Source organism: Camelus bactrianus, chromosome 15, assembly GCF_048773025.1.
Source record: "Camelus bactrianus isolate YW-2024 breed Bactrian camel chromosome 15, ASM4877302v1, whole genome shotgun sequence".
Lineage (NCBI taxonomy): Eukaryota > Metazoa > Chordata > Mammalia > Artiodactyla > Camelidae > Camelus > Camelus bactrianus.
This window is the reverse complement of record NC_133553.1, coordinates 69662100-69806278: the sequence shown is the minus strand read 5'-3', so window position 1 is coordinate 69806278 and position 144179 is coordinate 69662100. Positions and strand designations below refer to the sequence as shown.

The window sequence follows — 144179 nt, the reverse complement described above, 5'->3', positions numbered from 1 at the left end:
GAACACATCCTGTGGGCACTTTCTGGGTGGGAGCTGTCTGGAAAGCTCTGGGAAGTTTTCTGTCCTTGAAGAGGCACATGGAAAGGGAGGCAGGTGGTTAAATTTTTCCTGTCACACAGCATGAGCTCTTCCACAAGACTTAAAATTCTTTCCACATCCAATAGTTACAGAGTAGGCAGGGGCAGGGGAAGATGTCAGAGACCAAAAAAAGGAACATCCGGATCCAGCAGGAGACCGCGTGTTCCCTTTTGCCACTCCTGCAGCTCCTCCTGAACCTGCATTTGCAGCTGGACTGCTGGGCAACGGAGAACCAGTTCAGGCATCACCACCCCCTGGGGCAAAGCCCCCTCTGCACCCACCCACACCTTCTTCTCCAAAATTTTCTCCAAAATCCCACTATCTGTCCCCTCCCCCTCCCCCTCCCAAACTTGACTTCCCTTCCGCTGGAGATGTTTTTGTTTGGTTTTCTTTAGTTTCTTTGCTTGTTTCACATCATTTATGGCATGCTTTATTTTTCTTTTTAGAGTTTCATTAATAAAATATAGGCTTTTCCCCTTTTAAATGGTGCAACTGAGGAGCAATAGAGGCATTCACAATGTTGTGCGACAATCACTAACATCTAGTTTCACACTATTTCTTTCCTCAAAGTGAAACCTTGGATCCAGAGCGCGAACTCCCCTCCCTCCTCACCCTGCTCCTGACAACCACAAGTCCTCTTTCTCTCTGCGTGTCTTTACCTCTCCTTGGTGTTCCCTGTCAATGAAACTTTAATAAACGTTTCTTTTGTCCCTGCCCACTTGTTTTCAGCTGGGGCTGGGGATTTTTTTTGTTTTCACTTGAAACAGCATTTTTATCATTTTAAGGGGCTATCCAGGGGGATTAAAGATGTGATGTACAAAATGAAGCCCTTTTAGTAACTCTGTGCATAATCTCGGGGTAGACACTGCTGTTCCCCCTGTGACACCACAGCCAGAAGACATAAGGGAGATGCTTAGCTCTTCCTGTGGCAAAAACAAAACCAAACAAATCAAAAAAATTAGCAAAAGCCCAGAAAAACTGCTTGAAAGTGAGACCGCAACCTGAAAAAAGCATTCCTCATAACCCAAAGTTGGAGAAAGGATTCCCATCCCTGTAGTCCAAAATCCTTTCGAAAAGCAGTGTTCTAAACAGAAACAGAACAGACATGGGCAGTTCCAATGAGAGGCAATGCAGGTGGCCAGTGTGTGTTAGAGATGCTTGACCTCTCAGGTGAGAACACAGGGAGACGGAAACACTGCAGAGAGAGCACCGGTCACCATCACACTGGCGGGTCTTTAGTCAGGTGACAACCAGCCCTGGTGACAATGTAAGCAGGCAGAGGCTCCAGCAGATCCCCTGGAGGAAAGAGTGAAGGGACGCTCCTCTTCAGGACAACAGGGTGCAGGACGCATCAAAGGGCCACAGATGCATCTCTTCCCCAGAAATTCTGATCCTTACAGTTCATCCCACTAAAATCCTTACACACCTATTCAAAGATGCCTTTTCAAGGGTGATCATCACAGCACTGGTTGAAACAATCTGAATTAAAGCAATACTAATGTTGATGAAGAGGGTATGGGGTCCATTTGTTCTGGTTCATGTGGATGAATGAATGCTGTGCAGTTGGAAAAGTGGGTGTCTGGTCTCAACCCAATGTCAAGGGAGGCCTCAGGGTGGAAGTATGCAGACCCACTGTCTGCACCCAGGGTCCCATCTGCACTACCACATATGTGTGAAATCAATATAGATGTAAATTGATCTGATTGTGAGTGTGTGAGAGACAGATATGGAGAGAGACATACTGAGAGACACAGAGACTGAGACATAAGCACCAAATCATTCATGACAGTCACCTCTGTGGGTGGGAATTACAAATCTCTTCTCTTTTAGGCAATATTTCAATTTTTTGTACTGTGTCTATATTACTCTACTAATTCTAAAAGGATTAAAATCCTATCTTAATGTGACCCATTCATTACTCATCTATGGAGTAATTAAAGTACATTAATCCTATTTTTAAAAGAATTTAAAGTCTTCTCAGGACGCAGTTCCATGTCAGCTCCGTGGCAGCAGAGGTTCACCAGGAGGTCGTGTCTCTTCTGAATCAGCATCCAATAGAGGTGAGGAAGAAGTCCCAGACTTGGACACTGAAGACTACAATAGATGAGAGATTCTGTTGAGAGAAACTAAGACCTACATTCACAGAGAATAATCCAATATTCATGGAGCAGAAGGCTTCATTCTACTAAGATGACAATAGTCCAATAATAGATCTAAGGATTCAAAGAAGGCCTACCCAAATCCCAGGTGATGTTTTGCAGGAATTGACAATCAATCTAAAATTCACGTGGAAAATCCAGGGGCTCAGAATACATGAGTGAATCTTGAAAAAGAAAACAAAGTTCGAGGAATGGAAAGTCAGATGGAACCCATGGTTAATACAAAAGCACTTTAAGCTGAAGACACCTGAGATTCAATAGATGTAGAAGAAAACCTGTCATGGAAGCCAATTCTCTCCTCTCCCTTTGCCCTATTAAGTTAGGTTGATAAAAAAGCCTTTAACTTTCACCATTTAACATGGTACTTACTTTTCTGGTTGGCTCCTGCGTGTGTATAAATAAACCGTTTCTCTCGTTCATCTCCTCTTTACTTCTGTGGGCCCTTTGGGAGGGACTCTGGATGATGGGGACCTGCTCTTTTCTCACCTTCTTTAGTGACAAATTTTGTCCATGGTGAAATGCTTAAAACAAAAAGGCTCATTGGTTTTGGGTCAGATTTGGAACATGTATACCTTTGGAGACCCCCTGGAGGAACAAGGGGGTTCAATACTGCTGGGAGAATTTACTTGTCCAAATACCTAACAAGATGCTATTTGCATAGTTGTTTTTTTTTTTTTTAAAGATTCTTACCCTAAAACAAATACCCTATCTAAACATCTTGGATGATCAAATAGAAAGAAAAAAGGAGAATCATGTCTGGCCTAAGAACTCTTCCTTATCAAAAGGGAAGGACAGAATCAGATTCAGAGCAAAAAGTAAAATCCATTTATACCATCAACCCTCCCACTATTTTGTACACTGTCCTCATGTAATCTGCTAGATGGCGCCCTGGAGAATGCCCTTTGCCCGGAACTCGTGCTCATTTTCAGAGCTTGGCCAAGCGGGAGGTTGGTCCCCAGGGCCTGAGAGGGGCTATTTGTGAAATCTTCTCTGCTGAGACCCACCGGACTGAAGGGAACTGTGTGCCCTGAGGGAGAGAGAGCACACCGAGCCTCTGTGGTGGCATCTCTGAGATCATTCCAAAGGCACACAGCTCTAACTCTGGGCATGGGAATCTTTGATAGGCATCTTAATTGGAAATCTCCTCCTGGATAGAAAGAAGCAGATTCAAGATGTTGTAATTGGATGGGCAGGTTGGCCTCTCGAATTTGTCGATGAGAAGGACACGCAATTCACTGCAGAAGTAGGAACACCCATCCCTGCTCTGCTGACTTCACCTACAGAGAAACAGAGACGCGGCTCTAGGGGGAATTAAACACCCACCAACCTTTCTTACCGATGTCAACGTCCCCACTTTATTCTCCTGTCAGGTCTCTGCACAAAAACTGTGGCTCAGCCCCAAATATCACATACCCATCACCCTGAACCACTCTGTGTCTGTGTCCAACTCGAGCATTAAGTCCTGTGACCGTTACTGTCAAATTGTGTCCCCCTTTCAGCCCGTCTCCCGCCATCATCCCAGCCCAACCTCGGTGTTTCTCTCCAGGTCAGCAGCACTCTTCCCACTGCCTTCCCATCAGCTTACCTTGCCCTGCTTCCATTGCTTATTCCCCATATATTACCCACAACTGTCTTATTAAAGTATGAATCGGATCAAGTTGTTCCGCTTTGCAAAATACTCTCGTAATTTTCCATTGTATTCAGAAGGATATCCAGAGTCCCTACCAAGGCCCTGTGTGATCCAGTCCCTCACCCCTTTCTGCAGCCTCAGTTCTCACCGTTCTGCTCCAGCCCATCTTCACTGCCCTGATTGTCCCCACCAGGAAAGCTGTGTTTGTAATTCCAAGTCTCGTACTTACACTTCTCCCAGCCTGGGAGGCTTTTCTTGTCTGTTACCTACGTGGCTTATTCTTTTGCTTCATTCAGGAGTTTGTTCAAATTATTTTACCCTCAGAGAGGACTTATCTGACCACATTATTTAAAATAGCACGCACATATTTCCTATTCAATCATTTTCTCTCCTAATATGCTTTATGTTTCTTTCTGGCAATTATTAGTACCTGGCAGTACGTCATATATTTATTTGCTTACTGGTTTATTGTCTGTCATTCTTACTAGACCTATATTCATGGAACAACAAATAACTGTTTTAACCAGTAACTTTCAAACCGCCTTTAAATGAATTCTTTTATAAGATGAGAATTTCAGATGCTTCCACGGGTTGCTTAGGGGAAAAAAGAGAAAGGATTCAGGTTGAACTAGGTTATTAAGGACCTGGGAGTTGGTTATTTATTTTATACATAGTAGTGTGTATCTGTTAATCCCAAACTCCTAATCTAGCAAAAGACCGAGCTGACTACTATTTTTAAAAGATATTTTTTTCTTTTTAAACTTGGGTTGTTTGAGATCTCTTTTCTTATTTGTTATTTTTCTTTTATTTTAAAGACTTTTTCTTATTATTTTTCTACATTAAGGTACTGCAAATTGAACCCAGCATGTACTCTACCCCTTCAACTATACCATCCCCTCCAAAGACAATTATTTTTATACTTTGACAATACCATATTGAATTAAGATTTTTTGTTCCATTTTCCCTTCATAGAGTTTATAACTGAGGGAGAGACTCAGAGGAAGCCCTGGGCCATCCTTTCCTTCTCAGCGGGTCACTACACAGCAGAGGAGCTTGGCTGTTTCCAGGCCCAGCTCACCTTTCTGCTCTGAGGGCCTACTCAGGCCACTTCTCTAAACAGTGGCATGTTAAAAGCAGCAGAAAGCCAACTAGCGAGCAACAATGACAAAACTGACCCACATGCATTTGGACATCATCTGATCTGAAATGACCCTCTTAAAGCTCTTCTTCCTATTAGTGGATGGTTTTCAAAAATATTCCCAAGGAGATGAATCTCACTCTATTTTTCTGGATTTCTTGGGCCTTCTATGACTTTAACTGCAGGCTTGATTTTCTGCAGAATGTCTGTAGGGAAGCCAGGCAGAACATGTGAACAGACCCTGAAGGCCACGGCTGAGGCCTCCGGTCAAAACATTCTTGTTGTGCAGAGCCTACGTTCATGGGACCATTTTCATGACTGCTGTAATTAGTTCTCATCCAAGTGTCCCACCTAAAATGTTTCTAGATAGAAGGTGTTCTGACGCAGGTGAGCAGTGGAGATGTGGGATGCAGATGGCAGACAGACTGCAAGGAGAGAAGGGAAATGTTTCTTCAGGCTTCAGTTTGGAAGATTTCTGATTTTTATATGGACATTAAACTTGGTCAGGCTGAAGCACCGTTTGCTGTAAGACGGGGTGATATACACGTATCCCTACAACTTCTAAAAAATATGTTGAAGCTGGACGTGACAGCCTAGGGGACAGACAGCTTAGAGTGACACCTCCGTTCCAGGATGCCTATGATCTTGGGCTCACAAAGAGGAAAAGAATACACATACTTTTCCTGTGTAGTTCTATGTGAAATTATTTTGACCCTTGCCGGATGGTGTAAGATCAGAGGTCATGTAGTCTTTCTTACATCGCAAAGACAACAATTCTTGATGAGTCAGCAGACTGTTTCCGATGGCCCGGGGTCTGTGCCAGACATTAGCTGTCTAGACAAATACCACACAGCCCCCCATCCCTCAAGGAGATCACAGTGTGTCATGGAAGAGACAAATTTAAATAGGTTTTCAAAACAATGTGGTAAGAGTCACTTGGCATCATGTATACTGTATGTTCAGAGGGGCTTTTGCACTGCCTGGGGCAGGGTTCTAGAAGGTAGGGAAGGTGTCAGAGGGGAAACGCTTTCTGCACTGACATCTGAAGGATTCCAGCAAATCTGTAGACCAGGAGATTGCGAGGTGGGGACGGGATTCTCAGCAGCTTGCGTGTCTCGTGCAGACGCCTGGTCGTGTCTAAGAGCACTTTGCACTTAGGGAAGGAAGGTCAGTGAGGCTAGAGGCTGTGGGGAACTAACGGAAGCTGAGGATGAAAAAAAGCAGCAACTAGGTTATGAGAAGGTGTGACATTAAATCGGGGAGCGTGGACTTCCTCACATACGCAGCGGGGAATTCTTTGGGGATTTTAGGAGGAGATTGACACAAATTTGTCATTAAAGTGAGCAAAGTGGATCGTTCACTTTAAAGAACAGCACTGGGGAGACTAGCAAGGGGTGTGAATTAATGCAGTGGGTAGCGAGGAGCAGGAACTTAGTTGGGGGACATTAAGGAATAGAATTGTAGTACTGACGGGGGTGAGGGAATGGAAAAGTAAAGGAAAACTCCCAGATGTATGGCACGGAATACAGATGGGATAGTGATGCCATTGTTTGAAGAAGTAAACCTAGTTCTGAGCGAGTGTAAATCGAAATACACAGAGCTTGAGATTTTTATGGGCTAATCAAGTGGGAATGACTACTTGTCAATTATAAGTATATTTCTGGGACTGAACTGAGATGTCCATGCTGGAAAAGATTTGACAGTTAATCAGTGGAAAGAGCAGTTGGAGCCACGGGAATAAATGCCACCCACTGACAGTTTACCAAAGAAAAGGGAAGGAGGGCACTTCTGGCTCAGAAAATATGGCAGACCAGAAACTTGAAGACCCACTCACTGAAGACACATAAAAACGTAGGACACAATGCCGCCAAACTTTTCTTGTTTTTTTACAGGCACCTTTATTGTGGTATGATTCCTGTATATAAAAGTACACATATTTCACATGTACTATTTCATGAATTTGATAGATGTCTACACCCAGAAAACCATCACCATGATCAAGATAGCTAACATTTCAATCACTCCGCAAGAGGGGCACTTTTCGAATTCCCATATTTATCCCTTCCCATCCCCTTCTCTCCCTGGTAACTGTAAGCTTGTTTCTCTATGTCTGTGGGTCTGTTTCTCTTTTGTAGTTAAGTTCATTTGTGTCTTTTTTTAGATTCCACATATAAGTGTAATCATATGGCATTTTTCTCTTTTTCTGGCTTACTTCACTTAGAATGACTATCTCTACGTCCATCCATGTTGCTGAAAATGACATTATTTTTCTTTTTTCATGGCTGAATATTATTCCATTGTATAAATATACTACTACTTTATCCAGTCAGCTATTGATGGACATTTGGGTTGTTGCCATGTCCTGGCTATTATAAATAATGCTGCTGTGAGCATTGAGGTGCATGTGACTTTTTGAATTAGAGTTTTCTTCTGACATATGCCCAGGAGTGGGAAGGCTGGATCATAAGTCCATTTTCAGTTTTTAAAGAAACCTCAACACTGTCTTCTCTAGTGACAATGAAGCCCATTTTGTGAAAGCAGAGCCATACTCAGAAAGTAACGAGTATTTCTAGGGGCCAGACATGAAGTGCAGTGAGTGTGGCCTGTTCAAGAAACAGAGGGCAGTCTGCCAGGGCTAGAGGAGAGTGAAAAGGGAAGTGTGGTACAGGTAGGATTCAGACCACGTGGCGACCTGACAGGCTGGGATAAGGAGCCTGTACTTCCAGTCATCCCTTGGTAACCATGGGACACTGGTTCCAGGACTCCCCCAGACGTCAACATCCATCGATGCTGACGCCTCTTGTAAAAAATGACATAGGACTTGCATGGAGCTCATGTACATCCTCCCATGTACTTTTTTATTTATATATACAAACTTTTTTTATTGAGTTATAGTCATTTTACAATGTTGTATCAAATTCCAGCATACAGCACATGTCTTCAGTTATACATGAATATACACATATATTTGTTGTCACTTTCTCTTTTGCTGTGTCCTCCTGTGTACTTTAAATTATCTCTAGATTACTCATGGTATCTAATACAACATGAATTCTATGTAAGTAGTTGCCAGTGTATGGCAATTTCAAGTGTTGCTTTTTGAAACTTTCTTTTTTTCCCGAATATTTTCAATCCACAGTTAGTTGAATCTGATGGATAGGGAGCCCCTAGATATGGAGAACCCCCAAGCTCCTCCTTCCCACCTCCTAAATTTCCACTGAAAGCACTAAAGTGGTCCAAACATAGAAGAGTGCCATCTACCTGCTGGAAACGCTGAGGAATTCCATCAGCGTATGTAGCACAGGATAGAAGGCTTAGGGCCAACTAGTGGGAAAGGAGGGCCTGCCTGGAGAGGAAGGAGGAAGGACCGCAGTGGAAGCTGTCTCGTACTCTTACTGAAACTAGCTGATAGTAGTGAGGGACGCCGAGGAACTGGGGACACGTCGCGTGGGGGGGGGCGATCCTGGCCTCCAGGTGCAGGGTTCACATAGCTGGGACCCAGTTTGCAAGATCAAAATGACAAGGGGGAGAGGGGCTGCCTCAGCCCCGGGATCCTGACAAAGGCCAGAGCGCCGTGACCCCAGCTAATGCGGCTCCCCTAGTAAGCCAGAAAAAGGAAACTCTGAGCCAAGATATTGCAGATTCCACCGCAGCCACACGGATAACTAGATCTCTAACCTGACAAAATTTAACCACCAGAAACAGGAATCTTTCCTTTTCTCTTCCTTTGGACCTTTGGACAGGGAGCCACACATCTTTGACGGGAACCACCTTTAATCCGATAGAGAGCTCAATTTTTCAGGAATAAGCATGGAGAAAAAGAGTGGGGTGATGGTTTAAAGCGGAAGTCAAAGTGGAAGCCCATCTGAGAAATGGTAAAAACATGCTTCTCAATGAATACGAGTTATGGCAAAAAGAAGGAGGAAGGTTAAGGAAATCTCTATTAATATCCATTCACCATATAAGACTAGCCAGCCATAAAAAGACAGCACCTTAAATTAATTTTTTTTTTTTTTTGGTGGTGAAAAACAATTCCTTATTTTAAAACAAGGCTTGGGCCATCAACAACACGCTGAGAGTTGTTGAGGAGAACATAAATCTGCATATAGATATGTAAGTGTTCCAAGTCCACCGCTCGAAAAAAATTAGTCAATCATGTGTCCAGTTGATTGGGTAATCCCGATAAGTAAATAACTCAAAAGTGGGAAAGACATGGGATTACATAGTGGTAGTGAGCAATGAAATCCAACATGTTTATACCTATATTTTCTTTGTTAATTTAACAAACTTAAAGCAACTGTCTAAAAAGTAGTAACTGGAGCACACAAACACACACACAATTTGGAACAGCAGAGAGGTAAAATAAGCTAAATTTTTCATTATTAAGGAACATGATCTGATAGATTATTTCATTTTTCAGACTCTTATAGGAATACTGGTCCAATTGCATATAATGTTATGAGCTTAGAGATGATTAATAAAAATTTAGAGAGAATTTTCATTGATGCAATATAGCTTCCAAATCACAGAAGAGAAAATTAACAATAAAAAAATTAATCAATCCAGGTAATATGGAGTAACAGGGACCGTATTTACCATCCAAAAATAAACCACAAAATGGATAAAATATATGAAGCAATGATTTTTAAGACACGCGAAAACAATCATCCACCTGGATCTTGTCCTGCCACCTCTTAACCAAGGCTGCTAGGCCTCCTACTGCCATCAACAAGGATGTGTACCAGGAGGCAGCATTCCCTTCCTCTGCTCCTAATGCAGAGCCAGTCCTGAGCAGTCCTTTTCCAGGTTTTGGCAGGCAGCTCCCAGAAGTACTGTCGTGGGCCTTGGTCCCTTTTAGCCACCAGTAAAGGGATCAAGGATGAGCAGTGAGCCTCCTTCCTCATCCAAGACCCAGGAATCTATCTGACTTCTGAGCAACCCTTCACTCTTGTCTGCTGTCTGGTACTCTCCGCCTGGCTTCCCGAATCCCCGGCTTGGGCAGCCTGCAAGCTGGCCACAGCCCATCAGAATCTGTACCCACGCCAAGAGGCCACACGTGACCCTAAGCAGGGCTCCAGGCCTCTGGAGCAGCGTGGCTTGGATTGCGTCCTGGTCCTGGGCTCGTGAGATTCATGCCCTTGGTTGAGTCAGTTAACATCTCTAAGCTACAATTTCCTCATCGGTAAAATGAAGACATAATCAATATGGAAAAAAAATCAGAATCTGAGGGGGACTAAAATTCTGGTGATTGAAGAGTATTTTAATTTTGAATTATACAGCAAAGGACATCATACAATTTTTACTACTTCATAATTCTAAAGGACAACTTCTACTATTAAAACTAATGCACGCACGTACACACAAACACACGTGCAGACACACTGGCTCTGCTCCACATACATCCCCACGTGCACACATACATGAAGTCACGTATCACACACACACATACCATACACACAACCACACACGTCCTCAGGCGCACAAACACACATATCATACAGAACCACATTCATCCCCAGGCACGCGTGCACGCACACAAACACACACAGTCACAGTCATGTACCACACAGGTCCCCAGGTGCGCATGTGTGCACACACACGTCATACACACTTTGGCGTTATTCTAAATCAATTTACATTTGAGGGTCACAGTGTCCATTGTTTTATCCACTCAGAAGATCCTGACTTTGGAGCGTGAAGCAGGAGCCCCTCCTCTCCGGAGGTGGTCTTTACCACTTACAGTCTCAGTAGAGCCAACATAACTGCTCTGAACCTTTGGAAGTGAAGGGCCAGAGCATACCTGGGAGCTCACATCCTATACATGTAAGCATGTTAAGTGCAGTAGGTCCTAAACTCCTGCCTTTACAAATATACATTCATTTTAAGGTGGAAGGCCAGGTTCAAATTTAGAATTCCCAGACACAGGGGAGTCCGGAAAGAAAGTGAGCGTGTGGGGAGAGCTGATTACCAGTCTCTGATCACTAGCCTGACCCTTTTCTTCCCAATGCTGGGTTCATCCCTTGCCACAAGGGGCCTTGGATGTGCACAGTGGGACACTCAGAATTCACGTCCGGGCTCTGTTCATAACCTCCATGCAAACAGCTGCCCTTTGGCCTCTCTGTGAGTCCTGGGAATCTGAACTCCGGGGAGAGCCGGTGCAGGAACTAGAAATGGGTCAGGGGCTGCTGAGGCAGTGCATTTGGGGTCCTGGGTTTCTAGAGCATGGGATGGAGCCAATGACCATGTCCCCTTGGCCCTGCTGACTCCACCCCATGAAGGGCGTGGCCAGAAGAAGTGTCAGGGCCAGAGGGATCCTCTGTAGTGCAGGACCCAAGGCAGAGGGCCCCCTTGCCGGGGTCTAAGGGCAGAAGCACTAAGGAAAGGTCTGAGGAGGCTGTAAGGTATCTTCATTCCATTTAATTAAAAAAAATAAATAAAAGCTTACCACAGGCGTGGTTGGAAAGGGTTTTGTTAGAACAAGGGAAGGCACTTGCCAAGGTCTGGCCATAGAGGGCTGGTGGGTTTGCCAGGTTGATGAGGAACCAAGAGGCCGTTAGTCTCCACTGGGTCTAAACACCTCCTGAATTCCTCCGGGTGACACTGAAATGCAGTGAGACACGGAACCCTCTTAAGTTGTTAAAATCTTCATGATGAGCCATTCAACTCTCTCCTCATTCTTGGCTACGAAAGCACGATAAACAGAGGCCAGAAACGCATCAGCATGTTGGTTGGTTCACTATCAGCCTGGTGCTCCCTCTTGTAGGAGCCTTTATCACATCACCCAGGGCTGACCCGGCTCAGGATTATAGCTGATTTTCCACAGGTGGCATCACTTCCTGGTGACACGAAGGAGGCACGTTAGCCACCTCCCAAACACTGAGTCTCCTCCTGGGATGAGCCTGCAGACCCCAAGTCCAACCTCTGAACCACGATGCTCCTTAGTGCCACTCCCTTCTTTCTGCCCTGGCCTCTAGTTCTGGCCAGAACCTCGCTGGATTGTCGATAAATGTCACCCATACACCACATCTAAGCTTGGGGTCCAGATGTGACCATGGTTCTTATTTTCTTCCCATCAATGGATTGTTTGATCTTTGTGTAATCGTATCGGCAGGAAAGCCAGTACCGCCCTCTTGAGGCCTCCCCAAGCCGCTTCTGTCTATAACTGTCCTAGTGCCCCAGGGGATCGGGTCTGAAGCCTGGCACTCAGACACGATGACAGCTGGAGAGACAGGAATCCACTCCTGCTGTGGCTTCTGCTGAGGCTCGGTGTGGCCATACAAATGGATCCCACGGGCCCTGACTTCACTTGACTCGCTGCAGGGATGCTCCAACACTGCCCCGTTCCCCCCCAGAGACAGAGGGCTTTCTGCTTGTTCCCGAAGGCCCCACCCCCGAGGGGGCACTGGGTCCAGTGGAGCGTCCAGCCTGGTTCCCCGCCAGGCCTTAGGGCCTTGGTGGGGCCTGGAACATCAACTACCCTCCCCTTAGGGGCCCGTTTGTCCTTTCCAGCCAACAGACCTAGGTCATAAGCACTTTAACTCACCTGAGGGTGTTTTCCTCACTTCAGGGGCAGTGAGGACGGGGCTTCTTCACACTCCAAGTGCCGCGGGTCTGGATGCAGACAGTCTGGCTCTCCCCCCAGTCCTGCAGTTCCCGGCCACACCTGCTGCTGGTCACAGTCTGTGCTGTGTTCTCTTCCAGGACAAGGGGTGCACTCTGACCCCCGCCCCGCCCCCACCAGCGGTGGCAGAGGCGGCGGACAGGCAGGTGAGCTGGGGCCTGAGACCGTGCCCACAGGTCAGTGCCCCAGAGGCCGCTGGTGACTAGAGGGGCCACGGGGCAGAAGGCAGCATGGGATGGGAGGAGGAGGAAGGTTCAGGATAAGGAGATGAAAGGGGGAACGGACAGCACTGTGAGGGCCTCGGCCGTGAAAGGGAAGAGAAATCACAGTGACAGCTGGAGCGGTGTCGGCGTTAAAAGCTGCGGGCTGTTTTTTTTTTAATTTTATTAATTACCAATATATATTGACAGATTTCTTATTTTATTAAAGATAATGTTCCATGTCATATAACAGGATAGAGTATGTTATTATTTATTAAATAATACATAATAGAAGATATACTAGCATATTATGTTCTGTTTATTTATTATCAGATAGTGTATAATACATATGTAAGTATTTATATACATAATATATAATTCATGCATCTATATAAAATATAACACATAACAATGTAGGATTATGATTAATATATTTTATAACAAGATTACATAACAATAATGATGTAATATTACCTATTGTATGTCTTGGTTCATGACACATTCTCATCATAGGTGCCTGTAAGAGGTATTTATGTATTAAAATTAATATTATAAGAAACAGTTGTGAACCTACCACCCAGCATCAGAACAGGACTATTGACAGTGACATATTGTGTCCTATCCTGCACTTGGCCTCTTCTCACAGGAAGTAACCAGCATCCTGAATCCTGGCTTACACTTCCCTTGTGTTAATTTGACACACACAACATTTAAGATCAATTAAAACAAATGAACTGCAGGTACATGCAACGAAGAGGATGCATCACACACTCTATGTTAAAATGAAAAAGTAAGCCCTAGAAGGTAGCCGATAGTGTGCTATGCTTTTAAATGTGTATATATATGTCAACTAAACTCACTGAATTAAGAACAACTACAGCTAGAGTCCAGGTGGGAGAGGGACAGATAAAAGCTGAGGTAAGCAGATTGGCTGCAGGTGAGCGAGTTCCTTTCCAGTGACATGTCATTCTCTCTGAAGCAGGAGGCAAGGCCATCTGCTGGGAGTCAGGGAAGAGACAGAGGGAAGCTTAGAGGTGTGCAGAGAGCAGAGAATGTTGACACCACTGAGTGATAAGTGGGGAAATGTGCTCACTAGAGAAATCCTGGAGGATTGCCTGGCAGTGGCAACATGGTGGGCATTGATTTGTAGTCTTAGAAATCTGTGCCGGGAGAGCCTGCTGCCTGCAGGCTCAGAGCAAGTAGAGCTGGGTGAACCGAGATGGAAGTCGGCCTGGTGAGGAACTGAAAAGATCAAGGTTCAAGGGAGTTTTGTTTGTCATAAAGAGAGTGCGGACTGTGGATGCAGAGGTGGAAGGTGGGGAAGTGGAAGTAAGAGGAACGTGGAGAGGCAGGAAAGCAGAGTCAGCGCATGATGCCCCAGTGAGTGTGAAGGAGGGCCAGGGCGGCTGGTGGAGAAGCAGCTGGAAGGCTAGAGGTGGGCACTTAAAGGAGAGAGGCTGGACCTGGGGTGGAGACACGCCCGGGTATGAGCCCGGGGGTAGGGTGAATGGGGGGTGGCTGGCTCAGGCTGACGGAGAAGAAGACCCTACAATGGCCATACTGGGTGGTGGAAGGAGAATGAACTTTGACGTCTTGATGGTAGGAGGCGAGGCAATACAGAGCTGGTGGTCCAGGTGCTCCTAACTGAGGAAGTTAAGCAGGGAGGCCAGGGTGGCAGGCACTGCTAGGAATGGATCTGGGTTTTCCAGGTGCTCCCATGAGGGGAGGAGCAATCATCTGAAGGAGGAAAGTGAGCACAAGGAGACCAACCCAGGCTCCTGATGAAACAGGGGGTGTGAGGGGGCAAAGTGTCAACTCCAGAGATGGTGGCCCAGGAAGCAGGGACCACGGGTGAAGTGAGGGGGCACTCAGAGAGGGAGAAAGTCTTCTGGGTGTAGGGGGAAGAGAGTCCCCAAGACAAAGGAGCACAGAGGCACAGTGATGAGGATGGACTGGCTCTATGGTGACACTGCAGGGATGGCTGGATCTTTGTCCTGAGGGCTTAGGTTGGGGGGACTACTGGCCTCACGAGGACCCCCCTCTCAGCAGCCTGGACAGACGCTCCCGTTCCTGAGAGCTGTGTGGCCAACACTGTTCTCGGAGGGGCTCTGCCTCCATCTTCTATCAGACTTCCCTGCCCAGCCCCCGACCACCAGCGAGGGAGCCTGGGCCTCGCAGCCGCTTCTCGTGGAGGGACACAGGCTCCTCCGAGGAGCAGGCTGATCTTACTTTTCTCCGTAACCCAGGTCCTAGCAAAGCGCCAGCCTATGGGTGGCCCATTCAGAGGCTCAGATACTTACTAAATTAACTCAAAGCAGTAGAATAGCACAGCTGGAGGAAGTGACCACTGAGCTCACAGAGTTCACTGCCCACACCCCCATTCTACAGATGAGGAAACAGAGACCAAGTGGTGAAGCAGCCTTGGCCAAGGTCACGCCGCTCCTTAATGCTGGCCTGTGTCGGGCATGCCAAGAGATGAGCTGCAGTGAAGGGCCTGAGAGGGGGCTCTGGGGCCAGACAGCTTGGGTTCAAGTCCCAGCTCTGTCATTTACTAGCTGTGTGATTAATGACTGTCCTTCCTGTAAAGTGACACCTCATTGGGTTGTCGTGAACACAGAGTTCCTGGAACAGCAGGACAGAGTTCTGTAAGGGTTTGCTGTTGCTTTGGTTACTATTATTATCACCAAGTGAACCCTGAAATGAAGAACAAAGACAGCAAGAATTTTTATTTTAAAGGATTTTAAAATCCGATGATGAATGTTTGATTTCATCTATACAAGTTTGCATTTGACCCTTACTAACAACCACACAGTGGGTGACTTTTGAGGAAATGTTGCTTCATGTCTTGAATTCTCACTAAAGACACAGGATATTCAAGAGGAAGCAGTTTTTTTCAAGGAAGAGGGACAAAAATTTAACAATATCTTGGTACCTCTCGGTTCCCACTGAGTTGGTTGTGACATGTCAACCCAGCTTTGGGGAAGTGCCCACTCCTCCTGGGCTCGCTGCACTGCCCCGCTGCCTCCAGGGGGCGCTGTACACCCACACGAATCCAGTCTCTTGCTTCCTATCTATGCTTCAGAACCCTCAAGGACTGCCCATGCCCCAGGGCCCCATCTGCCCCTCCAGCCTCGCCTGCTGGACTCCAGGACACCATCCTGGGTCTCAACCATACTCTGCCCTTACGCCCGCCCCACTACTCTTCACTTTGTCCTTCAAGTGTGGGCTCCTGTGGCTCTCCACCCAGCAGGGGTCTCCCCGTCCTCCACCTCGGGGAACTGCATAGTTCTGCACGGTGCCTAGCGAACCAGTGTGGAGGCAGGAAGAATACAGAACAACAGGTGCTCAGAGGGGCTGCCTTTCCCACTACGGGGGCCCTGAAGAGACTTCTCCCAGCTGGTTATTCACAGGCGCTGAAGCTGTGGAATCTCAATCTCACCAATTTAATGGGCATCATCACTAATTACAAAAGCAATCATTTTTTCAGTAGCAAAAGGAGAAAAGACTTTTTGCCCCGCACCTCCAACTTTCTTCCTCCGCCTTCCGAGGTGATTCTCACTCTCTGGGCAAGGGTAGAAAGCAACACACAGAATATTATTTTTCAATGTTTCCTTTCCCACTCTGAAGATTGCTTTCCCAGAACCGATGAAGGCTAGGATGGTATGGCTTCCCTGGACTCAGGATTCAGAGGCGCGGGGGGGGGGGAAGGAGATAATTCAGCATTATTGAACCAGAGACATTAAAAGGTTCTACTCTGAACTGAAAGGAAGCAGGATGCTATAGAAATGGGAAACCATAGTTGGAAATGCAATAACGTGTTACAAGACAATAAACATGAAGATGTAAGAAAGAAAAAGTACATCAAAATACAAAAAGTTGGGAATGGGAGACGGTAGCAAGAAAAGATAGATTTTTTTCTCTCTTTTTTTTTCTCATTATTTTTAGGATGTGTTGGAGCCTACGTGATTATCAGTCTAAAGGAAATAGATATAGTAATGGGTTGATATACTTGAAAAAAAGGTAACCACAAATCGAAAGCATACAATAGAGTCGCAAAAAAAAAAAAAAAAAAAGAAACAAACTCAAAATGGCTTAAAGACTTAAACATTAGACAAGACGCTATAAACCTCTCAGAAGAAAACATAGGCAAAACATTATTTGACATACATCTCAGCAATGTTTTCCTAGGGCAATCCACCCAAACAACAGAAATAAAAGCCAAAATAAACAAATGGGACCTAATTACACCTATCAGCTTTTTCACAGCAATATAAACCATAAGCAAAACAAAAAGACAACCTATGAAATAGGAGAAAAAATTTGCAAAGGATGAGACTGAACATGGCTTAACTTCTAGACTATATAAATAGTTCATACAACTTAATAAGAAAAAAATAAACAACCCAATCCAAAAATGGGCAGAACAACTAAACAAGCAATTCTCCCATGAAGATATATAAATGGCCAATAGGCATATGAAAAAAAGGTTCAATATCGCTAATTATCAGAGAAATGCAAATCAAAACTACAATAAGTTATCATCTCACACTAGTCAGAATGGCCACCATTCAAACATCCACAAACCATAAATGCTGGAGAGGCTGTGGAGAAAAGGGAACCCTCCTACATTTTTGGTGGGAATGTAGTTTGGTGCAGCCACTGTGGAAAATGGTATGGAGAGTTCTCAAAAGACTAAAAAAGACTTATCATTTGATCCAGCAATCCCACTGCTGGGCATATATCCAGAGGGAAACTTAATTCCAAAAGATACCTGTACCCCAATGTTCACAGCAGCATTGTTTACAATGGCCAAGACATAGAAGCAACCTAAACGCCCACTGACAGATGACTGGATAAAGATGTAGTATTTAGATATAAAAGAATATTACTCAGTCGTAACAAAGAAGGAATTTATGCCATTTACAGCAACATGGATGGACCTGGAGATTATCACACTAAAGTGAAATAACTCAGACAGAGAAAGACAAGTATCTTATGATATCACTTATATGTGGAATTTTAAAAAATGATACAAATGAACTTATTTACAAAACAAAAACAGACTCACAGACTTAGAAAACAAACTTATGAGTTTGGGATTAACAATTACAAACTGCTATATGTAAAATAAATAAACAACAAGATTCACTGCAGAACACAGGGGCAAATATTCAGTATCTTGCAACCTATAATGGAAAAGAAACTGAAAAAGAATAGACTATGCATATGTACAACTGAATCACTATGCTGTATACCCGAAACTAACAAAACATTGTAAATCAACCACATTTCAATGTAAAAAAGATAAGCTCTAAATACCTTTATTCAAAGAAAATCTTCAAATCTTACCTCTTACATAAATAAAACGGGAAGCTTGAACAGGACCAAATTATAATGAATGAGAGGTTACATACCTTCTCCAGCACGTGGCCCATGCTACAAACACATCGTGTTTTCCTTCAGGTAAGAATGGCCCTTACTGCCCAGGGAGCGAGTCCTGCTGGGACAAGGTCTCTGTGGCAGTGCCCTCCTTGTCACTGCTCCATCTCACCAGGAGGCCAGGGTTTTCAGAGGGGAGGGAACACAGAGCTCATACACTTCAGATCTATTTCCTGAGAAAAACTATGGAAAGACCAAATTCACCTGCAGTGCGGGAAACATGAGCAGGACCCCTAAGCAGACTGACAAGCCCAAAGCAAGACGGCCCGATGTTCACATCGGAACCATAACAACAACCGTCTGGCCCCAGTTAAACGATCACCATCTCACCTGCAATGAACTGTTCATACTCAGTGTCAGGGATGGTTCTGTTGAGAGTTGAGAGATCAAAAAAGTCAGACCAGGGAATCCGGATCTGGTGGATGTCCAGGCTCTGCCAATGGTAGAGGCGGCCCCAAGGGGGTAGAACCAGCACCGACTCCTCCTTTTTCAGCAGAGTCTTCAGGAGGAAGGCGATGTGGATACAGACGCCCCTACAGAGGCTGAAGCCCTCTGGAGGGTTGACGTCACACAGAAGGTACCTGGCAGGGAGCAAAGGAGAGCGGGTCTTCAGGGCCAGGCCTCTGCACAGGAATCCCGGCTTAGATAGAACAGATACAACGGGAATTCCTGCACAGCACATGGCCTAGACTCAAGACACGTTCAGCAGCTTCTGGTTTGTATAGTGGAGGCATTGTCCACCCATTTCCATGTGGCCAATTACTTCGAGTCCGGGAGCACATGCAGAAGACATCTTGGCATCTGTCTAACAATGCTAAGCACCTGACTAGTACCTGAGCACCCATTCTCCAGGGGCTTTCAAGCTTCTTGGTCTACAGACCCCTGTACACTCTTAATTACTGAGGAGTCCAAAAGGCTGCTGTTCATGTGGGTTAAATCTATCAATAGTTCCTGTGTTAGAAGTTAAATTAGAACTTCAAAAAATGCTTATGAGTTCACTTAAAAATAATAACAACCTACTACATGTTACAATTAATACTCTTAAGCAAAAAATAAGTATATTTTTATAAACAAAAATCATTAATGAGAAGAATAGCAGTGATTTTAATTTCTACAAATCTCTTTTGGACTGGTGAGAGCTGAATTCTATTTGCCTCTACATTCCCTGTTTTGTGCTATCACAGACCAGGTTTTCCCTGGAAAACCCCACAGGAAACTCGGGAGTGCAAGAGTGTGCAAAAGGCAGGTGACATACCGGCTTTACTACGAAAATAGTCTTGCATCTCAGGGGCCTCGGAAACACGTTGATAACTGCTGCCCTACCCTAGGCGACACTCTCCTACACAAGAGCCAGGCAAGGGTCCTGGCTTCTTTAATGAGTTACCGCAGCCACACCCCTCCCTTCTCTGTGTTAATATTTCCCACAACCTCCACTACTGCAGATGAGGATGTAATACTCAACTGGGGCCTCTAATCCCAGAAGACTGCCAACCTTGAGAGGGAGGGCCCACCTACCATCCCTATACCCCACACAGTCTATTTTGAGTCAAGCCCTAGTTAACTGCTAATCGGCACTGACCCTTGTCTTATTCCTGAGGTTTATCGAAGGAGCCAAAATCTGGATGGAACTGAAATTTCCCTGCAGATAAACAAGGCTGATAAACCACCCCATTCCAACATCTGATTCTGGGGCTCTTCAAAACCCGGATAAGGCCCCGCTTCATAAAAGACAGGTCCTCCGCCTGCCCTTCCCGGGGGTTCTGGGAGGCCGCGGCCAAGCAGGGCTACCCGGACTCGCGGTCCCAGCCCCAGCGACCGAGGGGGAGGAAAGCCCGAGGCTGTGCCCCAGCCCTGTCCCCCCCTGCCCCAACCAGCTCCCCGGCACCACAGACCTTCCCCGGCAGCCACACCAACCCGGATCACATCCCGGTCCATTAACACTGGCCCCGCCAACGGCGCGGGCGTACGTTTACCGTCTGGGGGACGCCGCCCAAGAAAGTATGTCTGCCGCCAACTGACCAGGCCAGAACTAGTCGCCCGGCCGAGCAAGCCGCCATCCCCCGCAGCAAGCACCGCCAAGGTCCCGGGTAGCGGCACACTTCCGGAGCACGCTGCCCGCCCCAGAAGTGCAGGCCGGCCCGCGCGGAGCGCAGCGCCTGTAACCATGGCAACTCCGCGGGGCCCTCCCCTAGCGCTTGCGTCTGCGTCCTCCCGAGGCTAGACGTGCGAGGGCAGAAATTGCGGAGCCAATGGGAGCCAGGGCGCGGCCACGACGGGGGCTGGGGGGAGGCTTATGAGCAGCTGGGCGGGGCTAGGGCGGGCGGGGCCGCGCGGAAGTCCTGACCTGCAGGTGGCGCCGGCCGGAGGCTGGGGCGGTGCTGCCACCAGTGGGCGGGGCCGCGGTGCAGCGGGGCAGCGGAGCAGCGAGGTGGGGGCACCCTCACCTGTCCGTGTGCGGGGCTCAGCCTGGGCTCCGCGGCCTACGCTTGCACCGGACGTGGACCCAGGCTACCGGTGTGCAAGATAGAGGACTGAGCCCAGGCACGCACGGCTGGCCAGGTAGGGCACCTGAAGTGCAGATCCTCCAGGCCCGCTGCCGGCCTTGGATTCGCACTGCTGGGCAGTTTCCAAGAAGATGGGATCTGTCCCAAGAGGGGAGGTAGGGCAGGGGTGCCAGATGCCGGGTTGGGTGCGGTCTTACAGGAGAGCCACGGTGAGAGGGTGCAGAGCAGCCCCTGTGTTGGCGGGGCTAGGAATTTGGGGTATGGGGTGGGGATGGTGTGTGCTATGCTCTGTGGTATCCCCAAGAACTCTCACCCCCAAGCAAGGGGCCATGCTCCCTCCAACCTTCACTGCATCCCCTGCCTTCCCCAGCACCACCATCGCTGCCCCAGAGTGTCCACTGACCTCTACCCACACCGGGCACTGTCCCTGTTACAGGTACTGAGATCCTGGTGGTTCCAGCCCGAGGGTGGGGGCTGTATCTGACCAGTTAGGATGCCTGGAGCCTTTGTATGAAACCTCAGACCATAATGCAGGCATGCACAGAGGCCCCTCAAACAGCATTCCCTGCATGGCCCTCCCCACCGCACACCCACAGCGCAGCTTCCACACGGGGCCAAGCCTGCCGGAGGACCGCTGGTCCCTCTCCTCCTGTCCCTGATCAAGAGTGCACCGCCCACACTGCTGGGAATTTAGGGGGCCTTAGAAGAGCAGCTGGTATTTTCATGGGCAAATATTTGCTCTTTTGGGAAGATTTGAGTGCAAAGGGATGTAGGGTATGCTTTTTCTGTTGCCATGGAACTGGTGACTAGGATGCAAACTTAACTCAAAGCAGTTTTTAGAGACAGCCGCAAAATATATTACCCAAAGATCACGGTTCCCCAACAAAGGCAACAAAACCTGGCGGGTGGGGGTCCTGACCCCTCTTTCTGGGGGTTGGGGTTTACACCCTCCAGCTGTGACAGAGCCCGAAACAGCTCTGAACATGCTCCAACAGGCTTTCCCAGCACAAACTGCCTTTATTTCGAATCTGGGTGAAGGAATCAGCTGAGAAATCTTGATAAGCGTTCCTAGGTGTGACCATGACCATTATGCTGGATGAAAGAGCGGCTTTACACTTGTTCACATCTCAGAAATGAATGTGTGTTGAAGCCGTCATTCATGTAGCGTGTTGGGAACACAGAGTTTCGTGGTGAGAACTATGTAAATTACATGTCTATGATGAAACACTCGCTCGAACTGGGTATTCCAGCGCATACTGCCTTTATTTTGAAACTGGCTTCTCAGAAGACCTGTGGTCTCCACTGCAGGTCTGTCTCCAAGCCCAGGGCCAGCATGGTGACTCTGCTCCCCCTGTCTATTCTGGGAGGTCTAGGGGTCCTCCATGGCCCTTCCACCATTGTTTCTTTTGGAAACACCCCGCAGATGAAATGGGCCTGAGAACAGGAGAGCTGGATGCCAACAGCCACTGCCCAGTGTGTGGCTCCTGGGAGGGACATCTCCTCTCCGTGGGCTCTGATCTCCCCTCCCCTCTCCCCCACCCCCACCCTTCTCCTCCTGCATTTCCTGATTGATCTATGGATAATGGTCCATACCAGGAACGACCTGGGAGAGGTTTTATGAGTCTTTAAGGGAAAAAAAAAAGAAATCTTTAAACAAATTACTGAAAGTAACTTCCAGCTTTCCCGGGATAGTCCTTTTTCTAATGTTTAAGGCTAGTTGACAGGGTGTGAAATTGTCTAACCCCTCACATCTGAGCAAGTGCTACCTATCTCTCCCCCTCCCCGCAGCATCCACCTGTGGCAAATTGGCCACAAGAGGGAGCGAAAGCTCTTTCCCCTCGCCAGCGCCAGAGTGGCTTTGGAGTCAGTGGAGGCTGAGACAAATGGCCCCGCCCTGAGGTTTGGGGGGCCTCCAGTCACAGCCAGAGGAGCGGGGGTTTTCAGAGTGGCCCAGCAGGGAAACCAGGCAAGGCTGCCTGGCCCAAGTCTTCCTGCCCAGAGAGCCCCATGAACTGCTTTGGACCCCACTCCCCATTTGGGCCCCCTGCAAAAAGGTTCCAAGGGAGCCATACCTGAGAAGGCAGAAGGACGGCCCTTTGGCCTGGGGTCCCATCAGGTGTGTCCTGTGAGACCTGTGGCCACGTATCTTCCTTGTCTCTCCAGGTCACTGAAGCGTCTGTGCTGGGCACCTTGGTGGTCAGGGACATGGGAAGAACTCTAAACTCTGAAGAAGGAGAGAGAGACTCTTCCTGGAAACAAGGATTCCAGGGAGACGCCTTGCCCAGAACCGGGGGATTGTGTCCTGAGTAGACCCCTGGGAGGCAATGTGGGTCTCCCTTCTGTGAGAAGGGAGCAGGTGTGCTTTCCGGGGGTGGGGTCCTGCTTTGTCCAGTCATGTCCTTGTGTAAGACTCATTTACAAACACCTTCCAGTTCACCTAGGGGTGGCCCCAGGGGTTGGGGTAGAGGAGGGGAGTGAAGGGTGCAGACTTTGGGCCCCCGACCCACCCAGGGAGCCAAGGGTCAGTGGGAACATCATGGGAGTCTAGTGCAGGGGTGGAGGACGAGCACTAAGAACATGCCAAGTCATGCAATAAAGTGACCCGTGACCATGAGACACAGGTGGCCGTATACCAAAGGAGGGAGATAGAAATTTAGACCCAGGCTCTGAGAACCTTGAGAGGGGCTGGAGGGTCCCAGGAGCCCTCAGGAACAGCTCTTCTAGGGGCACAGATATCCCAATACACACACTTCTCATGGATGCTTTTTGGGGTGCAGAGTGAGTTACCAGGATCCTGAACTTAGTATGGAACCCCACCCCCCCTGTTCATCAAGGTTCCTGGCAATAACTTGCTGTCATTTGTCCCTGGACATGCACAGGGGAGCTGACTGCTTTGGGGGTCACTGCAGGACTAGAATCTTCTGGTGTGGGCTCTGTGACCACAGAAACCAAGGGGGATTTCTTAACGGGAGCACCTGGAGAACATGCCTGCAAGGACCATCCTCATGGTATGGCCAAGGAGCCCGTGGTACCCAGGTCACCAAGTGACGAAGTTGTGAGGCTGCCTGGGGTATCCTGGAGGCATGTAGATTTCTGTGGTCAGCACTTGGGCCCAGCAGTGCGGGATGGTCTGCACAAAGAGGGGCCTGCCCTCCTGACGATGGCTTCTAACACCTGCAGGGAAACTGCTCCCTGGGCTCCTGGAGGTCCATATTGAGAGCGTCCTGCCAGCCATGTGGGGTCACATTCCCCTGATGCAGAGGCAGACCTCTCCCCCTTGAGGCCCAGGGGACACCTGGCTCAGGTCCCAACTGTGTGCCCTGGACACGCAGAGCCCCAGATCTCTGGCACAGCCTGGGCTGTGGTCGTGTCGGGGCAGAAAAGGCCCAGGGAAGGGGCTCATTCAGGGGCAGAGGCCACTCTGCAGGGATGCTGGACCTGGCAGCAATGAACTGCTTCAGAACTCCCCTGGGCTGGGTTTCCAAGCTGTGGGATGGAAGAGACCCTCCTTCCTGCGGTGCAGTGGGGGGAACTAGATCCATCGTCAATGTCATCCCTGAAAATGGACTCTGCGCTACCTCCACTCCTAAAAAGAAAAATCAGGCCCCTCCAGTCCATGTGACTCAGAAAGTCATTCAGCAATGTTCGGGGTCCCCACTTTAGGCTTTGAATTAGAGCTGAGCGGCTCAGGAGGCCAGATCCTTGTCCGTCGCTCCAGGAGTAGGCTTTCTGCTGGGGGACAGGATCCTCACAAACACATGTGTCTTTGTGGGACACTCCCCTCTGACCAGCTGGGAGGCAGGGTGCAATTGTGGGAAATCGTGTTTCCATGAGCAGAGGGCCACCAAGTGGTGGGGGCACAGGAGAATGTGAGAATGAGTCCCAAAGGCTTTCTGGAATCAAAAAACTGGCAAATGTGAAAAAGTGCATAATTTGTTTTATTGAACAGGCTGCTTATGTACGTTTGGAGGGCCAGGTTCAAGGACTCTGCATCCCTCCAGGACAATAGCCTCAAGAGAAGAACAGACAGAGCAGGAGGAGATCTGGGGTTTCTCCCAGGAATGAGGTGGAACAGGGATTTCTGCAGATTTGCAAGGAGTCCCCGACCACTGAGCACGGGGTTACAACCCCACGTGACCCCTGTCGTGTTTACCTTGGGCTCTGGGTCTGGCCTGCTCATGTATTCTTCCAGCTGAGTTCCAGAAACTCAGAGGGTGGACTTAGAGGGGCTGCGTTTGGAACCTAGTGAGGAGGTGGAGGGTCCTTTATCTTGAGTCCCTTCAGCCTAATCACCGTAGCTGAAGCCCAACACCCCCCAGACCCCCAGGGTGGCCGTGGAGGGAGAGCAAGCCTGACAGGCGGCCTAGGGGTCCCACTGCTGTGTCCCTCCCTTGTCTTCGTTCCCTTTCACCCCGGAAGGTGTGATTGTCTCGTGTCATGGTGGCCACCGCAGTGTCCCTCCCAGCAATCTCTCTTCTCCATCAAGTGGGTTTCCCACCCCCGCTCAGCCTTCTCTCTGCATGGATGCTGAAGGACCAGGCCCACCTGAAGTTCTGAGATTGAGCAGTAAGGTGGAAACAAAGAAACCAATGGAAACAAAGAAACAAGTGATTGTGGCAAAGCTCCCCACCACAGAGAAGCTGCCCTGAGTGGAAGGGAGGGTGTGGGCATGCCCATTTATTTCCTGTCTCCCAGTGCTCTTAGCTTTCTTATTGCAGACCTGCATGGTTACAAAAAAATGATCTGCAAAACTGAAAATATTTACTCTCTCGCTTTTACAGAAAAGGCTGGCCAGCCTCTGGTCCCGGTACCAGGCAATGATTGGAGTTCCTTTCCAGTTTGGAAACATCTTGGCAGGCCCAGGTTTGCAAAGGTCTGTAAGAGTAGTTACGGAGTTTTGCTTCTAAAATTTTTTTCAGCTGTATATTCTTCTGAGATGCGGTTGTGCTGTGTAATTCTGAGCCGAGATTTTCTCAAACTGTTTCTCACTTCTTATACCAGACATTCCTAAATTCCAAGGGGAACTGCATATTAAGGAAGCCATGGAATTTAGGAAAAGATACAAATCTCATTTCCTTTTAAGCATCGATGTACCTCCATCATGGCAGTATTGTTTATGTGTTATTGATAGGGGAACTAAATAGTAACCAGATTAATAGAAAACAGGGGATTTTAGGTACACAGGTTCATCTTTTCAAAATTTTTTGTAATGTTTGCAGTTTAAGATGACCATTCCTGAGAAACAGGCAGCCTCTTAGAATGAAATAGCATTTCCTCTGAACCATACTTAATTGCTATTTCATAGACAGCAGGAAGTGTAATCACACATCACACATTTGGGGACCTCAAAGAGATAATGTAACTTTCTGGGAGCGCTCTCCCCCGTCTCCCCCTGCTCTTTTCACTGTCCCATTCTCCCTGGAAGGCTCTTTCTTATCTTCTGCTCATGGCTCCAGTAACTCTTTCTTCCTCCTCATTCCTCAGCTGGTAAGGTTACTTTTCTACCTTGAACAAGCAAACAAGCCAACAGAAGAGAAATTTCACAAGCAACTCACAGCACATCCGCTAGCCTTCTGATATCTGTGACCTCACTCTCGCTGCCCCACCTCTTATTACAATTGACATCTAAAGCCAGTTCCTCCAAAAGTCCCCGGGGCCCCATCCCTCCCATCTTCTCTGGGTTGTCACTCCCAAAACCATCCTCTCTCTCACTACCTCACCTATTTTGTTCTCCTGCTAGTTGGCTCTTATCAGTATATAAACGTCCATCCTCTTAAAAGAAACAAACAGTACTCCTTGACCGTGATTCACCCCCAACAATTGCCACCCTGTGTGTTTGCAGCAAATCTTTAAGGAGTTGTTTAAACTCACTGTCTGCATCTTCTCTTGAGCCATCCCCTTTTACACCCACTCTGGCTCTTCCCCTGATCCCTCGCTCTATGGAAACTGCCCTGTCAAGGCCATCAGTGACCCCACGTTGCTAAATATAGTGATCAATTTTCAGTCCTCATCATGCGTGGCCCCTCGGCAGCATTTGACCCAGCTCTTCCATTCCTCGTCCCCCATGTTCCTGCTTCACTGAAACTCCAGCCCATCGCTCTGTCTGCTTTCTGCTTTTGGTCTACTGGCTGGTCCTTTGCCAATGTCTCCTCTTTTTTCCAATCATATACTGTGGGTGTCCCCCAGGGTTGGTTCCTGGGCCTCTCCCCTCTCTCTTTGCTATTCCTCTGGTGGAAAATACCCAGCATTGGAAATTGGCATGCCATCAATTTCTCGATTTCTCCAAAACTCCCTGATTTGCCCTTTCCATCTGGACCTTTATCCCTGAGACTCACATTCTTTTTCTTTCATTCATCTTGGTTTCACTTTCATACATATGTTCTACTATGTAATTACTTTTCCAAATTTTGAATCAGACATATATATCATGCAAAATGCTCAAATCAGTATTATTTCCACTAAGATGCTTATTCTACCTTAGAACATTTCTGCGTTTCTGTATTTATGTGACTAAAGCGAATAGTATTTCTACAAGCCTCATAGTTAAACAGTGTGTTTGTTTGGGGCTATTATGTAACATGAAATAATGATACATCCACATAGTCCTTTTTCATTTATTTTTATGTAACACCGAGATGAGGTTTTTGCACTGAAAACTGGTTTTATTGAAATTTTACCTATGTTGTAGACAGTCAGTTTATGTGAAAGCCCTCATTTCTCCACTTTTCTGATATATTTTCCATTTGGCTATATATAACGTATACCTTAGCATGAAACAAAATTCCCAAATCATTCACATAATACAATTAACACATTTAAATTATATTTTTAAATGTTAAAAAGAAAAAGAAAACAGACTCCTCTACCTATTAGGCATTTCTGTGGTAATATGTAATACACCCCTTAACCATGACATTGAAGAACTGAGCTGATACCAGCCCCTTTCCACCTGCTCAGCCCCACCTTGTCCCATACCCTGTGGATAGAGAGTTCATCCCTCCCATTGTCCAGGTCCAGATGTTGGGACCATGTCTTTCCTCTCTCTTTCTCTTACAAACACAGACAGCAAATCCAGCTTCTTAGAAAATTCTGGATACTCTGTCTTCATTAACCACCTGCTCCCTGCTCCCTGCCCTCCTAAGAGCCACCTTCAGCCATTCCTGGACACCAATATCCTCCTGTTTCCATCTTTGCTTTCCTACAATCTCTCATCAACACAGAGTCAGAGGGAGCCTTTAAAAACATACATTGAGGGGGTGGGTGTAGCTCAGTGGTAGGGCTCATGCTTAGCATGCATGAGATCCTGGGTTCAATCCCCACCATCTTCATCAAAATAAATAAATTAGCTCCCCCAAAAAAACACAAACACAAAAGCATAAGTTGGACTACATCACTCCTCCCCTCAAAAGTCTCTAAACGGGTCACCATTTCATTAGGAGCCAAATACGTCACAAAGGCCTCAGGACACGGTGTGCTCTGCCTCTCCGCCCACACTCTCCCCCTCACTCTGGGGGCCACTGGCTCCGGCTCTTCCTTCTTCCTCCGGATCTATTCTGCTTCAAGTTCATTACTCCGTGAGATCTGCCAGGATTGCCTTATTCCCTCCTGCCTGCCTCCCACCTCACTGCCATCACCCGAGTTTTCTCATATCACTCTTTTTTTTTTAAATTTTTCCAAGCTCTTGCTACCCTCAACATGCTGCCTGTTACCTCTGCTAAAACTCTGAGCCCCCAGTATCGGGGAGTCATGTCTATTTTGTTGACTGATAAAGCCCGAGAGCCTTGGGAACGGGTCTAGTTAGGAGATTCCCATACGTAGTAGGAGCTTATAGAGATTTGCTGAATGAATGTAGAGGCCATGGTCCAATCCGATGGAGCACTTCTGTGTCCTGTTCAAAGAATAACTCTCCTTTCCACCTGAGAGGGGGTGACAATTTCCTTGGTGAACAAAGGCAAGATCTTTTTGCTTTATGCTGTTAACCTTAGGTGGGGAGACTGGGGGATCTCCATATATATTTTTAAATTTGGTTCACTCTGCAGTTTTTCTTTGGTCTCTGTATAATTTTAAGAAACTCTTTATGAGTGATGATTTTTCCATCAGATTGAACAGGGTCCAGGAGGAAGGACCAAGCCTGTCCCATTGGCCATTCTATGTGTCATGTCCTGGGACCCAGTGGATGCTCAGCATGTAAGTGAACCGACAGGAGTGAGTGAAGAGATGGGAGCATCCTCTTATTGTGGTGGCTGCTCTCTGTCAGATGCCTTGAGATTTGGGGAAGGGTTTACAAGTGAGGAGGGGAGAGGTTAGGTCCTCTGTGCTCTTCCTGAGTGCCCTGGCTTTACCCATTCCCCCAGGCCTCTCTGGGCAGCCAAGCCGAGGAGCTGGGCCACCGGGGGTTGTGCTGATCAATAATCCACCTTCACCCCAAGTACGGGGGGTAGGTACACCTGGTTGTAGACCCTGGAGTCAGGTCCTTGGAGGAATTCCTCACCGAACTATGTTCTGGACCTTTTATTTTTCTCTATAACCTCCAGTTGAAGAAGATTGTCTTAAACACATGAAAGGTGAGGGCGCCTACTGTCCCCTCGGAACCCAGGTGGGGCTGGGAGTCTGCTGTTTGTACAGCCGGTGGTCTCGTGTTGCTTTGGGCATCCCTGTGCCTGAATTCCTGCAGTACACTCTGTGGTAAGGACGGGGGTGCCTGGCAGGGAGGGAAGCGGGTCGGGGGACTGTACAGCTGGGGACATGTTAACCTGGGGTGAGCGGGAGCCTGCTGATGCATGGCATCTCAGTGCAAGGATCTCTCCACACTCAGAGGGGTTCCCACTCCCGCAGGGGCCCTTTGATCAGGGTGCTGGGCTGTCAGGGGACCGCAGGGGTCCCAGTGAGGATTACGGTGCCTCCAGGCAATGGGAAGTGAGGGGTCCAGCAGCACTTAAATTAACTGTGCACCCAAACCCAGCCCCCACCTCTTTAAGCCTGATTCCTAATCTGCAAAACTGGAATGATATTAACCATCCCGCGGGGTGGTTGATGGGCTGGGACAGACTAGACAGGAGCTGGAATTCCTCTGTCCCCTGATTGTTTTCCTTCTTTCTGACTATTTGCTCTCACAAGCTCAGTCTCTCTGTCTCTCTCTCTTTCACTTCTAACTTTCTCTCATGCTCTGGTTTCATTTGATTTCCAACCACTGCCCCTCCCCTTCGCCAGTCCCCAGATGAATGAATTTGATTTCTGTGTGTCAGTTCCAAATTCCCAGGAAAGATGCTTTGTCTCCCTCTGGATCTGTTGTCCAACCCATCAGTTGTGGCCAGAGGAGCGAGTCCCTCTGGGACCAGCGGAGGGTCTCTGACCAGCTCCCCAGCCACCACTGTGGGAACACATAGCTCCCCGAGGAGGAGGTGCTGGCTGTGACCTTGTGTCACTCAGTATGAATTTATGTCTCCTCCTGCCCCACCTTCATCCTCCTAAACACAGATGAAAATTAAACACTCCCGAGATTTGTGTCATGGAACACTCAGGGTGGGGGCTAAGGGGGCTGGAATCTCTGCTGCATTTAAGGGGCTACAGTGAATCCCCGACGAGAGCCTGCAAAGGGAACACCACCGGCCCCACCCACCACTTAGGGCGCTGAGTCTGCGTGACGTTGAGCTAGGTTTCTGACCACAGCTCAGGGGTCTGTTCTGACCAGTTAGCCTTTGAAACCAGCCAGCTTTGCATTCCTCAATCCCTCCCTGAGGTTCTACCTGAACCACGAGCTTCTGTATCTCTGAAGACAGATGATGAGGACACTTCACGTAAGCCGTTCGCACAGCCCTGTGAAGGCCTTTGTGCTGCGCGGTCTGCCCGGCGAGCTGACCGAGGTTGGTATTTTACTGATGTTAGAAATAGTCTGGTTTCCCGATGCACTGTTTCACTGAACAAGCAACAGAAGCCACTTCTTGCTGATAAAAGCAAAAAAGGGACTTAAGGAAAAGATACTGGGACGGTGTTTGGAGTGGCCAGGACCGGAGCCAACCCAGGAGCTGTAGGAGGTGTTAGGGATCCCCAGGCACCAGGCAGGGCTGGGTGGTACCGGGCCCCCTGCCACCCCAGAAAGGATCCCCCTCCACCCGACCCTCCACCCTACTCACTGCAGGTTCACGTCCCGGCAGGGCCAGGTCAAACTGAAGCCGCCAGCACACACCTCAGTGGGGGAGTTGGCCCCTTCTCAGCTGAGGGCGTGCCTGCTGTGGGGAGATGCCCAGTTAGAGGAAGGCGGTTCCCCTACTGTTCCGAGTTAAGGTGCAAGTCAGTGCCCATCACTCAGGAGAGCCAGGCTGGACAGACCTCATTGTGGTGACTAGGCCGTCTGAGTTCACTTATTACTTTCTGTTTGAAGGCCCTGGAGGGAGCAAAAGTGAAGGTTCTAGTACTAATTTTGTGTTTCCCATGTACCAGGTGCAGTAAGCAAGCCACTTCAGACAAGGCCCAGAGCAACCACATTAATAGGCCACAGAGCAAGTCGTGCAGTCAGGCCTCTGTGGTCCCGAAAACCGTGTCCCCATCGGCTCAGTAGTTACCAGTGGAAACTGGGGGGATTTATGGGACTGTGTGCTCCTGTGGGGGCTGGGATGTGTGTGTTTAAATCCACATCTTCAGAAACTCGGCTAGAACCACAGCCACTTATTGCAAGGAGGAAGAGGAGGGGAGGATTCCAGCCTCTGTTCCAGCTCGTGTGGAGCTCAGAAATTGCTCCTTCTGTCCTGAAAACAACACCAAAGCTGAGGGAGCTGCAAACCCACTGCTCTTCTTAGATCCCAGAACACTGAGGGGAAAAGCTGCTCCCAACCCAGAGAGGCAGCGGGGCAGGCTTGGAGAGTCACAGCTCCCAGGGCAGAACCTGCTTTTGTAAGAATCCCCGGGGGCAGGCAGATTTAACAGGTCCCTTAGGCCAGCGGGAGGCTCAGCGTGGGGAAGTCCGAGTGTGACAACTCCAGGGGGCCAGTCAGAGGGGCCCCCTGCTCTTTTTCATGCATTTTACCTCCAGGACCGTGCCCTGTTCTCAGAATGAAGGTCAGAGAAAAACCCCTCATGCTTCCTGCCTGGAAAGGAGAAAATAACTCTATTGAAATATACCCAGAACATTCTGTTTCATTGGGGGAAGTTGTTTTTTCTTTGTTTGTTTTTTTAATGAGAAATTATTTTACCAGAGCCTAACCAACCTGGGGAAAGGGAAATACCTTCTGTGTCGCCCAAATTGGGGTGGGGGGAAAAAGACACACTTGTGGAAGTCACAGCTCAGGGCACAGGCTCAATGAGATCTAATCACAGGACTACAGATGCCCTGCTCTGTCCCGCTCCCCCAACCCCTTACCTCCATGTCAGTAGGGCCCCTGTGTAATAACAGGAATAAAACTAAAAGAAGTAAATGTCTCAGGAGTGTCTAGGGAAAACCCAAAGACAGCGGGGAGATGAAAACAAGGACACACAGGCTGTTTTAGCCTCTCACACCAATAGCTGTAGCAAATTACACACAGCCCAGTCCCAGCAGATAAATAGAAAACCTCAAAGAAGAAACTATTTATTTTGGTTCTCTTACCCAGGTCATCCCACGTTGCATCCTTGCCTAGTATTTAATGGAAGCAAGTCCATCTCAGAAGAGACATAACTGAAGAGGGATGGCTTTCCAGACTCTGATGGGCAGAGAGAGCAGCAGCCTGGGTGAGAGCATGGTGAGGTGTGGGGTAGGGGGTGGGCTTCCTTCTTCCCCAAATAAGGAAACTTCCTGAGGCCAGCACAGTGGGAGGGAGGGCCATGGGTTGGAAGCAGCCAGACTTCTTCCTGAGAACTGATGGGATGCCTCCAAGGGACCATTCAGGTGCCCAAACTGGGCCCTGAGGGTGGGAGCCAGTCTGTCTGCCTCAGAGCCCAGGACTGAGGTGGGCGCACAGCAGGCCATACTTGGCCGGGTCCATTTCACTTCCGTGAAGCCCTGTGTAAAACATGAAGCGTGGACGGCCTGGTGAGCACAGCTCTGCCCTCAAGAGCGGTTTCAACTCCTCTCTTCCCAGAGAAAAGTATCTCTGAGCCCGTCCTGGGAGACATCACAGAGATCACCCTAGTGGCCCAGCCTAGGGAACACATACTTTCTGGCAGGCAACCCCAGAGGTCCACTGATGCATCATGTAGTGGCAAGGATATGAGTCACTGCACGCTGGTGTAACAGCAGAGGCTCTGCCACAGGCCCAAGAGGTGGTGTGTGGGACATGCAGGGGTGCAGGTGTGTAGGTGGTGAAAGGTGAAAGTTGTGCCAGGGGTGCACGTGCTGTGGAGGGTGCAGGCAGTTCAGGGGCGCAGGGAGTGCAGGGGCTGCAGGGGTTGCAGGGGTGTAGGGGTGCAGGGAGGTGCTCAGGCTCGTGGCCAGAATCAGAAGGCTGGTGAACATCCTCGCAGTCAGCCTGACCCCTGAAGGCTGGTGTGGTGCGTTTGGGGTGGAGGCGGCGGGAGGGGGCTGCCCAGGCAAGCCAGTTGTTTCCTTCTCTTCCCCGCAGCCTGGCCTGGAGGCGGCCTTGGCCGCAGGAGATTCCCCGGAAGTCGGACTCCAGGTGAGCTTGCTCCTGGGAGGCGGGGCGGTTCTGTCAGTGGCGGCCGCAGCGGCAGCGGCAGCGGAGGGGAGCAGCACTGCCCCTGGCGAGCTGGTGGATTAGCTCCCGTCTCCCCGGAGGCCGGGCCTGGGAGCGGCCTCTGCTGCCCCAGGTCGCCTGATACACCTGTCCCACTCAGCTTGCTGAGGAGGGGAGCGGGGCAGTGCAATTAGGGTGCGGGGGTGCCGTGGGTAGGGGGCCCGCCGCCCGGGAGCCGGCAGTTTGCTCCCCTCCTCCCCGTGGCGTGGCCTGGGGGCGGCCTCTGCTGCCAGAGAAGCCGGACGCCCGTCTCCAGGTGAGCTTGCTGCTGGGGGGCGGGCGCGGTGCGCTCAGGGGGCGGGTAAGGTGGCGCAGTAGTTTCTCTCTATGGCTTGTCTTTTCATTTGCTTAGCAGTGTTCTGAAGAGCTTTGAAGAGTCTTCATTTTGATAAAGTTCACTATATCATTTACTTTTTAAAATAGATTATATTTTTGATGTCATAGCAAAGAAATGTTTGCCAAACCTAAGGTCATATTGCTTAAGCCTATGCTTTTCCTCCTAGCTGTTTTATAGTTTTGGATTTCCTATTAAGATCTATGATCGATTTTGAATTAATTTTTCTGTATTTTGTGAGGTATGGGTCAAAGTTCATTTTTCTCTTTTTGCATATGGATATCTAATTATTCCAGCACGACTTGTTGAAAAGAACCTTTCTGCACTGCATCCTTACTGAGATTCAATTGTCCATCTAAGTGTTGGTTTAGTTCGGAACATTCTATTCTGTTCCATTATACTATTTTCCTGTTTTACAGGAAAATTTTACAATACCATACTTTCTGATTTCTGTAGCTTTATTTAAAAAAGTCTGAAAATCAGATAGTTTAAGTCTTCAAAATTTTTCTTGTTCAAAGTTGTTTTGGATATTTGCGATTTTTTTTTGCATTTTTATATGAATTTTAGAATTAGTTTTTAAATTCCTTACGTCCTGTTCTGCCAAATTTCCACCCATGTCTTTGGCCATCTTCAAAGCTACATTTTCTGAAGAAGTTTCTCTAGATCCCAGGTGAAAGGAGTTTTTCTTCTTCTGTGCTCCATACACACTTCATAATATTTGATTGCATTTATTCATATTTAGCTGTGTTTATTTGTCTGATCTTTCCTGCCATATGGTAAACCTCTCAAGATTAGAAATCTTGACTTGGTTCCCTCTGTCTGCTGAGAAAACTAGTTCTGTGCTTTGCAGGAGTGAGCCCTGCAGTCAGAGGTATCTGCAGCACACATCTAGCTCATCGCTTGCATCTTGTCAAGGAATCCTGCAGATTTAGAATTCTTTATTGTTTGTTATCTCCAAGACAGCTCAGTGTTTATTATTTCTATTGCTACTGCTGCATTTTCAAAGAGCAATGGCTAATTATTTTCCAAATATCAAAACTTGCTACAATTGACTTGTGATGCTAGTTATGTACTGCTGTGTCTTAACAACCTGCTCAGTGTTCATACGCTCCTTCACTCACGAAACTTTTGGTAGGATGTCTTTGGCTACTTGAGCAGCACTATCTGAACTGACTCCTCCTGTATTTCCACTGTCCCCTCGATCCCTCCTCCAGCCCTCCCTGGGGGACCAGTAGTTCTGCCCTCAAAAAGCCTGTTGTTTCTCAGGAAATTTCCTGTGAAATATAATCATGTCCCTCTTGTGGGGACATTCAGTCCAGAGATTTGGCGGCAGGGGAAAATGTTTAGTCTGTTTTGGTAGAGCCTAAACTGTTCCATAATTATTAGAGGCAAATCCAATGAGGAAACTGTGTTGGCATCTAACAAATCAGCATAAATGTCTGATGAGGAAGATCAGCTTCCCCGTCCCACTCAGGCGTCATGTTGATGTGACGCTCACCTTGGCTAAGGTGTTCTCCTGTGCGCAACGTAAGTTTGAAGACATTATGAATGGCTTTTTTTTAACATTTTTTATTGATTTATAATCATTTTATAATGTTGTGTCAAATTCCAGTGTTCAGCACAATTTTTCAGTTTTCATGGACATATACACACTCATTGTAACATTTTTTTCTCTTTGAGTTATCATAACATTTTGTGTATATTTCCCTGTGATATACAGTATAATCTTATCTGTTCTACAATTTTGAAATCACAGTCTATCCCTTCCCATACTCCATCCTATGAATGGCTTTTTGTTTTTCTTCCTGAGTCTTTCCACATTCAGTGTGTCTGGTAAATTATATGAATCCTATTTATTTGCAGCCCAGCACTAAACTTTTTTTTTTTTTTAAGAATCACGTGTTTAAAAGGCTAGTGGACAATTTGTTAGAAGATAGAAGTCCTCTTAGATTTTGGTCCTAAATTCAAATCTTGGTTAGTGGTAAATGAAAATTCCCCTTAAAATTTAAAATACAGTGATATAAAGTTTTAAAAATAGTTAAATTTTAGTCGATTTCATTAAACACTATAACAGTTATTTACCTTTAACCTGTTTCTGGGGCAATTTTGCAATGATTCCCTCTCTTCATTGATTCTCTCTTTATCAGAGTACTTCAGAGGCCCCTGTCATCACTGTCAGTATCATCATCATCATCATCATGATAGAACGGATTCCTCTGGAAGATTCTAGGAAAATAAAGAGATGGATGGGGAGACACGTAGGTGAGTGTGTGCATATACACTGAGAACAATTATTAGACGTTAGATACACAATATCCATTCCATTTAGAGAAGAATGTGGTCATGAAATCCTGATGTGGTGAACGAAGGAAGCGGTGGGAACAGGATGGTCAATGGAAAGGAGGAGGAAGTGAGCAAAGCTGGGAGCACAGATCCTCTGTTAGGAGACCAGGACATTGGTGTGAATGAAGGGACTGTGGTGGCAGAACAATGTGTCCCCCACCCCCACAGAGAAGCCACCTGTGACATGTTACTGTAGACAGCAAAAGGGATGACAGGCATTTTAGGACAAAAATCTTAAAAAATCTTAGAGGATTTTCCTTCTAAATTGTCTATTAGCCTTTTAATCCCATAATACGTTGTTAAAGATTAGTGCCGGGTTACAAATAAACAGGATTTGTATAATCTCACCAGACGTACTGAATGTGGAAAGACTAAGGAAGAAATACAAAAAGCTGTTCACAAGTGTCTTGAACCTTTAATTGTTCATGAGAGGAAATGTTACCCAAGGTGAGTGTCACAGCCACATACATAATGCCTGAGTGGGGTGGGACAAGGGGATCCTGAGATGAGGTGATAGGGAGAGTAGCCTGGATTTTCCAGGTGGGCCCAGTGTAATCACAGGGGTCTTTACAAGCATAGGACATTTCCCATCTGAGTTGAGGATCAGAGGGAGGTGCAGCCATGGAGCGATGTTCAGAAAGGCTGCTGGCCATGAAGATGAAGTCATGGGGCACAAGCTAAGGAAGGTGGGTGACCGCTGGAAACTGGAAAAAAACAAACAAACAAGGAAACATTTTTTTCTAGACCCTCTAGAAGGAAGACAGCCTGCTGGTTCCTTGAATTTAGCCCAATGAGAACTGTGTTGGATCTCTGACCTCCACAGCCATAAGGTGATAAATCTGTGCTGGTTTAAGCTATTAAGCTTATGAAAATTTGTTATAGTGGTAATAGAAAAATAACATAATGAGGGGTAGTGTAAGGGATTAAAGGTCTAGGATGGGGTGTGGAGAGGATTCTGACATTTACACCTAAAAAACAACCAGGTAAAGTGGGAAGGTGTTTTAAGGAAGACCTACCTGGCAGGGCTGTTAAGCAGACTGTTTGGAGTGAAGAGAGCATTGGAGTAGAGGAATCAATTAAATCTCTTCCAGAAAAATAAGGAATAAATTCTAACAGGGCTTCAGTGTTAGTGGATGTAGGAATGGAAATGGGCAGAGAGATATAAACATTACTTTGAAATTAGCTACAGGTTTGATAACTGCATGTTGGGGAGAGTTAGCCGATGTGTGGACTGAATGTTTGCATCCCCTCAAAATCCATATGTCAAAACCCCATCTCCCAGGGTGATGGTATTGGGATGCGGGGCCTTTGGGAGGTGATTAGTAGGATAAAATGAGGTCAAGAGAGTAGAGCCTTCATGAATGGGATTAGGGCACTTATAAGGGGCCCCAGAGTGCTTGCTTCTCTCTGCTCTCCACCCCATGAAGATAGTGGGAAGACAGCCATCTACAAGCCATGAAGGCAATCCTCTCCCAGATACCTTGATCTTGAATGTCTCAGCCTCTAAAACTTGAGGAATATGCTGGTTGTTTAAGCCACCTGACCCATGGTAATTTTTTACAACATCCCAGACTGACTAAGACAGTGGAGAATGCCTCCGGGTGTGAAACTGATTGCCTGGAGAATGCTGAAACCCAGGGAAGTGGGCAGCACAGATGTTAAATCACTTAATCCTGCACAGTAGGAGATAGAGTCTACATATTCCTCACCATTAAAAGGTTAGGAAAAAGAGGCACAAATAAGTAAAATAACAACAACAACAACAACAACAACAACATCTATAATAATAAAAATTTCTCCAAGATTCACACAGAACCCCCAAGAGGCAGAGTGAGAATTTATACTCAGGCAGGCTGGCCCCGGAGACCCTGCTCATAACTACTAAATCAAATGGCCTGGCTTATGTGGATCTTTTATCCAACTGTGATATGACGGTACTGTGTCCAGTAACTTATAACTTCAAAATACCTCACTATAAGGGAATCATTAGTCACGGGCGTTACAAACCACAGAAAACTACACATACAAAAATAACCTCTTAGGGCAAGAAAACCACTAATGTTTCTAAACATCATACGTGCTGAACCTTTGCTGTAAAGTGTTTATTTATAATTCTGCCAGGCTACAGAATAACTTCATAATTCTGCATGTGGCTGGTGGCTCACATGTTGGACAGCACTGGCCTAGATAACTTAAATGACTTGCCGAGCCTCACGCAGGAAGCTCATGGTGGAATCAGATCTACAATCTGGGACTTTTCCTTCTTATCCAGCAAGCCCTTCATGGAGGCTTAGAAGCTTCTCCTTTGGTGCCCAGCTGTCTATCCATGCTTATGACATCTTGTCATGTGTCCCAGCCTGCTCCTGAACATCAGCCAGTACACACTTCTGGTCTTTTCTGACCATGTAATAGCTCTTAACAATTTTGGTGACATCAGTTCTTATCTGGAAGGGTAGTGGCTAGAGATGTAAATGTGTCCACAAGAGCAGACTGACTGATTTTTCATAAACATAGCAGGAGTGGTCAAGAAAAGAAAAAGTCAGGAAGAAAGACAAGCAGAAGCAAGTCATTTAATATATCAAATGAATACTTTCAATGTTTGGTTGTGTTAATGAGTCCAAACTCATTCTGCTCACTGAAGGACAGGCCACTAAATTGGAAGACCACGTTTTGTGGCAAGAAATAGCGTCTTTAATTGGAAAGTCAGCTGACTGAGGACATTGCAGAGTAATTCTCCTGGAGAACCATCTTCCTCTAGTCACAATTCAGGCTTCTTTTATATTAAAAAGGGGAAGAGGGTGTGCATGGTTGTTGCAAACATCTTGGTGTAGGAATCCTTTGTTGTTAGAATCCTTTGTTGTTGCAGCTGTCCACCTGGGTCAGATCCCTGTAAACCTCCAACAAAACAAATGTTATATTCTGTTCTGCAACATGTTATCTTTATAAGAATGGAAAAGTGTTAATATCCTTAAAGGTCAACGCCTTGAGAATATGTTCTCCTGGGTATTTCAGGCTCTAGGCAACATTGTTTTATAAAAGGTGCAGAACCAACAAGACTAAGCCTCGGAAACAGCACAGGGTTAAATCAAAAAAAAAGATGTAATATGGAGTCAGATTTGTTCTTTCCTATTACAATAGTGCCATGGAGAAACCACTTTGGGCAGCTTTTTGGGGGCCCTGGAGGCTTTCTCTCTCTGCCTCTGGGCATCTCTGTTGAAAACCCTTCCTAGCTGTCTGGCCTGCTGGAAACCCATTCCACCTGGTTTGCCCTGAAGATGTGTTCTGTTTATAACTCATTTATACTCCTTGGAAAACAACTTAATAAAAACTCAATTGGTTTTCCACCAGCTCCCCTGGGCAGGGGTCAGTGATAGCATGTTATTATATTATAAAAAATATACATAATAAATGAAGTCATAAAACAGCACTGGGCACATAGGAGAGAGTCAATAAATGCTTCCTGGCTTAAAGCAAAAGTGACGGCTCAGTTTTCCATGGCTGCTGTACTTGCTGAGCTAGTTACTCCTTCCCTCCATTAAACTTTTTTTTTAAACTGAAAAAGAAACCCATGCATATGGTTAAAAAAAATTCAAACAGCACAAAAATACAATAGGGAAAGGTTTCCCTCATCCTTTGTTCTCTCAGCTCTCCCTGGAGATGCCACTGTTTACAATCTTTTGTGAGCTCTTCCAAATATTTTATGCACATTTCAACCTATGTATGTAAATTCCTTTAAAGTTTTACTTATATTTAACCTAAAAGGATTTAAATCCTCAAGTGGCTTCTGCCTCGATAATAGCAAAGAACACATCAGACTCTGTATTAGATCTGTTCCTTTGACTTTAACCTTGTGCTGTTTCCTAGGCTTAGTCTTGCTGGTTCTGCACCTTCTGTAAGACAATGTTGCCTAGAGCCTGAAATAGACAGGAGAGCCTATTCTGAAGGCTCTGAACTTTAAGGATATTAACATTTTTCCATTCATATAAAGATAACAAGTTGCAGAATAGAAAATAACATTTGTTTTGTTGGAGGTTTACAGGGATCTGACCCAGGTGGATAGCTGCAAGAACAAAGAATTCTAACAACAAAAAATTCCTACACCAAGAAGTTTGCAACAACCAAGCAAGCAGGAAAGGATCCCGAATTCTGACTTGGGGAGATGGTTTTCCAGGACATTAGTTTGCCATCTAGGTTTACAGAAACTTGCTATTCCATGCCCCAACACCTGGTCTCCTGATTTATTGGCCTGTTCTGCATTGAGGAGAATGAGTTTGGACACGAGAACACTCCTATCTACATAGCAAGCTGGGCACTGGAACTGAGGACAGCTCTCCCACACCCAGGGACCTACTGTGAGCCCTTCATTGTTCCACTAGGGTGGAAAGTGGTTTACCCAGGAGAGATGGGGACTATGCACCTTCACTCGGGCAGCCTGCTCTGTCTGGGTATCTGAACTTGTACCTCCCGCTCCCTGCCAGCCCAACACCTGGGACAGTGCAGCTAAGGCAAAGATCATGCCTGCCTCAGTTTCCCAGCCTGTAAAAGGGGAATTTATACTCTTCCTAAGATAGTTCAAAGCGACAACGCCTGTGGGTGTTTGGTTCCGGGAGCAACAGGAAGCTGAGCTCCTCTTGGGGGCAACAGGTGTGATCCCTGTAGGGGTTCTGCAGGGCCTTGGCTGGAGGGCTTGACCAGGGAGGTGAAATTTGAGCTTCTGGCCTTGAGAGGCTAGAGAAGGACATAGAGGAGGACTGGCGCCTCCTTCGGGGTGCCCTTGAAGGTAAAGTTTTTCTCTTCATCTCTGCTACTCCCCTCCCCCTTCTCCCTCTAGATCTCTCGCTTCTCCTTGCTCCTTCTCCGTCCATCTCTCTCCCTCCACTTTCGGTTCCTCTCCTACTCCTCCCATCTTCTCCCCCTCCCATCTTCTCCCTCCCTCGATTCCCCAGTGTATCTCGCAGAACCCGGAGCCCAGAGCGGATCGCTGGCCCTCCCGCGCACGCCCACGGTTGGATGCCAGCTGGACCGCAGGTCCGAAGCTCCAGCTCCGAGCCAGGGATCAGCCCCAGTGGCTGCTCGTCTCTGTCGCCCGGTAGGCCTTTGGCTGCTGCCCCGGGTCGGGGCCTCCGGCTGTGTAATTGTTAGGTTGGGGGCTCTGGGGAAGGGGGTCCGCATGTCACAGCTTGCGAGGGCTCGAGTCAGTGCGTGTCCAGCTGAGGGGTTCGCGCCAGCCCCCTCTGCCTGCGCCACCTGCCCCGGCGCCCAGGACACACCTGTCCAGGGCCGGGCACGCACCTGCCACCTCTCGCCCCAGCCGGGCTCCCCTCAGTCTGCGGCCTGCGCCCCCTTCCGCTCTCCCTCCCGCGAGTCCCCTCCTCCCGGGCTTCCTCTCCTCGGCCGCAGACCCCCGCCCCTGGGTGGGCTGTGTCCCGGGCCGGTGGGGTCTGCGGACCCGGACGGGGGCGGGGGCGGGGACAGTGGCTGGGACTGGCGTCCAAGCGGGGCTGCAGCCCGAGCCCCCTGCCGCTTTCCCTGCCCCGCCACCCCTAGACTGCACTCCTCTCCCTTTCCCTGTCCCCGAGGTCCAGCTCAGTGGCATGGACGCTGTTCCCTGGGGCTGAGATCCTCTGGCTGTAAAGCCCAGCTTCTCCTGGCAGAGACTTGGGAAAAGAGAGCGCCAACGCTGAGCATGCTTCTTTCTCCTCCCTTAGTGTTTCTGCCCCAGGTAAATACCCTTAATACTTTTTCTGGTGTTAGGATGGTGATGCTTGTTGATGTCACGTGTTTTTATAGTGAGCGTGATCACAGTGTTGAAAGCAGGGCTTGGTTCACTTAAAAATGAGCTGAGGGGTAGGGGCAGGGCTGTACTTAATATGTTTGAGTTGTTCTGCAGGAGCTAAGGCCCCCACCCAGGTGGAGGATGGTAACTTCAGGCTGAGCACGAGATTCCTGGAACACGGCCTTATTACCTACCACCAACTAGTCAGAAGAAAGTCACACACCTGGAAGCCCTCAAGCCTCATTTTGCCTATTAAAAACTTTACCCTAAAAAAAAAAAAAAGAAAAAATTCACCTCAAAAATCATCAGAGAGTTCAGGGTTTTTGAGCACGAGCCACTGTTCTCCTTGTTTGCACCTGCAGTAAAAACTTTCTCTACTCCAAAAACAAAAACAAAACAAAACAAAACAAAAAAAGAGATGAGGGCATGAGGCTGTGACATTCTGCATCCTCCCCCCTCCCAGCGTGAAACATGTGACCGTCAGTTTTAAAAAGATATAGTCCTTAACTAGTCCAGCCCAACTATTGTGTGTTGACAGGAGCAGCACCATCAGAGGCATTTTGGAGACCCAGGAACATTGCAGTCCTAAAGATCTCCTGGCAAATTTTTGTTTGGTTTTGTTTTTTTGTTTTTCTTAAATTGTGGGGCAGACTAGTAATATAGAGGGAAAAATAGTGGTCCAGAAATATTTTTTTGTAGAACTGCTTTATTGCGATATTGTTCAAACTGTGAAGTCCACCCATTTAAGTGGTACAATTCAGCGGCTTTTAGTATATTCACAGTGGTGCAACCATTATTATTCCAGAACGTTTTCATCACTTCAGAAAGAACAGTGGAAATGAATGATCTATCCACCGCTCCCCAGTGGTGGTTCTAAAGAAATTTCCTGGCTGTTCCTGACCCTAAATTAACTTGTTACATTCCATAAAAAATCTGGTAGGAATTCTAATCAGAATTGCATTGAATCTATATATCAGAACAGAAAGAATTAATATCTTTGTGGCATAAACTTTTTCTACTCATAAATGTATCTGGGACCCTATCTTCTCATCTGTCCAGAGCCTGGCCTATGGAAAGTCTTCACTAATTTGTTGGGTCTGTGAATAATGAGACTATATATATCGTTGGTTGCAACTGTAGCTTTTCACGAAAGAGAAAAGTAACCTCAGTGAAGCCATTTGACTCACTGATGGTCAGAAAGAGTGACAGCCATTGCTGGAGTGATCGAGTGGACTTGGTGCTTGCAACCAGTGTTCACCACCTACAGCTAAGGGGATTACAGTTTTCTTTTATTTATTTATTTAGTTTTAAAATTCTTATTTTTTATTAAAGTGTAATCAATTTACAATGTTAGTTTCAGGTGTACAGCAGAGATTCAGTTATATATATGCATATGTACATGTATATTTTTCAGATTGTTTTCTGTACAACTCATTACAAGAAATTGAATATAGTTTCCTGTGCTATACAGTAGGTCCTTGTCATTTATTTATTTTATATACAGTAATGTGTATCTGATCATACTAAACTCCTAAACTGTCCCTCCCCCTTTCCCACTTGCTAACCACAGTTTGCTATGTCCATGAGTATTTCTAGCAGCATCCTTTTTGCTAGTAATATATGCTGGTTAGCTGCCTTCATTTTCAGTAATTCCATCTTATCTGTGGGCGTTTTTCTTCTGGTGGGCCTGCATGTGGTTTGCACACGTGTTCATAGAGATCTGTATTTGGGAGAACTCCAGGCCTCGTGTAGTGCCTGGCACGGAGCTCCCGCTGAGCTCATGCTTGAACTGGGAAAAAACATATAAAAGTTGGAATTTCCACTGTGGCTGAGACTTCCAGGTTTCTATAACCTATTTAGCCCACCTTAATGTTGGTGGCTCCAATATTGGATAATTTGGTGGAACTGCATGGTACTATGGTGTAGAGAGAGGGCTTGTATGCTTCTTCCCTTTCCTTTTTCTAACAGTCATTCTCCTGGGCCTCCCACATCCTTCCCCAGTAGTGCCCAGGGCTGGCTTGGTGCTGCGCTGAGGCAAGATTTGTAAATAAGGCCCTTTCCTCATCTCTTCTGAGCCTCCGTTTCCTTCTCTGCACAATGACGGCTTAGACTAGATAATTGCTTTTTGGTTTCTTTTAAACCCATGTTTCCTTTTGAGAAACAGAGAACTCAAATCTCTACTCCAAACTTAATTCTTCAGATTTTGATACGTCCTCCAAGGGGTGACACAGCTCTTTGTGGAAAGTTAATGTGACTTTGGTTCTTTCCAGGTAGCACAGAAAAGACTTAAGAGATTTATTGCAGGGAAGGGGCAGGAGGGGGGCAGTATGTCACATTTTCTAGTGTGAGAAATGGAGCAAGGGCTTGGATTTAAATACAGCCTCTGACGTGGCCTCTCTCTAATCTTGCACAATGTGATAAAACTCTCTCTTCCTCCGTTTCTTCATGTGTCAAGTTGGAGTGATATTATTTTAGGTTTTCGTGAAACAATATAAATATAAGCCATTTGTGTCTCAGTAGAAACCTGACCTGTTAGAGAATCAGGAGTTTCTTTAAAAAAAAAAAAAATCTTGTCCATAGCACTCTGTCTATGTGTAATTTGAATTTCCTGGAGTGTGTGGGTTGAGACTAAATTCCATCATGGGACAGGTGGCCCCTGGGTCTGGGGGCCCCAGTTTCCTCCTCCTCCCCAGTCCTCTTCCTCTCAGTCCAGGATGAAATTCCTGCCATTAGAATTACACAGACTTCTTGTGGATATGGTTTTAATTTTATTGTTTCACTGGGGAGGGCTGCTGTCATGATTTCCGTGGTCAGGTTTTGGTGACCTGAAGGCTATGCAATTGGGTATTCCTATTTAAGTATAAGAAAAGAAAGTTACAAATACAAAATTAGACCTAGGGTGGAGGCAGGGGCTCTTGGAAGTGGGGACCATTAGCTTTATTAGCTTCAGGTGCAGTGGCCTCTGTCCATGAGGACCCATCCTTGTGCTCTGGAGTTGGAGGGACCAGTGGGCTCACTGGGAACGTTTACTGAGTGTATCTCATGGGCTATGCATTGTCCTATTTGTACTGTGTGTTCCTTATTTAAGACAGTGAGCTCATTTAATCTCAATAGCCTCTTTAATAAAATTTGACTTTTTATTTTGAGATGTATAGTAGATTCCCATGCAGTTGTAAGAGATAATATGGAGAGGGCCTATGGACTCTGCACAATTTTCTTTCATGATTCCATCTTGCAAAATTGTAGTACAATTTGTTATTGACTCACTAACCCTTTGAGGTTTGTGTTATTACTCCCATTTCTATTTGTGAATAAACTGGGGTTTAGAGAAGCACACAGGCCTGCCCAGGTCATCCACATGGTTAGTGTAGAGTCGGGTGGCACGTGGGCTAAGGATTTCCAGGCAGTACAATTGTGATGGCCTGTGGCAGGGGCAGCATTCACTTGCGTGTTTATTCATTCATTCAACAAACATTTATTGAGTAAACTCTGTGGGTCAGGTGTTATCATAGGGTTATCTAATTCTTCAGCAGTACTGAGAATCAGGTAATGTTTTCTTTTTTTAATCTGAGAAATGTAGCTCTGAGAGGTTATAACCCCCGCAAAGGAAATATAGCTCATAAATGAGGGATAGTACATGTGTACAGTCCCCCACTTTTTATGCAGATTGTACCCTAGGCATTTTACATTTGCAAACTTCCATAATCCAGATATATTCTTGTAAGGCAAGGTTTTTTTTTAATTGAAGTATAGTCAAGTTTACAATGTTGTGTCAATTGCAAGGTCTTTTTTTGAATTTTGAATTAAAAAAATTTATATTTGATGTGGGATAATTAGGTTTATTTATTTGTTTCATTTTTTTTAATGGAGGTACTGGAGATTGAACCCAGGGCCTCATACATGCTAAGCATGGGCTCTGCCACAGAACTGTACTCTCCTCCCCAATGAAAGTTTTCTTATCCATTATTCTGCAGGTTAGGAGTTCAAGTAAATTGGAGTTGAAATCCAGATCTTTTGATCCCACTGTGGTTCTTTTCTTTATATTCTGCTGAAGCGGGGTGGGGAAAGCAGTTCATTTGTTCATTCCTGTATTCAGCAGTTTTGAGCACTCACTTTGCATCAGGGCCTGGCTAGGTGTTGGAAACTGAAAACAAGAAATGACCCTTTTCTGCAGGGGCTGGAAGCCTAGACCAAAAGCTGGGTAATGTGATCCGAGCTACGATAGCCATGTGCAGACGCTGAGGACAGACTATACCCCTGGCTTTGCTTGGGCTTCCCTGCCTTATGGCTGCTACACGCCAGGTCACCGCATCCTAGAAGGGCCTGCAGCCCACAGCAGAGTGTGTACCTCAGTCTCCTCTCCCCTCTCAGAAGGGCCTGCAACATGAGCATCCCTACTATGTGCAGTGTGCTGAGGACAACCAGAATCTCCCTGTGGTGGTCCAACCTGTTGGGGATCGTCTCAGAGGAGAATTTCTTTTGCATCTATAAGTGAATCTCCTCGGTGAGCCAGATCAGCCTGTGCGGCTCCCAGTGGGCACTCTGTATCCACTACAGGCACCACTACGGACCCAAGAATGGGTGGAACGACTTCCAGACCCACCGCAAGGTCTTGGGCCTTGTCACCATTACCAACTGCCTCTTGGCCAAGACCCTCTAGAAGCTCCACGTGCAGAGGAGCTGTATGGAACCACGCTCTACGACCCTCAGCTCTTTGCCTTTGGGTCCATGGGGAGGTGGTCAAGCAGCCACCCACTGATGTGGCCTTCAACCTACAAAGACTGCAGAGTGGTGGAAAAGAAAGTCGAGGCCATCATCAAGTCACTCTTCATCTTGCTTGTGTCCAAGAGCCTGGACGGGGCCCCCGACAATCCTAGGGACAAGATCCCCTTCCCCTGCATCCCGTTTGAGAAGGAGGACTTGGTGGGACTGGACACAGACAGCAGATAAGCCTACCTGGAGGCCCGGCTACCCTGACTTTGTGTCAGGTTTCTTCCCTACATCCAGAAAGGGATTGGCAAAGAGGAGGGCTGTCTTGTAGCCAAGGGGGGAGGGAGGTGCAGCCCGCCAGTTTTCAGACGTTTAAAAGTGAATCCGCGTTTGTTTCAGAGAGATCCTTTTAGGGTTAGTGTGGACACTTACTCTCTCTTTTCAGCCAGGACCCCTGGTGGGACCCCTGGAGTCTCTGTCCAATAGAGTAGCCACAGCCACTGATGCAAGAGCACTGTGGGTTTCTAATTTTTGCTTGTTCCCCTTTTTCTTTCTCTTTTTTCCGTTTTCTCTCGGAGCTCCCTGTGAGCGTGTTGTTGGGTCTGAAAATGTGGGCTGTGCACACCCTGCATTGGAAATAGCGAGATTGCCCTCCATGCTGCCTCCACCGCTTTAAAAAGCAAAAACTTAATAGTTGCCTTGATTCATGTATTATCTCAGTCATGTTTTTATTTTCTAATTTTTTGGAATTTTTGCTTTGTTAGCATGTCACCTGCTGGTGTTTGATACCTAGTAGAATCCTTGCTTTGAGAAACATGTTTGATCCTCCTTACATTTGGTGACAAATGAGCCCTTATTAATTTTGTTTGCTTGTTTTGAGGAGGTGAGATGCGAATTGATTTAGGAGGCTTCTGGGGGATGTTTTTCATGGGTATTTTCACTTGGAAATTCAGTCTGCAGCACCTTGCTTGATTCTGGCTTTTGCACAAACGTGCTCGGCACGCAGTTCCTGGCTGTCGCTATGTGACGTGCGTGACGGCGCTTCCAGGCCGGGGGTCACTGGTGAGGAAGTGGCCGGCTCGGGGGTGAGCAGCTGCAGGGGACGCTGTTGGAGGAATCAGTCACCGGGTTTTCTTTTGCTATTGCCTTCCCCATGCCATTTACTTTGTCCTCGTAAAGGGGCAGAAGCGGGTCTAAAATCCATGCCACTCTTTTACTCCCTTTACGAGGCTGGTTTTTCTGAGTATCATGAGAACATGGCCTTCTCCTAAGTAGCTGGCTCACCTGGATCGGGTGGACACAGGGACCGCTAAAGGGGAGCGTATCTTCCTCTCTGCTTCAGCCAGTGGGCATTCAGAGCCGGGTCTGTGGTTTGCCTCAGCAGCCGTGCAGGCTTCTCTGCACCGGCCTTTACTTTTAATCCATGTTGGCAGTAAATAGCTGACTCCGTGTCTGTTGCAGCTGACGTCCACCAGTGACGGCCGTGTCGTTAGTTGGCGGTAGTGAGACTCCAACACCTCAGTCAGCAGTGAAGGTAGATGCTTTGGCCGATCTAGGACCTTGGATTCTCACCCCCCAAGCTGGTTCATCTCACCCGGGGGAAGGGTTTGCCCACCAACTTCATGCTGGTCATGAGACCTTGTTTCTACTTTCATGCTCTGGTCCAAATGAGGACACCTCATCCTTCACTGACTTGGTCTCGCTTGAGACAGGCCAGACTTTCTGAAAGAGTCCATCACAGTCTTGGAGGGAACAGAACAGAAGTTAAGTGTCACAGGTAGAAGGAGTCTAGGCTGTCCGAGTTGGCAAATGCAGGCTGGGAACTGTGATGGCCGTGTTGTGCCCTGGACACAGGCCTTTCCCGTGGCTCCTGAGAGCCTAGGGGTCGGAGTGAGAACAGCCTTGCCTGGATTCCTCCATCCTCACCTGCTTACTGGCATGTGTGTCTGCTAACAAGGAGCTCCCCCAGACCTCAGGCCTTTCAAAGTTCAGACCACGGGAGAACATTGAGTCCCATCTCCTGGGCCTCCTTTGTGAGAATCCAGTGCCTTCTGAGGTGACCCGTGACAGGAGATGCCTTCCCCTCCAGGGAGCACCCTTCAAAGGACTGTGACTCACTTCACCATGCGGTGAGCTTGCAGAGTTCCGGCCGCGGTGTCTGCAGAACCAGACTTGAGATGGGCTTAGCGATGGACATGACAGGACCGATTCCAGGGCAGGGCTGGGTTGAGGGAACAGGGGAAATTGAATGTGACCTCAAACACCTATGTGGGTGCTGGGGTTGTTACTAAAATGGGAACCCGGGAGTTACCTGTAAGGGGTTGAATTCCATTGTAAATGGCGGACATGAGGCATTTTAAGACGCCATTTGTCATCCGAGTTATGAATTCAAAGAGGCACTCTGGTCTATGAGACTGGGGCTCAGGCGAAGGAGCCATACTAGAGTTACACGTTGGGAGTCATCATTCTTAGCTGGTGTTCACAGCCTTGCATGTGGATGAGCTCATCTGGAGATGTAAAGACTGAGGCTGAGGGAGGGCAGGGCTGTGCCTGGGCTGGAGGAAAGCCTAGACAATGCTGCTTTGGTGTGTCAGTCAACAGCGTTTGGGATTTTCAGAGCAATGCCATTTATCCTCAAGGGGCCGGGGAGGGGGGCGGTGCCGCCCAGGAAGAAATCAGGAGGGAGGGTCATGGCCACATGTGCATCTCAGGAAGAAGCAGAAACCGCAAGATCTGGGCAGGACACCTCCTCAGAAGCTGGAATTGAAGTGGGGAGTGGGGAGAAGCTAGTCACACTCACCTGTGAGGGAGGGAGGGAGGCCTGGGGAGCCCCTACCCCAGCGGACCCGATTTCCGCTTTCCACGTACAAAAGGCGTTCAGACAGAGGATCTGAGGTGAAAGAGGATGGGGGTTGGGAGGGGAGCCAACCTGGAGAATGGTGCTTGGACAGTTCTGGAATATATTCCCTGCCAAGTAGACTTAAAAAAAAAACAAAATAAAACACTTAAGAACACGGATAGTGACTAGGGAGGAGGCAGTCCTTTTTCTGGCCTCCTAAGAGTGAGACATGTATGCGGGGATACACAAAAGAATCGGGCATTCTGTCCCCGGGAATTGATCCTTACTGGGGGAAAAGTGCAAGTTTAAATGGGGAGAAGGGCAGCAGAGGGAAACTAGTCAGGCCCCGTGTCAGGTACCAGTCGGCCGCCCTACTTGCGTGTTGCATTCACATCCATGCCTCCCAGGTGGGCGGTGGCAGCCCCCTTTTGCGGATTGACAAGCCTTCTCAGAGGGGTTAAGGAATTGGTCCGTTTAGCGGCTAGTAAATGCTGTAGCAGGATTCAAGCAGGGCCTTGTCAGACTTCAAGGGCATGTTTTCTCTACTAATTCTGGTACCTCCCTGTTGTACCTGGAATGGTGAAGTGGGTCAGTTTTGGAGACTTTCACAAAAAGTACGATTTAAGTGCCTCAGGACTGTTTCACAACGCTCAGTGTTCTTTGATGGTTCGGAAGCACCGCAGTGCTTTACGCCCCACAGATGTAAGGTCTTACTCCTTTGACGATGACGTGGTTGCAAATGACGTACAGGTGCAAAACCAGACTTAGCAGCTTCTGAAGGGCAACTCTCCAGTTCTCCCTTGATCGGCTTTCTTCCGCGGGATGTAACTGTACTGCAGCTTAGGCCTGAGATTTCTGTATGGAGTGAGGATTTGGTATCCAATGTTAGCATAAAATGATCAGATGGAGAAAATCGACGTTGACAATTTATTTTTGGGTTTCATTAGACAAGATGCACTATCAGTTAATGGCCCAAATAGCATATGAAATTGAGTACAGAACTTTGCATTTCTTACTTTCTACTTAGAGCTGTCTTCGAATTTAAGGTTGTCTGCTTTGGAAATTTAGCTCCACCACCAGGGCACCTGTCAGTGTGTTGGTGTGATTGCATTTACACAGTGCATGTAATCTGGGCTTCCTTGGCCCCAAATGCTCCAGTGCAGAATCAAGGCCTGTAGTCATCACTTAGTCATGCATACTTCTAAATCTATATGAGGCCAAAAAAAAAAAAAAATAAGGAGACAGAGAGAAATTACCTTTATCAAAGTTCCTTTGGATTCTAACTGCAAACTGTTGTTGAGCAGCTCTGGTTTCCTTTGGATATGAGTACATACATTTCTTTGCATGTACTTGGTATTTGGACTAGAACACCAAGCTCTTGCTGTCCACGAGCCACAAAAATAGTAGCCAAATTGCACACGTGTGAAATATTTTATTCTTTTTTCTGAGAAAGACTCCTTGAATTTGGGACTTGGGCTGTGAATTTTGCTTTTTGCTTCTCCCACCCTTCTTATCATCTCTCACTCCTTCTTCCCACGTGGCCTTCAAGAGTTCGTGTTCTCAAAGGAGCAGGTGGACAAACACCCAGTTGGTCATTATGCAGTGCTGCTGTAGAGGGAGCCCAGCCAAGAGCTAAAGGACATTAACAGAAAGGACTTCCTAGAGGAAATGGACTCTACATTCAGTTGTGAGGACAGAGTAAGAATCAGCCAGGAGAAGGGGTCAAGAGGGTGGCTCAGGTGGCAGGAGCAGCCCGGGCAGAGGCCTGGAGGCTTGTGGGTGGGGACTCGGGGAGAGTGCCCTGTGAGGTCCAGGGTGGAGGGTGCCCCTGCTGGGGAGGACACTGGAGAGGGCCTGGGGTGGAGGGCTTTGGGGGAGCTTGCTTTTTACTAGAATTGACAGAGGAGGCAGTGACGGTTGTCAGCAGGAATTGACCCTCAGGAGATGTACTCCTGGTTTTGCTTCTGATGTTCTACAGAAAGAAGGGGTCGGGACAGGTGAGAGCAGGTCTGTCTGTCCCTTTGAGACCCACCCCTTCATTCATTTATTTATAACACGCGCACTTCTAAGTGTCTAGGGGAGAGGGGTGAACCGACAGTAGTAAGCAAAATGTACTTGCTTCTTGCGAGCTTAGCAGTGTCAGAAGTTGATTTAGCTTGGAATGTCCTAGGAACAAAGCAGGGAAACCTAAACCAAAGTGCAGGGATTGGAGGCAGGGAAGGTTTCCTTGAGAAACAGAATCAGAATGAGCGTGGAGGCAGATGGGAAGTAGCTAGGCATCAGGTCGGGGGCCCCTGAGGTCACTGGGGACCTGGGTACTGTGGTGAGGCTGGGCGATGAGAGGCAGGGGCGGGGGTGTGGCTAGAACTGTACCAGCGAACCTCCGAAGTGTTTCAGTGGAGGAGTGATGTAATCAAATTTGTGCTTTGGGAGAGCTGCCCCTGCTCTCTCTCGCTCTCTCGCTCTCTCACTCTGGCCCTTGCTCTCGTGTGTGTGTGTGTGTGTGTGTGTGTGTGTGTGTGTGTGTGTGTGTGTGTGTGTGTGTGTGTGTGTGTGTGTGTGTGTGTGTGTGTGTGTGTGTGTGTGTAGTGGGGAGGAGGGGGTGGGTACCACTGAGTGGAAGGGTCATTAGGAGACCACTCGCAGGCTGGGAGGCTACCAGTGGGAGAGGGGTGTCAGGGCTGCATGGGGACAACAGGGACAGTGTAGATGTAGTATATCCTTATGGGGAGGGCTTGTTAGCGGGGCCGCCCTCGTGGCACTTTGTGGCTGGAAGAAAGCAGATGGTGGCAGCCAGGCTGACTTTCTTCTTCTGCCCTTCCCTGCCTTTTGTGATGGTCTTAGCTCAGCCAATATTTGGAACAGAAGAGCTAAATTCCAGGGTAGACCAAGACTTTGTTGAGCTCGTTCAAGTGAGATCTGATAGGATTTAAATTTGTGTTGAGATCTGCTTGTTCACTTAGCTAGAAATTCACCATCTTTTGCATTTCCATAGGGGTTTTTATTCTTGATAAAGATTGCTTTCTTGGTGAAAGGAAATTGAATATAGCTGCTGTTTTTCTCAAAAATATCTTTAAAGAAATTTAATATTCAAAAGAATAGGAATATTCTGAAATGATAAAGTAAGTCTTCGGTGTAGTTTCTTTGGTTTCAGAGTTGACACGGAATTAGAGCCTTTGCATTACTTAATAGCACATCCTTGTCAGTATTTAAAGAGCTGTTAGTGAGCGCCCCAGGCCCCAGCTCTCAAAGCATCATTAAAGCTTGCTCTGAAATTGTGAATTTGTAAAGATCTCGTTTGCAGAATCCAAACAGTTGGTTTATAATATGCAGCATAGCCCTTTTTATAAAATAATAGGTTAAAACTTAAGAAAGTAGAAGATAGATATTAAAGCTGAAACATAAACATTCTTGTGCTAATGTTGCGACTGGAAAATTTGAAAAGAAAAATCCTTCTGTAATATCATCTACATGAAATACTTATATGTCTATCACATTTGAAAAATAACTACGCAGTGTTTTTCAGAGTCAGGGCCATTCCAGTTAAGATACTGTCAGTGATGGTTGCTGGTTTTCAATTGTAGAGTCTAAATTTGCCTTCTTTGCTTATTGTTTTTTTTTTTTTTTTTCTTTTTATGGTGAGAGGATTGAGTAGTGCTTTGCCAGCATGCTTTTGGGGCAATTTTGGGGCAGACTTTGTGCGCCAGCAGTGAGACATTTCTGTGCATTTTACTTTCTGGACATCATCAGGGCACATGCGGAAACACAAGGGGGTTTGTGCCTGCAGGCTGGGATGCTTCAGGACTCCCTGGTCCATCACCATTTGTTCTGGAGCTGCTCCGGTCAGTGAATGACTTTCTGTGGCTTGAAGTTAAGGTGGTCTGATGCAGATGATCAGATGTGTAGTTACAGTGCTGTTACTTGAAATAAGAGAAAACCTTGAAACACAGCTCTAAAAATACAGGATGAGGGAAGAGAATTGGATGAGCTGCTTGCAGTGGGGAGTCTTCTCAGGTGACTCCCTCACCGTGATTCCTGCCAATATCCACCCCAGCCCTGCACGGTATTCCTGCCGAAGCAAGCATGTCCTTTGCTCAGAAACGCGCTGGATTTCCTTGTGTCTCTGGGTGTTGGCTTTTTTAAAGCACATCTTACCCTTTGTTTCAAATGAAATTCTTGTTAGGAACCTCTTACACTCATTCTTCCAGACCTTGTCCATATGTAGCTGCTGAGTGGATGAACAGAATAAAATATCTCCATGTAGTGATTATTCAGACATAAGAATGAATAAAAAGAAAAAAGGGGAGGGGGGATGAAAAAGGCCACCTGCTCTGGGAAGTCCACCCTGACGGCTCAACCCGCCCTTTTCCCTTTGAAACCCCACCCCTTATAATCCTCTCTATTTGATAGTATTTACCACCTTCTAATAAACTATAACCTTAAAAAAAAATAGTATGCTAATACCACTTTGAAATGGACGACCGTTAATAACAACATGTTAAGTAAAAGGAGCCAGACACAAAAGGCCACATATTGTTGATTTCAGTGATCTGAAATGTCCAGAATAGGCACATGCAGAGGCAGAGGGCAGATGATGCTAGCAAGGGGCTGGCTGGACAGGGGGAGGGGGAGTGACTGCTAATGGACAGGGGATTTCTTTTTGGGTGGAGTGTTCTGGAAATAGATGATGGTAAGGGCTGCACAACCGTGAATATACAGAAAGCTGCTGAATCGTACCCCTTTAAGTGGGTGAGTTTTATTATATGTGAATTATATCTCAATTATAAAACACTGGAAAAAATAAAACTCAGTCAAAGGACAGCCTCTCCTGGGCCTGACCCGCAGTGGGGTCTGTCAGTCTCCCTCTGTGCTTGAGATGCTTGTGACATGGTTTTCTCCTGCAGGGACTGTCTCCTGGAGGTGGGAGCGGGAGGCAAGGTCCATGTGTCTCCATCATCTAGCATGTTGTAGATGTTCCCTAAATGCTTGTTAATAAATGCTCTGGGAGTAAGGACTAAAATGGGGCTCTTTCCTGGAAGAAGCTGTCAGCTCAGAGGGCTTGCCAGCCACTTAGGATAAATACGGGTCAGAGTGAAGTAACAAAATTCTCTGATAGAAGTTTAACAACGAGCTGTAGTACACACTAAGTAGAAGAGATTCTTGAATGGACTTACATTTCCTAATTTGGCTTCTTAAAGAGTAGAGAGAAATAAAAGTGGGAAAGAGAAGAAATCAATGCAAAAGAAAAGAGAAAACATGTAAAAATAATTAAGCTGAATGAGAAAAGGAAATGATGGGAGATTGAGTACATTGTATTGAAAGAGAAGTCTGTAAATCCTCGTGACTGATGGCTGGAGGGTAGCTGTGAGATTGGGCACTTCTCCAGGATGAGAACCCACCCGGGCCCCTGACCCACATGGTGGTGACGGGCTGTCAGCTTCCTGCAGAGAATGGGGTCCTGTGTTCTTGGCCTCTCACCTTCAGTCCATTGGAAAGGTACAGTGGAGCTTCCCGGGGGCTCCACGACGTGCGACACCACAGCAGACGGAGGGCAGAAGAGCTTGTGGGGACCCGGCTCACTTGTGTTGAGCCAGACGGTAAGGAAATTTATAGAACTGTAAAATGATGCCAATCTTCTGGCGTTTTGTTTTGGAAAATAGTTATCCTTCATAAAAATTTAACATTTAATGGGCTTATTATTTTAATAGGAATGAATATATAAAGTTTTAAATCCTTCTCTATTTTTCTTCATTTTTTTAATGGAGGTACCGGGGATTGAACCCAGGACATCTTGCATGCTAAGCATGTGCTGTATCCCTGAGCCATATCCCTCTCCCCTAGTTTTACTGTTGAATATGGTAAGTATCTGTAAATGTAACCTGCACACACACACAAAAGCACCCTTTGAGATCCTCAGTGATTTTTCAGGGTGTCAGGGAGATCTAAGACCAAAAAGTTGGAGGCCCGCAGAGCTAAAGAATACAGATGAAGACTGTAGCCCAGCTTGTCAGGCGTGTGTCTGCGTAAGGTTCTCAGGGTGGAACTGCCAGTGAGAGGAGAGCAAACGGTTGTAGCTACTAACTGTGGCCGCCTTTGAGAAGGAGGCAGGCCAGTTAGATATTTATTCCAGGTGGGGCAGATGAATTTAGGGTGAAGGAGGTGGAAAGGTATTCTGGTCCTGCTTCAGGTGGTATTATTTTAAAACACTTTCATTTCGGGGTCCTTCCTGCACAATCCATCTCTCTGCAGTGGCAGCATCTGGCCCAGAGCCTGCCACAGAGCGCACATTAGATTCTTGGTTAAATGAAGGACTGGATGGCCTGTTTCACGTGTGGGCTCAGTCCCTCAGTGGAACCCTGAGCATCGTGAGATTCTTCCGTGTTGCCAGCCTTGACACGGGCGTGCAGAGCAGAAAAGGTGGTGTGTTCCTGTTTGTAACAAAACCAGAGATCTGTGGGTTTGATCTTTGGGGGGAAAATTGGTATTTCCACGTAACCAGACTGTCCAAATCATTCTTAGTCACTGCAGTCTGAGATGAGGATGGGCCGTAATTTTGTTCATTGTACTTTGTCTTTAACACCCAGCTGAGCTTGAGGGGCTGCGTTCGGCCTCTGTCATCTATCACTATCCTGCTGAGACTGGTTGCCAGGCTGGGGCTCAGAGGTTCCAGGGCAGCTCACTTCCTGCCAAGGCAGCCAACAGACACCGCCCGGTAAGCTCTGCCCGTGCCTCTGTCCTGGGCTCGTTGGCAGTCCTTCAGCAAGCAGGAGTAATTTGTTATTGTTTCCTCTGAGTTAAGCTTGACTAATGTTTAAATAAAGTATAAAATCCGTTGCGTCAAGAATCCTACACATGAGACATTTTCTTCTGATTTTACTGAATATGCATCAATCATATTGAGTCTTATTGAATGATAATAATGGATTACAGTCATTGGTTGATTTCTGGAACAGATACATAATATTTTATGGTAGATCGACCTTGAACTTCTCGGTTCTTTTCATCCTGGGTATTTGCTGATGTTAATCCCAGATGTCAGTTTTAACAGCTGATTCAGGGCCTGGGGCCTGCTGCTTTTGTTCCTGGTTGATGAATTTCTTTTACTGAGTGAAGTTAGATTTGGTTATGTTCATTAGCAGCTGCAGACAGAAAGAATTTTTTTTCAGGAGATGACCTGCAAATGATCGCTGAATGACTTTGACCCTTTGAGCCCCTAATGAATGAAATTGCCTTAAAAGGTTCAGGACATAGCTGTCATATCGCACAGGTTGCAAAGGTAATAACAGAATGCGGAGATCCAGGTGGGACACAGAGCTGCCAGGTGATTTTTGATCCATGAGTTTTTATTTATTTTTTTATGGATTATTCCCTCCAAGGAGAAAGCCTCTGGTCGTAGATGTGTATTAGATGAGGAAATGCCTTAAATTTCCTTCTCCCTGATTTATTCCATCCCCCCCACCACCAAGTGGTGCAGAGAACAGAAGCCGCGAGGCCTGAACCTGGGTGCACTCTTTGTACCCATTGAATCTGATGGTTCTTGAAGATAGTTCATCATTCTTCCTCAGGCCGTTCTAGTGGTTTCAGTGGGGTCTCAGCTACTGGAGAGGGAAGAGGCAGCCTGAGATGTGATAGAGGAGATCAGGTCTAGATGTCTCTGTTCCCCCTTTCCTGGGCTTGATTCTGACCTGAGGTCCCTCCCATCAGTGTTCCCCTCCTCTGTGTTTATCCCTTGCCATTGTCTCTGCTGTCTCTGGGAGGAGGTTCCAGCTTTCTAAGCCCCCGGTCCTCTGCTCCCTCTCTCTGGGAGTGCCTGTTGCTGTGGGTGGCTTTGTTTTGTTGTCACCCTGCAATGTGAAGACTCCTCATGTGCTGAGGCCGTTCTACTCATGTGAGCAGTGAGGCTTAGAGATTTTGCAGAGTCATGTTTCTTTTTCCCTCTTGCTGAGTGTACGTGAAAAAGGTTTAAGTCCGAGAACGGGCTCTGTCTGCAGAAATGTCTTTATTTAGTTTTGCATGGTGTAAAAATCTTGAGAGCTTTTTAATCATTGAAGACAGTCTGTGGGGGAAACAGTCAGTGAAGCCCAGGTGAGACCTGGAAGAGCCGCACTTCCCTCACTGCCACGGGTGGTGACTTCACCCCCCTTCAGGCAGTAAAGGGCCCAGACCTGTGAACGGAGGTGACATCATGAATAGATATGTGCATCCGCTGCTTCACCTTGGGTGTTAATTTCAAGCTGAGGCAGTTTGTGGCCGCAGCCTCATCCTATATCAGGAATTTATGAGGAAGACCAGACAGACTTGATTAGTGCAGTATGAAGTTTTCATGAAATTAATGTCATTCTAGTAAGATAGGGACTAGTTAAAGTGTCTTAAGCAGACAACCTTGAAGATTATTTACATAGAATGTGTATTTTTACAACTCAGAATTCGTATTGCCATGTAACCATCCACTAGAACTTTTAAATTTGAAGGAATCTGACCAGAACCATTAATTTAGAAAAATCAACATTAAATATTTTCAGGGAATAACCTTATCTCTTTTGTGATTGAAGAAAATTTTGATTTTCTTTCTGTACTCTTAATAGGTTTTAAAATATCAAAGCATTGATTTGACATGTCACTTTTTAAACAGAGAGAATAAAGTTCAAGCTGTTTTAATATGTAATTAAATATTTTTGTATTTCAGCAAACTGGTGTGATTTCCTGACTCTTTGGGAAGTTTTTGCAAGACACTTAGATTACCTACTGTTGGAAAAATGCAGAAGTGACTTTTATGAATATAGGACTAGTATAGATCTGTTGGTTTTTGATATAGTGCAAGACATGAGGACTTGGAGAACTTTGCTGCTGATTGCCAGAAGGACAGATGCCGGGTCTCAGTCTCCCCTCCTGTAAAATGAAGAGGCTTAACTGGATTCTTTCCACTACTAAGATGAGTTTCCATGAGCCTACGTCTTTTGTTTATATTCAGGAATGTTTACAATATCAGATTAAATGCTGAATACCACTCCCTTCCCCGAAGAAGAATTCAGTGTGTGCTAGATAAGCATTTAGTTATCTGATTCTTCTTTCTTTTTTTAAAATTTTATTTTACTGAGTTATAGTCATTTACAATGTTGTGTCAATTTCCAGTGTAGAGCACAATTTTTCAGTTATACATGAACATGCATATATTCATTGTCACATTCTCTTTCACTGTGAGCTACCACAAGATCTTGTATATATTTCCCTGTGCGATACAGTATGTTCTTGTTTATCTATCCTATATATACCTGTCAGTATCTACAAATTTCAAACTCCCCATCTATCCCTTCCCACCACCCTCCTCCCTGGCAACCAGAAGTTTGCATTCTTTGTTTATGAGTCTGTTTCTGTTTCGTATTTACATTCATTTGTCCTTTTCTTTTCTTTTTAAATTCCACATAAGAGTGATCTAATATGGTATTTTTCTGTCTCTTTCTGGATTACTTCGCTTAGAATGACATTCTCCAGGAACATCCATATTGCTGCAAATGGCATTATGTTGTCATATTTATGGCTGAATAGTATTCCATTGTATAAATATACCACATCTTCTTTATCCACTCATATGTTGATGGGCATTTAGGCTGTTTCCCTTTCTGGGCTATTGTAAATAGTGCTGCTATGAACATTGGGGTGCAAGTGTCTTTTTGAAGTAGGGTTCCTTCCGGATATATGCCCAGGAGTGGGATTCCTGGGTCATATGCTAAGTTGATTCCTAGTCTTTTGAGGAATCTCGATACTGTTTTCCACACTGGCCGCACAAGTCTGCATTCCCACCAGCAGTGTAGGAGGATTCCCTTTTCTCCATAGCCTTTCCAACATTTGTCATTTGTGGACTTTTGAATGATGGCCATTCTGGCTGTTGTGAGGTGATACCTCATTGTTGTTTTGATTTGCATTTCTCTGATAATTAGTGAAATTGGGCATTTATTCATGTGTCTATTGATCATTTGCATTTCTTCCTTGGAGAATTGGTTGTTTATGTCTTCTGCTGAGTTTTGGATTTTTTTTTTTTTATATTAAGCCATATGAGCTGCTTATATATTCTGGAGATCAAGCCTTTGTCGGTTTCATCATTGCAAAAATTTCTCCCATTCCATAGGTTTTCACTTTATTTTGCTTATGCTTTCCTTTGCTGTGCAGAAGCTTGTACATTTAATTAGGTCCCATTTGTTTATTCTTGCTTTTATTTCTATTGCTTGGGTAGACTGCCCTAGGAGAACATTTTTGAGATGTATGACAGACAATGCATTGCCTAGGTTTTCTTCTAGAAGGTTTATTGTATCTTGTCTTATGTTTAAGTCTTTGATCCATTTTGAGATTATTTTTGTGTATGGTGTAAGGGAGTGTTCTAGCTTCATTGCTTTACATGCTATTGTCCAGTATTCCCAACACCATATGCTGAAGAGGTTGTCTATGTTCCATTGTAAGTTCTTGCCTCCGTTGTCGAAGATTAGTTAATAAAATGTGTGTGGGTTCATTTCTGGGTTCTCTATTCTGTTCCATTGGTCCATATGTCTGTTTTTGTACCAATACTATGCTGTTTTGATTACTGTAGCTCTATAGTATTGTCTGAAGCCTGGGAGGGTTTTTCCTCCAGCTTCTTTCTTTTTCTTCAGTGATGCTTTGTCAATTCTAGGTCTTTTGTGGTTCCATATAAATTTTATTATGATTTGCTGTAGTTCTGTGAAATATGTTCTGGGTAATTTGATAGGGGTTACATTAAATCTGTAGATTGCCTTGGGCAGTGTGACCATTTTAACAATATTGATTCTTCCAATCCAGGAACAAGGGATATATTTTGTTTTTATTTATTTTAGGCTCTACTGGGCTTAACATTCCTTGATTGTTTTTCCCCAAACCTATAGCAGGCAGGTAGCCTTGATGTGCCATCACTGCTTGGCTTATTTGACTAGATTGGGAGAGGAATGTAAATTTTAGCTTTCCATTGTTTTAATAAGTCTTTCCCCCATAGATTTATCAGCAAGTCAGCAATATAAAGTTGTATCTTAGCTGTCTGACCATCAGGGCCTCGACAATCAAGGATCAGACTGCTACATTTTAGTTCCTGGGTTCTCCCTAGACCCACAACATCAATATTTGCTGACTGCGTTGGCCATCGACTCAGCAGTGAGTAGAATTAATGATAGAAATGTCCGCTCCAGAATCAAAAAGCCTCTGAAAGATTTTTCTTGTATTTTCACATTACAGACAGGATGTGAATCCAGAATCTTTTTGGTTAAAAACACCCCCACCTTTCCTGTCCTTCCAAACCCTTCGTTTCCTCGCACAGTGTTGCTGACACCTGCAGGGTAGTATGGCAGCAGCGGCTGCTGAGCGGTTTTATTTCCTTTTTCTGCTTTTCATGGCTTTGTAGGTGACATCATGACCTTAATTTCTCCTGTATAGTCACTATCTGTCACCCCAGTATGAACCTGGACACCTTGAGAAGTTAAACTCGATCTTCCTAATAACAGGCCCACTGTCCCAGGAGGAAGAGGTCCATACATTTCTGTTTATATTAATGACGGTTCCTCTCCTGGCATAAGAATAAGTGAATTTAAACAGGGGATATCGATGGAGTCACTCCCTGCTGTTGCTGTTGATAATTCCATGACATTGTGCTGTAATCTTTGTTCACGCTGGCATGTACAGGGAACGCTCCCTTTTGTCATGGGGCTGGGAGCAAGCCCCTTTTGAAGCTTTCCTGAAGCATTGTCCCATCCTTATGCAACACAGACCTACATTGATTTGCCCAGTGATTTCCTTTTTCACATCTTGGACAGACTCCAGGAGATTTTTCCTTTTTATTTCTCATAAGATTTTCTGGTGCAGCCTTTTGTTTTGTATTTCTTCATTCCTTTTTTGTATGACCAATTTTTCCACAATTAAAACATTTGCCTTGAAAAGTTTTTCCTAATTTCAATCCTGCCATGGCTTGCAACATAATATTGGCCTTAAAACTTTCTGTTCCCACTCTCTGGCACAATTTTATATATTCAGTCAATGGAGCCTTCCCTTTAAAGGGACCGATAGCCATTTTGCAGTCCTCCTTATCATTTTCATAAGCAAGAAGTTGAAGAATTGTGTTCGCAGACTCCAGGCTTGTCTGAGTGGGAGATGGGAGCAAGATGACCAGAGTATACTGGGCAGGTCCCATACACCTGCCTCTGTCACTGCCATACCCCCAGGCACCTGACCTCACCACGCAAGCCTCCTGGGAGCAAGCTAACCAAGAGAATTGCATCCCTTGAACCTGAGGAAGCAGATGCTGCCCTCAAGGCAGGCCTCAGGGGAGATGGAAACCAATCCAGTAGCTCACACCCCACTTCTTATGCACATACTGAGAGTCCCTGCTGTGATAATGATGACAGTGGGGGTTTGGAGGTGCCCAAGACCATTCTAGGCACAATACTCAGTAATTACTTCATTTACTTTAACCCTCACAAGCCCTTTATGAATTTGGTGCCTTTACTGTTTCCCTATTTGACAGACAAGGAAGCTGAGGTTGGAAGAGGAGTGACTTTTCTAATACTAATTACCGATGATGGAGGTGGGGCCCAGGTCATCCATCTCCAAAGCACAAAGATCTTAACACACAGAGGATCTAGGAAAATGGGCATAGAATCTGATGGGAGACCCTTTTCCACTTTGTTATTTCCTCATCTGGTTTACCAAGGTGTTTTCATTCTTACTCGAAATGTTGAGACTATATTGACCTCCTTGCAAATTACCAACTGGATAGAAGAAGGTCAGACACCAGATGGTCCCGAGGTCCCTCTGACTCAGTGACATTGTGAATTGCTATAAATAACAGCCAGATACCCTTCAATCTTTCACTTCAAAAGGATAAGCCTGCACGTTATGTTCAGTCATTGACTCCTGAAAGTATAGGCTGTCTTCTCCCAGCTGACCTCCCCTTTGGTGGATATGTACAAAAATGATGTACATCCAAAACCAGGAGCTTGGGCTCCAATAATGACATAACTTATATGAATAGTATTTATATATTTTACATGCATTTCAGTAAACTGGTGAGTTTCCTAAACTACAGGTGGTAGAAATGAAAACTTGCAACATAATGAAAAACTTTGGCACTGAAAAGTTGACTCACACTCCCAGTCCTACATAAAATTCTGTGCTGCTCAGGAGACGATGAGGAAAACTGATGATGCAATAAGTGTAGTTCCTTCCCTGAAATCACTTGTGAATTCATCGATGAGATCACATATATAGAAGAAAGCAAAAAGCCAGCGTTAATACATGAGTGCTGTGATAAGATCTGTAGGGATTCTCTCAGGCTGAGCTCCCCAGGAAGCAGATCCTCAGACAAAAATGTGTGTGCGAGCCTGTTTCGGGTATGTACTTAGGAAGCTCCTCGGGGGAGGCAAAGTGAAAAGTGCTATTTTAATTGAAAACAAAAAAAATTCACTATCCTCCACTTTAACCATGTGGGCTGGCAGAAAAAGCCACCTTTCATATGATTTCACTCATAGGGAATATCCAGGAGAGGTAAAAACAGGCAGAGAGGAAGAGGACTTGGGGTTGTCAGGGACTGGTGAGGAAGGAAGCGGAGTGTGTGCTTTTGATCCAGGGCTTTACTTTGAGGAAAGAAATAGTGAGAAACTAGATAGTAGTGATGGTCGCACAGCATTGTGAATGCACCTAATCCTCCTGAATTGCACAATTCAAAAGGGAAAAGTCTATATTTTATTGCAAGAAACTAAAAACATAAAAATACAGGATATCATAGATGTGAAAGAAACAAAGGAAACTAAAGAAAAACCAAACGAAAACAACTCCAGGGGAAGGGAAGTCAACTTTGGGTGGGGGAGGGGATTGACCGTGGGAATTTGGAGAAGAAGGTGTGGCTGGGGACAGAGGGGGCTCAGCCCTAGGGGGTGGTGATGCCTGAACTGGTTCTCCGTTGCCCAGCATTCCAGGTTTAGGTCCTGGAGGAGCAGTAGGAGCTGCAAGCCGGAACTTGGGGTCTCCTGGTGGGCCAAGATCTTCCTTTGTTTGGTCTCTGGCATCCTCCCCTACCCCGCCTGCTCTGGATCTGTAACTGTTAGACTTGGAGAGAGCTTTGAGTCTTGTGGAAATGCTGAAGCTGTGACAGAAAAACAATTTACCCACGTGCCTCCCTTTCCATGTGCCTTTTCAAGAACAGAAATCTTCCTAGAGCTTTTCAGACACGTCTCACCCAGGAAGTGCCCACAGGATGTGTTCTGTGACTGAATTCTTCCAGACAGGTGGTCTGAGGCCAGTGTTTGCTCTGGTCCCAACAGCAGCCTTTGGGGACGCCTCCCTGTGTGGCCCAGCCCTCGGCCCTCCCTCACCTGCACAAATGAACCCTGCCCTGCCCTTCTCACTTTCAGGCTAGGCCTCTGTGGGCTTCTGGTCCTCCACCTGACCCATAGGGAGGAGGGCAAGGTGCTCCAGGTCGGAGCCGGGTGTGCTGAGCTGCCCGTCAGCCCCGGGCAGGACCCTGGTGAGAGGCCTGGGTGATGTCTGGGCAGGAGGCCTGCCCTGTTCACCTATGGGCCATGGTAGTGGGGACACCTCCATGTCCAGATCCACCCGGATCCTGTGCTGGCCCTCAGAAGTGTGGCGCACCAGCCCTTCACTCGGGGATGTGGAATAGGTGTCCTTGTCCACCAGCTCCTGTGGTGTCTGGCTCTGCAATGACTGTGACCAGCAGCCACCCTGGCCCAGAGGTCTCAGAGCCCTGCCCGGCCAGGACCACCCCTGTTTCTGCCCACTTGACCCTCTGCTGCCACATCAGACTGGGTCATTGTTCAGCTCAGACAGTCACCCGGGAGGGAAGAGACATACCCAGAGGGCATGGGCTCCACCTCGGGCATCAGGGTCCTGCCCTTGCCCTCCACATCCCAGCCAGCCATTTTGGACCCGGGTTGTGGGCGTGACCGGCCTCACAGGCCTCTGACTCTTCCTCAGCCTGCTCTTGCTTGAGGCAAGACCCTCCCACCCCAACATGACGGCCCCATCTGCACCAGCCAGGAAAGGGCTGTGGGGCTACCCAGGTGGGATCTGAGTGGTCGCACGGCCTCGGTAAGCCTGCCCTGGGGCTCCCTGTGTTACCTTTGGGTACCTCGAGGCCCCTGGGGTGAAGATTTACCCAGTGTCAGCACCGATGATACAGTCCCTTGTTGCAAGCATTCCACAGGCCGCGCCTCGGGTGTTGAGATGCAGCAGAACATCTCTGAGTTGCGCTGAGTTGACCAACCAAGTGAGCTGAGTAGGGGGCTCCTCTACAAAGTCGGTGTCTTGGAACTTGGAACTAGGTTCCAAGTTCTGTTGAGCTCTATTTTGAGGTCACTTCCTGGGGTCCCCTTCCCCAAGCTTCCTCCTGACACAAAGCTCCCCAAGGGCATTTCTGGGCTGCCGATGGCTCACTTCCCACCCCATGCCATGTCCACACACAGTGACACCAACTCAGCTCAGCCCTTAGCCCTGGGGAGACCTGGATGCAGCCAGGACACCAGCTCTGGACACACCTCTGAGGACACAGCTGGGTTCAGACCCGGCTCCCCCGTCACCAGTGCTGTCACCCTGGACAAGCCACGTGCCTTTCAGTGTCTCCCCAGTCCCCCATCAGTGCAGAGGGCATCATTCAGGCCCCTGATTACTAGGTAAGCCATAAGACTATAGACACATTAATGTCCACTGCATATGTCACCCCCATGGGCTGGGATCACAGGGAGCTTGTGCACAGACCTAGCAAATGAAGGACACCACACAGGGCTGGCAGAGCGCAGAGCACACCCTACACAGGCTGGGGTCTGCCCTGAGGAATGAGGAAAGTCACCCTTCTTGCCGCCTGCTTCCCAGCTCCCTGTCCCCACGTTGAAATTAAATACAATTCTGAAATTTTCCACTCTGGCACACAACCTCCTAAGTCATTCTTTCATGTTCAGATTCAGGCTCAGTGTCTCATCTGGGCCTCTAGGGTGAGCTGCCCCACAGTGTCTCCCTGCTTGTTTGCCTTCTGGTCACACGTCCTTGTGTGATCCCCACACCCTCCCCTGCAGGGTGGATGGACATTGGGACCAGGTTCTGACATGTAGACTGACTTGTGAAAACGTGCATGACTTCCACACATTCCCAGCTCCAGTGTTCATTCTTTCTCTCTCAGTGCTTCTCTGTCTGTTTTGTCTCTGTTTCTCTCTCTCCCTCTGCCTCTCTGTGTTTCATCCTGTCTGTCTATTTCCTGTATGTATGTGTGCATATGTTTACGTGTATATGTGTGTATTCATGTGTGTGCATTTTTAGGACCCAGGGCAGATCACTTCTGAAAATGCCTTGATGACATATTATGTGGTATTCATGTTACTGAAGAAAAAAAAATCTTTGAAAGTTGTGCAAACACTTTGGTGGAATCAGCTCTAAGGATCAGTACCGCTGGGGAAGGGATGCACCTGTGGCCCTTTGATGCATCCTGCACACTGTTCCCCCGGAGAGCAGCGTCTGTTCGCTCTTCCCTCCAGAGGACCTGCTGGGGCCTCTGCCTCCTCACGTTGTCACCAGGCTAAAGGCCTGCCAGTGCGATGGTGACCAGTGCTGCTGCCACAGTGTGTCCGTCTGCCTGTGTCCTCACCTGAGAGGTTGAGCATCTCGAGCACACTGGCCACCTGCACTCCCTCTCATTGGAACTGCCTGTGTGAGTTCTCTTTCTTTTTAGAACACTGGGTTTCATGAGGTTTTTGGCCCACAGGGATATGAAATCTTTCTCTGACCTTGGGTCATGAGGAAAGCTTTTTCCACGTTGTGGTTTGTCTTTCCAGCTGTCTTTCTTGGCCTTTGTTTGTTTTTTGGTTTTGTTTGATTTGTTTCACCACAGGAAGAGTGAAGCATCTCCCTTTTGGCTCTGGTTTCATAATTAGAACAGCAGTGCCTACCCCCAGATAATGCACAGAGTTATTAAAAGGGCTTTATTTTGTACACATCATCTTTAATTCATCTGAATTTTTCCTTTCAAAATACAAACATGCTAATTCATGTAAACACACACAAAAAAATCACCAGTCCCCTCTTAAGTTATGTGGGCACACACAAAAAGTCACCTTTTATATGATTTCATTAACAGGGATCCTCTAGGATAGGTAAAGACACAGAAAGAGAAAGGAGATTGGGGTTTTTCATGAGCTGGGGGAGGGAGGATGTGGGCTGTGCCTTGAATACAAGTTTTTACTTTGAGGAAGGAAATAGTCTGAAACCAAACAGTGGTGTTGGTCTCACAACATTATGAGTGCACTTAATGCTCCTTAATTGCAGAATTTTAAATGGGAAAAGCCTAAACTTTATTCTTGTAAACTTAAAACATATAACTAGATGTTACTCTAATAGAAAAGAACAAACCTGGCTCCATATTAGATCTGTTCTTTTGTCTTTAACCCTGTACCCTGTCTTCTAGGCTCAGTCTTGCTGGCCCTGCACATTTTGTAAAACAATCTTGCCTTTAGCCTCTCTGGTAAATGAAAGAGATTGTTCTCAAGGCTCTGACCTTTAAGCATATTAACACTTTTGCACTGATATAAAGACAATAAGTTGCCGAATAGAAAATAACTTGTTTTGTTAGATGTTTTGCAGGGGCAGCATGACCTGACCCTCGTGGACAGCTATAGAGCAAGAAAATGGTAGACTACGTCCTGGAGAACCATCTTCCCCATGTCAGACTTCAGGTTCATTTTCTATTCAAAAGGGGAGGGGCTGTGGTTCATTGCTGCAAACTTCTTGGCGTAGGATTTCTTTGTTCTTGGAATCCTTTGCAGTGGTCCACGTGGGTCGGATCATGGTATCCCTGTAAAACCTCGAAGAAAGCAAAGGTTATATTCTATCCTGCAACTTGTTATCTTTATAGGAGGGCAAAAGTGTTAATATCCTTAAAGGTCAGAGCCTTGAGAATAGGCTCTCATGCACATTTCAGGCTAAAGGCAACATTGTTTTACAAAAGGTGCAGAGCAAGCAAGAATAAGCCTAGATAACAGAAGGCAGGGTTAAAGGAAAAGGAACAGATCTAATATGGATTCAGATCTGTTCTTTTCTATTACAGTGCCTTTTGTTGAGAGGTAAGAGGATGTTTACAGGTGGGTCCTCCTCTGCCCTAGGCTGGGGTTCAGGCAGGAGTCCTTCCAGGTTCGCCATGAATGTGGACTTGATCTCCTGCAGAGAAAGTAACAATTATTGGTGATTAAAATTGCAGTGAAAGTCCCTTCAATTGCCTGTAAAACGTACCATGGCAAGGGACATCTCATAGGCCAGTCAACGGTCAGTCTCCCCTGATGCAAGGGACCAGCAACATGGCGGGTTCCATGGTGGCCTGGCCATCCAAGCTGCCTGCTTTGTTCTCCAGCTTTGGCTTCCTAACATGAACACTTTAAAAGTTCCCATCCCTCTTCCCTTCTGCCCAGTGTGAATGAACAAGGTACCTGCACCCACATGGGCTGAGCCCACGCCATGCACACAGCCCTGTGCACACAGCCAACTGCCTGCTCTCCATCTCTGGGCTTAGCTGCAACCTCCAAACTCCCCAATCCCTGCAGGTCCGCATTCCCAGTGCTTCTGCCCTAGGGGTCTGGATCACCATCAGGACCATCAACCACCCCAGGTCCACAGGCAAGTTGCGGGCAGGCAGAGATCACCCTGACACTCAGACTCAGATGAGGCACAGCGCGCAGGGTTCAGGACACCAGGGCGGGAATTGTATCTGCCTCCAGCTCGGCCCGCCTCGCCGGTAGCCTCAGACACTAGCTATGCAGGTGCACACTAGGCCAGAACCTTCGCTGGTGGCAGTCACCATAGGGACTGGAGTCCGGAATACCAAACCCCAACCACGGGGTGAGTGGTGAGAGAGTCAACTCCAGGTAGGGGTGCACTAGGTGTGAGGGGGAACCCGCAGTGAAGGGGATACAGGCTGAGAGGTGACAGGCTGCTCAGAAGGAACTGACCCGGTTGAGGGGTGAGGGGGACCACTTAGGGATGTTGGAGGTCCTGTGGTGAGGCATAAAGGGTGAAGTTGGGGTGTAGGGGCCATAAGTTAGGACCTAGCAGGATGGAGTATGTGGCAGGGACCTCGGTGTGTGGAGAAGGAGCCCCATCTTCTGGGTCTGGTGGGAGACTGGGCCTGTCCAGGATGAGAAGATAGTATCGGGAAGGGAGAGGCTAGCAAGGGGAGTGGGCCTGGGGCTGTGGCCCGGCCCAGGGCGGTTTTGGTTTTGAGCGCCAGGACCCCATTGATGGCGGTATGGGGGCTCTGGGGATGGAGATCTGGGGAATGGCGGGCAGCGGTGTGGCGGGCAGGAGGGTAGGCCTGCAGGAGAGTGGGCCTGCAGAAGGGTGGTGTCCCAGCCCACCGTCCCACCGCAGGGCCTGACCCAGGTCCTCCTGGCCCCAGGCGCCACTTCCGGTACAGCAGGAGCCCCAGCCGAAAGTCCCCGATGCCGGCGGGACTGGGTGGGGGAGGGCGCGCATGCGCAAACGCACAGACGCGCGGACAGCGGAACCCGCGCAGAGCGTGTGGCAGCCAGGTGGGAGCCGGGTGTTCCTGGAGCAGCTCCCTGAAAAGGAGCGCGGCCTGGAGTCTGGGCCGACGCTTACAGTCTCCTCCGCTGCCGCCGCCTGGGAGGTGAAGGGGCGCTGGATGGGGCACGGAGCCGGCGAGTGCGTTGTGAGCTGCGCAGCTGGGGAGGTGCATGGGTAGGAGTGCTTAGTTGAATCCCGGGCCACGAGGCCCATTAGGACCCTGAGGAGGGTCTGAGGCCGCAGCCTGGCTAGTGGTGCTGTCCCCTCTCCTTAGTAGTCCCTGAACCCCGCATCTGCCCTGACTCTTATTACCGGGTTTGGGAAAGCGGGTGTGGCCCCGGAACATCTCCAACCAGCCCTCAGACCATGGCCTGCTCCCTGGAGTCTGGTGCGGTGCAGTCAGTGGGCGGCAGCTGAGAAGAGGGGTACCTGTCTTCAGGGGGAGCAGGTGGACTTGCTCCCATCTCCTCCAGGGCCTGTTCTCGGGGTGGCCACTGCTGCCCCGGGTTCGGAGACACATATTCATGGCAGCCCGCTCCTTGGAGGAGGGTACAGTGCTGTCTAGAGCAGCGTCAACAGCGGGCAAGGACTTGTGGAGGACCGGGCTCTAGCCCAGGGTAACTCACTCTCCTTTCTTCTCTTGCTTCCTCAGGTGGTGGCAGTAGCGGCTTTTCCAGTATAGGTTATTACCTGATATTGATTGTAAGTTTCTGTGCTATAGAGAAGAAACTTTTTTTTAAATCTATTTTCATATATAGTGGCTAACATTTGTAAGTCTCAAACTCCCAAATTTATCCCTTCCCACCCCCTTTCCCTGGTAACCATGAGATTGTTAACTATGTGTACGAGTCTGTTTCTGTATTGTAGATGAATTCATAGTGACCTTGTTTCTTTCTTCTTTTTCTTTAAGATTCCACATGATATCATGTGGAGTGATATCATGTGGCATTTTTCTTTCCCCTTTTGGTTTGCTTCACTTAGAATGATATTCTCTGGGTCCATACACCTTGCTGCAAATAGCATTATTTCATCCTTTTTAATGGCAGAGTAGTATTCCAATGCATAAATATACCACAAATTCTTTATCCTGTCATCTGTTGCTACATTATAGGATGCTTCTATGTCTTGCCTGTTGTATATAGTGGTGCTGTGAATATTAGAGTACAGGTCCCTTTTCGAATTGGAGTTCCCTCTGGATATATTCCCAGAAGTGGGATTGCTGGTTCATAGGGTAAGTCTATTTTTAGTTTTTTGAGGCATTTCCATAATGTTTTCCATAATGACTATACCAAACTACATTTCCCAGTGACAGTGTAGGAGGCTTCCTTTTTCTCCACAACCTCTCCAGCATTTCTCATTCATGATGGCCATTCTGACTGGTGTGAGGTTGTACCTCATTGTAGTGTTGATTTGCATTTCTCTGATAATGAGAAGTATTGAGCATTTTTTCATGTGCCCATTGGCCTTATATCTTCATTGGAGAATAGCTTGTTTATATCTTCTGCCCATTTTTGTATTGGGTTGCTTGTTTTGTGTTATGAACTTGTATGAGCTGTGTATATACTCAGGAAATTAGGCCTTTGTCAGTCGCATCATTGGCAGATATTTTCTCCCACCCCTTAGGTTGCCGTTTTGTTTGCTTAAGGATTCATTTGCTGTGCAAAAGCCTGTAAGTTCAGTTGGATCCCATTTGTTTATTTTTTGCTTTTATTTGCATTGCTTGAGTAGAGTGCCCTAGGAGAACATTGCTGAGAAGAATGTGAGAGAATGGTTTGCTTATGTTTTCTTCTAAGAGGTTTGTAGTGTCTTGTCTTATATTTAAGTCTTTAAGCCATTTTGAATTTGTTTTTGTGTGTGGTGTGGGGGAGTGTCCTAACATCATTGATTTGCATGCAGCTGTCCAGTTTTCCCTGCAACATTTGCAGAAGAGACTGTCTTTACTACAGTGTGTGTGCTTGCCTCCTGTGCTGAAGACTAATTTACTGTAGGTCTGTGTTTATTTCTGGGCTCTGTGTTCTGTTCCATTGATCTATATGTCTGGTTTCATGCCAGTACCACACTGTTTGATTATTGTATCTCTGTAGATTCATCTGAAGTTGTGGAAGGTCATTCTTCCAGCTTTATTCTATTTCTTCAATATTGATTTGGCAATTTTGGGTCTTTATGAGTCCATAGGAATTTTAGGATTATTTGTTCTAGTTCTGTGAAAAATGTCCTGGGTAACTTGGTAGGGATTGCATTAAATCCGTTGATTGCCTTGAACAGTACGGCCATTTTAACAATATTGATTCTTCCAATCCAAGAGCATAGTATTTCTTTCCATTTCTTTAAGTCATCTTTAATTTCTTTAATCAGTATTTTGTAGTTCTCAATGTATAAGTCTTTCACCTGCTTGGTCAGATTTATTCGTAAGTATTTTATCATTTATTGGTTGTGATTTTAAAGGGGATTGTTTCTTTACTTTCTTTTCTTACTATTTCATTGTTAGTGTAAAAAAATGCAACTGATTTGTGCATGTTAATGTTGTATCCTGCCACCTCGCTACATGTTTTTGTAGTTCTTCTCTGTCCTTCTTTCATACTCTTCCCTTATGGGTAGTTGATTTTTATTGTTACACTTGTGCTTCTCACTTGTTTTTGCATATCTAATGTAGGTTTTTGATTTATGGACACCATGAGGTTCATATAAGTTGCTTTGTTACAATATCTGATTGTTTTAAAGTGATTGTCATTTAAGGTAATATAAGTTCAAAAAAGATCTCCTCTTTTACTCCTTCTCCACTCCTTTTTAGATTGTATTGTTTACATCTTCATATGCATCCTATAAGTGTTTATTGTAAGTATAGTTTTTACAAATTTTGTCTTTTAGTGTTTGTAGTAGCTTGTTTAAGTGTTTGATTCACAGCCATTGTTCCATTTTTGCCTTTAAAGTGGGATTTCCCCCTTCACATAAGTTCTTACTTCTTGTTCTTTTTCACATAATGAAACCTTTTTAATACTTCTTGTAACGTCAGTTTAGGAATGATGAACTCTTAGTTTTTGCTCATCTGAGATGCTTTTTAATTCTCTTTCAATTCTGATTAATAACTTTGCTGAGTAGGTGGCCTAGATTCCAGGTTTTTTCCTTTGAGTACTTTAAATATATCATGGCTGTTCCTTCTGGTCTGCAGTGACTCTGCTGAAAGCCAGATGATAGGCTTCCACTATTTGCCTCTCCTCATGACTACAGTGAAACCACAACTGACTGCTAAACAAGTATCAAAAAAAAAAAGACTGGATCCTAGCAAAAGATCTTCAGTGGAAACACAGAGATGGAACCACAGCAGGATGGTACGAGGGGCATTCTCATGATATAGGTGGACCCCATATCCCTCACTGTTGGCAACTCACAAGGTGAAGAATAAGTCACAACGAACCTCCAACAGAAGTGGGAATTATAAGCCCAGCATCAGGTTCCCCAGCCTAGGGTTCTGGCATTGGGAGGAGTAGGGGACCCCAGGACAACTGTTTCTTTTTTTTTTTTTAATTCTTTTTATTTTATTTTTTTATTGAGTTATACTCAGTTTACAATGTTGTGTCAATTTCAAGTGTAGAGCACAATTTTTCAATCATACACTTATTCATTGTCACATCCTTTTCCACCATGAGCTACCACAAGAACTTGTATATATTTCCATGTGGTATGCAGTATAAACTTGTTTACCTATTCTATATATACCTGTCAGTATGTACAAAATTTGAACTCCCAGTCTGTCTCTTCCCACCCTCCTCTCCCCTGGCAATGACAAGTTTGTATTCTATGTCTGTGAGTCTGTTTCTGTTTTACATTTAAGTTTATTTGTTTTTTGTTTTTTTAAGATTCCACATATGAGCAACATATGATATTTTTCTTTCTCTTTCTGGCTTACTTCATTTAGAATGACATTATCAAGGGACATCCATGTTGCTGCAAATGGCATTATATTGTCATTTTCATGTCTGAATAGTACACCGTCGTATAGGTATATCACTTCTTTGTCCGGTCATCTTTCTATGGACATTTATGCTGTTTCCATGTCTTGGCTATTGTAAAGAGTGCTGCCGTGAACATTGGGGTGCAGGTGTCTTTTTGATGTCAGGTTCCTTCTGGATATATACCCAAGAATGGGATTCCTGGGTCATATGGTAAGTCAGTTCCTAGTCTTTTGAGAAATCTCCATACTGTTTTCCACAGTGGCTGCACCAAACTGTATTCCCACCAGCAGTGTAAGAGGGTTCCTTTTTCTCCACAGACTCTCCAGCATTTGTCATTTGTGGACCTTTGAATGATAGCCATACTGACTGGTGTGTGGTGATACCTCACTGCAGTTTTGATTTGCAAATCTCTGATAATTAGTGATATTGAGCATTTTTTCATGTGTCTATTGATCACTTGTATTTCTTCTTTGGAGAATTGCTTGTTTAGGTCTTCTGCCCATTTTCGGATGGGATTGTTTGTTTTTCTCATATTAAGTCATATGAGCTGCTTATATGTTCTGGAGATCAAGTTTTGTCAGTTTCATCTTTTGCAAAACTTTTCTCCCATTCTGTAGGTTGTTGTTTTGTTTTGCTTATGGTTTCCCTTGCTGTGCAAGAGCTTGTAAGTTTACTTAGGTCCCATTTGTTTATTCTTGTTTTATTTCTATTGCTTGGGTAGACTGCCCTAGGAGAACATTTTGAGATGTATGAGAGATAATGTTTTGCCTAGGTTTTCTTCTAGGAGGTTTACTGTATCTTGTCTTATGTTTAAGTCTTTGATCCATTTTGAGTTTATTTTTGTGTATGGTGTAACGGAGTGTTCTAGCTTCGTTGCTTTACATGCTGCTGTCCAGTTTTCCCAACACCATTTGCTGAAGAGCCTGTCTTTGTTTCATTATATGTTCTTGCCTCCTTTGTCAAAGATTAGTTAATGAAAAGCTTGTGGGTTCATTTCTGGGCTTTCTATTCTGTTCCATTGGTTCATATGTCTGTTTTTGTACCAATATCATGCTATTTTGATTACTGTAACTGTAAAGTATTGTCTGAAATCTGGGAGGGTTATTTCTCCAGCTTCTTTCTTTTCCTTCAGTAATGATTTGTCAATTCTAGGTCTTTTGTGCTTCCATATAAATTTTATTATGATTTTTTGTAGTTCTGTGAAATATGTCCTGGGTAATTTAATAGGGATTGCATTAAATCTGTAGATTGCTTTGAGTAGGGTAACCATTTTAACAATATTGATTCTTCTACTCCACGAGCATGGGATTTTTTTCCATTTTTTTAAGTCTTCTTTAATTTCCTTAATCAGTGTTTGTATAATTTTCCATGTATAAGCCTTTCACCTCCTTAGTTAGATTTACTTTTGATAGCTTATTAATTTGGTTGCCATTTTAAAGGGAATTGTTTCTTTACTTTCTTTTTCTGTTGATTCACCATTAGTGTAAAGAAATGCAACTGATGTTTGAATGTTAATCTTGTAACCTGCTACCTTGCTGAATTCTTCGATTATTTTGAGTAGTTTTTGTGTGGACCTTTTAGGGTTTTCTATATGTGGTATCATGTCATATGCGTACAGTGACACTTTTACCTCTTCTTTTCCAATCTGGGCCCATTTTATTTCTCTCTCTTGCCTGATTGCTGTGGCTAGGACTTCCAAGACTATATTGAATAGGAGTGGTGATAGTGGCCAGCCTTGTCTTGTCCCAGATTTTAGTGGGAAGATTTTGGGCTATTCACTGTTGAGTACTATGGTGGCTGTAGCTTTTACTATGTTGAGATATGTTCCCTCTATACCCACAATGGTGAGAGTTTTTATCATAAATAGGTGTTGAATTTTATCAAAAGCTTTTTCTGCATCTATTGAGAAGATCATTTCTTTTTCCTTTCTTTTGTTGATGTGAGTATTACATTGATTGATTTATGTATGCTGAACCATCCTTTTGTCCCTGGGATGAACCCCACTTGATCATGATGTGTACTCTTCTTAATGTGCTGTTGGATTTTATTTGCTAGTATTTTGGTATGGATTTTTGCATCTATGTTAATCAGTGATAATGGTCTGTAATTCTATTTTATTTTTGGTGGTGGCATTGCTGGTTTTGGTATCAGGGTGATGGTGGCTTTATAGAATGAGTTTGGGAATACTCCCTCTTGTTCAGTCTTCTGAAAGAGTTTGAGGAGGACTGGTATTAGTTCCTCTTTGTATGTTTGGTAGAATTCCATTGTGAAGCTGTCCGGTCCTGGACATTTATTTGTAGGGAGGTTTTTTATTGTTAATTCAATTTCATTTCTAGTGATCAGTTTGTTCAAGTGGTTAGTCTCTTTTGATTCAGTCTTGGTGGACTGTATGTTTCCAGAAACTTGTCCATCTCCTGTAGGTTATCCATTTTGGTTCCACACAGTTTTTCATAATATTCTCGTATGATACTCTGTATTTCCATGTTTATTGGTTGTAATTTTTCCATTTTCCTTTCTTATTTTGCTTATTTGTGCTCTCTCTTTTTTCTTCTTTGTAAGTTTGGCCAGAGGTTTGTCAATTTTATTTACTCTTTCAAAAAACCAGCCTTTGGTTTGATTGATTCTTTTCTATTTTTTAATCTCTATTTTATTTATTTTCTCCCTGAGTTTTATTATTTCCTTCCTTCTGCTGACTTTTGGGTGTTTTTGGTCTTCTTTTTCTAGTCCTTTTAGCTGGTGGATTATATTGTTTATTTGAGATTGTTCTTCTTTTTTAAGGAAGGCCTGTATTGCTGTAAATTTCCCTCTTAGCATTGACATTGCTGCGTCCCATAAGTTTTGTGTGGTTGTGTTTTCATTTTCATTTGTCTCAAGGTATTTTTTAATTTCAACTTTGATTTCCTCAGTGATCCATTGGTTTTTTAATAGCATGTTGTTTAATTTCCATGCTTTCCTCTTTTTCTTCTTTGTTTCTCTGTAGTTGATTTATAGTTTCAATGGCATTGTGGTCAGTAAAGATGCTTGAGATAATTTCTTAAAATCATTGAGGCTTCTTTTGTGCCCAAGTACATGATGAATCCTAGAAAATGTTCCATGTGAACTTGAAAAGAATGAATATCCTAATTTTGGGGAATGCAATACTCTGAAAATACCCACCAAATCTAATTTTTCTATTGTATCATTTAATTTCTCTGTTGCCTTCTTTATTTTATGTCTGGAAGATCTGTCTAGTGATGTTAATGTGGTGTTAAAATATTCCAACAATGATTGTATTCCCATCAATTTCCTCCTTTATCTCTGTTAGTAGTTGTTTTATGTACTTAGGTACTTCTCTGTTGGGTGCATATATATTAATGATTGTAATGTCATCTTGTATTACTCCTTTAATCATTATAATATGTCCTTTTTATCTTTCTTTATGGCCTTTGTTTTAAAGTCTATTTTGTCTGAAATCAGTACTGCAACACCTGCTTTTTTTGGCTTTTCCATTTGCATGGAATATCCTTTCCATCCTTTCACTCTTAATCTATATGTGTCCTTCTCCCAAAAGTGTGTCTCTTATATGCAGCATATTGAAGATTCTTGCTTTATTATACAGTCTGCCACACTACGTCGTTTGACTGGAGCATTTAGTCCATTAACATTTACAGTAATTAATGATAGGTGAGTATTTATTGCCATTTTTAACTTATTTTTGCATTTGATTTAGCATTTTCTCTTTGTTCCTTTCTTCTTCCTTTTGTGATTTGGTAAGTTTCCTGTGTATTATCTTGGATTTCATTTAGTTTGTTTGACTCACTTGTAAGCTTTTGGCTTGTGGTTACCCTTTTTTGTAAGTCTATTAACTTATTACTGTAAATGTTTGTACTAAACAGATAGTAATATTAGCTCAAACCCATCCTACCAAGAACACATATTTTTTTAAAGAAGAAAGAAAAACAAAATACTGTATGTTTTCTTGCTTCCCTCTCCCACTCTTAATGATTTAGATGTCTTCTTTTACAATTTTGTATTTATTCTATTTGTAATTCATGGCAGTCATCTCCTTTCCAGTTGTGAGTTTCTCATTTCTGTAGCATCCTGCTTCTTTTCTATTTAGAGTAGACCTGTCAATATTTCTTTTAGCGTGGGTTTAGTGTGGTTAAACTCTTAGTTTTTGATCATCTGTGAAGTTCTTTATCTCTCCTTCTATTCTAAAGGATAGCCTTGCTGGATAGAGTATCCTAGGCTGCATATTTTTTCATTCAGGACTTTGAAAATATCTTGACACTCCCTTCTGGCCTGTAGTGTTTGTGTAGAGAAATCAACTGAGAGCCTTATGGAGGTTCCCTTATAACTCACATTTGTTTTTTCTCTTGCTGCCTTTAGGATCATTTCTTTATCCTTGACTCTGGCCATCTTGATTAGGATGTGTCTTGGTGTGAGTCTGTTCGGGTTCTTCCTGTTTGGGACCCTCTGAGCCTCCTGTATTTAGATATCTGATTCCTTCTTTAGGTTTGGGAAGTTTTCAGTCATGATTTCTTCAAATACCTTTTCAATCCCGTTTGTTCTTTCTTCCCCTTCTGGAAACTCTATTATGCATAGATTAGTGTGCTTTGTATTATCCCATATGTCCCTTTATTGTTTCCATTGTTTTTTATTTGTTTTTCTCTCAGCTGTTCTGATTGGGTGGTTTCTGTTGTTCTGTCTTCTAGGTCACTTATTCGTTCCTCTGCATTATCTAGCCTGCTATGTACAGCTTTTAGATCACTTCTCATTTCAGCCAATGAGTTTACCAAATATACTTGGTTCTCTTTATAGTTTCTATTACGTTTTTGACATATTTTATATCTCTAAACACTATCTCTTTTTGTTCCTTCAGTACTTTGATCACTTCTTTCTTTGAAATCTTGATCTAGTAGGCCATCAATGTCTATTTCCTTGATTGTGCTTTCAGGGGATTTCTCTTGCTCTTTTAATTGGTAGTGGTTCCTCTGCTTCTTCATATTGCTCATACCTCTCTGGCACTGTGACTTAAGGAGTATCAGTTATCTATTGTGGTCCTTAAGGAGTGTATTTATTTATCTACCTAAAGCCTATGCAGGAATAAAACAGATTTTTTCACTTCTTTGTCTTTCGAAGAAGGTGATGTTCTGTCTGCATTCAGCAGGTGCTCTGGTTGGCTGAGTGGATCTGTAGATGTGAGTTTTGGTGTATTTGTTGGAGAGAGTGAGCTACGAGCATTCTTCCACTCCTCCATCTTGCTTCTAAACTCCAATGTCATGTGTTTTTATAGCAAGAGGTATTACAGTGTTGTAAGCAGGGCTTGGTTCAGTTAAAAATGAGCTGAGTGCATGAGGGATGAGACATCCTCCATCCTCTCCCCTCCTTGGGTGAAACATATGACTGTCAATTTTGAAAAGATAGTCACAGTCCCTAACTAGCCCAGCTCAACTACTGTATGTTAACAGGAGCAGCACGACCAGAGGCATTGGAGACCCAAGAATATTGCAGTCTTAAAGATCTCTTGGAAAATTTTTGTTCGGTTTTGGTTTTTTGTTTTTCTTAAAATGTGGGGCATACTACTAGTATAGAGGGAAAAATAGTTGTCAGGAAATATTTTTTTTCATATAACAGTTTCATTGCAATTTTGTTCACACACCATGAAGTCCACCCATTTAAATGGTACAATTTGGCAGCTTTTAGCATATTCACAGTGGTGAAACCATCATTATTCCAGAATGTTTTCATTGCTTCAAAAAGAGCTGTGGAAATGAATGACCCATCCAACCCTCCCCAGTTCTAAAGAAGTTTCTTGGCTGTTCCTGAGCATATATTAACTTGTTACATTCCGTGAAAAATCTAGGGGGAATTCTAATCAGAATTGCATTGAATCTATATATTAGAATGGGGAGAATTAATGTCTTTATGACATAAACTTTTTCTATCCATGAGTATATCTGGGACCCTATCTTTTTATCTCTGTAGAGCGTGGCCCATGGGAAGTCCTTACTAATTGTTGGGTCTGTGAATGATGAGATTATATACATCATTAGTTGTGACTGTAGATTTTCACAGAAGAGAAAACTAACCTCAGTGAAGCCAAGTGCCTCCCTGAATGTCAGAAAGAGTGACAGCCAGTGCTGGAGTGATCCAGTGGACTTGGTGCTTGCAACCAGTGTTCTCTCCCTCCTACAGCTAAGGAGATTACAGAGTTCTTTTAATTTTTTTAATGGTGTTGCTTTTATTTTTATTTATTTATTTGTTTATTAAATTCTTATTTTTTATTGAAGTGTAGTCAATTTACAATGTTTGTTTCAGGAGTACAGCAGTGATTCAGTTATATTTATGCATATGTACACATATAATTTTCAGAGTGTTTTTAGTACAACTCATTACAAAAAATTGAATATAGTTCCCTGTGTTATACAGTAGATCCTTGTCATTTATTTATTTTATATATAGTTATGTGTATCTGTTAATCCTAAACTCCTAATCTGTCCCTCCCCCCTTTCCCACCTGCTGACCACAGGTTGCTATGTCCATGAGTATTTCTAGCAGCATCCTTTTTGCTAGTAATATATGCTGGTTGGCTGCCTTCACTTTCATTAATTCCAACTTATCTGTAGGTGTTTTTCTTCTGGTGGGCCTGCATGTGGTTTGCACATGTGTTCATAGAGATCTGTATTTGGGAGAACTCCAGGCCTCGTGTAGTGCCTGGCACGGAGCTCCCGCTGAGCTCATGCTTCAACTGGGAAAAAAAATAGTAAAGTTTGGAATTTCCAGTACGATTTAGACTTCTGGGTTTCTGTAACCTATGCTTATCCCACCTTAATGTTGGCTGCACCTGTAGAGGATCATTTGATGGAACTTCATGGTATGGCAGTGTAGAGACAGGGCTTCCTTTTTTCTAACACTCATTCTCCTGGGCCTCCCAGATCCTCCCCCAGCAGCGCTCAGGGCTGGCTTGGTGCTGCACTGAGGCAATATTTGTTAATAAGTCCCTTTCCTCATCTCTTCTGAGACTCCATTTCCTTCTCTGCACGTGAGAGCTTGGACTAGATAAGTGCTTTTTGGTTTCTTTTAAACCCATGTCTCCTTTGGAGAAACCAAGAACACAAATCCCTCCCCCACCCTCACTCTTCAGATTTTGATACGTCCTCCAAGGGGTGACACAGCTATTTGTGGAAAGTTGATATGATTTTGGTTCTTTCCAAGTGGTGCAGAAAAGACTTCAGAGATTTATTTCAGGGAAGGGGCAGGAGAGGGTCAGTATGTCAAACTTATTGGTATAAGCGCTGGAGCAGGGGCTTTGGTTTAAATACAGCCTCTGACGTGGCCTCTCTCTAATCTTGCACAATGTGATAAACCTCTCTTTTCCTCCGTTTCTTCATGTGTCAAGTTGGAATGTTATTATTTTAGGGTTTTCATGAAACAATATACACAGAAGTCATTAGTTTCTCAGTAGAAACATGACCTGTTAGGGAGTCAGGGATTTCTTTAAAAAAAAAAAATAACCGTGTCCATAGCATGCTGTCGATGTGTATTTTGAAGTTCCTGGAGGGTGACGGTTGAGTCTAAAGTCCATCATGTGAAAGGTGGCGCCTGGGTCTGTGTGCCCCAGATTGCCCCCTCCTCCCCAGTCCTCTTCCTCTCAGTCAAGGATGAAGTTCCTGCCATTAAAATTACACAGAGTTCTTGTGGATATGGCTTTTAATTTTATTGTTTCACTGGGGAGGGCTGCTGTCATGATTTCCGTGGTCAGGTTTTGGTGACCTGAAGGCTATGCAATTGGGGGTTCATATTTAAGAAAAAGAAAACAAAGTTACAAATACAACATTAGACCTAGGGCGGTGGCAGGGGCTCTTGGAAGTGGGGACAATTATCTCTGTTAGCTTCAGGTGCAGTGGCTTCTGGCCATGAGGAACCATCCTTGTGCTCTGGAGTTGGAGGGACCAGTAGGTTCAGTGGGAATGTTTACTGAGTGTATATCATAGGCTGCGCATTGTCCTATTTGTACTGTGTGTTCCTTATTTAAGACAGTGAGCTCATTTAATCTCAATAGCCTCTTTAAAAAATTAGACTTTTTATCTTGAGATGTAGTGAAGATTCCCATGCAGTTGTAAGAGCTGATACGGAGACAGCCTATGTACTCTTTGCCCAATTTTCCTTAATGTTTCCATCTTGCAAGGTTGGGGTACAATTCATTATTGACTCACTAACCCTTTGAGGTTTGTGTTATTACTACCATTTCTATTTGTGAATAAACTGGGGTTTAGAGTAGCACACAGGCCTGCCCAGGTCACCCACATGGTTAGTGTAGAGTCGGGTGGAACGTGGGCTAAGGATTTCCAGGCAGTACCATTGTGATGATCTGTGGCAGGGGCAGCATTACTTGAGTGTTTATTCATTCATTCAACAAACATTTATTGAGTAACCTCTGTGGGTCAGATGCTATCACAGGGTTATCTGATTCTTCAGCAGTACTGAAAATCAGCTAACGTTTTCTTTTTTTTTAATCTGAGAAATGTAGCTCTGAGAGGTTATAACCCCCCGCAAAGGAAATATAGCTCATAAAGGAGGGATAGTACATGTGTACAGTCCTCCAATTTTTATACAGATTGTACCCTAGGCATTTTACATTTGCAATCTGCCTTGATCTAGATATATTCTTGTAAAGCAAGGTTTGTTTTTTGTTTTGTTTTGTTTTGTTTTGTTTTGTTTTTAATTGAAGTGTAGTCAAGTTTAGAATGTTGTGTTAATTGCAATGATTTTCTTTTTAATTTTTAATTAATTTTTATGGGGTAATTAAGTTTATTTTTTGTTTCATTTTTTTATTGGAGATACTTGGGATTGAACCCAGGACCTCATGCATGCTAAGTATGTGCTCTACCCCTGAACTGTACCCTCCTCCCCAGGGCGAGTTTTCTTATCCATTATTTTGCAGCATAGGAGTTCAAGTAAATTGGAGTTGAAATCCAGATCTTTTGATCCCACTGTGGTTCTTTTCATTATATTCTGCTGAGGGGTGTGGAAGCAGTTCCTTTGTTCATTCATTTATTCAGCATTTTTGAGCATCAGGGCCTGGCTAGACGTTGGAAACAGAAAACAAGAAATGACCCTTTTCTGCAGGGGCTGGAAGCCTAGACCAAGAACAGGAAGGATAATGTGATCCTAGCCATGGTAGCCATGCACAGACTCTGAGGACAGACTGCACCCCCAGGTTTGCTTGGGCTTCCCTTGCCTTCTGGCTGGTACACACAGGTCACCGCATCCCAGAGGGGCCTGCAGCCCACAGCATAGCGTGTACCGCAGTCTCCTCTCCCCTCTTGGCAGAGCCTGCAACATGAGCATTGCTGACGACATGCAGTGTGCTGAGGACCACCAGACTCTCCACATGGTGGTCCAGCACATGGGGTATATCTTGGAGGAGAATCTCTTATGCATCTATAAACAGATATCCTCAGTGAGCCAGGTCAGGCTGTGCGGCTTCCAGCAGTCATTCTGTATCCACTGCAGGTACCACTACCCACACAAGAACGAGTGGGTAGACTTCAAGACCCACCGAAGGGTCATGGGTCTCGTCACCATCACTGACCGCTTGGCCAAGGACTGGCTGCAGATCGAGGAGCTCCCTGTGCAGAAGAGATGTGTGGCAACACGCAGGACGATTCGTGGCTCTTCGTCTTTGTGCTGAAGGGCGAGCTCGCCGAGCAGCTGCGCACTGATGTGGCCTTGTACCCCAGCTACGAGGACTGTGGGACGGTGGAGAAGAGGATCAAGGACGTCATCGAGTCTCTCTTCATCGTGCTCGAGTCCGAGCACCTGGACAGGGCTGCCAACAATTTTGGGGACAAGATCCCCCTCCTCTGCATCTCATTTTAGAAGGACTTGGTGGGACTGGACACAGACAGCAGGTAAGCCTACGTGGAGTCCCGGCCACCCTGGCTGTGTGCCTGGGTTGCTTTCCTACGTCCAGAAAGGGATCAGCAAGAAGGGGAGCTGTCTTGCAGCCAAGGGGGGAGGGAGATGCAGCCTGACGGTTTTCATAGTTTTAAAAATGAATTCATCTTTAGTTCAGAGAGATCCATTTAGGGTTAGTTTGGATACTTACTCCCCCTTTCCAACCAAGACCCCTGGTGGGACCCCTGGAGTTGCTGTCCAATAGGGTAGCCACAGCCAAAGAGGCTGGGAGTGCTGGGGAGGAGGCTGCTCTAAGCTGAGACGTGCAGAAGGTCAAATGGACATCAGACACTGAGACTTGTCTAGAAAAAAGAATGTAAACTATCTTGATAATTCCTATATTTACTACATGTCAAAATGATACTATAATACATATTACATTAAACTAGATCTATTCTTAGAATCACTTTAAAGTGTTTGTTTTTCTACTTTTTTAAATGTGGCAACTGGAAAACTTTCTTTGTGTGACTCTCATTGCATTCCCGTTGTCCTGGGACAGTCTCGTCCATTTGATGTATAGGTGAGGGGCTGAATCACGAGACGTAGCAGATCGAGGCACTAGCTGAGCTGGGGCTGGAGACTGTGTCTCCTGCCTCCCAGGCTGTTCTTCCTGCCCAACAGCCAGCATGCCAGGTAGGACATCAGAAACACCGCCAGGGATTTCCGAAGGAGCTCCTTACTCAGGGGAAGGCGTGTCACGGAGTATGGGACAGAGTATGGAAAAGTTCGTTCTCACTTTGTCCCTGTGATTAGGTCACTGGCCCCACTTTGCCACGGAATTGCAGACGAGTTCTTCTGGGCCATGTGCCCCCTCCGCCACCCTCTGCTCTGCTTCACTGTGTGGCCATCGTGCCGTCCCTCGGGCAGAAGAGGGTGAGATGCCTCTGCTGAGAGGTGGTCCCCCTTTGCTGCGGAGAGCGAGGGAAGCTGTGTCCTCCGGCCTCGGGCTTCGGGCCCTGAGTCTGCTCTCCCTGCGCTGGAAAGCACGCAAAGCGGTCTCATAGGTGACAGTTGGTGGTCCTTGCACATCCTACCGGGCCCGCTGTAGAGTCGAGGCTCCGTAATTCTTGGACTTATCCAAGGTCAGACCATACTTTCTGGGTTTTGGTAAGTTGGAGGAGAAGACACCAGAGAATTGACAAAAAGAAAGTCCCAGCCAGCCCTGCGAGTGAAAGGCACAGGGGACCCGAGTCCCACCTGCGTGTGGTGCCTGGCGATCTCTGGATGAATTTTCAGTTCCTCCCCGGACATGCCTCTATGGCTTAAGGAAATGGCGAGACATGTTGTGGCCATGATGTGTACTTGTCCTCGCAGGGCTCTGTGATCTACACACCTAACTCCCTTCTGCTCCTTGGGGATGAGGTGTCACGTTTATGGTCCTGGGCACTGCTGAGGGCACAGCTGCCAGCACCAGGCCACTACCAGGCTGGCTCTGTCCACCTCACCTGTCACCTCCTTCTGAGCCCCCAGGCGTTAGGCGAGAGAGGTACATTGGTGATGAACTAAGGTGGGGCTGCGCGTGTGCACAGCGCTGCAGCATCAGCAGGGACCACCTTCTCCCCCTGGACAGACTGATGGGTGAGCGGTGGAAGCCTGGAGCCCTGCTCCAGCCCCCTGGCCAGTGCCTCCTCTTTTGTCATAGGAGGCTCTGGTGACATTTTTGCTCAGCAACTGCTTGGCTATGAGTCTGCGGACCCACCGGAAATTGCCAGCTTGTTTTTGCCTTTGGAAGTCTGTCCTCGGTATTTGGCGGAGGAGCTAGTTTCAGGACAGTGTGCTTAGTGCATAGTGATTGACACAGTCACCATTGTTTACCCAGAACCTCGTCTACCAGGCAAAGCTCTGGGCATCAAAATACAGCAGCGCATTAAACCTCCCTCCTGTTGGATCTGTCTGTTCTGGTACAAGAAGCGCTCGGCCAGCATCTGAACGTCAGTGAGATAACGCAGCCAGTGAGCTCCAGTCAAACACGTTCTCCTCCCATCACTTTTACTCCACTGTTGCTTTTATTCCATAGTCACCCAACTTTTAAAACAATGCTTTGTTGCAGGAGCAGAGCCTAATTCTCTCCTGCTGCTCTTGGTGGGAGTGAGCAAAACTGTCAAGCCTGAAATGCGACCAAGTATTGTAGATCAAAAGCTGTCTAGGCGCATGTAGGCGGAGTTTTGGTTTGGGGCGCTGACGACGTTGGGGTCCCCATGGCAGTGACGATCCCCTCAGGCCCCTGGCTTCCCCGGAGCAGGAGGTGAGGGTGGGTCTCAGTCTCCCCGCGTCTCTAGCCTCATCACACTCACATAAATTCTTATATTCATGCTGTCAAAATTATTTTGGTTGTTGTGTATTTCTAACTTTTGCTTGTTCATCTCTTCCTTTTTCTCTCGTACCACCCTGTGAGCATGCTGTTGGGTCTGAAAAGGTGGGTTGTGCACACCCTGCATCGGAAATACCTATATTTCACTTCGTGCTGCCTCCATCGCTTTAAAAAGCAAAAACTTAACAGCTGCCTTGATCCACTTATTATCCTAGTCATCCTAATATTTTCTAATGTTTTGGAATTTTTGCTTTGTTAACACATCACGCACTGGTGTTTGATACCTGTTAAAATCCTTGCTTGGAAGAGCCTGTTTGGTCCTCCTTATATTGGTGACAAATGAGCCATTATTAATTTTGCTTGTTTGTTTGTTTTGAGGAAGAGAGATGCGAATTGATTTAGGTGGTTTCTGAGGGAAGTTTTTCATGTGTATTTTCACTTGGAAAGTCAAAGCATGCAGTACCTTGCTTGATTCTGGCTTTTACTCGCACGCGGTTCCTGGCCGTCGCTGTGTAACGAATCTGACGGGGCTTTCTGGCCAGCGGTCACTGGGGAGGACATGGCCGGCTGAGGGGGGTGAGCAGCCCACAAGGGGCTCTGTTGGAGAAAGCAGTTTCCTTTTGCTTTTGCCTTCCCATGCCATTTATTTTACTTTGCCTTCATAAAGGAGAAGTGGGTCTAAAATCCATGTCACTCTTTTGTTCCCTTTATGACACTGGTTTCTCTGAGAATCAGGAAAATGTGGCCTTCTGCTAAGGAGCTGGCTCACTTGGATCTGGTGGACACAGGGACTGCTAACGGGGACCGTAGCTTCCTCTCTGCTTCAGCCAGTGGGCATTCAGAGCCGGGTCTGTGGTTTGCTTCAGCCGCTGTGCAGGCCTCCCTGCACCGGCATTTACTTTTAACCCATGTTGGTAGTAAATAGCTGACTCCATGTCTGTTGCAGCTGACGTCCACCACTGACGGCCGTGTCGTTAGTTTGTGGTAGTGAGTCTCCAACCCCCAGTCAGCCGTGTAGGGAGATGCTTTGACCGACATAGGACCTTGGATTCTCACCCCCACCCTGGTTCATCTCACCCGGGGGAAGGGTTTGGCCACCACCGTCATGCTGGCCATGAGGCCTTGATTCTCCTTTCATGCTCTGGTCCAAATGTGGACACTTCACCCTTCACAGACTTGGTCTCGCTTGAGACAGGCCAGACTTTCTGAAAGAGTCAATCACAGTCTCGGGGGGAACAGAACAGAAGTAAGTGTCGCAAGGAGAAGGAGTCTAGGCTGTCCGGGTTGGCAAATGCAGGCTGGGATCTGTGATGGCTGGGATGTGCCCTGGACACAGGCCTTTCCCGTGGCTCCCGAGAGCCCAGGGGTCGAAGTGAGAACAGCCTTGCCTGGGTTCCTCCATCCTCATCTGTTCACTGGCAAGTGTGTATGCTTATTAGGAACTCCCCCAGACCTAGGGTCCTTCAAAGTTCAGACCACGGGAGAACGTTGAGTCCCTTCTCCTGGGCCTCCCTTGTGAGAATCCAGTGCCTTCTGAGGTGACCGGCGGCAGGAGATGCCTCCCCTTCCAATGAGCACCCTTCGGAGGACTGTGACTCAGTGCAACTTGCTGTGAGCTTGTGGGGTTCCGGCCGCGGTCTCTGCAGAACCACACTTGAGATGGGCTTAGCGATGGACATGACAGGAACGATGCCAGGGCAGGGCTGGGTTGAGGGAACAGGGGAAATTGAATGTCACCTCAAACACCTAGGTGGGTCATGGGTCTGTTACTAAAATGGGGAGCCTGCGAGGTACCTGCCAGGAATCGAATTCCAGAGTAAATGGTAGACATGAGGCATTTTTAAGATGCCATTTGTCATCCAAGTTAGGACTTCAAAAAGGCACTCGGGTCTATGAGCCTGGGTCTCATGTGAAGGAGCCGGACTAGAGATACAAGTTGGGAGTCGTCATTCTTAGCTGGTGTTCACAGCCTTGTATGTGGATTAGCTCATCTTGAGAGGTGCAGGCTAAGGCTGACGGGGGACAGGGCTGTGCCTCGGTTGGAGGAAAGCCCAGACCATGCAGCTTTGGTGTGTCAGTCAGCGGCATTTGCGATTTCCATAGCAATGCCATTTATCCTTAAGGGGCAGGGGGGTGGGGAGGGCCACCCGGGAATAAATCTGAAGGGAGGGTTGTGGCCACGTGTGCGCATCTTGGGACGATACAGAGGCTGCAGGGTCCTGGAGGGGAGACTCCTCAGAAGCTGGAGTCGGAGTGGGGAGGGGGGAGAAGTAGTCACACTCACCTGTGAGGGAGGGAGGGAGGCCTAGAGAGTCCCCACCTTACCGGACTCACTTTCCCATGAGCAGAAGGCAATCAGACAGAGTATCTGAGGTGAGAAGGGATGGGCGCTGGGAGAGGAGCCAACCTGGGGAATGGTGCTTGGACAGTTCTGGAAAAGTCTCCCTGTAAAATAGAGTTAGAAAAACTCAGACACTTAAGAACAGTGATAGTGACTGGGGAGGAGACAGTTCTTTTTCTGTCCTCCTAAGGGTAAGTAATGTATCCGGGAATACACAGAAGATTCGGGCAGTCTGTTCCGGGGGCTTGATCCTTACCAGGGGGAACAGAGCAAGTTTAAAGGGGGAGAAGGGCAGCGGAGGGAAACTAGCCAGGGAAACTAGCCTGTGTCAGTTACCAGTCGGCCTCCCTATTTGCGTGTTGGATTCACATCCATGCCTCCCAGGTGGGCAGTGGCAGCCCCCTTTTGCAGATTGGGAAGCCTTCTCAGAGGGTTAAGGAATTGGTCCGTTTAGCGGCTAGTAAATGCTGTAGCAGGATTCAAGCAGGGCCTTGTCAGACTTCAAGGGCATGTTTTCTCTACTAATTCCGGTACCTCCCTGTTGTACCTGGAATGGTGAAGTGGGTGAGTTTTGGAGCCTTTCAGAAAAAGTGTGATTTAAGTGCCTCAGGACTGTTTGACAAAGCTCAGTGTTCTTTGATGGTTCGGAAGCACCGCAGTGCTTTACGCCCCACAGATGTAAGGTCTTACTCCTTTGACGATGACGTGGTTGCAAATGACGTACAGGTGCAAAACCAGACTTAGCAGCTTCTGAAGGGAAACTCTCTAATTCTCCCTTGATAGACATTCTTCCACGGGATGTAACTGTGCTGCAGCGTAGGCCCGAGCTTTCCACATGGACTGAGGGTTTGATATCCAAAGTTAGCAAAGAAGAGTCAGATGGAGAAAATCGACGTTGACAATTTATTTTGGGGTTTCATTAGACAAGATATACTATCAGTTAATGGCCCATATAGCAAATGAAATTGAGTACAGAACATTGCATTTGTTATTTTCTATTTAGAGTTCTCTTACAGCATATGGTTGCCTACTTTGGAACATCAGCTCCACCACCAGGGCGCCTGTCTTTGTGTTGGTGTGATTGCATTTACACAGTGAATGCAATCTGGGCTTCCTCAGCCCCAAACACTCCAGTGCAGAATCACGGGCTGTAGCCATCTCTTAGTCACGCAAATACTTCTAAAATTATATGATGCCAGAAAAGAAAGAAGAGAGAGAGAGAGATTGCCTTTATCAAAGTTCCTTTCAATTCTAACTGCAAACTGTTGTTGAGCAGCTCTGGTTTCCTTTGGATATGAATATATACATTTCTTTGCATGTAACCTTGGTTTTGGACCAGAACATCAAGCTCTTGCTGTCCACAGGCCACAAATATAGTAGCCAAATTGCACACGTGTGAAATATTTTATTCTTTTTTCTGAGAAAGAATCCTTCAATTTGGGACTTGGGCTGTGATTTTTGCTTTTTGCTTCTCCCACCCCTCTTGTAATCTCTCACTCCTTCCCACCTGGCCCCCAAGAGGTGGTCTCAAAGGAGCGGGCAAACACCCAGTTTGTCACCATGCAGTGCTGCTGAAGAGGGAGCCCAGCCAAGACCTAAAGGATATTATCAGAGAGGACTTCCTGGAAGAAATGGGCTCTACATTCCGTTGTGAGTACAGAGTAAGTGTCAGCCAGGAGAATGAATCAAGAGGGCGGCTCAGGTGGCAGGAGCAGCCCGGGCAGAGGCCTGGAGGCTTGTGGGTGGGGACTCGGGGAGAGTGCCCTGTGCGGTCCAGGGTGGTTGGTGCCCCTGCTGGGGAGGGCACTGGAGAGGGCCTGGGGTGGAGGGCTTTGGAAGAGCTTGGGTTTTACTAGAACTGACACAGGAGGCAGTGAAGGTGTCAGCAAGAAGTGACCCTCAGGAACTCCTGGTTTTGCTTCTGATGTTCTACAGAATGAAGGGTTCGGGACGGGAGATAGCAGCTCTGTCTGTCCCTTTGAGACCCACACCTTCATTAACTTATTCATAACATGTGCCCTTCTGAGTGTGTAGGGGAGAGGGATGGACCCACTGTAGTAAGCAAATCGTACTTCTCTCTTGCGAGCTTAGCTGTTTCAGAAGTTGACCCAGCGTAGAATGTTCTAGGAACACAGCAGGGGCACCTAACTAAAAGTATGGGGTTTGGAGGCAGGGAAGGCTTCCTTTACATATACTGAAAATGAGCCTGGAGGCGAGTGGGAAGAAGCAGGTGGTCAGTGGGCCCCTGAGGTCCCTGGGGACCTGTGTACTGCAGTGAGGCTGGGCAATTAGGGGCAGTGGTGGGGCTAGGACTCTACTAGGGAACCCCTGAAGGGCTTGAAGCAGGGGAGTGATGTAATCAAATTTGTGTTTTGGGAAGGCTGCTCTGGCTGTGTGTGTGTGTGTGTGTGTGTGTGTGTGCAGTTGGGAACAAGGGGAGGGTGCCACCAAGTGAGAAGGTCATTAGAATACATTACACAGGCTGGGAGATGAACAGTGGGAGAGGGGTATCGCGGCTGCCTGGGGACGGCAGGGGCAGTGCAGATGCAGTATCTCCTTATGGGGAAGGCTTGTTAGCGGGGCCGCCCTAGGGGCGCCTTGTGGCTGGAAGAAAACAGATGGAGGCCGCCAGGTGGACTTTCCTCTTCTCTCCTTCCCTGCCTTCTGTGATGATCTTTGCTCAGCCAACATTTGGAACAGAAGAGCTAAGTTCCAGGGTAGCCCAGGAGTTTGCTGAGCTCGTTTGAGTGAGCTCTGATAGGATTTATGTGTGTGTTGAGATCTGCACTTTCACTTAGCTAGAAATGCCCCGTCTTTTGCATTTCCATAGGGGTTTTTATTCTTCATAAAAATTGCTTTCTTGGTGAGAGGAAATTGAATACAGCTACTGTTTTTCTCAAAAACAAAATCTTATCTTTAAAGAAATTTAATATTCAAATAATAGGAATATTTAAAAATGATAAAGTAAGTCTTTGGTGTAATTTCTTTGGTTTCTGAGTTAATGTGGAGTTAGAGCCTTTGCATTACTTAATAGCACATCTTTGTCAGTATTTAAAGAGCTGTTAGTGAGTGCCCCAGGCCCCACCTCTCAAAGCATCACTAAAGCTTGCTCTGAAATAGTGAGGTCATAAAGGTCTTGTTTGCAGAATCCAAAGAGTTGGTTTATAATATGCAGCATAACTCTCTTTATAAAATAACAAAAGGCTCAAAATAAAGAAATTGGAACATATTTGATTTTTTTTTTAAAGCTGAAACATAAACATTCTTGTACTAATGTTGCGACTGGAAATTGTGGAAAGAAAACTCCTACAATAATATTATGTATGTGAAATACATATATGTCTTTCATGTTTGAAAAATAACTACGCAGTGTTTTTTGAAGTCAGGACCATTCCAGCTGAGATACTGGCAGTGAAGGTTGCTGGTTTTCAATGGCAGAGCCTAAATTTGCCTTCTTAGCTTTTTTTTTTTTTTTGTAGTGAGGGAGTTGAGTATTGCTTTGCCAGCATGCTTTCGGGGCAAGTTTGGGGCAGATGTCGTGCACCAGCAGTGAGACATTTCTGTGCATTTTACTTTCTGGACATCACCTGGCCGGGATGCTGTAGGACTCCCTGTTCCAGCACCATTTGTCCTGGAGCTGTTCCAGACAGTGAATGACTTTCTGTGGCTTGGAGGTAAGGTGATCTGATGCAGATGATCAGATGTGTAGTTAAAGTGCTGTTACTTGAAATAAGAGGAAACCTAGAAAAATGGCTCTAAAATACAGGATGAGGGAGGAGAATTGTCTGAGCTGCCTGCAGTGGGGAAGCTTCTCAGGTGACTCCCTCACTGTGTATCCTGTCACACTCCCTCACAGCCCTGCACAGCAGTCCTTCTGAAGCAAGCATGCACTTTCTCAGAAATGCGCTGAATTTCCTTGTGCCTCTGTTTGTTGGCCTTTTTTAAAAGCACATCTTGCCCTTTGCTTAAATGCCACCCCTTTTAGTCACCTCTGACACATATTGTTCCGGACCTCATCAATATATAGCTGCTAAATTGATGAACAGAATGTAGTATCTACATGTAGTGGAATATTATTCAGATATAAGAATAAAAAAAATGAAAAAGAAAAAAAAAGGGGAAGATGAAAACGGCCATCTGCTCTTGGAACTCCACCCTGACTGCTCAACCCGCCCTTTTCCCTTTGAATCCCCACCCCTTATGCTCCACTCTACTCTTTTTGATAGTACTTACCACCTTCTGATAAACTTTAACATTTTCAAAAAAAGAAAAAGATGAAGATGAAGATACCACTTCAACATGGACAAGCCTTGATAACAGCAAGTTAAGTGAAAGGAACCAGACACAAACGGCCACATATTGTTGATTTCAGTGATCTGAAATGCCCAGAATAGGCACATGCAGAGGCAGAGAGCAGGTGATGGTTGGAAGGGGCTGGATGGAGGGGGGTTAGGGAGTGACTGCTAGTGGACAGGGGGTTTCTTCTGGGGTGATGGAGTGTTCTGGAAATAGATGGTGGTGAGGGCTGCACAACCGTGAGTGTGCAGAAGACTGCTGAGCGCTGTCTCTGGGAGTGCCTGTGGTTGGGGAGGCTTTATTTTGTTCTCACCCTGCAATGAGAAGAGTCATCTTGTGCTGAGGCCGTTCTACTCCTGTGAGTGGTGAGGGTCAGAGACTTTGCAGAGTCATGTTTCTTTTTCCCCCTTGCTGAGTGTAGGCAAAAAAGGTTTAAGCCTGAGAAAGTGCTCCATCTGCAGAAATGTCTTTCAGTTTTGCATGGTGTAAAATTCTTGAGAGCTTTTCAATCGTTGAGGACAGTCTGTGGGGGGAAATAGCCCATGAAGCCTGGGTGAGACCGGGAAGAGCCGCGCTTCCCTCCCTGACAGGGGTGGGGATTTCACCCCCGTTCAGGCAGTGAAGGGCCCAGACCCGTGAGCGGAGTTGACAATTGTGAATATTTATGTGTATCCGCTGCTTCATCTTGGATATTAATTACAAGCTGAGTCAGTTTGTGGCGGCAGCCTCATCCTACATCAGGAATTCATAGTATCTGCTCTTTGAAGTGAAGACCAGACAGACTTGATTATTTAAGTCTCTCTTGAATTGATATCTCAGATTCCTTTGTCAAAAGCGAAACAGAAGAAATACAGACGTCCTTTAATGCCGATGTGACCTGAAGCAGGTTTAGTCTCTGTGCATCAGTGGCCTTATCTGTGGGTAAGGAAGATGATAACAGTGCTTCCCTCAGAGGGGCTGGTGGGGGGGAGTGAGAAGCACAAATGGAGGACTTACATGAGATGCTCATGAATGACTGGATTTAATGCTGTCAGCCTGGTGAGGCCTCAGGGGCAGAGATGTCAGAACAGAGAAGTCCTAGCCGGAGATCGATCCATGTTAGCAGCTGTGATGGTTATCAGTATCACCACTGTGGGTTATCAGGCAGTTTTAAGACTTGGTAATATGAATTCATGAATAATGTTAAAAGACTAGACATCTCAGATCCGGTTTACATAGTTTTCAAGATTTCCTCTGAGAAAAGGGTGTCTTTTTTCCCCAACTTAAATCTGAGTTGAGTCTGCAAAAGAATTCTGTAGTCGCATTTTTTTCTCTGTGAGTTACCATAACACTTTGTGTATATTTCCCTGTGATTGCTTTAATTCTCCATTTCTTCAAAAAACGTTTTTAAATGGAGTTACCGGGGACTGAACTGAGGACCTCATGCATGTTAAAAACTTGCTCTCCCAACTGAGGTATAATCTCCCCCCTACTATTTTTTTTTAACTTTACTTTCTTAGTATTCAGAGTTTAGAGGCCTCTAATTCTTTTTCTTGAGACTTGTTCATGAACCTGGAAGTCTATAAATAATGGGCAATACGTGGCTCATTTAAAAAAAAAATCAATAGAACATTCTGCAATCCATCCAAAAGAAAAAGCTCATTGACTTAAAATGTTTCTCCTTTATGGTGACTTCTACTTTTTGGTCTAGCTTAATTTGTTAACAGCCATCCTCATCATCATAATGACCAAATTCGCCCTGAATGAGCACCGACCAAAGACTAAAGTGCTTTCCTCGTGTTTTACTTCATAGCAGGTGTTTGAGGGTAGGTATCAGTGTCTCCTTTTTTGCAGCTGAGGGATTGAGAGATGGGGCAGCTTGTCCCAAATCACACGCAGCTGGCGGTGGCAGGCTCAGGGCTGGAACCCAGGATGCACAGGATGCCTTCTCAATTGCTCCTCTAATCAGCCTCCTGATGAGTGGTTTCCCAAACTCCTGTGAGTCCATAAATGACCAATTTTAGTGATCTCAGCCTGATGAGGCCTTCAAAGGAGAGACATCAGTGAGAATGTGAGACAGAGTGGCACAAATTGAAATTGTACATTTTCACAAGTGTTTTATTCTCGGCTAATGACTTAAAAAGTTAGTGTTATTTATTCTAGAGTTCTGCAAGCACTAAAAACAAAATATTAAAAATGATTATAATGCAAAAGAAAAGTGAGGTTTGAAAGTCCAACAACTGCTAATGACTCATTGCTTGTTTTTCTCTAGTGGTGCTTATTGAGAGAAAAATTTACAAAGTCTGAATTGGTTTTATGTAGTTTTAGTATGGAAGAAAAAATTGTCAGTGAATATTGAAAGTAAAATCTTGACTCTTTTCTTTCCTGATGATGAATATGTAAGTTGTTTTTCATGGCTTAAGTACATTTCCTCATTTGTGAAATTTGAGTAATGCTGTTTAACTTGTCTTGACTGTGAGAGTTCGATGCCTTGTATACAAAGCACCCAAGCGGAGCTCAATTAAAAAATGTGCTGTTACAATGACAGTTTAGGAGAATCAGCTCTGAATACTAAAGAGGATGGCTTATTTCTGATACATATTCGATATGTATATATATGATATATATGAATATGATTTACAGTAATAAGGATTCAGTTGTTTTTTAGTGTAGCAAGAAGTTTTGATGAAATCAATGTCATTCTTGTAAGATAGGGACTAGTTAAATTGTCTTAAGCAGACGACCTTGAAGATTATTTACACAGAATGTGTATTTTTACAACTCAGAATTCATATTGCTGTGTAACCATCCACTAGAACTTTTAAATTTGTAGGAATATGACCAGAACCATTAATTTAGAAAAATCAACATTAAATATTTTCAGGAGATAAGCTTATCTCTGTTGTGATTGGAGAAGGTTTTTATTTTTTTCTGTACTCTTAATAGGTTTTAAAATATTAAAACATTGATTTGACATGTCACTTTTTAAATGGAGAGAATAAAGCTCAAGCTGTTTTAATACATAAATTAATCTTTTTGCATTTCAACAAAATGATATGATTTCCTGACTCTTTGGGAAGACTATTTTGCAAGACAGATTACCTACTGTTGGAAAAATGCAGAAGTGAGTTTTATGAATATAGGCCTAGTACAGACCTGTTGGCATTTGACATAGTGCAAGACATGAGGACTAGGAGAGCTTTGCTGCTGATTGCCAGGAGGACAGATCCCAGGTCTCAGTCTCCCCTCCTGTAAAATGAAGAGGCTGGACAGGATTCTTTCCCCTTTGAAGATGAGTTTCCATATGCCTATGTCTTTTGTTTATATTCAGGAGTATAATCAATTTCAGATTAAATGCTGAATACCACTATCTTCCCCAAAGCACAATTCAGTATGTGCTAGATAAGCTTTCAGTTATCTGATTCTTCTTTCTTTCTTTTTTTAATTTTATTTTATTGAGTTATAGTCAGTTTACAATGTTGTATCAATTTCCAGTGTAGAGCACAATTTTTCATTTATACATGAGCATGCATATATTCATTGTCACATTGTTCTTCACTGTGAGCTACCACAAGATTTTGTATATATTTTCCTATGCTATACAGTATAATCTTGTTTATCTATTCTATATATACCTGTCAATATCTACAAATTTCAAACTCCCCATCAGTCCCTTCCCACCCCCTTCTTCCCTGGCAAACACAAGTTTTTATTCTATGTCTATGACTGTTTCTGTTTTGTATTTATGTTCATTTGTCCCTTTCTTTTCTTTTTTAGATTCCACATATGAGTGATCTCATATGATATTTTTCTTTCTTTTTCTGGCTTACTTCACTTTGAATGACATATTCCAGGGACATCCATGTTGCTACAAATGGCGTTATGTTGTCGCTTTTATGGCTGAATAGTATTCCATTGTATAAATATACCACTTCTTCTTTATCCAGTCATCTGTCAATGGATATTTAGACTGTTTCCATGTCTTGGTTATTGTAAATAGTGCTGCTATTAAAATTGGGGTACAGGTGTTATTTTGAAGTAGGATTCCCTCTGGATATATGCCCAGGAGCGGGATTCCTGGGTCATAGGAAGTCTATTCCTAGTCTTTTCAGGAGTCTCAATACTGTTTTCCACAGTGGCTGCACCAAACTGCATTCCCACCTCAGTGTAGGAGGTACCCTTTTCTCCACAGGCTCTCCAGCATTTGCCATTTGTGGACATTTGAATGATGCCCATTCTGACAGGTGTGAGGTGATACCTCATTGTAGTTTTGATTTGTATTTCTCTGATAATTACATATACTGAGCATTTTTTTCCTATGCTTATTGATCATTCATATGCCTTCATTGGAGAATTGTTTGTTTAGTTCTTCTGCCCATTTTTGGATTGGGTTGCTGTTTTTTTCTTACTAAGTCATATGAGCTGCTTGTATATTCTGGAGATCAAGCCTTTGTCAATTTCATCTTTTGCAAAAATTTTTTTCCCATTCTGTAGGTTGTCATTTTGTTTTACTTAGGTTTCCTTTGTTGTGTAAAGCCTGTAAAATTAATTAGGTCCCATTTGTTTATTCTTGCTTTTATTTCTATTGCTTGGGTAGACTGCCCTAGGGGAACAGTTTTGAGATGTATGTGAGATAATGTTTTGCCTATGTTTTCTTCTACTAGGTTTATTGTATCTTCTCTTATGTTGAAGCCTTTAATCCATTTTGAGTTTATTTGATTTTCGTTTCTGATCCTACAGGCAATTTTTATGTTGCATCTTTCCCAGCAACCTGGAAAGGCTTTTTAGCCATAGGCGGCGTTGTTGCACCTTCTTACAGTCTTAATTTTCCTGTTTGTAAAAGAAGGCTTAAACAACGTTATTTTAATTGATTTCTTTGCTTAATGCTTCAGTATAGCACAATGTCCATTGTGCCTGTCTACCTGGAAAAATTATTCTACTTAGATCTTACTTTTATTCTGTCATCTCACTGTGAACATTTCAGACTTGCTCTGCAAACAATGGCAAAATCGGACTTTTCCTCCAGTGTTAGAAACCAGTGAGCCAGGATTTTATTAAACATCTAGAAGCGGCCTCTGGGGCACCTTAAAGCTGAAAAGTGTACTGAGTTCCCTGAGTATTGACTCCGCCGCTGTGTGTTAATTGGTGGGAGGTGATTTGGTATATATAGGAAGGGGCGTAGCTTTGTTTGCATGCACACGCTGCCACTGAGCCACGCGAACCCGAGTCATTTCATTCTGTTTTTCCCTCGTCTGTGTGATGGGGACGCTCATATCTGCTTTGTAGAATTGTGAGAATTAGAAATTATGTAGTGTTTAGCATAGTGTGTATCTCAAGAGGGCTCATAAACTTTAGCTCCTGTTTTGTATGAAGCCATCATTTTATAGTCTTTGGCAATTTCTAAGAAATAGCAAAATAAGAAAGCTGGTTTTATGATGAAAGACATTTGAAGAGATTCCATAATTCCTATACTCATAATTTAGCATCAGCAGAGTCAGGAACATTACACAGTCACGCTGAACCAACGTTAAGCCACAGAATTTTTTGTTAATTAGTATACATTGGGGCTTAAGGGGACCCAATACTTATACACATGTTTTCTCCAGCAGCCCTCTGAGAGATGACACAGAAAAGCAGGCAGGCGATTAACATCTCCTATATTACTGAGGAAGCCATGTTCTCCATGAACTTCAGGGCTGTGGGGAAATGGCTGTCATGGTACTGTGTCCCAGAATTAGAGACTCACCCTGTCCCAGGTAGCTCTGGGCCACAGCGAGCCTTCCTTTGAAAGGATCTGCCCCTTCATGCACAGGGCTGTCCTGCCATGGAGCTGAGCATCCCGGGTGCTTCCCGAGGGTGGCCAACAAAGGAGAGAAAAGAAGGTTTCCACATGCCCTGCTTGTCTCCCGGATTCACAGCTCACTCTTTTAGTGTGACAAGGGCTAGCTGTGGGCCAGGGGTCAGGGGTGTGAAGGGAGAAGCACTCTCCGTGGCCCAGAGGAGTGGGGAGGAGGCATCCCCTCCCGCAGTTTAAACAGGTGGTGGGATGGAACAGAAGGGTGCTCCCCAAGAGTTTATAAAAGGAGAAATAAGGATTTCCTTTGGGACTTAGTCGAGCCGGGAAACACTGACGATGATTAGAAGGAAGACTTGTAAATCACTTTAATATTAAGTTAACATTTGTTGAGCACCAAAAACATGCTACATTCTTTTCTGAGCATTTTATAGAAATGAATCCTTCAATCTTCAAAACAAACGAGTAAAAAAGGTTTGATTGTTATCCCAGTTTTACAGTGTGGAAATTGAGTCACACAGAGGGTAAGTAATTATGCCAAGGTCACAGAGCTAGTAAGTGGCAGAGCTGGCATTTAAACCCTGGCTGTCTGGTTTCCAGGCTCCCAGAGATGGGCTGTGAGTATTTAGAGGTATCTGCATGCCTGGGTCTCTGTAACTCTGTACATCAGTTACCCCAGAAAAGACAGGGGAAGTAGAGTTACACAGGGGCTCACAGTTGTGTCTCAGCCACTGTCCAGGAGAGTGCACCGTGATTAACGTTGTTTTCCAGGCAGCATGTCTGTTTGTATAACATTGAGTTAACCTAGAAACCCTCCCTGCATTGCTTCTGTCCATGCTTGCCATATGATCAACTGCCCATGATTGAGCTGTTGAGGAGAAAATGTACTGATGGTTGAACTCTGATATTTCAGTCTGGTTCATAGTTTCATGTCTCCTGTTACATTAATAAGTTAAACGTCTGGTTTTCTTGCATCAGTTTGGTTAATGTGAGACCAGTCCATTGGATCCCAGGGATGCTGATGGTACAATTTCTGAGCACTTTGTGGCACTTCTACCCATACAGACCTGGCTAGAGAATGTCCCCCCTCCTCACTGATTTCTCCCGACAGCAGCGTCGTCTCCCAGCCCTGCACGTGAAGCTGGGAGCTCTCTGAGTAGGCCAGACAGTCAGAGGCAAACTCTACAAATCAGAAAATGATGAAGTACCTGGAAGTGGGTTTAATAGATGAAAAGGGCTTCCAGGTCGTCCAATGGACCCTTCGAGGCCGTTTGTTGAAAAGCTGTCCACTGTTTGTGGTTAAGCTACCTCTTTGCTGTTGAAAAGTCTGGATTAGATGAAAGGATTATAAAAAGCAGAAAGAAGTGACTTCAGGTGGTCCATCCACACTGGTGAGAAGTGATGGGTGACCGCCTGTGTGAGGCAAAGACAGAGTCTTACAAGCTACATAAAACAGCTTTAAAAGCTCTGCCATCTGAGTGTACTTCATTTGGGGTCCAGTTCATCACTGGTCGCGCTGAGAGAACAAGGAATTGATGATGGCAGAAAGGACACGGAGGCATCAAAAAGGTCTCAGTCATGTTCCCTGTTTAAAGGATGTGGCACAGTGTAATATACTTGAGCTGGTTATTCACTGAACAGTTTTGAGTGTTTCCTGGGACCCCCCAGTCCCCCAAGGTTCCATGCAGCTCGGTGTCCCCTCAGTGCAGCTCTGTCAGCGCTTGCCCTGGGCTGACGTTGTGTCACGGGGAGCAGGATGGTCAGGGTCCCCGGCTCCTCTGAACTCCGTTTCCTCATCCACAGTGCCGGGTTTCTCATCCCTGTCTACTTTGTAGGGTTGCTGATAATCACACGTGATGGTTGTCAGGTGTGATTTGTGGTTGTCTCTGTGTTCGGCATATAGTCAGTAATTTATAGAAACACTTGTTTTTTTTTTATTATACTTGTGGCTCCTAGATTGCAGTGGTTTTTAATCTGCATTTTTTTTATAACTTTACTCTTATATATAAATAAGCACTTATTTTTATTTATTTTTATGTATGTACTGGGGATTGAAGCCAGCACATTGTGCATGCTAAGCAGGTGCTCTACAACTGAGTAATACCCACCCTCCTTGTCTGCACTTAAAAATAAACATTGCAATACACAAAATAGCTCTTAAACACCATCATGGGACCTAGTCTCTGTATAGACAATTGAACACGTATTCTATTTCAATAAGAATAAATGTTGGGGCATACATTTCTGAATCTGTTAATGTGCTTAAAAACGATCATAGCTAGTGATAAACACGAATCTTGGATCCAGTACTTCTTAGGGTCTGTTTTGCCATCATGGGAAATTACATTCTACAGAGAAGGCTAATTGGGTCTCTTTTATAATTGGATGGTTTAGCAGATGATCAAGTCTTCAAAAGCTGACAGTTTTGTATTTTAAACTAACTACAAAGTTATCTTCTAGAAGTTGGAATTCCTAAGCTTGTGAAGTGCCCAGTAATTCAGTGTGTATGTGTCTGTGTCAGTGTCTGAATGAATGTGTGTGTGTGATTTCAGGAAGGTAGAAATAAGTTCCATATAGCCTTCTGATACATTTCTCCTCCAGTTTAAGTTGTAGGCATATATTTACACAAATATACTGATATTCTTTTTTCATTTGGCATATTGGTGGGAATATGAGGTTCTCATACTTGTTTCAGAAGTGTTAGGGAGCATGAGCTTAGAAAATGGGAGGAGAAAGGCAGGGAGGCACTTCACACATTGTGCAGGATATGAGAAACAGTAGCTTTTCATTTTTCTTCAAAAGCAAACTGGCACTGAATTGTAACATACTATTACTCAGAACTGCTTTTCTGATCAGATACAAGTGCCTCAGATTTTTCAAGGCAACATGAATGACGAAATGTGTTTTAGCAGTTATCTTTAAAAGTAGTTTTATTTTTCGAGTAAAAGGCTACAGCCTGTTCCTTCTTCCAGCGGTACAAGTTCTCATTGATCTATGTACATAATCTAAGTGCTTAGTTTCTTTGTTTTTTTTTTTTTTTTTTTTAAGTGCTTGTTTCATTGCGGTGTGAATGAATGTTTAAAATTTCTGAATTTTGATCTTTAGAACATGCTGATTTATCAGAACTGTTAAAAACCTGATTGGTCTTTGGTCGTTGTTTGGTGGGGCTCCCTATTGATTTCTGTTGTCTGTTAAAGAGGGAAATTCTTCCTCTAGCCTGCAGATTTAAGTGAATGGTTTGCAGTGTGCCTTTAAAATTCTTTGAATGCATTGAGCATGTTTGTCCAGTGAATTTTGAATTGACTCATAGTAATGACTGCTTTGATTCTTTGGCTTTTCCTCCTCTACACAAGAATTTGAATTCTCCGTTGCATTTTGTATACGTGTTCTTCACAGGGGAAGAAATTTTGCTTTTTTTAAAGAGGTGAATTTTCCTATCCCCTCTGAATGCCTTCTGTAATTAATACAGCAAAAATCTGTTATTGCAGTGCTTAATTATTTCATAAACTATTTTTCTCTTCATCAGAAACAATGACAAAGAGTGATAATAAAAAATATGAAAACCTTCCTTCCTTTTAAGAATAGAAATCAGGTGGTCAGTCTCACGCATGCTTTGTGCCTGACACACTCTCATGTCATTGTGTATCATGATTCGGAGATGGAGATGCTTCAGGTTTGTAGATTTTTGTTTGAACATTATTGTTGAATTCTTTCTCCAGGCTGATGTTTCCTGTTGGGTTTGTGGAAAGTGTAGAAGAAGGGAAACAAATGCTTTGTTTTGTTTTCAGGAGGCCCGAGTTGCTGATGAGAAAAGAGTTCAGGGTGGGCTGAGGAACAGACACTCCCTCTCTTCCCGGCTGAATTTGATGAACAATGAAATCAATTAGGTGTATCGGTATTTGACCAATAGAATTCAGCGAGCCCAAACTGGCTAGTTATGCCCAATGGAAAGTACTGAATACACCTGCAGAATTAGGTACTTTACCAAGTAGAATCAGCTTAGAGCAATCAGAAAAATCAGTCCTATGATGAGATATAAAAAGAATATAATACCTTTTATTTCTGAAACTTTTCTACGTTAAGTTGTGTAGAGATAAAATTACATTTCAAGCATCAGGAGTTAAGAGTGTGAGTGGTTCTGTGGGATCGTTATTCAGGGAGGTGTCTAGATCCTGCTACAGTGGCCAAAGCTGGCAGGAAAAGACCCAGACCCAGAATTTGTCATCCCAGGGTGTTCTCCATAATGGTTCCATATGGGAGCCCATGATTGGGTTAACAAATTATAACAGACCCCAGCCGCCTGTCAACTTTAAGAAGAAAAAACTGTGCTTAGTAACTGCTTTGCAAGCAGGGGCTTGTGCATCCACACTCCTGTCTCCTTGCTGTAAAAAGAAGAGACAATTCTTTGCTTGCATAGTTGAGGTTTTAGATAGCACTCTGCTCGTTGCAAAGCAAGGACCCAGGCCCTCAGCTATAAACGCTGGGCTTGTGTGCTGTTAGATATTCTATTATCCCCAAAACAAGGACCTGGCTGGTTTGGTGGTCTGCTTTGTAATGAACATATTTAAAGAATGTATCTTGTTCCCCTCACCCCATGACTTCCCTAAAGATAAACTAAGCCTTTGTACTCAGTTTGGATTCTACAATCTCTATCTCATTCTGCCTTTCCCCAAGTTCCTGCTTACTATCACACAACTGGTAATGACTTATTTCTTTGATTATACACAATAAATATGACAGCATTTGAGAGGCTCATGGAGTTGGCTACCTACTCTCTCTCGCTCTGTTAACTTTTTCCACATTGTATTGAGTAATCCATTCCGTGTCGGTAAGACTTCTGCCAGCAAGAACTCACAGTTCCAAGTGAGAAGTATGCAGGCTTTATCTCTCCTACCCGAGGGAGAGAGAGAAGAGAATTGACATCTGCTCCCCCGTAGTCCCTTCCTGCCCCAGGGCCACTCCAGTTCACCTGCAGCCTTCTGGCCTCTGCTCACAGGGCCTCTGTCCCAGGACTGACCGCAGCCTTTTCTTCCCTTGTCAACATTCCCTGTGCCTTTCAGGAGTTGTTCTCTTCTTTGCAATTCAACCATGGCAGATGTGATGGTGGTCAGCGTGCTGGTGGGCAGTAACCTGGGGACACCCGGGAGCCATGCTGACACTCCTGAGTCTCTCATTCGGGGTTACAGAACTGTCGAGCACCGGAGGAAGCCCATTCACGTGAGGCCAGCACAGCACTGCATCACTTTCATTTTATTTTTGAATTTTCATTGGAGAAATTATTTGTAGCAAAGTGTTCCAGATTTTCGGCCGCCTGCTTTCCTCACCACCATTTCCTTGTTGGCTCTGGTGCCTGTTTTAAGAACTAGGTTTCTTCTCTGGTCATTTGTAGCAGCTGGGCTTGCCGAATCCTTGATCTGCATTTGAAGCAGAATTCTTCGTGATCTCAAACTGATTTCCCTTGTCATTTCTGAATATTTCGTGTACACTCAGCAACTGTTTCAAGTGAAATGCTCTTGTCCAATTTCGGTTAACTCAGATTTGCTGATCTCCTGCTTTCATGCTGAGGGCAGTTTGTTCTTCCTGTAATAAAAGTTAGCAATTTGCATTTACTATTGGAAGGTACTGGCCCAAGGTGCCTTTGTTCTTAACAGTTTTAATAAAACTCACCCATTAAAATGTACTGCGGTTTTTACTCTATGCCGAGAATTGTGCAACCCAGTCAATCTTAGAACATTTTCATCCCCCCAATAGGAAGCCCCGTACCCATAAGCAATCATTCCCATCTTCCCCATCCTCCCCTATCCCCAGGCAGCCAATCCTCTCTCTGTGGATTTGCCTGTGGTGGAGATTTCATGTAAATCGAGTCATTCATGTTAATGGAACCGTCTTTTGTGACTGAATTCTTTCACACTGAGTAACGTTTTCAATCTTTGTCCACGTTTGTCCACATTGTGGCCTGTCTCAGTACTCCTTGCTTTGCTATTGCTGGATAATATTCCACTGTATGTCTGGGTCCCTCTGTTTACCCATTCATCACGTGATAGACATTTGGGTTGTTTCTGCTTTTTGCCTGTGATGAATAATCATGTCATAAACATTCCTGTAGGAGTTTTTATGGGGACATTTGCTTTCAGTTCTCTTACGTGTGTCCCCAGGAAGCAGAATTGCAGGATCATCCAGAAACCAAATGTTCAACTCTCTGAGGACCTGCCAGGCTGTTTTCCAAAATGGCCATACTATGTTACATCCTCACTAGCAACTGCTGTGAGCTCCACTTCCTCTGTGTCATTAGTGCTTGTTACTCTTTTTTTGATTATAACCTATTGTAGTCAGCGTGAAGCAGTTTCTACTAGTGGTTTTGACTTGGTTTCCTTTACAGCTAGTGATATTGAACATCTTTTCTTTGTGCTTATTGGCCATTTTTACATTTTCCTTAAAAATATCTTTTCAGATCCTTTATTCATTTTTTAATTGAGTTGCCTTTTTATTGTTCAGTTGTTGGAGCTTTTTTTTATCTTGGAAATACAAATTCCTTATCAGATAAATGATTTCAAAAAATTTTCTCCTGTGTGTTGTTTTTTCACTTTCTGGATGGTGTCCTTTGAAGCAAAGTTTTAAATTTTGATGAACTCCAGTTTATCTCTGTTTTCTTTGTTCCTTGTGCTTTAGGGTCATATTTAACATATGAGGTATTTTATTTAAACTTTTATATATAAAATAACTGAATTCTTAGGACCATTCTAGGGATGGGTGCTGTTGTTGTCCCGAGTCTATGGATGAGGAGACTGAGATGCAGAAAATTTCCCTGAATATCAGTGTCACAGCTACCCAGTGGTGCTGTGGGATTTCAGACCCTCTTGTTTGTCCCCAGCATCTGTGCTCTTCACCACCATGCTCTACTCCTTCCTGGAATCGTTAATGAAATTCTTTCCTTCTTTGATTTCTTGTTAGTTTTTTTCTCATTGGGGACCTCATCTTCTCATTTTACTTGCAGAGCTCAGTTAGGTTTATTTTAGCTCTCATGTAGGCAGAAGCATTGTTATCAGTTAACATTTTTATTACTCTGCAGTGATGGCTGTTGCTAGTTGACCTAATCAAGTCATGCTTAAGTCTTTCCTGCTCATGACACTAAAAACAGAGTCGTGACTTACAGAATGCTCAAAGAAGAAAGTACTTGATTGATTTTATTTTCCTAACCAATCAAATAAAAACCCCAGTGTTGACATAGATTATAAGCCCTCCAGAATAGGGTCATTGTATTCCTTGTGTTTCATTTGTTTTGTCACAGTGTCTGGTTAGTGCCTTGCTGTCCAGCAGGATTGTTAGGATACGGCGCTCGTGAATCATTGTAAGGACAGAATTTTGACAACAGACTGTGTTGTTCATTTCACAAGGGATAGGATAATATAAAAATACTGCTCAGATCTATTTTAAAATTAAGCTTGGAAATTTGAGAAGAGTTCAAGAAACCATACAAAGATATTTTTCACTAATTATAGATCTATCTTCGACACATTATGGTTACATAGCAGACTAACTTATCAACTAGATTTGACAAGAGGGGTGTATTATTGATTATTTGTTTTAGTTGAAATATTCTACCTGGGATAAAGTAATCAGTGCCCATAAATGAACAAATGTAACTTTGTATTTCTATGCAACATGGGAGCAGACTTCATACAATTATATATAATATATATGGGTGTGTGTTTTAAACGGTCTCTCAGTGTTTTTATAGTTTTTCAGCAATGTTCTACCTTTAGAATTCTTCTAAGAAAATCACCCCCGTATCTAGTGCAGTTTGTACTGTGTATCCTGTCTTATGCATGGAATCCCACTGTCCCCTCAGTGAGGAATTTCCTCTCCTACTGAGGTAGTAGCAGAGCTACAGAGACTGGGATTTCTAGGCCTTTGCTCTCCATGTGTTTGAAGTTGTGTGTCAATCACGATTTTCCCTTTCTTGGGTTTTTATTGTTCAATTAGAATTTTTGAAAATAATTATTAATATGTTGCAGCAGGCTCCCTAGATACTTGATGTGTTTGTGCTTTCCAGTTTTCAATTTATGAAAAATGTTAATGCACTCTTGTTTTTAAGTACTTCTTTTTCACTAGATATTTATTTACCCCTTTATAGTTAATTTTTTTCCCCAACGAATGAATCGGTGTGCATGTTTTAAAAGATACATTACTTTTTACTTTCTTATTGTAACAGTTATATTCATTGTAGAGAATTTACTAAATAAGGATAAACACAGTAAATAAGTTAAAAATGGCCTGTAATCTCCTCACCTGGAGATACAGGTGTAAGTTTTGAAATTGAGAATTACAAGTCCTCTCACGTTGTTCTACTTTTTCAAGATCGCTTTGGTTACTGAGACCCTAGAATTCCCATATGATTTGTAGCAGCAGCTAGTCAGTTTCTGCAGAGGAGCCCGCTGGGATTGTGATCGAGACCACGTTGAATGCACGGATCACTCTGGGGAGAACTGCCATCCCAGGAGCATTGTCTTCTGACCCAGGAATATGCGTGGTGTGTCTGTCCAGGTATTTAGGTCTACTTTAATTTTTTTCAACAATGCTTTGAGTTTAAAGAGTATTATTTTACTTTTTTTTTGCCTTTATACTGAGGACAAGTGTGTAAGGCACCGGGATCAGAAGTGTATTTGAGCCCCGCCCCTTGCTGCCACCATGGTCTCTGCGCTCTTGCTTCACCCTCTGTACAATCTTGCGCAAATAGGACCTCAGTAACTCTCTCTTGAATGAATGATTATATGATTGTTGGATGATGCTTGAGAGTCTTTGTGATGATTTTTTTCCCAGCCTTTCCCCACTTCTTAACTATGCCCTTCCCCTTCTTAAACTCCAGCCTTTGTTTCAGACTGCCTGTGGCATTGATTTTTCTTGTTGTAGAATCTTCCTTTCACTGGTTCACGATAATGTTACATGTGGGCTGTGGAAACTTGCTAGATGTCAAGAAAGAGCAAATCCATTGCATGCTAGTATTTTTAGAGTGTGGTAATCTTTTATCGATTGAAATTAAATCAGGCTGACCCCCTGAGCTCTCCCTTGAGCTCTTTTCACCTTCCTACAGGTGATACTGCTCTGGTTGCTGCATGTGCCCTTCCTTCAGCCTTGGTTTTGGAGTTGAGTAAGTCACCATCAGTGGAGCCCTCTCTTTAAAAGATGAAGAGAACATTTACTCCTTCTACCTGGTTGGGGACTTGGATGAGATGAGGTACCAGATGAAAATGGAGCCCCACCTCATTCTGGCCCCCGCTCTTTCCGTTCCTTTCTCCAGGGGAAAAGAGTACAATTCAACAGTATAAAGACTGATTGTGAGCTAATGAGATAAACAAGACAACCGATTATTTATTAAATAAACTTTCATGCCAGAAACAAATGTATTATACACACATAAAGCACGGTAGTACCGTGATTACAATCGTGAGTCCGAGTTCGAGTCCTGCTCTGGAGTGACCAGTCCTGTGAGATGGAGAACTGGTAGGTCGGCTTAGCCTCTCCCGGACTTGTTTTCTGTCCTGCAGAGACGGGGCTCACTAGGCGTCCCTCCCCGTACAGGTGCTTTGGGGCGTAAATGACGCGCGTGGGCAGCCCGAGCACAGCTGCTCGTTCCTCGTAAGTGCAGGATAGCATCGCTTTTGCGGTGACCGCTTTATGACCGCCCCGTGTAGACTCTCAGTGCTCCGAAGGGATGCTTTGTGGTTTGGAGTTGGGATTCTCACTTCTGTAAATATCGAAGGATTGTGTTATTGGGCCTTGCTGATTTGAATCTATTGTTTAGAAAGTACTTATTGTAGATTTTTTTCAAGCATGCATGATTTTTTCTTTTAATATGTATAGTTCTACCCTCTCATCTCTTGTGTGATTTTTCATGGAATGTAGGAAACAATCCTAAGCCACCTGCCCCTTCACACTTCTCCGTGGTGGTTTTCCTCCCTGACTGGAAGAGGGTTTTGCATAGGAAATTTTCTTTGTTCCCCTTTTCTTGGAGTCTCTCTGTCTGTCTGCCCATTTCTCACCTGTCAATCTGTCCATTTATCTACCCACTCATTCTTCTAACTTGTTCCAACAATCATTTCAGGCAGCTTACAGAATAACAGATACCAAATAAGCAGGTGAGAAAATGGAGCCAAGTTCAGACAGTGAGGCTAGGATGCGAGCCTGTGTGAGGGTTGCAGCCGTGAGACAAACGCCTCTGCCCTGTGACTTATAAGATCGACAGCAAGAGTGTACCTGATGCTCCCAGCAGACACAGGGTAACAGGGTTTGTGGGAGATGCTCACTGGCTGTGAAATAAATAAGTGGCTTAGGAGAAGCCCAGCCTTTCCAGCTACTAAGGCTTAGGAGAATATTTTGAGTGTCTTCCAAAATCAGAGTATTGCGTCGTTTCGTTTGTCACAGTTCTACGTGTAGTTGGTTACATTCTATACCTGGAAATATCTCCAAAACTCCTTCCCACGTGAGTCCCATGGCTCGGGAATGGGGTGGTTCTGCTCATTGATGGGTATTGGCCAGAAACAGAAAATGACAGACTCATAGGAGACTGGGACTATTCAGTCATGTTTTGTCAGTGCTGTTGACTTCACAATATGCTTTCACTCTTTCTCTCCATCTGAGGTGGCAGCGTGCTCTCTTACCAGCACCAGGAGGTCAGGGCCACGTGATGGTGGGGGTGACTGCACTGCCGTCAAGACAGCTGAACTGGTCACTGCAGGCTTGGTGCTTTCACGTAGTACATTTCATGTTCTTTAATAGAAGGTTTCAACAGGAAGATAATTAGCTGAGTTAATTAACATTTAATAAATATGATGCTTTAGTTGAAAAGACAGTTATAGGCACATTATAAGCTGTGAAGGATTTAAAAACGGTTTAATTACTGAAATTTCAGTAGGGAAGATACACAGTTTATCTTATTTGTGCCTCTCTTTACAGTAAAAAGGAAACAAGACAGAAAAGGCAAAAGATGCTTTCTGTTCTTCCTGTCTGTTTGCAGGTGCCCTCACCTCCAGCGGCATTAATCCAGACACCAGCACTGACACTGGCCGTGCTCACAACTGCCTCAGCCCTGAAGACACAATTGACAAATAGAAGGGGGCCACGCCCTGTGACAGCAGGTGCTCTCACTTTGTGGGTCCTTATGTAACTGCGCGGTGTTATTCAGGATTGCCCGTTCTACATTGTGTGACGCTGCTGCTGTGTCTCCTAGTTACTTGTTTCTGTAAGTACTCGTGTATTTTCTCCAATGCGTGGTACTAGGCATCTAAAGATGCTTTTTTCAGATGAAAAATAATGTGTATTTAATATAATAAGCCTGAAAAAAGGGGAAAAAGAGGCTATCCTGGTCCCACTACTCAGAGATAATAATTAACACTTTAACATCTATTTTCTGTTCTTTTCATCAGTGTGTATCAACTCTGTCATAAAAACCAGCGAGCACTCTGTGCCTGTTTACTGTGTGGAGACCTCCATTTTCCATTCGGCTTATTACATGTTTTTGTACAATATTCTATCTCCGCTGGCATGATTTTTAATGACCAGTATAGCATTCTGTCTTGTGGAGGCATCGTCCATTTTACTTTGGACTTAAATAAACTTTTAAATTCCAAGTGTACTTAACTGAAATACTGAAAAGAGAGCTGTGGTGGTACCGAAAGGCCCCTACCTCCCTTCCCCTTATTTCCTGAGTGTAAAAGCTGTTGCCAATGTGGTGTATATATTTCATGACCTTTATGCCTATGACATATATATATACCCATACATAGATACATACATACATATGAGAAATCTATGTATATGTGTGTATATATGCTTTTTTGAAAAATAAGGCCATACTATATGTTTTCTGCAGCTCGCTTTATACACTCAGTGGTATATCATAGACGTCCTCCCACTCCAGACTCACCCGGTCCTTTCAGATAGAGTGGAGGGGTCTCCTGATGTGCGGGTGTGGTCTCTTGTGCAAGGACAGCTTTGGTGGGAGAGTGCTGTGGACAAGGCCCTGGACCACTGTGAAACGCCGGCCCCCTCAGAGCCCACAGCTCACTGTGATTTACCGCATCATTGTCTTGATGGTGGACACTTAAGTTTTCTACATTTTCCACTGTCAGAATGGATGTTTGACTGGCATCCTTGTACAAACATTCCTGTGATCTTGTATGAGTATCCCTTTAGTTAAGGCTTCTGGAAATTTAGTCCCTGCATGTGACATTTACATTCATCACAGCCTCCTTTCAAGTGACTCTAGAAATTCCTTCTCCAGTGGGGAATGAAAGATGTAGAATTATTTATGTAACCAATTCTCTATCGCTGGATATGATTTCACTTCAGCTTTTCTTCCCACCATTGTAAACAGTGCTGTGTAAATGCCCTGATGAGTACATCTTTTTGAGCTGATTTCTTTTTTTCTAAATGAAACGATTCCTAGAAGTGGAGTTGAGTCAGTGTGTACGCACGTTTTTTAGAGTTTACATATTCATTGACATGTCGTCCTCCAAAAAGTTTGCTCACAGTTTGTTCTCCTACAGATGGACACTAGTTAGAATACTTGTACAAATATTTGCCAATATGATGAGCAAAAGTGGTTTTTCAATGTTTTAGTTTGCATTTGATGACCAGTGAGATACTGAGCATTTTTCACTCATTAGCCATTTGATTTTTAAAAATGAATGGTCCCTTTTGTTCTTTGCACACAGTTAAGTGAGGGAGCTTCTTGTTGCTTTGTGACAGCTCTTTGTATGTTATGAACATTAACTTCTTGTCTTCATCAACACATGTCACAGAGGTTTTTCTTGTCATTTCTTGCCTTTCATTTTGTTCAGTAGGTTTTTTTTTCGTTGTGTCCCAAAATATTCTTAAGATAGTAAATGTCTTCTTTACGGGTTTTATCTTCACCATTATTCTTAGAAATACTTTCTTACAATGGAATAAATCTCTTCTGTAGGTTTTTTAATCTCTAAGATGGAGATAATAGTACTTGTTATAGTGAGGGTAAATTGAGTTAATATGAGCAGAGTGTTGTATTTAATATTATTATTACTTTTTAATATTTACATCACTATCTGTAATTTTTCTTGTGGTCATTATGACAGGAATATAATTTATTCTTTCCAGGTGATTGTCTGATCTACCCAGGACAATTATTGAATTCATATTTTTCTCTTTGATTTGAAATCCCACGTGTACAAAATACTTACATACACTAGAGTCTCTTTTTGAGTTCATGGTTCCTTTCTATCAATCTCCCTTTCTTATTCCAGCACCATATCTTACATATTGTAAAAATTTATTTAATATTTAAAATGAGATTTGTTTTTTATTCTTTTCTTGCATCCCAAATTTTCTTGGCCAGTATTATCAGTTTATTATTCCTGAAGAATTCAAAAATATTTTTCTCAACTTAAAAAAAAATCAGATAAGAGTATTCATGGGATATTTTAGTAAGTCTTGAATTATCTTTAGGAGAACTTATATGTTTACAAAACTGCTTTCCTCCATGCAATATGTTGATGTCTCTACATTTACACCTCTTCTTTTACCCTTCAGTACAGTCCTGTAGTTTTCTTCATTTAGAACGTGGGCATAATTTTTGAGTTTATTCCAGATTATTGTTGATGTTTTTGTTAATTTTGTAAGTGAGAATTGTTTGCTATTGTATTTTCTGACTGCTTAAAACTGACACGTAGAAAGGCAGATTCGGTTTGTAAATACTCACTTTGTAACTTGTCATTTAAAATTGGAAGTTTTAAGTACTTGTTCCAGAATCCTTTCTATTCTGTTTTTAAAAATTTGTTTCCAGTATTATCAAAATGGTCATAGCTAAGTAGTATAGGTGTGGAGACAGATGGAGAGAGGTAGTGTGGCTCATGTACAAACTGTGAGCACTTTCATGGCTGCCTTTAGGCTGGAGAATCCCCAGAAGAGCCCAGGTTAGAACAGGGGTGGCTTTGTATGCACTTGAAAGCCAGCTTTCCTGCCTTTATGGTGAAGCCTGGTGGGCGTGGCAGGTAGGTGATCAAGATCCGATGAAGGTCATTGGCTGCACAGAGCGCTGTGTCTGTGAGAACTGGAGACCTCTGCCATGGGAAATGCTTGGTGCCAGGAACAATGCAGGGGAGCTGGGGACCCTGTGTGTTAAGGATTTTCCAGTCCTGGGAGTGGGAAGATGAGACTCTGCATTCATATCTGAGTTTGAATTCATCCTCTCTTGTTTACTGGTCCTCTGACTTTGGTCAAGTTATATACCCTCTCTGAACTCCTGTTTTCTTGTCCCTCAAAACAGGAGAAATACAGCCTGCTGCTAGTGTCTGGTCAGGGTAAATTATTTGTGTCTATAAGATGCCACGTATAGTCAGAAGCTCAGTGAGAAATAGGCTGTCGCTTCTTCTGTAACTCAGTGTTCGACAAGACATCGGGGGAAAGCCAATTCCTAATTTGTATGTGATGCAATTAGGAACAAAATTAATGTTTTGCCTTTCCCTAGTAGTATACGTACTCCTTTGCTTCATTTACCTCTTTCCCCCTTTCCTTTCCCTTCCTCCACCGAAAGAGCCTGAGACTCTCTCAGAACACTAGATTCAAATTACTTTAAAGGTTGGCTCATCCTCATGAAATGACAGTAACATAAAAAAAAATCTGTAAACATCCCAGAATACATTGTACTTGATTTACACACACACACACACACACACACACACACACAATCAGGCTACCTCCCACTTGCAGAGGGAGAAGGAACACTTTTTCTGAGTTTTCATTCACTGAGCGTGAGAACAAAGTCTCTTACGCAGACTTTCACCAGCCTTCGTGCATGGTGTTTTTAATTGGATTTCTGCTTTGTGGCCATAGATATATTCTCCTAATAGAAGAGAGGAAGTGGAGATATAGACATTCTGCTGAGATATTGGTGTCATCATATTTGAGTTGGAAAGGACTTGAGAGCATAGAGTCGTAATTATTATGGGTGAGAATCCATGATGGTGTAACTTGGACAAGAACCTGGGTCTTCTGCCATCGTGTCCACTCGGGTGAAGAGGCAACTGGGCAGGGGATGGCAGGGATCCTTATTGCTTGAGTTCCAGGGTCCTGCTAGTTTTCATTGCTCAGCTGCCTTTAGTTTATGTCCATGTGGCCTCTCATGGGAAGGTCACTCTGTCCTGATAGATTGAGTTTCTTATCAGCAAAAAGCTCTGGACCCACTCACATTTCCCAGAGTTTTCTGCTGACCTGCTGACACTTTATTTAAATGAGACCTAAGAAAACTGCTGGATATAAAACCCTTATTTTTATCATTTGCCCTCGAATTCCATAGGAAAGGGGTGCTGTCTCAGGCTGTCTATGGCTAGATCTGAACAAAGATAGGGTGATAGGTTGTGCTGCTGGACCATCACAAGTGGAATGGGATTTCCACCTTAGTTTTTAGAATCAGGCAGACGAGTTCAAATCTTGCCTTTACCAGTTACTAGCTTTGTGACCTTGAGGAAGAAAGTTTACTTTTTTGTGTCCAAATTTCTTTATCTGTAAATAAGTTCAGTATTTATTTTAGGGTTTTTGTTTTAGAATTGAATGAGCTAATTCCCTCATTTATACCTAAAATACTGATCGCGTGGTTCTATTCTGGTGCCTTGGTAGTTGATTACTAAGGGATTTGGCAATGAGAATGGGGGTGGGGGACCACTGGATCAGAGCTTATATTCCAGGATATGCTTGCAAAAGACTGGATGTGCAGTGGGTTTTTAGTAAATGTCTATTCCTTTCCTAATCCCCATTGATTGTATATATATTTATACTAATATTTGAATTTCTTTGTTGCAATTTAAATCTCTTTGTAGTATTTAAAATATGTAGCTATAACAAAAATACGTGAAATAAAATGATTTGATTTTTATTTTCCTTTCAATAAGCAAAACAAAAGAAAATAGGAAAGAAAGAAAGTTTTGTAGGACTAGAAATAATTTTATTTCTATGGAATGTAGCCTCTATATTAAGTTTTTTGGTTTTGTTGTTAAACGGCATGTAAAATTAATAGGTTGTGACTTCAGTGGTGATAGCTAGGTGAGTTTCTTGTTATTGTTGTCTTTGATGAGTTATTTTCACTAGATCATAAATGATGTGCATGCTACATATTGGAAATGAGGAAACAGTGGAGACATACTACCTCCAATGGATTTTGTTACCGAGTCGAAACTCGTTCTCCTTGGCGCATGACAGGCCAATAAATTGGGAGATGAAGTGTTGGGGTAAGGAATAGAGACTTTATTTGAAAAGCTTCCAGACCCAGAAGATGTCAGACTGATATCCGGGAGAACCCTCTTCCCCAAGTCAGAATTCAGGCTCCTTTTATACTGAAAAGGGGAGGGGGTGTGGTTGGTTGTTGCAAACTTCTTGCTGTATGGTTTTTCCTTGGTGTCCTTTGGTCTTGCAGCTGTCCATGTGGGTCAAATCATGGTGCCCCTGTAAAACCTCCAACAAAACAAAGGTTATTCTCTATTTTGCAACTTGAAGCTCTCTATATAAGTGCAGAGGAGCTAACATCCTTAAAGATCAGAGCCCAGAGAATAGGCTCTCATGTATATTTCAGGCTAAAACAACTTTCTTTCACAAAAGGTGCAGAGCTAGCAAGTCTGAGCCTAGAAAACAGGGCACAGGGTTAAATCCAAAGGAACAGATCTAACATGGAGTCAGATTTCTTCTTTCTTATTACAATTTATTTTTCCATCTCATAAATAATTTTAGTAAGAAACATAAGCAATTTTGTATTTTTGCTTCTTAATAACCGATAAGTGCGCTGACTATATTTTTGTGAGCAGGGATGCTGTGCGGGCCTTGGGGTCTCAGAAAACTCTTGTTGAGGGTGGTTGACCCCACAACATGTCTAATGCCCCCAGGAGTGTTGGTGAGGGTCCCCCCAGCCTGGGGCTCTACTCAGGAAACAGCATATGGGCATTTACAGCTGGAGACCTCTTTTTCGGCTGCAGGAAATTTTTCAGATACTGTGATTGAAAAATCACTCCAGCTGGGGAAAATTAGGGAAAAAAGGAAGAGGAAAAGAGCTTGGAGTAGTGTAGAAGAGAAATGCAGAAGATCAGGGAGCGTGGGGGCTTGGCAGCGGGGCCTAGGGAGAGAGGGGAGCAGAGGTGGGGAGGGGCCTGGCTCCGGAAACAGCTCCTGAACCTGTCCCCGCACCCAAGCCACACAGCTTTTAATTGGCCTGGGCCACTCTTCTGGCTGGATGTCACCCTGGGCAGAACCTTGAGAACTGAATTTGAGGGGTGGGCAGCACTCACCTAGGGGCCACTGAGGACTTTGTTCAAGTCCACAGTGCCTTTTCTGGTCATGTGTCTTCACTTGCCCTTTATCTCAGGTTCTGAGGAGCAGGAGCAAGGAACTCAGGGAGAGATCCAGGAAGACATCCGTCTGTGTTAAGAGAGGACAGACACAGAGACACGGGGAGCGAGGACTATCACAGCAAAAATGACTTCACAACTATTGCATCAGAGCTGCAGGTGTGAGAGAGCCTAAGCCTGTCTCAGAATGCAGGGGACAAGCGGAAAGGAATGGTAAAATTTCCACTGAAAATTGAAATTTTGTAAAATAGCCTGCTACTGTTGGTTGTATCACTTGAATGAACGCAGGTGTATTTCTGTGGGCATTTATAAGTTCACTCAACCCCACCACCCCCTCTTGCCCCCATCAGGGGTGGGTTTTCTCAAGCACAGTGCCACTCCTGCTTGGGTGGGCCACGCTGCGGGCCCTCGCCTGGGGCCAGGCTGCTGCAGGGCACTGAGTTCCCGAGGCACGGCCTGCGACACATGACAGGAACACCTCTGCTCTTTACTGGGGGCTTCCTTTTCCCCCTGCAGTGTAAGAATGCCGGTGACTCAGTTAGAAGCATGCATCCAAGCCGTCCTTCCGTGTCATCACCATCTAGAAGCAGTGCCTGAATCTCCTGAATTTCTCCAGAATGTGGTTTACAATCACCTTCGACAAGTGAGTGTGTGTCCTCTTACAAGTGGAGGAATTACTGCCGTTTCCCTGGAACTTACTCACCACTAGTCCATCTGATTTTTCTGTGCTAGGATTCAGTATGGCCTGCTAAAAATTCTGAAGTCAGATCTTGAAACACTGATGAAGAGGATTATTTATTTTATTTCTTTATATGATAGTATTTTACTTCAAAATTCAGAGTTTTCGGTTCTTGGAGGAATTTTTTCGGGGGTTGGAGAAACAACTTTGCTCTTACCATCTTTGTGACCTGTTGCTATATGCCTCTCACCTGTCTTCTGTCACTTGTGAGGCGGTTCCATTTGTGACCCTGTCCGGGTGGTTCATGTTATAAAACATAAAGTCTGTAAAAGTACAGTCCCTTTTACTCCGAAGACATTCCACATATACTACTTAAATCTGGGTGTGGTTTTAAGAAGACAGAATCATTAGAACATGTACTTGCAGGTTGCTAGTGCAAAATCCCCAAATCAATAATCTAGCTTAACATCTAAAATATTTCTAATCTACCTTTGATTTGTATGGATAAGTGAAGAAGTTTGCTAAGAAATCAAGACCAGGTTTAGAATACAGGCTGGTGTAGCTCAGCAGGTCCTCCCAAGCTGATGATCTGACAGAGGGCAGGGCCGAGGGGAGAGGGCGTGTCCTCCCCTCCCTGAGCTGACAGTTTCATGACAAAGAGCTTCACCAGATGAAGAAATTGGAGTTACTTCTTAGAAGAGTGGGTTGGAAAGAGTCCAAAAAGCTCGGGAGTGACACAATCCCATTTGTCTCAAGTATGGGAGAGTGGCTGTGGGGCCACTTTGGAGACCCGTGAGTCCAGGTGGGCAGTGTTGGTGGCTTCCACTTGAGCGGTGGGACGGTCAGTGGGTAAAAGCGAACAGATTGAAGGCATGTTTAGATGGTTAAAATGGAAGGATGAATGCTGTCTGTGAAGGTAGGATGGAGTAAGGCCCAGGTTTCTGGGTGGATTAATGAGGTAAATGATGGTCCCGCTGTGCTCCGAGGAGGGAAATTTTCAGAGGGAGCTCTGGGGGAAAACTGATGAGTTCAGCTGTGGGTAAAGTGAAAGGCTGTTAGATGTGTGGTCTGGGAGCTCAGGTGAGAGCCAGTAGTGAGCAGGGGAAGGGGAGAGAGACCTTCAAATCATTTTGTCTTGTGAACATACAAATAAGTATAAGTAATGACAAACTTAACACCTCTATATCCTGGATTAAAACCCAGTAGCATTTTGCTAAATTGACTGCAGAGGTTCTTAATTATTTTTTAATAGAAATAACATAAATAGAAACAAAATAGTGGAGTTAATGAACATCTTAGAGTTGATGTGTGTCCTTCTATGTATTTTGATACCTCGTCTGTTTATAACCATAATCTACAAAAAGTTACCTTGCTTAGCATAAGAGTTAAACAGAGGGACGTGACACACATTGTTGGGGCTTGAAGCTGATCTTCTTGGGCAAATTATGTAGCCTCTCTGTGCCTTAGTTGCATCTTCTGTGACTGCCCCCGGGCCCCTCATCACAGCTGATTTCCTAGACTAGATGTTGGGAGGGAGGCTGCTGAAGGGAGTAAGAAGTGGTAACTGCTTGGGATACTGAAGAGAGAGACAAAAACAGATTAAATCGAGAAACTGAGTACAAATACCCTGAAAAAAGAAAAAATCTCGCAGGGTTTTGAGCCACTTAGCGTAAGGGAAACAAAATCACGTGGACCCAAAGCTCTTGAGCATGTGAGTATTGTGGGTGGGAGGGTGTCATCAGAAAAGTGTTGAGAAAAGGACTTTTGGTTTCCCTTGACGTTTCCAGTAAGGATGGGGAGCAGAAGCGAAAACCCCCGGTTCACAGTAGAAGGTGCTGTTTTTTGCGAAACTGACCAAAGTTTGGAGACCAATCATCAGCGGTGCTGGCAAATGAAGAGACTTCTGGATTGGGTGGGGCACTTGCTGCGACTTCCAGGTGACCTGCTGGCTGGGGGCTGTGAGGCGGGCAGTAGGTTTGCAGGGTGACCCGGGCATAATCCCTGGCTCTGAGGCTGCTGGTCTGACTAGCAGACCTGGGCACACGCAGTCCTAATGGGGCAGCTCAGGATGTGACCTGGGACACCTGCCGTGCTGAGGGCGAGAAGAGTGCTCCCCTGAGGGGGTGTCCCTGCGGAGAGTGGAAACGTCCTCCTGCAGGGGAGGAAGAGCCTCTGAGCAGGGGGAAGGATGCACAGGCAATACCAGCCTGAGCACGGAGGTTTTGGGAAGCAGGAAGTCATACAGTGGCCAGAGCAGCCTTGTTCCTGAGAGATGGAGGGAAAAGATGTTGAAAAAGCAGGCTAAGGTCAGACCCTGTGGTGGGTCATGAGTGACAGTAAAGGACTGGTCAGGCAGGCACGAGAGAACCCTGTGGGCGTCCCAGCTGGGGCGTCACGCGGGAGGGAGGAACAGAGTTATAGACTTTGCCACTTATTAGCTGTGTGACTTTGAGCAATATCACCCCACCTCTCTCTATATATATCTTCATCTGTAAAGTGACACAGTGACAAGCTCGTGTCATCAGAAGGCTTAGTTTAGCTCTGATACTTTTGCCCAGTCCTGTCAGTGCTGCCCTGCAAGGTTCTGCAGCGGCTGCTCTTAACCTGAGATGGGAGGGCGTAGAGGGACATTGTAATTCCCGAAGGCAGGAAGGGGTTGCTTTAAAAGCAGACATGTAACCGCTTGCAGCTGCAGACCTGCAGGCAGTTTTGTTGAAGGTTCTGGAGAGGACTTTGGAGGCCTTAGCATCGTCTTAAGACTTGTTTTCCCTTGGGGATCTGATTTGACTTTGCAGATTAATGTTGAATATTTGGGCTTCTGGCAAAGCTGTTTTCAGAGATGGGTATATATATAACATATAGTATAAAATAAAATGCTTTTATTTAATGTGTGGGACTTTGCAGCTGTTTGGAGCAGTTCTGTTGGCCTGGTCTCCACAGAGGGCACTAGGGATCAGCAGAGCGTGCGGGAGGGCAGGCAGCCCGCCATGATTCTGCGGGGGGTTCTCCCCAGAATGGAGCTCTGTTTAGTTGACTCTTCTCTGAGTTTGGTTGCCAACTGTGCAGACAGCAAATTAATGAGTTCTGGTGGGATTGTATAATGACAGGCAAAAGAGGAAACCGTAGTTTTCGGGACTAGAACACGCCTTTGGTTCCTGATTCAGTGTGTTCCATTACAGAATTGATGAGTTGTGTCTATTCTGGGACTTCATTGAAATAATCTTTCAGCCTAAAATTTAAGTGTTATATTTTATTTGGCGGGAGGGCTCGAACCTTGATGACAGACTCTCAGATCACTCTGAGGGACTGCTCTCAAGAGGTAGGGGAGGAGCTAGGATAAATAGGACTTTTACAACAAATACCAGGTACTTGGAACAATAAAACATTGCTTGTTATCAAAAGAAAACCAGATAACTCAATTTCAAGTATTTAGTTTTTTTCTATATATGGGATGAAGCAAACATATGAGTCATTGAATTCATTCCTTTGGCAAGCACCTAGCTATCTAGGGACAGTATCCTGTCCTTTCTTATTCTGAGTCCGCTCAGAGGGCACCACTGTGAGTGGCTGAGAGGCTGGGCTGCAGGCATGTCCTCGCTGGGGGGTGGCAGCAGCCACTGATGACTTGGTTTCAGCATTCTTTGTTTACTGACATGGTTGCAGTATTTTCATTTACACTGTAGTATTTTCAATCACAGTGCTCCCTCTTGGTCCTAAATTCGACCAATATTTTGAGAGACATTTCATGACCAATTTTGTCCCACGGTGCTAGGATGGCTCATTCCTACTTCAGGTGAAGAATTTTCTGAACTGCCATTCAAGGTGTTAGGTTTTTTTTATCAGGCCCTGTTGATACTAAAAGTTCTCTGGATCGCCTGTCTTACTAGTCTATTATGATCCAGGAAATATTCACCCTTTTTTGCTCATTCCCATATCTACAATCACACAATTAGAAATTTTTTATGCAGGGTTATAAATTTTATCTATTTCTTCAAGATGTTTAGCCATCATCAATCTTGTAGGCCTAGTTACACGTTAGGAAATGTAACAGACAACAATTTTATAAAATAGACAGCATATAAGTAATATAGCTAGTAACGTTAATAAAGTCACAAGTAAGAATTTAATAGTCGAGAAGTTATATTTCTGGGTTAAAATTTTGCTTGTATTTCTGATTGAGTTTGAGTGATCTTATGAGAAAGTTCATATTTATGGTCAGGGTCAGAGCAGGTGTTAACTGGCCAGGTGAGTTCTCCCACCTTGTAAGATCAACAGTGGCCTAAACAGAACTATAATTTCTTTTTAGAATAATGTTTCTGAGGGCTATCTAGTTAGAGCCTTGGAGTAGGGAAACCCACCAAGGTAACTCAGAAGTACTAGACATAGGTAATTTACCATAAACTTAACAATTGGAGTAGTTCATAATCAAATGTAGGAGAAATTGTCAAAGAAATTGGTATACAAGCCTGGTCCGGTGTCTTGGGTCAGCTGTCGAGCTCAGATGTCGTCTTCTTCTCATCCTGATCTGGTAGCTTTTTCACAATTTTGGGCATTGTTTTAAGGTGAGTAGTGCTCTATAGGCCAGTGCACAGCAGGGGCTCTTTCTGATTGGAAATGAATCCGAAAGTACGTATCTTTCAGCTTTGGTGTGTATGGTCTAGTTAAGAGTACCTGATAAAAGTTCCTTCCATTCAGGTTGGAGACAGTTCTTTAAGTCATGCCTGTTCCAGTATGTATAATCCCCTGGCTGCAGGTCAAGAGGCATTGGAAATTTACCCAAGGATAGATTACTGAGCTTCAGAAACAAACCTAGTGTATCCTTTTCATATTTCAGTTAAACTGTACAGCAATGTGACATAACAGCAAGGAATGATCTGGGAATTGTCTTTGTCAATATAGGCCTCAATTAACAAAACTAGAATTTAATATCCACTAAAATAAAATCTTTTTTTCTCTCTAAAGTTACCCTCATTTTTCTCAAATATAGCCAAATCAAGATTAATTTCTTTACAAGTTAAGTCTGATTATTTGATCATATAGGCTTTTTTAAATTGGCTGTGTTGGAAGTTTTAATACGGAGTCTCAGAGTAGAATGTTAATAAGATTTGCTAAGGCCAGGAAAGCCACGTCAAGGGCTTGTCATGGATTTCTGCCTTACAGATTTAGGTAAATTCTTTTCTCTTTAAAATCCTTAAAATACCTTGAGATTCCTATATCTGTTAGGAGATGATCTTCCTCATTTGTCTGATAGAGCAACTGGGGACCTAAGAGTTTTTAGTCTCTTGAGGGATCAGGTAGAGAGAAAAGATAACTGTTTTAAGTCTGCTTACATAGGTATAATTTATCAAATTTCTGTGATTCATAACTAGCTTAAGAGGAAGAGTTTCTTTATGTCTGGGAAACAGGTTAAAAGCCAGTAGTATTTCAAACAAAATCAAAAATTATAACCATATTCATCAGTTTTCTCAGTCCCACATAATTAATTCTTTTAATCAGAGTTTTCATTTGACATTTAAAATTTCTTACCGTGTTTAGTTCAGTGCTATAGTTTGAAATTTATTAGAAATCAGTAAATCTCCTTGAAGAGCAAGCATTTTCAAAATCATCAGAAGAAGACAATTAACTGGCTATATATGACAAAAGATTTAAAAGCATGGTTAAACACCGTTACACTATAATCAATAAAGAAACCTGGTCACTATACCCAGAATTATCACTGGTAACATTTCAGATATACCAGAATTTTACGGAGTCCATATAATTTCTAGACTATCTTTATTAATAATATTTTCTCATACAATATAACCTTAGAAGATTTATTATTCATTTGACAATATCATGTTATTTAACATGCTAAATGAAACTTACTAATTTAAAATCTCTCTTTGGGATGTTTCAGGGGCCCTCTGTAGCATCCCAAACTTAACTGGAGATTAAAAGAACTTTAATTAGAAATTGATATTTGGGGAGCTTGTTAAAAGTTTTCAGAACACTTGGTCAGATAAACACATAGATCACTGTAAAGAAGTACTTATTCATTAACAAGAAAATACGTCAAAGGTAAAGGCAGAACAGATCACTTAAGTGCTATAAGAAGTTTTACAATCTGTTACTGAAGGTGGATTAACATTTTAAGAAAATTTTTTCCTCTTAACAGCGAGAAAACCAAATCTAGTCTTGTACCAGCTTACTTCTAAGATTCAGTTACTTTGCTCAAGTTGATTCTAAACTTAGCCAATTCCGACCACGTAAGAAACGCTTTCCTCAGTGTTCCTCTTCCACAAGCCTTCCACAGCTTTCTATTCTCATATTAGTGTGTCCCTTATTTTCTCTTCCATTCAGAAATAACCAGCTTCAGGACAAAGTCACTATTTTTCATTAACAAAATGTAATTCCATTCTTATATCTTCCTTTGTTATGGAAACGACAGGCCAGTCAAGAAACAAGCACCACTCGGAGGGTTGGAGTACTCAGATGTATTACGCCGGCGGGCTCAGAGGGGCTCCTGCTCCGAAGCTCTGAGCACCTTCAAGATGTGCACATGAGGTGTTATAGGGTAAAGTACAAGCTTGGGGTATTTGGCCAATAGGCATGGAACAGCTTTAGCAGCATTATCATCACAAAAGTGGAGGCGGGGAGGCAGCAAACCAAAGTTCCAAAGCCAGATATGTATCTTTGAAAATCCAGCTGACTAGAAAAACACATAAACAGCAAACCAACACTAATTAACCTAGATTTACAAGTTAGTCTAGCAGGACTCAGATCAGTATTCCAATACTTAGATTTGTGAGTTACCTTGTTAGACCAGCCCAGCCTCTCCACATTCCTAGACTTGTGAGTTATCTTTTTAGACCAACCCAGTTTTTCCTTCACACCTTTACACATTTATCTTACTTTCCTAGGATACTGAGATCATTCCCTTAAAAGTAGAGTCTATTTCAGGGTGGCACCAACCATTTATTAATATTTCTAAACACCTTTAATTTCACTATAAGAGGAAGTTAAATGTTAAGTAATTCATATTTCAATCTTATTTTATCTCAAAATGGCATAGCTATTAAATAAAATCCTATCATTTAACTTAATTTAGCACAACTCTAGAATTTAAAGATACCAAACATTTAGAGATTATCTTAAGCATACATTTTAAAAATATATTTTAAAAATTTACCCAAAGCTCTCATCTCATTTGCATTTAACTTACTTAAAATTTTACCACACCACATTACTGTTATTTTTTCTTGACAAATCTGCAACAGATATAACAGGATCTTATTTGACTTTCATTAAACCTAGGTACAGTAAAGGTATTATACTTAATATTGATGACTTTAAAGATGTCTATATTAATTAGAACATTCTTAAACTAAACAATATCAAATATTATCTTAATATTGAATATTTTCCAGTTCACGTGACGCTGAAAGTCAATTTGTTCAGTTTTTATTTTAAAAATACTTCATTTGTAAGCTCTTATTTTTTACATCAATTAAGCAGAGCTCTTTGACTTTCTTTTTTTTTTTTTTTTTAGCTGTAGAAATATCTCACAACTATAATGTGTACGCAGGCTTTTAAACAGAGAAAAGCTAGAGATCTCATAGCTTCACTTTAAAACTTACTTATAAGATAGGTATAATAATAGTTGGAGTAAGCTGAATTTGCTTGCTGAAATCACTAAGGCTTACTGTTTATGAAACAGATATTTAAGATTTCTTGACAAAGTCTGAAGGACCCGTCAGAGTTCTGAGTTCTAAAATGCCAAAAATTTCTTGGCCCTAAGTTTTATTTCGTTAAGCTAATTAGGCTCAGTCCTAGGTCACTGTTTGCTGTGTTTACATTTCTGATCTGCAAGACAAAGACACACGCTTCCAGTTCCCCAGAGAACTGCTCTGTCACCCAGACCCAATTTTATCTCCTTAATTGGCATTTTTTATCAATGAGAAGAGTTGTAAACAAAGAATTCCATGTTTTAAAACTTTAAGGTTTACTTTATCATGTCTTCCAAAGCTTGCGTAAGGCATTTAGTAAGGTCTCTTTTCCTTGAGTTATAAGTTAAACCCAGGGTAAACCGCTTATTATATTTTTTTTATTAGCCACTGAATATTAGTTTTTAGTTTTACGTTATATTGGACGGCTCATGTAACTCTAATGGTTTCCTTTACTTTGTTCAATTAATATTTTCTGAGGGACAGATATGTGCCCAGCCTTATAAAACCAAGAAGGGGAAGCGTTTTTCCATTGAAACAGATCTACCCCACAACATAATTAAGCCAAAGATTTATATTAAGACCATTTAAATATACCAATTTTACAAACTTTTATCTCAATTTTATTAACTCTTATACCTTTAGTTTTAATATTTATTAGGTTTAATCAATAATTCTTATTTCTAGAAGGAGTGCCAGAAGTCTTTTTTTTTTTTTTTTTTTGTGCATTGTATCTAATTTTATAGAAAAGTCTCTAGGATGCCCAAGTTTCAGCCAAAGAGCTTAGGCCCTTCTCAGTTTTTAATTTGATTAATTGGTCTGTTGTCCCAATCATTGATCAAGTATTTCAGTCCATATATACATATATTTTAAACTGTGGTAAATAAAATGGACTTGTTTGAACTTTAATGTTGGGGAGCAGTAGGTGATCTATTTGGCCTTTTTTTTTTTTTAACTTTACGTAGTGTAGTATCAAAACCTTGTATCTAAATCCATAAATGTCAATTTTATTTATCTCATTCCAAATAACCATATAAAAATATTTATCCATTTGGGATAAGCCCTTATCTTTTTTTTTTTTTTGACATTTTTACAAACCTTTTTCCAGTTATTCAACCTAATTAACAATAATTATTCTAAGTTTTTTATTAGAACCATTTATCGGAAAGGAAAAACACAAATGTAGCTTTTCAAATCATTTTTTTTTAACTAAGTTCTTAGGTTAACCATTAGATATATTTTTCTACATTTAAACTTGATTTTAATAGGTACCAATAAAACAGCTGTTTATAATGAGATCTCTTTCAATTTTCACAAATTTAAAAGTTTTTCCAAATTAAAGGATCCATCACATGGCCATCAATTTATATATATATATATATATAGTGATTTTAAACCAATAAGATGAAGAGGCTCCTCCACATGAGAGTGGGGGTGTTGCCTAAATAAAATTCAAAGGTTTACAATCCAAAAGCTAAAGGCCTTTATGGTCCAGGCTGATGCAACAAAGTTTAAGATGGCAAAATATCTGAAAATTGGTACAATCAAAGAACTGCTTAGAATCCAATTTATTTGCGTGGCCACCATATGTACACAATACTTGTACCTTTTGTATGGCAGAGTCCAAGGTTTCCTTTAAAAAGAAAGTAAACGTATTTATACATACATACACACACTTAAAACACCCATAGAAAGATACAAAGTTTACATTTCAAGGACACAGGAAGAGAAATCCAAGTTCCCCCTAACCAAAATTTTGTTTTTATAAGTTCAGAATTCCAAAAAATGTTTTTATCAGGCCTGGTTAGTTACTTTCAGAGTGAGGTTTTTTTTTCCTAATTCCCAATTAATGCTGTAAGTTTTGTACGTACATAAACCTGGCTGGGGTAATAGTTGGAGGCTGGCGATCTGTCATTTCTTTTCCTTTTCAGTTTTTTATTTTTTTTGAAAGTTCTATTCCCCATTGTAAGGTCGGGTTCTCAGAATAAATTTGCTAGTAAGATTTCCCGCAGGGACAACTCTATGGCATGAAGTCTTTGCCTCTACCAATCCTGCAAGATTCTCTGTCACCCGAGAAAGCTGTTACCAGCCAGGAGAAGGGTCCCATTTTTGGAGTTGAAAGGTTCCTCATAAGAGTTTTACTTTTATCCTAAAAAATTCAACGGATGTAACCAAATTTAGGAAAACATTAGACCAGCCTCTTACCTAACCACTCAGTCCTGAACCCAGTGTCTTTCAACTTGGACCCACTCGGGACGTCTCCGCTGGGTGAGTATTTTCCTGATATGTTTCCACCAGCCCCACTTCGGACGTCTCCTCAAGGTGGGTATTTCTCGTTATCTTTCAACCAGGCCCCACCCAGTATGTCTCCACTGGATGTATAATTCACCCCAGTTTCTTTCAACTGGAGGGCCACATACCTGGATACACCGCCAAATAAAACTCAGGATTATCAACCAATATGTGAGATCCGAGAACCAGGAGAGACTCACCCAAATTCATCTAGACTCCCTGAGGAGGCGGATGGGCACAAAGTGCCACTGCTGGTACCAAGGCTCCAGTTACTCAGAGAGTTCAGGTGGAGAGAAGTCTGCTCTGGGTCCCTTCATGGTGTCCAAAACTGTTGACTGAAATACATGTGCAGCCTAAACGTTAAGAGTTATGTTTTATTTGCCGGGAGGACTCGAGCCGGGATGACAGCGCCTCAGATCTCTCTGAGGGACTGCTCGCAAGAGGTTGAGGAGGAGCTAGGATATATAGGAGCTTTACAACAAAGACCAGGTAGTTGGAACAATAAAATATTGCTTGTTATCTAAAGAAAGCCAGGTATCTCAAGTTCAAGAATATAGTGCTTTTCTATGTATGGGAGGAAGCAAACATTTTGGACTCACTGAAATCATTCTTTAGACAAGCACCTAGCTACCTAGGGCCAGTATCCTGTCCTTTCTTATTCTGAGTCTGCACAGAGGGCACCATTGTGAGTTCCTGCAGCGGCTGGGCTGCAGGCCTGTCCTCGCTGGGGGGTGGCGGCAGCCGCTAATGACTTGGTTTCAGCATTCTTTGTTTACTGACATGGTTGCAGTATTTTCATTCACATTGTAGTATTTTCATTCACGGACTGATTATGGATAATCTGCAACCTTGGAAAGCAACCGAGATGGAATTACTGCAGGTACCTTCTACTTTAATAATCCGTGTGCAAACATAAACATGGAGGAAGCATACATTTGGATTTGGTGGTGTAGGGAAGGTGTTCTGCACATTACAGGAGAAAGCAATGCAGAATTCCTTAAGTCCACCTTTCTTTTCTGTAGTGGTTTCTGAGAAGAGTTTATGGTAATTAACCAACATTGACAAACGGTGGCACACATTGCATTTAAGAGCTGGCCGGCTGCAAACGTGTATTGGACAGGTGGATTTCATAGGCAAGTGGTCAGGTGGATGGGAGAGAGATGGAGCCAAGGCCTGGGCCCAGATTCTGGTTTAAATAGCCACTTCTTCACCATACGGCCTTGGACTAGAGTGTAACCTCTCTTAACCTGTTGGTGAATCTGTGAAATGGGCATGATAATATTCGTTTCTTCCTGGGATTGTTGTAAGTTCTACAGAGTATTGTAGCACACATGAAGCACTTAACACACTGGCACTTCGCAGTGTTCACTGTGTGCGGCCGCCCCGTTTGGCGTGTGTCAGAGCCGTAAAGGCAGCATTTGTCTGTTAAGGACGCACTGATAGCCCCTTGAATAGCTTGTGAATTTGGTGATTTCCTTTAATCCTTGTAACTCTGTGTGCCATGGGCAGTTATTTTCATGGACAGATGAGGAACCTCAGGGTAAATAAGACTGTGTAATTTGCCCAATTTTGGGTGCAGGGGCCTCGGTTCAGCATGGGCCCCTGGGCCTTCTGCCCTCTCCGTTCAGCGCCAGAGCCAGATGTGGGGTCGGCTGTTTCCCAGCCCAGAATATCGGGCAGGCCGCAAGACACACCTGGCCCTGCGCTGCTTGAGCAAAAACTCCGGAGGAGAGGCAGTTACAAAAGGGATAAGCATAAAAACAGACGACAGCAAACTGTGATCAGGTCTGAGAAGGAAAGGAACACACCTCGCCGTGCAGAGCTGGGAGCTTTCCCGTCGGGGCTGCTCTGGGGGCGTTCATCTCAGCTAAACAAGCTCTGCTGCTGCACCAAGGCAGGAAGGCAGGGAGCGTGTGGCCAGGTAGACAGGGCCTTGTTAATCATACTCATTCCCCATTAAGCGGCAGCTGTCACGGGCACTTACCTAGTAAACAGTTGTCGGCCATAATCATCACGCACTTTGCTTGGTAGTTTTATTGCCCCACCTTTGAGATGAGGTCATTTAAGCTGGGGAGTTTGCTGCATGCCCGTGATCACCTTGGAAATACCCCCACTGGTCTTTCAACCTAGACTGGTGTGGCTGTCATGTCCCAGCCCTGTGAATGGCATCGTGTAGCTTCTCCCAAGTGGTCCAAATGACTGACATTGATATTCTTAATTCGTAGGAAATGGTATGTGACAATAGGAGAAAAAGGAAGTAAGAAATTGTTTGGAAAACTAGAAAAAAAACCAATTCTTCCCCAGCTGGGGGAGCGTACCCTGTGTCACTCACCCCACTCACTGCCTGGCACCTCCTCCCTGCCAACTCCGTGTTCAGAAGCCTCTCTGAGCCTTTGAAGAACATTTTGCCTTGTGACACTGTTGAAAAGGACCTGCAAACTCTCTGTCCCTGGTTAACTCTCTCTTCAAAGCCATTTAAATTTTATGCAGGCTCCTCAGCTCAGATGTAAGACTAGCCTCTTTAAACTTCTTGATGCAGCTCCTTAGTGAAGATCTTGCGAAGGAAACCTAGTCAAAACCTGGGTGGTATGCACACAGTGACTGCAACCTCAGCACTTTGTGAAGTTAAGAATCAGAGGGATGGGAGACTCAGGAAAGACTTTTTTAAGGTACCAAGGGGAAAATGAAAGGACGCAGGCTGTGTGAGACTGAAACATCTCGGTCCCAGCCAGCAAGGCACCTGTGTTCAGGATGGTGTGTGGAGAGTGCAGAGTACTCACAAAGAAGTGGTGGGATGGGAGGGAGGACAGTTAGGTACCTTAATGGGGAGGGAAATAGTGGGCTGAAAATTTCCTGGTTGAACAAGAGGATTGTGACATGACGTGCTTGTATTTTGGAGAGAAGGGTTTTGTGGGGACAGGCCTAGGGAAAACGCTCTGTGGCTGGGGAGTCAGCACAACAGAGAACCACAGAGAACCGGGCCGACTCCAGGGCCCCTGCTGGGGAAGAGGCTGCCCGCCAGTTCGAGCCCTGGGGGCGGCTTCTGTCCCTTAGCTGGGGCCTCAGAGCTCCCTTCAAAACCCAGTCCTGTTGATACAAGATAAAAAACGTGGGGCATGAGGAGGGCTGTGTCCCAGGCTTTGGTTGAGCCCCTGGAATGTGCCCCACCAGACGTGGGTCCTTGGCTTCATGCAGGAAAAATTTCAAGAGCAAGCCACTGTTGAGTAAAGGTAGATTTATTCCCAGAGACACATTGAAAGGCAAGAGAAAGGCCACGAGGTGCGGGGTTTGGGTGCTCAGATTAAAAGAAAGTACACACTCCACAGACAGAGTGTGGGCCTTCTCCAAAGAGGGAGAGAGAGGGGTGACCGCGAGGCGGCGCTGTGTTGCTCGTTTTCATGGGCTTCGTGGTTTCTTATGCTAATAAGTAGAAGGACCACCCTAAGGGCAAGGGGCTGGGATTCCCAGGGAGTTGGCCTTTTCCCACCCTTTGACCTTTTTTTGCTAGCCTTGGGGCTACCATGGTGCCTGGGGCATGTTATTCACCATGTTACTATTACAATGGGTGTGTAATGAAGCTCAAGCTCTGCTAGAAGTTAAATCTCTTCATCCTGAGCCTCAAGGCCTACTGGGGGTTGAATCCTTCACCATTTTGATGTTAATTGCTGTGGCCTTCCTTGAATGGCTGTGCCCTGCCCCCTTCCATCCTGTCTCACTGTGATGACACAGAGAGAGCAAAGGCCGGGCCCTGCCTGTGCTCCTGCATTTAACAGGGGGAGGGGTGGTGTGGGCTGAGGATGACTCTGAGTGGTGAGAAGGTTGTTTCAGATTTTCCCACGTGGGACATGGGGACCTGCCAGCAGCCGTCGCAGATTTATCTCACGGGCATTATCGCTTGTGTTGTTACGGAAACAACAGGACAGCCAAGAAAAAAGCACTGAGATTTATTACGCAGGCGGGCTCAGAGGGGCTTCTGTTCCGAAGCTCTGAGCACCTCCAAGACCTGCACATGAGGTTTCATAGGGTTAATTACAAGTAAGGGGCTATTAGCCAATAAGGCTCAAACAACAAAAAGCAAGGAATCAGTACACTGAAGCTTATCAATTTGGAACAGATCACGTTAGTGACAATTGTTGACCTTGGATTTACGAGTTAGCTTGTTAGCCCAGTAAACTGACATTAAACTTCAGATTTACGAGTTAGCCCAGCAAAACTTAGATCAGTAAACCGACACTTATCACACTTAGATTTGTGACTTAGCTTGTTAGCCCAGCTGGGCTTTTCCTTCACAGTGTCACTCACCTTTTCTATTTTTCTTTTTTTGTTTTTAAGTATTTAATCCAAATTTAATATCAGGTTTTTTTTGGAAAGAAATTTCTCTTTTTCTTTTCTTGGGGCTTTTTTGGGGGGGTAGGTAATTAGGTGTATTTGTCTGTTAGTGGAGGCCTTGGGGCTTGAACCCAGGACCCGATGCACGCTAAGCACACACTCAACCACTGAGCTCTACCACCCGACCCATCATCTTTTTCTTTTTGCTTTAGCTGCCAAGAATCTTACAGCTGAATTTCTAGTCGGCCTTTAACACTTGCCCTGACTTCATGGAATCCATTTTTATGACTTTACCTCACCCTGGTTTCATTTAAGTATTGAATCTCCATTTTCTCTTCACTCTCAGTTTTGCCTTTTTGTTGTTATGGTTGTTAAGCTGTGTTTAAAAAAATTGTTTAATTTCTCTTTTAGCATGAGGCTGAAAGTAAATAAATATGTAAACAAACAGCACACTTAAATGCTTTTATACATTCTAAGCTGTTTAGTAGTTACTTAAAAACCGAATTGAATATTGAAATGATAACATTTTTAAATTATTTTTTAATTTTTTATAAAGATATAGCTGATTTAAAATATGATATAAGTTTCATGTTTACAATAGATGCTCCATTTATAGTTACTGTAAAACATTGGCTGTATTCCCTGTGTTGTAAGATAGATCCCTATAGCGTGTTTACATTACATGTTGCAGTTTGTATTAGAAAGTTGGGTAACGCAGAGTCTGGGGCATGGCTGTGTCTGACCCAGGTTCAGGGTCACCCTGCCTGTCAGAGCCCAGGCTCTCACACCTCTCTGCAGGGGAGCGACTGGAAGCAGCCCTCATCAGAGCTGGCACCACCCTCTGAGTGGCAGTGAAAGCAGTGACTGTCTGTGGACGTGCAAAGTGTTGTTCCAGGAGCTTTACATACATTTCTGCATTTAATAAATAAAGCCCTCCTGTGAGGAATCATTTTATGTTTTTAATGAATAATACATTTTATTTTGATATTGATAGACTTCAAACCTCCGGAAAATTTACAGGAGTAGTACAGTAAACGCTTAGATACAGTTCACCTTAAAGGGCACTATTTGCCCTTTTGTGTCTGGCTTATTTTAGCATAAAGTTTCAAGGTTCATCAATATTGTAGCCTGAATCAGTACTTTATTCTTTTTGTTTGATAATATCCTTTTTTTTTTTTTTCATTTTTGGTCTATTTAAAAATATTCTCATTGAAGTCTAGTCAGTTTATAATGTGTCAGTTTCTTGTGTACAGCACAACACTTCAGTTATATAGGAAAATACCTGTATTCATTTTCATATTCTTTTTAAACATGTTACTATAAGATATTAAATATATTCTCCTGTGCTATAGAGTATAAAATTGCTGTTTATTCTATACATACTCAGTATCTGTAAATCTTGAACTCCCAATTTATTCCTTCCCACACCCTCTCCCCTCTGGTAACCATAGATTGGTTTCTATGTCTCTGTGTCTGTTTCTGTTCTGTAGATAAGTTTATCTTTTTGGTTTTTTTTGTTTTTGTTTTTGTTTTTGTTTTTAGATTCCACATGTGAGCGATCTCATATGGTATTTTTCTTTCTCTTTCTGGCTTACTTCACTCAGAATGACATTCTCCAGGTCCATTCATGTTGCTGCAAATGGCATTATTTTATTATATTTTTATGGCTGAATAGTAGTCTATTTTACAATTATACTAAAACCTCTTTATCCATTCATCTGTCAGTGGACATTTAGGTTGTTTCCATGTCTTGCTATTGTAAATAGTGCTGCTGTGAATATTGGGGTGTAGGTGTCTTTTTGAATTAGGGTTCCTTCTGGATATGTGCCCAGGAGTGGGATTGCTAGGTCATATGGGAGGTCAATGTTTTGTCTTTTGAGGAACCTCTGTACTGTTTTCCACAATGGCTCCACCAAACTGCATTCCCACCACAGTGTAGGAGGGTTCCCAATTCTCCGCAGCATCTCCAGCATTTATTGTCTGTGAACTTTTGAATGATGGCTATTCTGACTGCTGAGAGGTGATACTTGATTGCAGTTTTGATTTGCATTTCTCTGATAATGATATTGAGCATTTTTTTCATGTGCCTATTGGCCATTTGTATGTCTTCATTGGAGAAATATTTCTTTAGGACTTCTGCCAATTTTTGAATTGAATTGTTTGTTTTTCTTTCTTATAAAGTGTAAAAGCTGTTTACATATTCTGGGAATTAAGCCCTTGTCAGTTTCATTTATTGCAACTATTTTCTCCCATTCCATATGTTGTCTTTTTGTTTTGCTTTTTGTTTCCTTTGCTGTGAAAAATCTTGTAAGTTTAATTAGATCCCACTTGTATATTTTTCTTGTATTTCTATTGCTTGAGTAGACTGCTCTAGGAAAACATTGTTGAGATGTATGTCAGATGTTTTGCCTATGTTTTCTTCTAAGAGGTTTATAGTGTCTTGTCTACATGTTTCAGTCTTTAAGCCATTTTGAATTCATTTTTGTGTATGCTGTGAGGGAGTAGCCTAACTTAATTGATTTACATGCAGCTGTCCAATTTTCCCTACACCATTTTCTGAAGAGGCTGTCTTTACTCCATTGTATGTTCTCACCTCCTTTGTCAAAGTTTCAATGACCAAAAGTTTGTGGGCCTATTCTTGGTAATTTTGTTTATCCATTCATTGATGGATGGATATTGTTTGTAACCTTTGGCTACTCTGAATGATACTGCCATGAATATTGATGTGCAAGTTTTTGTGAGAATATGTTTTCATTCTGTTGGCTGTACAGTTGGCCCGCCATATCTGTAGTTTCCACTTCATGGATCCAGATGGCTGATTGTAAAGGCACTCGAACATCCTTGGATTATGTTATCCAGGGTGAGGGGGTTCCTGAAACCAACCCCCCGAGGATACTGAGGGATGACTCTATATGTAGGAGTGGAATTGCTGAGCCATATAACTCTAACCTTTTGAGGAAACACCAGGCTTTTCCAAAGAAGCTGTACCATTGCCCCTTTCCAACGGCTGCATATTGTGGGTTCCCATTTCTCTGCCTCCTGACCGACAATTGTTATTGTCCATGTTTTGATTATAACCATCCTAGTGAGTGTAAAATGAGATCTTATTTTGATTTTGATTTCGCTAGTGATGCTGAGCATCTTTTCATATGCTTATTGGCCAATTGTGTATCTATTTAAATCCTTGGCCAATTTAAAAATTGGGTCGATTTTCTTTGTATTGGTCAGTTGTAAGTATTTGTTTTATATCTTGGATTCTTGTCTCTTATTAGATATATACTTTGCACAATTTTTCTCCTATTCTGCAGATTGTCATTTCACTTTACTTTTTTAAAACATTAAAACAATTTCTTTATAGGTGAGGTAATTAGATTTATTCTTTTTTTTGTTTGTTTTTTGACAAGCACGCACTCTATCATTTGAGCTACCCCCTTCCCCTTTCATTGCACTTTCCTGATGATGTCCTTTGTAAAAAATGGTTTTAATTTTGATGAAGTCTATTTTATCTGTTTTTTTTTTTTTATCACTTGTGCTCTTGGTATTTTATCTAGGAAGGCATAGCCTATACTAGGACGACAAAAATTTATACTATGTCTTCTTTTAGAAAGTTTATACATTTAGTTTTTACATTTCTGTCTGTGATCCATTTTGAATTAATATTTATTTGTTATATAAAATACGGTTGTCCAGATTCCAGATTCATTCTTTTGCCTGCAGATACCCAGATGTCTCTGAACCATTTGTTGAATAGACTATTCTTTCAATGGAGTGTTGTTGGCACATTTGTGGAAAGCTGACTGTAAATGTAAGTTTCCCCCCTGGATTTTTTATTCTTTCTCATAGATTTATACATCCAAACTTATGCCAGTACCATAATGACTTGAGTATTATAGATTTGTAGAAACCTTTGAGTGAGTCCTCCAACTTTGCTCTTCTTTTTCAAGATTGTTTTGGCTGACCTGGGTCCCTTGCACTTCCATATGAATTTTGGGATCAGTTTTTCAATTTTTGCAAAGAAGTCAGCTGGAATTTTGATAGGGATTCCGTTAAATTTGTAGATCACTTTGGGGAGTCTTAACATTTTTAACAATATTGTCTACCATTCCATGAACATGGGATGCCTTCCATATATGTAAATGTTTTAAATTGTTTTGGTGATACTTCAAATTGTTCAATGTACAAATCTTGTAAAATTTTGTTAAATGTATCTCTCATTTTATTTTTAATGCTGTTGTAAATGGAAAGGCTGAGCTTCCTAAGGGTGGGACTATATATCAATTTATTTATTTCTAGGATTTCTACACAGCAAATACCCTAGGTTTATATTTGCTACATAAATCTATCCACAATTCTTCCCACCCCCTTGTTATAAGAAACCAAGACCCAGGTTAAGCTACCTGAACACCTATGTGGAAGGGAGAAATGAGACCTTTGGGTGGGGCTTTGTGCAGATTATACTGAGAGTTTATTCAGGATGGCTTCATCTTAATTTCTTTTAAAAAAATCCTTTCAGTGTATATAGTCAGGTACATTAAGAACATGACCTTTTGATGTGTGGAGGAGCTAAGACTATAATTTTCAAATAATTTCTAGTGAGAGTGTTGTACTTGAAACCTAATTTGCATCAATCTTTGAAGATTTTATGTTTCAGGAGCTTTGACTAAATAATACCTGTCTTTATTCAATAACTACAACTAAATGCTCAAGCAACATGTAAGAGTTTGAGCAAACTGCCCCCGCCCCGTAGTGCTGGGTGGCTGTAGCTGTAACTGGACTCAGCGCTTACCTATCCCAGCACGCTTGGGCTGATCTGCTCAAAGCGGTTCGTCCAACAGTTTGTTAGTACTCTTTTGGACAAAGCCATAAAGCATTGATTTAAGGTTGCTGGAATGGAAACTATTCTTATTAATATTAAGTAAGCATATACTGAGTGCTTACTGTATCTTGGGAATTGTCCCTCAGCCTCACATGAATATTATTTCTCTTAAAACCTCTCATATTTCCTTCTTATTCGCACTTTACAGATAAGGAGACTGAGGATTATGTCTTCTCACTTTTGGGTGGAGCTCATTATCAATGATGGGAAGTTGTAAGGAAAAAGATATTGATTCATCCTGAGAAAATATTTTTCTGAGAGTCAGCAATGAAGAGGGTCATCACTGAAGAAGGTGATCATTGTTCGATTGAGACGAGCCCCGGGTTGTACGGAGTCAGCATCCCTGTCCTGGACACGGCACGTGTAGCGCTGCGTGGTGGGTGAGGCGGCGAGGCTGTGCAGGGAACGCGGATGCCGGGCCGTTGGGCTGTGCTCAGGCCCGGTGGGGCTTTCTCCTAAGGGCAGTGGGCCATCATTGACAGATTTTAAGTAGGGGAGTGGGGTGCTCTCGTAGATCACTTTTCTCTTGTAGAATGCTTAGAAACATTTAGAAGGCTCGGCAGGAGGTGATGTGATGAGTCAGAGTAGGGTGGCTGCGAGGTGTAGCAGTGTTCAATTTTCAAGTGGTTTTCAGTCCCAGGTTTGTGGCTCAGTAGCCGTGTCACTTTGGATGATGCACTCAAGGAAGTGAATCAATTTATCTAATAAATTGAAATAGTGATGTGCCGACTTCCCAGGACTGCTGTGGAGATCCAGTGAGATAACGTGTGTGCAGTGTGCTGCGTGGTCCCCAGCACAGAGTCAGTGCTGCATGAGTGCCAGTGAGTACCTGGTAGGACAGGTGTGGGTGGTGGGACTTGGTGGCTGAGGAATTTGGGCCCTTAAGGAGGGGTCCTGTCACATCTGTGAGTGATGGGCCTGAGCTGGGTGAGGCAGGGAGACCTTGCCCCCCGACCAGGGGCCCTGGGCAGGACGGCTATGGGAGAAGAACCGTGAAGTCAGCTCTTTGCAGGTGGAGTTCGAGTTGCCCTTGAGACATCTAAGTGCAGCGTCACGAGCTCACAGAGGAGGTCTGGGCCCGGGCTGTGCATTTTCCTATAATCTCAATCCTTGAGGACGCCGAGGTATTGATCATTGAACGTGAAGGCATACTTACAGGACAAGTGAATAGTAGTATCATCTCTGTCATCAAAGCTCACGTCTCTTTATTCATCACTCACTTTGCTAATTGGGTACTTACTGAGCTCACTTCACCGCCCTCCCCTGGGCTCAGGCTCCACAGAAAAGAGCTGGTGAGCCTCCCTCTTTTCCAAAAGAAGACACATTTAGCTGGTAGAATTCTATACCTAGCCAGACTTAGAATTTTAGTTTGTTGATTTAACTCTATTTTCTGTTAGCCATCTCCTGACAGGAGAGACGTTTTACCTCATGGTCAGGTTTCAATTAGCTGTTACTGAGAATTGCTGATCTGATCCATAATGTATGTATTCTATTAAATTTGTAGAGGACTTATCATTTTTCTGTCTTTGCCCTTTAATTTTGTTTCCCCTTCAATGTTCTATCCTATTTGGGGCCTTATTTTATTTTTTAATTAAAAAATGTCTGTTAGTAGTTAAGAAGACAAAAGCAAAGAAAAAAATGCACATGATAGCTAAATTTAGAAAATATCTAGTGTGTTTTCTGTCTCAGCAATGGAGGGTTCTAGAAACTCGTGAAAACCTTCATTACATAAGTTCCTTAAAATGCTGATTAAGAGATAAAACCTTCCTCATCTTTCAAGCTGCACAGCTAATTGTCAAGAAAGTGAGGGGAAACCCTCAGAAGCCAAGACAAACCAGAAAGCAGGGATTCTGGGAGATAAGCAAGCCTTAGAAGCCTTGGGGTGCCGGTTGGCTCCTGAACTGAGTTTCAGTTGCCCTGGCAGGAGGGCAGGAGGTGAGCCTGAGGTGTCTCACACTGGGAGTTCGATGGCTGTTATTATGTAAGGCCAAGCACATCCTGAGAATCCTGCTTTACAAAAGGGTGAATTAGAAAGAAAAGAAAAAAAGTATTCCTCAAGGCAAGGAAGTAAGGAAAGTCAATTTTTTTGGAAGAGGGGAAAAATAACATATCCAAAGTAAGGGTTTAGTTTAAAGCTGTTCTGGCATGAGAGTGACAACAAACTCCTGGCAGAAAATCACAGCTCCTCCCAGAAAGAGAAGTCGTGTTTTAAATGAATCAGTGTACAGCCATTCCGAAAAAGGCCTCCAGAAACTTCTGGATCAAGATACTGGACCCAAACACTTCCCTTCCATGGTCTCATTTAAATAACCAGAAAGGTTTTAAAGGAAAGAAGCCATAATCATAGTTCTATTTATTGACATTACTGTATGCTAGGAATTCAGAGGTGACTATGGAGTTGTCTCCTCTTTTATGGACCTTACTTTCTATTTGACATAGTTGGGGAACTTGGTGGAGGGTGGTGTTAGTCTGTTTCAATTAACCAGGAGAGGAGATTAAGAAAGCAGTGAAGGGTGGGTGACATTTTTAGCTGAGGACATTCCTGTTCAGTTGGCTTCTAATTGCAGACTCATTGAGTTGTCACTGGAGGGAATTGATCTTATGGAATTTGGACTAAACTCAGGCCTCTTCAGAATGGACAAGTGAACCTGGAGAAAGACATTCAAATCTGTGCAGACATTAAAGTCCACGTGAACGTGCTGTATCCCTGAGCCAAAGATAGGACAAGTAGGCAGCACTTCTTGAGGACAGAGGAGTGGTTTTTAAGGTTCTCCAAAAATGAATCCCAGGGAACCGGGATGGCCAGTTGTCAAACTGTGACTTTTTCTTTGGACGGTGTACCCACCAAGGTTATTGGCCGTTTATAAGTTTTCATTTCTCGTTAATACATGTCAGGTGATGAGGACGTGGGCACAAGCATTTGACACCTTGTCGAGGTGATTGGGTACCTGCCTAGAAGCGCGGTCGCAGCTGCGGCTGCGTCACACATCTTGCCGCCCATCCCGCTCCCCGGCTCCGTGATCACGGCAGATTTGTTCCTTGTTGACCTGTCCGTCTCCTCTGTGACATTGTAACCCAACAAAATACCGGAGCGTATTAGCTTGGCTTTGTTCTTTTCCATCCTTCTCTTCGAATGATGATGACTGATAGTGGACCAAGTTACGTTTGCAGATGATTTTGTGGGAAGATGGTGTACGTTTGAATATGTATTTCCTCTCTGAATCATCATGGCTAGAGATGAATGTGGGTAGACATGGAATGAGTTTTCTGTATTTGAACTGTATGGTCCCCTAAATTCTCCCCAGTTTTTTAAAGTCATCACTGGAGTGCTACCTCCAGAGTGTCCCAAAGCATCCACCACTGCCTATTCCTCAGATACTGTGCGCTTCCATGTCGGAGAAGGCTGCTGGCTGTTGAGGCATTCTCTGGCACATCTCTAGTTGGCTGATGTGAGCTTAGCACCCAAGACTTGGCAGACAGTAACTAACCACGATCACGTCCATTTCTGGAACACTCATGGAGGATTTTACACCTATGCTAGTGGCATACGTTATTTCATTTAGTTTTCCCAGCAATCATAATTAGATTTTATCACCTGTATTAAAAAGGAAACTGTCAAAGCGAGTGACGTGCAGACTTTGGACTGGAACACGGGCCTTTCTGATCCCTGTCTCTGTTCCCACCCCAGCCTATCCTTCCAAATGGCCAGGAGACTCTTCCTCAGTCTTGAGTTTCCCACTGATGTTACCACTCTCTTTGTTTCTGGAGAGGAAAACAAGTCTAAACTTACTTTCCAGTTGGAAATGGAATAGAGAGTTAATATTGGAAGCCGGGAGAGTCTTTCCTGTGACGAAGCGGTCTCCGAGCCACTTCCACTGGGACGTCACGTCACTGTCTGGGCCCCTTGCACAGCCTGTGCACAGGTGATAAGCCAGATGTGCCGAGCAGTCCTCCCGGACAGGGCAGTGGGTTGGAAATGAGTTTGGGGATTTGGTTTCATTACATAGCTTCCTGAGGGCCTTGGCCTTGCACTTCGAGTGGGACCACTCCCTGTCCCACAGACTCGTGCTCTGGGCCCGTGCAGACCTGACGTGGCCTCATCCTGAGGCTCAGGGCCCGTGGTGATGAGGAGAATTTTACTCCAGGGTCTGCCGGAGACTCTTGACACTTCTGGGCCGTGGAAATTTGTCCAGGATGATAATTCCTCCCCGAGTTTCAGATTACCTTGCCTGTGAGCCGGGGTAGTAATAGTTTCTGAGATGATTGTAATGATTCAGTAACGGGTGCAGCGTGTGCTGGCAGGTAGCTGGTGTTTAAGGAGCAGAAGTCGCAGTCACTCTGTCAGCCTCTCACTGTGTGCTCTGTGCTTTGAGAGGTTGTGTGTTTGGTGAAAGTCTCGCCCAAACACTAGGGTCTAGATGAACTCTTTTTCCTTTATTTTCTCTTCCTTTTCCTCTTTCCCTTCCCTGTGTCTCATATTTAGGTAGCAGATTCCCCTGTTTCAGGGAATACGGGCCTTTCTAGTAAAAGGACAGGCTGAACGCGGAGAGGTGGGGCCCGGAGGGGGTCTGGAGCATTTGCACAGCGCTGCTTCCCTGCGTTTCTGCATCCGGTCCCATCAGTGCACGAAGTCAGCCTTCCTCTTCCTTCCTGTGTCATCAGGTCTCTGTTTTAAGGGAAAACCTTTTTTACGGGTCTTTTTTCACTTACATGTTTCGTTCAGATGCTTGTTGCTTTTCTCTCTTTGCTTCAGCGTTCCGAGGAGAGAATTCAGCAGTGCAGCATCCTCTCCGAGCTCTATGAGTTGATCGGCTTCCACCGCAAGTCCGCCTTTTCAAGCGGGTGGCCCCCGTGCAGCGCGCGGCCCCCGGCATCCCGGAGCCTGGTGGGAAGGCCTTCTACTGACTCCTTCTGCAGACGCTTCCTGGCTACATCCTGTCGTTGGACATGCAGGACTTCAGCAAAGGTGTTGGAACTAAAACATCGCTTCAGTCCCATTAACCATGCCTGGTTTGGGCCCTGCTGTCCTGTCTCATCAGGGTGAATTGTGATTCGTGTAGAACAGGGCTCAGCAGACTTTTTCTGTCAAGGGCTTGGGAGTAAATATTTCAGGGTCTGCAAACCTCCTGATCTCTGCTGTAGCTGCTCAGCTCTGCTGTTCAGACGCCAGAGCAGCCGGACAGTCCACACACCCGCAGAGCTTTATTCAAAGCGGTGGCTGGGACTGGATTGGGTGTATAAACTGCAATTTGTCCCCACAGCCCCCTCACTATTGACGCCTGCAGCCGAGCGTGCATTTGCGACAGTGGGTGAACCTGCACTGACACGTCATCATCACCCAGAGCCCAGACTTGACACTAGGATTTACACTTGGTGGTGTGCACTCTGTGGGTTTGGACAGATGTGCAATGACATGTATCCACAGTCACAGCATCATACAGAGTAGTCTGTCTTAGTGACCCTAAAAATGCTCCGTGCTGCACCTCATTCATTGCTCCTTCCCCTCTAGCCTCTGACAGCCACTGATCTTTTAGTCTCTGTGGTTTTCCCTTTCCCAGAACACCATACGGTTGGAATCAGACAGTTGCGGAACCTTCCCAGATTGGCTTCTTTCACTTAGTAATAAGCATTTAAGGTTCCTCCATGTCTTTCCATGCCTTGATAACTCATTTCATTTTAGCACCAAATAATACTCCATTTTCTGGCTGGACCACAGTTTATCCATTCACCTACTGAAGAACAGCTTAGTTGCTTCTGAGTTCTGGTGATTATGAATAAAGCTGCTATTAACATCTGTATGCAGATTTGTGTGTGGACATAAGTTTCCATTTCGTCGAGTAAACACCAAGGAGCACAGTTGCCGGATCATGTGTTAGGAGTACGTTTAGTTTTGTAAAAAATTGCCAGACCGTCTTCCAAAGTATCTGGGCCATTTTACATTCCCACCAGCAATGCATGAGAATTCCTGACGCTCCACATCCTCACCAGCATTCGGTGCTGTCAGCGTTCTGCGTTTTGGCAGTTCTGACAGGTGTGCAGTGGTACCTCGCTGTTTCAGTCTGCTGCCCCTTGATGACAGATGCTGTGGAGCATCTTTCCATAGACTTCTTTGGCATCTAGATTTCTTCTTTGATGAGGTGTGTGTCCAGGCATTTTGCTCATATTTTAATCAGGTTGTTCATCCTTCTTGTTGAGTTTAAAGAGATTTTGGTATATTCTGGATATCAGCCCTTTATCAATGTGTCCCTGCCCTTCACCTGCAGCACTGGATTTGTCCTTTGGGTCTCAGTGGAGTGTCAGCTCTTCAAAGAGGTTCCCTGTCTTCCCTCAGCCTAAATACTGTCCTTGTGTTTTTCACTTTCATTGACTCATTTTGTTCTTTTTAAATAGCATTTCCCATAATTTGTAAGTACATTAAAAAAAAGGGCAATGATTGAACACCACCTCCCCCACCAGGCTGTGTGCCCTGTGAGAGCAGAGGCCCTGTCCCCACTCACCGTTTCCCATGACAGCACATGGCACATGTCCATGTAAAAGTGTGTAACGTGGGGCCAAACCTGATGAGCAGCTATGATGACATGTGTTGGCTACCATTTATTGAGTAGACTTTGTTTCTGATCTTAATTATTAAATCACATGAATGAAACTTGTTTGTTTTGAAAAATAAAACAACAAAGCACACCTCCATTTGATTGGTACTTTCCACTTAGCCTTCTGAACCAGGAGGGGATGTTCACCATCTTTTTGTGGAGGAGGTTGGGGAGGTAAAGTAAGAGAGTGAGATCAAATAAAGTAAAAATGATAACTATCAGTTGGCTTTATTATCACTAAGACATAAAAGTTACTTTAAACCCTATCTCAGCTGTTGTTCTGTTGTTTTAAACATTTCTCATAGAATTAAATGGAAGCCCACTAAACCCTGAAAGGGAAATTGTGTGCTCAGGTCCTGAAAAGTATTTATGTCTATTTCTTGAAATGCACATTTTCCCTGCTGGTTACAGAAAGTCGAGGCGGGAACACAGCCGTGCGCTGTGTGTCTGCCAGCTTCACGGGCTGCTCACTGTCATTTTCATTTTCTTGTGTTGCAGTTTATGAAGGTTTTCCATGAGATAAATTGCTCAGCCTTTTCCTGAATGAAGGATTGAATTTTCCACAGGAAATCTTATGAAAGAGAGTGACAAGGCACATGGGTTTCCCAAAAAGGAATACTTGATGTAATAAACTCTCACTATGGTGAACTTTTTAAATACAAGCCAGTTGAAACTTTTATCACTAGGTCATATGCCACAAATCTGTCTTAAGAATAAAAAGATTCAAATTTTATAGAAGAAGCAGTTTGAATCAGGTAGAAATTATGATTTGTACACTATTTGTTGTTAGAACTTATACTCACTCTTACCATAATTGCCTGTGGTAGGAATTGGATCATTATTTATTTATTTAAAAAAAATCCACTAGGTGCTATTTGCCCCATTCTTGATGCGGCAGTGCTGAGGTTAGTTAAGTTGGGCCATTTAGAATTATTTGCTAGTCTTTCAGGACATTGATTTCAGCCTCTTTATCTTCTTTACAATCTCTTCTTTTGTGTCGGCCTTTGGTCTTTTGACAACGTGGAAATACTGCACGGATCTGTCTCCCTTTTTTCCTGTCTTTGTGGGAAAAAGATTTCTATAAGACAGACTACTAGGACAATAAGGATTTTGTGTGGGGTAAGTTTGGTCAGTTCTAAGGATTTCAATTAATACGTATTAATACTTGTTATTCAGCTAATGATAGTAAAATTATAAACTAACTTAAGTATACATCAGTAAGTATAGTACAATAAGCCCATCACCCAGGTTAAGGAATTCACAAACTTTTCCATATTTCCTTTATTCAGACCTTTGTTCTTTTCCTTGTCCTTTGTTGAAGTATTTGACAGCAAGTCCCAGAAGACATGTCATTTTACCCTATGTACTCAAGTAGGCATGTCTGAAAAATGAGGGCCTTTTTTTGATCAGGTTTTTCCATTTGACCCATGTGCTCGTTAAGTATCAGCTTTATCAGGCATCTCACTAGGCATTAGGGATCCTTGGGGCAATGAGGCAGTCCTGGCTCCCAAGGAAGTTAACGGCTGATGGAAAAACCAACACAGGAGCTTGGGTGCCTCACCTAAGGTCCCTACTGGATGACACCAATTGGACAAAATTTGTGCACAATACAGTGGGATTCACAGAAGGGACTGGTCAGACTTGTAGGGCAGGCTGTGAGAGAGGCGGTCAGCAGGGCTACAAGAGGAGGAATCATTTGATCAGAATCTGAAATCCTTTCCTCCAACCTTTCAACCAAGCCGCCAGGGCCCATCACACACAACCCTGTGCTGTAACTGTTTTTGATTCCTGTTACCACATCTCCTTCAGGAAGGATTTTAAGGTGGAAAATATTTAAAATCCGTAATTATTGCCAGAAGGGACATAGAATAAGGAACATGGAAACAACACAAATGTCCATCAGCACATGACTGGATAAAGACCAGGTGATACATATCTACAATGGAATACTACTCAGCCATAAAAGATCCCTTTGCAGCAACATGGATGGACCTGAAGACCGTCATTCTAAGTGAAGTGGGGTGGAAAGAGTAAGAAAAATGCCATATGACTTCATTTATGGGGAATCTAAAATTAATAGCAATAATAATAAGACCACCAATGAACTAATTATTATTTTGATTTCTTGAAGATGTGTAATCACATCTTCAAGAAACTGTCCTTTGTGCTTGGATTACCATATTCTGTTTATTCTTTTGTAGTTGGCTTTATTCCTCTGGTGACTGTAGGTTTAAAAATCTAAAGCTCTAATCTGTTTTTAGAAACAATAATTAGTACATATATGTAAACTAAAAATATGCAGTATACTCTATACATGTATTTACATGCAATATGTGTATGTGGAGTTGAACTGTAATAATTCTACCTAATAAAACTGAAAAAGGAAAAAAATAAAAAATTTATTTAAAAAAACACCCCTCTTTAGATATTAAAACTTTCAGTTCTGAGATTCTATGGAAGACAACATGGAAGTAGGCTTTTAAGTTTTTCTCCTTGCTCCTCAGTGAGCAGCCTGGGCTGCACAGCTTGGCCGCCACAGGCGCCCAGGACTTGCCGGCTTGCTCCTCACTTGTTGGGAGGAAGATTAGCTGCTTCAGAAATATTTATACTCTTAGAAGTTGCTGAAAACCCCAAAGAGCTTCTGTTTACATGGAGTGTATCCTTCAATATACCCCATTTTAGAAATTAGAACAGAAAATTTTAAACCCAAGAACTGACAAGCACAC

General features: G+C 44.3%; 1 protein-coding gene and 2 long non-coding RNA genes across 5 annotated transcripts; all 3 read left to right on the top strand.

The window, feature by feature from the left end:
* Window positions 1-20678: 20678 nt before the first annotated feature.
* On the top strand, window positions 20679-32483 carry LOC141573418 (uncharacterized). Its single transcript, XR_012499108.1, has 6 exons — window positions 20679-20824; window positions 25551-25642; window positions 28870-28956; window positions 29304-29454; window positions 30545-30632; window positions 32355-32483. It is a non-coding gene; the product is annotated as an uncharacterized LOC141573418 (long non-coding RNA).
* Window positions 32484-35912: 3429 nt separating this feature from the next.
* On the top strand, window positions 35913-61504 carry LOC141573359 (uncharacterized). 3 transcript variants are annotated; one of them, XR_012499037.1, is made up of 6 exons: window positions 35913-36030; window positions 36856-36941; window positions 40943-41200; window positions 41691-41833; window positions 54884-56148; window positions 58123-61504. It is a non-coding gene; the product is annotated as an uncharacterized LOC141573359 (long non-coding RNA). The 3 variants fall into 3 exon arrangements; XR_012499036.1 differs by having other exon boundaries at window positions 40943-41833; window positions 54884-55033; window positions 56021-56148; XR_012499035.1 differs by having other exon boundaries at window positions 40943-41833.
* A 15773-nt stretch (window positions 61505-77277) lies between these two features.
* Window positions 77278-140659, top strand: LOC141573358 (trafficking protein particle complex subunit 9-like). The gene is made up of 6 exons (XM_074341436.1): window positions 77278-82851; window positions 105977-106162; window positions 108633-108857; window positions 133705-133792; window positions 135012-135239; window positions 139617-140659. The coding sequence occupies exon 1, from the start codon at window positions 82583-82585 to the stop codon at window positions 82817-82819; it is 237 nt and encodes a 78-aa protein (XP_074197537.1). The 5' UTR covers window positions 77278-82582; the 3' UTR covers window positions 82820-82851; window positions 105977-106162; window positions 108633-108857; window positions 133705-133792; window positions 135012-135239; window positions 139617-140659.
* Window positions 140660-144179: the final 3520 nt, after the last annotated feature.

Bases quoted from the DNA above. Each gene is read 5' to 3' on its own strand.
- LOC141573358 (XM_074341436.1), top strand. From the start codon at position 82,583: ATGTGTGGCAACACGCAGGACGATTCGTGGCTCTTCGTCTTTGTGCTG.